General features: G+C 32.8%; 1 protein-coding gene across 1 annotated transcript; it reads left to right on the top strand.

Annotated features, from left to right (window-relative positions):
* Positions 1-62,819: 62,819 nt before the first annotated feature.
* On the top strand, positions 62,820-63,724 carry LOC114349490 (uncharacterized). Its single transcript, XM_050642866.1, has 3 exons — positions 62,820-63,131; positions 63,191-63,259; positions 63,338-63,724. The coding sequence occupies exons 1-3, from the start codon at positions 63,024-63,026 to the stop codon at positions 63,461-63,463; spliced, it is 303 nt and encodes a 100-aa protein (XP_050498823.1). The 5' UTR covers positions 62,820-63,023; the 3' UTR covers positions 63,464-63,724.
* The last annotated feature ends 80,455 nt before the right edge of the window (positions 63,725-144,179 follow it).

Raw genomic sequence — 144,179 nt, 5'->3', positions numbered from 1 at the left:
CCACATTCCTCTTTCACGAAATTTTTCCTTGGATTATGAGTCTAAGCAGAGTACTTTTCTCCTCTCATTATGTGGCCTAGATACAAACACTCCTTCTCCAAACACTCAGTTATTGGTGTAATTCGTAAGTTGTAATTTTGAGTAATTGTCGAAAAACCAAAATTTTCAAAGTTTAGTTTTTCAGTTTTTCGGCTATACTAAGCCGTGTGTATGTCTGATCCTGACAGCTTAGACAACATTTGAAAGCTTAACTCAACGCTATTGATTTGGTGTATTTACTATTCTCCTGTCTCTTTTTGAACCGAAGATATATACCGCCAAAAAATATACCTTTTTGTACCCAACAAGTCCTATAGCTGGCTTATGGGTAGTCAAAACTCAGAAACTACGCCGGTTCTGAATCGGCCCTCACCCCCTCTTTAAACACAGAAAAAAAAATTCAGATCGGTTTAACTTTCACACACATACCTACATACATACATACATACATACATACATACATACATAGATACATACATACATATATATCCTCAAACATTTTCCCTTTTTTAAATAAAAATGGAATCATATTTCTGAGCTCGGTAGCCGCAAAGCTCGGAGTTAAATTTTAGAATTTTTTGGGAGATTTGGGGACGAGAACGAAAAACAGACCCTAAATAGGAAAAGCCTTAAAATCCACACCCTTGGACCAAAATGGATGGTTGATATATGAATGGGTGAGTCTTTTCCTGAACTTTAAGATGGGAGTTAACCCAATTTTTAATTCAGTCAGATTTAGCGAAAATTTCGTGTATATATAGTGTCGCGTGTAGGGGGTGTAGGTGTGCGCCATTGGCGAGAACTGCCGTTCTCTGGCAATTCACTATACCTAGCAGAAGCAGAGTTATAACTTATGAAAAATAGGTTCATATTCGTCAAATTCCAAATCGAATATTTTAAAGTGCCATAACCAAAAATCGAAGCACTTATTTGGGGAACACTCATTTTAACTTTTTAAAGTGTTTAAAAAAATGCTTATTTTTGTTTTAAAAAAAAAATTTTAGCATAAACAGTAAAGTTACGCTCAAAATAAAATTGATCCCTATTTTTTTGGTAAGAAATCGGGAAAATCACCCCATAATTAGCATTTCAAATGAACTTAATTGTTACCACTTCACAAGTTTTTTACTGGCGTATGTATTGTACATATTATGATCTGTAAGTTTCATCGTTTCAAAGTGCTTATTTTTGAAAGAGCTGTAGTTAAAATGGCTTAGACGACTCACTTATCATGAGTGTATGCAAATTTAAAAACACCGAATCTTAACCTTTAACTACCCGCGCATCAAGTTATGACATAACTACACGCGTGGCGTACTTTATACGCCACAAAAAATACACAATAACAGCCGATTTGTTTATTTTTTTTTTTGAAAAAATACACTTAGTTGTTTGTTATAAACCTTATTCGACATCAGTGAATACTTGGAGTTCCTTCTCAGTAAGCCAATTGGGTTTTATAACTGGAATCATGGAATAACTTGATTTCACGATAAATAAAATTGCTAATAAAAAATTTTTTTAAATGTGATTTTTTACGGGAGGAAAAGTATTGTTTATAAAGAAAAATATATTTTGTGCCATAGTGACTAACAAACAATTGAAATATATACTTATATTACTACTTATATTAATGTATGTAATCGAGGCGTATATTGTCCAGTACCGGAAACAACAAATAATAAACTGTAAATTACGATCTTCCCAGAATGCCGACTATAACGAAACTAAAACCAAATTGTAAAGCACATTCCAGTGATAGGTTAGAGACATAAACATGGTCAAAAATTAAATTCTTAAATATATTTGCAGTAGAATTCTTAAATCTGGCGTACAAAATACGCCAGCGCGTGTAGTTAAAGGTTAACCAATTTTTGTCTTATAGAAAAACAAAAGAGTACAAAATATTCAGAAAAGAAAAGCCGACTTTTTTTATTGTTTAATATTTTTGGTATCTCTAAAAATTTTTAAGTTATTTAAAAAAAAGCATGTTTTCAAATTTAAATTTCTAAAAATTTTATTTTAAAACCAAATTTAAAAAAAAACGCACTTTGAATTGATGAAACTTACAGATCATATAAACACAACATAAGTAAAGGAGCTTGTGAAGCGGTAACGATTAATTTCATTGGGGGTGCCCTTCCTGATTTTTTTTTCAAACCAAAAGGGACCAACCTTATTTTGAGCGTAACTTGCTTACATTTTATTCTTGAATTTTTTTTATAAAAACAGAAATATAGCTTTTTTTAAACACTTTAAAAAAGTTGAAATGTTTTTCCCCAAGAATGCTTTATTATTTGGAAATTTCACATTGAATTATTCTATTTGGAATTTTTCGAATATGAACCTATTTTTCATTAGCTATAACTCTGCTTTTGCTAGGTATAGGGACCTAATATATACACCGTTTTTTTCACTTTTTTATAGGCTATAGTTTTGCTAAGAATATGTTTTTCGACAAAATGCTTTTGAAGTTTTGAGTTATTTGCGAAAAACGTCTAAAAACGTGGTTATTTTGTTCAAAAATAAACATATTTATTTACAGATAACTCGAAATGTATTGATTTGGTGAAAAAACTCTATAGAACAAAAGTTGCTTAAAATTAGTCAGTTTATCCATTTCGGGACTTATCTTGGTCATATATTTTTTCATCCCTTAGATGGGGTGAAACTCACCCCCAGGGCAGAAGCACACATCGCTACCATATTACTTTTTTTCTTTGACATGTTAGCTATGCATACGCCAAAATTCACGTGAATCCAAGCGGTTCTTTAAAATTTACAGCAAAAACTGTGAAAGAATGTACTAAGTTCTTAAACAAAAATCGTTATTTAATTTGATTACATTTTCTTCCAATATGTACCTTTGTTCACATAAATAAGTTCTTTTAATAATAGTTATTTATGAAACAGTTCGTGAAATATGCGTTTTGCGAACACACGCGATGTTTAGAGCACGAGCGACAGCGGCGCGAGTCACTTCACGCACAGTTTCATACAATATTTTATCTACGATAAACAAATAAAAAAACTGTAACTCTCCGTCACTGGAACTCATTTTCTATTCTACAATTTTTAGAATTTTGACATTTAAAAATTCTAATTTTTCTCAAACTATAAAACTGTTAAAACTTTTGTTGTAATTTATTGCTCATTATGTCATCACCATGACAACGCAAAAGTTAAGGATATTTGATTATATGAAAGTGTGCCAAAAAACAGTGCGAAAAAGTAAAACCCATAAAATAATTTTATCTACTCTATTACATATTACGTATAAGCTTTTAGTTTGTGAAAACTGCCATTGTAGATAGCAGTGCGTGAAGGGATTAAAGTGTGCGTGTAATAATGTATTTTAAATGGGATTTACTTTTTCGCACTGTTTTGGCACCATTTCATATTATCAAATAACCTTAACGTTCGCGTTGTCATGGTGATGACATAATGAGCAATAAATTACAACAAAAGTTTTGACAGCTTTGTGGTTTGAAAGAAGTTTGTTTATCGTAGATAAAATATTGTATGAAACTGTGCGTAAAGTACTTTTTGCGAACTTGCGCGATGTATAGCAATCGCTACGCTCTAAACATTGCTGCGCAAGCTGCGTTCGCAAAAAGCATACTTCACGACCTGTTTCATAAATAACTATTATATCCACTTTACTGACAACGTACTGAAAAGTCATAGACCAGGACATTTAGAGCAAAATTCGCCGGAATAAATCGATTTTTAAATACAGCACCTATCGACTTGCAACTTGCATTGTGTTTAGGATGACGTCAGGAAAAAAGTCTACAATAAAAAAATGGGTGGAAATGCATAATTGCATTTTTACAGTGTAGAAAATGCATCCAAAAGTTCATAAACATGCGAAATCAGTATATGGGGGTTATATTAGGCCACTTGGGGGTTTTTGGAGCCACTTAACATACATACAAAAACAGGACCGGCCCCGGAGCACCTGGTGTAGAGGTTTACTGCTAAGGTAGGTCATCTAAAGTTTCTATAGTTTTCGGCACTAAATTGATGCAAATATACAGGGTGTCCCGAAAAGATTGGTCATAAATTATACCACAGATTCTGGGGTCAAAAATAGGTTGATTGAACCTGACTTACCTATATACAATAGTGCACACCAAAAAAGTTACAGCCCTTTGAAGTTACAAAATTAAAATCGATTTTTTTTCATATATCGAAAACTCTTGGAGATTTTTTATTGAAAATGGACAAGTGGCATTCTTATGGCAGCAACATCTTAAAAAAAAATCAAAGTGAAATTTGTGTACCCCGTAAAAATTTTAAGGGGGTTTGGTTCCATTAAACCCGCCCAAACTTTTGTGTACGTTCCAATTAAATTAATATTGTGTTACCATTAGTTAAACACAATGTTTTTAAAACTTTTTTGCCTCTTAGTACTTTTTCGATAAGCCAGTGTTTATCGAGATATTTTGAATATTTTTCGAATCCACCACATATTTGTATATGGTTAAGTATGATTACAGAGACCTGTTAATAATCTGGAAATTTATTTATAATTTACATTTTTAGGTATATTTTGAAAAAGAAGCCATATCTCGATAAAACGTGACTTATCAAAAAAAAAGACTAAGAGACAAAAAAGTTTTAAAAACACTGTGTTTAACTAATGGCACCACAATAATAGTTTAATTGGAACGTACACAAACATTTGAAGGGTTTAAAGGAGCAAAACCCACAGAAAATTTTTATGTAAATATATTAAAAAAGAAGCCGCATCTCGATAAAAACTGGCTTATCGAAAAAATACTAGGAGTCAAAAAAGTTTTAAAAACCTTGTGTTTAACTAATGGTACCACAATGATGAATTAATTGGAACGTACACAAAAGTTTGGGGGGGTTTAAGGGAACCAAACCCCCATACAATTTTTATGGGGTGGACAAATTTCCCTATAATTTTGTTTTAAGATGTTTCTGACAGAAGAATGATACATGTCCGTTTTCAATAAAAAATCCCCAATAGTTTTCAATATATTGAAAAAAATCGGATTTCATTTTGTAACTTCAAAGGGCTGTAACTTTTTTTATGAGCACATTTGTACTAAGGTAAGTTAGGTTCAATCGAACTATTTTTGACCCCAGAATGGGCGATGTAATTTATGACCAATCTTTTCGGGACACCCTGTATTACTCGGGGGTTTTTGGGATCGCTGGAAACAAATACGTCATCACAACCGACACCAGGAACACCTGGTGCTCAGGGTCCCTGCTGAGGCACGTCATCTTCTAGAGTTTCGAGAGTTTTCGGCAATAAATTGATGCTAACAAATTATTCAATGGGTTTTTGGGGTGGTTGAACACGAACATGACCGGAACCGGCTCTCAGAGCACCTAGTGCACAGGGTGACTGATATGCACGACATCTGGTTTTTCACGTATCACGTGAAAGGCGCCAAATTAAACACCAAAAAATAAAATCATTCTCGATCACCAAACGGTCACACAAATCTAAATTAATATTGAAGTAAATTACACCAATATAATAAATTTGGTGGCAATGTTTTATTGGATATTTTAAGAGCTTATGCGCAAAATGTCTGGCCGATACTTTTTAAATCCATTTTGTTCAAATCGTCAAGAAACTAATAAATATTTTTGAAAAATTTAAAGGCAGACTTAAAGATTACATTATTACGGAGGGCCGAAAATCCCTTAGAATAAACAAAAAGTTTCTTTTAAATGAAATATTTGAAATTAAAAATCACAATCAATTTTCCCTTCATTTTCACGCTTGTAATTTATTAAAATAAACATTATAGAAGCTTTCACGGGCTTTTGACACTCGATCATAATGTAATATTTAATTATGCGTTTAACCTGGCATCCGACAGGTGAATTGTTTTGCCACTAACAGTCAGGTGGGGTGTGACAAACCCCAGCAACTGAAACAGTTAAATATTCTCAAAACAAATCTTTACGTTTAGTTGTTTTCTGTGGTATCTGGACCGTCAACATCTTGAAGCTGGTCAGGATAGTCACTATTTACACTAACATTCTCTATTTCTTCACTAATTTCCGAATCACTATTGTCAATATATTCGTCACTGCCTGCTTCATCCCATAAGACCTGCAGGCGTGCTTGTTCTCGTTTGTAATTTATTTTAGTTTAAACTCATGAAAAAATATGTTAAAGTTTATAATAAGTGTTAGTCACTTATTTATAGTTAAATATTTATAGGAGTAAAACAAAATAAAAACAATAATTCTGCAGAAGGTACATAATCCGACACGTGAGGTGTGACCACTTTCAATCCAAATGTACTTGCTGAAACTAAACAGACGACTAAAAACTATGTTTCATCGCATAGATAATACACAATAGAAAGCTATCTAGCCGCTAGTGCCACTACATGCAAACTTTCCTTATGTTTTAGGCGATTCAGTATTGTTGGGATGTACTACAGCCCACCTGTCGGAAGCCGGGTTAAATTTTTCAAAAATACTTATTAGTTTTTCAGGATTCAAAAAAAAATGCATTTAAAAATCTTCTTCTCTTCTTGTAGTGCCTATCCGTTTCGGATGTTGGCGACCATCATGGCAATCTGTACTTTGCACACTGCTGCTCTGAAAAGATTTGTAGTGGTTGTGTTAAACCACGTACGTAGATTTTTCAGCAACGAAATCCTTCGCCTTCCTGGTCCTCGCTTTCCCTCTACTTTTCCCTGTAAGACCAGTTGCAGCAGTCCATATCTTTCACTGTTCCTCATGATGTGACCGAGGTATTCGATTTTGGCTGTTTTTATTCTGATTAACAGCTCTTTTTCTTTTTGCATTCTCAGCAAAACACCCTCATTAGTAATGTGGTCGGTATAAGATATCTTCAGGATTCGACAATAAAGCCACATCTAAAAAGCCTCAATTTTCTTGCAGGTGGCGTCTGTGAGAGTCCACGACTGAACTCCGTACAACAGTATAGGAAAGATATAACATCGTAGTAATCTGACTTTTATGGGTATCGACAAATCAGGACATTTGAACAACTTTGACATTTTTTGAAATGCAGATCTTGCTTTCTCTATCCTACATTTGATTTCTATAGAATGGTCCCAATTTTCATTGACGTTCGTACCAAGGTGGGTATATGTTTTTACTCTTTCCATTTGTTGACCATTCACACTGATTCGTCCAAATTGCTGTTTGTTCTTAGTGTTTAGTGAAAGTCCGTATCTCTGACTGACCTCCGCGATTCTGTTCATTAACTCATGCAGGGCTTCAGAACTGTCAGCGAATACCACAGTGTCATCTGCGTATCTTATATTATTGATATATTCTCCGTTAATTCGAATTCCGGCCTCAACATCATCCACTGCTTCTTGAAAGATTTCCTCAGAGTAGATGTTAAACAGCAGTGGGGTAGTATACATCCCTGACGGACCCCACGTTTGATTTTGATATCGTCGGATTCTCCTGCCTCTGTCCGGATAGAGGATGTTTGATTCCAATACAGATTGCTGATAATCCTTAAATCACAGGTGTTAATTCCAATATTGGTTAATATCTCCATCAGCTTGTCGTGCTTTACTGTATCGAACAGTTTATGGTAATCAATGAAACATGCATAAATATCGCAATTTACGTCTCTACATCGTTGAAATAGCACTTGTATACTAAATAGAGCCTCTCTTGTACCCACTGCATTTCGAAAACCAAACTGTGTTCGGCTGATTTTTTCTTCGCACAGTCAATATAGCCTTTGATGTATAATTTTTAGAAATAGTTTTAAAATATGGCTCATTAAGCTAATGGTTCGGAAATCACTGCAGGATACGGACTTTGTTTTCTTTGGTAAAGCAACAAACGTCGAATTCAACCATGTTTTTGGTATTACTCCGCTTAAATATATGTCGTTAAATATTTTGGTTAGGCGTTGAGTACCGTCGGTGTTAAATAGTTTTATGAGTTCAGCATATGCATTGTCAGGTCCAGGAGCTTTGCCATCTTTTAGTTGTGATATTGCTCTTTCCACTTCATCTGATGTCATTGGTAAGTGGTCATCACATATGTAGGATGGAGGTTGCTCGGATCTAGTATCATCAAAGAGTTCCTGTATGTATTTTGTCCATATGCTGATTTCTTGATTTCTGTCTGTGATGATATTCCCCTGTTGGTCTCGCAATTTGCTAGCTGTGTTGGATTTCTGAGGACCAGTTGCCTGTTTCACCTTTTTGGTATTACTATCATGTTAAACGTATCATATTTTTGCTCTAACGACTCTATCTCTTCAAACTGTGATTTTAACCAATTTTCTTTGGCCTTTCTTATTTCAGTTCTTATTTGCCTCTGAGTCGTGTTGTACATTATTTTGTTGTTTTTTGATTTTCTTCTTTCTTCCATAAGTTGTAATATATTGTCGTTCATCCAACTTTTCTCATCTCTTTCTTTTCTCTTAGATGTTCTTCTCTGATGCTGTTAGAGGTTTCACATATATTTTGGAGTGATTCTTCGGCATTATATGTTTGCTCCATATTAATTAGCTTCTCTGAAAGAATCTGTGCGACTGTCTCTTTTGTTTTCTTATCTTTTAGTATTCTCATATCGCACTTTTTGTTGCTGTTCTTTTTTGCAACCTTCTTGAATCTAAACCTAAATTTACCAACAACAGTAACCCTTAACCGATAGGCATCTATTACGGAATCTCTTGTTCACCATTATGTAGTCAATTTGATTCCGTATTACGTTTCCTGGTTGATCTTGCGGGGAGACCCAGGTGTACAAGCGTCTTGGTGGTAGTTTGAAGAATGTGTTTAGTATTGCAAATTCTTCTTCTTCTACAAACAGTTTTAATCTGTCTCCCCTTTCATTTCTCTGTCCTAGACCAAAATCACATATGAATTCACCACTTCTCCCTTCACCAATTTTCGCATTGAAGTCACCCATAATAATAGTTATATCTTATTTTTTAAGTCGTTTAAGTGACTTTATCAACAACTCATAGAATTGCTCTAGATCTTCTTCTGGTTTATCGCTCGTGGGGGCATACACTTGTAATATATTTAATTTGACGGGGTTAGTATTCAGTTGGATTATTATTAATCTTTCAGAAATAGGTATAACTTTTGTAACATATTAACGTAATTGGGGAGACACGATTATTCCAACCCCATATATATGTTGACCATCGTCATTTCCTGAGTGATATACCATGTGGTTGTCAACAATACAAGCACCACTCTTTGGCCACCTCATTTCGCTTATGCCCATTATACCGATACCGAGTCTGGTCATTTCTTGAATGGTATTATGAATTTTTCCAGCCTGATACATTGTCTTCACATTCCAGGTACATATTTTAATAATCAACTCTGCTGTTCTTAGAGACACTTTTCCAGTTGTGTCACAGGGGTTTCGCTGGGTTACGACCTGGGAGGCCCTGTGGTCTAAAGGTGGATCACCTCCCCTGCCAAATCTTGGCTTCCGTATTCCATGATTAGTAACTATTTTCACTTTAGTTGGATTTGCCATGATAGCTTTACTAGAGATGTCATCAGGGACCTTTAATGCAGTGGTTTCTCGTTGCCTTCTGCATTCTGATGCCGTTGACCACTTTCTTGGTTCTTCCACCTTTGAGACCAGTTCCCAGTCTCAGGACAACAAAGTGCCCTTCCATTTACCAGCTCGTCCGCCCGAAGCCGTTGGCCAGTAAATGGTGGATTGCTTATCCCGGCAAACACTCGGACGTCAGAGCCTCGTTAGTTGTCTAGCAGGATGTACCAGATGACCATGATCTAGATCACCATACGAGCAGGTGAGGTTGACATTTGAACAGGAGAGACTATGTCTTACGCATCACTGCCCCTTAACATCCCAATTTAAAAATCATTGACCCGAAATTCTGGGCCGACGTTCTTAACCCGGGAGCAGTCGCGCTCACTTCTGTCACGTAAGCAGTCGCGTGTAGAGAAAAAATCTCACAATATGAATTTAAGTACGAATTTAAAACAAATTTCTATTTTATAATATTTTTATTTACTTTTTATGTTAAAAATGTCTATTTCTAATAATATTAAAGCTAACTGGTTCTCATATCATCAAAGCCATAAATTCCACAGAAAAAAAAATTAAAAAATTAAAACAAAATTAAAAAAAAATCCCACGCATTACTACAATCTTTCTTGGGGTACTTACGAGCAGAAAGTTATGTTGCAAAATTGTTCATCTAGTTATCATGGAACAGGATAAAATGTTAGATCATTTCTAGCGGCGCGACTGCTCCCGGGTTAAAGTAACTTAGCAACTAACAGCTCTATATTCAACGTGCTTAAATATACAGGGTGTAACAAAAACACAGGTCATAAATTAAGTCACATATTCTAGGAATAAAAATAGTTCGATTGAACCTAACTTACCTTAGTACAAATATGCACACAGAAGAAGTTATAGCCCTTTAAAATTACAAAACAAAAATCGATTTTTTCCGATATATCGAAAACTATTAGAGATTTTTTAATGAAAATGAACATGTGGCATTCTTATGTCAGGAACATCTTAAAAAGAAATTATAGTGAAATTTGTGTACCCCATAAAAATTTTATGGGGGTTTTGTTCCCTTAAATCCCCCCAAACTTTCACGTACGTTAAAATGAAATTATTATTGTGGTATAATTAGTTAAACGCAATGTTTCCGAAACTTTTTTGGCTCTCAGTATTTTTTCGACAAACCAGTTTTAATCGAGATGTGCCTTCTTTTTTAATATTTTTACATAACAGTTTTATTGGAGTTTTGTGCCTTTAAACCCCCAAAATGTTAGTGTACGTTCCAATGGAAGTATTATTGGGTTACCATTAGTTAAACACAGTATTTTTAAAACTTTTTTGTCTCTTAGTATTTTTCCGATAAGGCACCTTTTATCGAGATCTGGATTCATTTGTAATATGGTTCAAATTATACGTCAAATTGTAATAATTTATAAATAAACGCATATATTATAACCAGGTCTAATAATCGTACTTAACACTATGCAAATATGTGGTGGACTTGACAAATATTCAAAATATCTCGATAAAAACTAGCTTCTCGAAAAAGTACTAAGAGGCATAAAAGTTTTAAAAATATTGTGTTTAACCAATGGTGTCACAATAATAATTTAATTGGAACGTACACAAAAGTTTAGGGGGGTTTAAGGGAACAAAACCCCCCTAAAATTTTTATAGGGTGCACAAACTTCACTATAATTTCTTTTTACGATGTTCCTGACATCAGGATGCCACTTGTTCATTTTCATTAAAAATCTCTAATAGTTTTCGAAATATCGGAAAAAATCGATTTTCGTTTTGTAACTTTAAAGGGCTATAACTTTTTTTGTGTGCATATTTGTACTAAGGTAAGTTAGGTTCAATCTTTTTTTTTTGTTACACCCTGTATATTATGTAAATAAGTACTAACTATGAGTTTATTTTACTAATGGATTAGGATTAAATCCTTAAATTCTTAATCGGTCTTTTACGACTGGAACTAACAGACGTTTTACTTCAGCTGAAAAGTATTTAACTAGACTGCTCACATCAGCAATAAAGCATACCATTTGTAAAATATGCATTTTTAATACAAATTCTAGATTATAGGCCAAATTAAAATACTTAAAAAAATCCTTCGCTAAAAGGTTCTTTGACAATTAATATAATATTTATGTGCTATTGCTAAATATATCAGACATATTTTTTTCAGTGTCGACGTAATAGTAGGTCCAACTCTGTTTAATGTTCGTACGCTATAAAGTAGACAAAGCGAAATGATGGACCCTATTAGAATATTTTCGAAGCTTTATTAAATTTTTAACAGAAAAGAAACCGATATTTGGATAAGTTACAAAGTATTTTCCCAATTGGGAAATTGGAAGAGAGGAAAAATCTTAAGATTAAAAATAATTTTGGAATGCCAGTTGCTCATTCTCTTCCCATCTTCTGAAAAAACAAGAGAAAAAGGTTATATTTGGATATAGATTAATTTATCATATAATTTTTATTTTAACCTAAATTGAAACTGAAATAGATAATCAAAGTTTAGATATAATTACGTACGGTAATTTTCTTGTTTTCTTGATTTTTTTCTTTCCTTTCAAATAACAAAATAAAAATAGAAAATATACTGTTTCGTTTTGATTTAAATATGTCTCCTGCCATCCCGCGATAGCGCTATTTCTAGGTCTACCTGTTGTCAAGGAGGCTATGCAAGAAGACAATTTACACCAAAACGTCCGTAGTTCTCGGTACAAAATAAAACTATTTATACCATAGTATGGCTAGAATGCCCTCTAACGGGGAATAAGTGAAATGAATGTCGGTCGATTCAAGTTCTCTGTTAACCCAGATATGACAATATCAAAAGGCACCGCTAGGAAAATATTCTAATATGCGATTCAGAGAACCTGTATGAAACGAGTCTTTGTACTCTAATACAGAGTGTGGCATTAGTAAAAATAGAAAATATACGGTTTCGTTTTGATTTAAATCTGTCTCCTGTCATCCCCCGATAGCGCTATTTTTAGGTCCAGCTGTTGCCAAGGATTCTATGCAAGAAGACATATTTACACCCAAACGTCCGTAGTTCTCGGTACAAAATAAAACTATTTGTACCGTTTAGTAGTGGTTAGAATATTACATTTCACATTACATACGTTTTATTTCACTTAGTTCCCGTTAGAGGGCGTTCTAACCACACTACGGTATAAATAGTTTTATTTTGTACCGATAACTACGGACGTTTTGGTGTAAATTTGTCTTCTTGCATAGCCTCCTTGACAACAGGTAGACCTAGAAATAGCGCTCTCAGGGATGGCACGAAACAGATTTAAATCAAAACGAAACCGTATATTTTCTGTGTTTACTAATGCCATACTCTGTATTAGAGTACAAAGACTTGTTTCATAGAGGTTCTCTGAATCGCATCTTGGAATATTTTCCTAGCGGTGCCTTTTGATATTTTCATATCTGGGTTAACAGTGAACTTGGATCGAGTCGACATTCATTTAATAAAATAAAACTCTAGATAATATTCAGATTTTCAAACGATAATGAAATGGCAATTGTAGACTATAATCATTTCCACAAATTTCTGAAACTGCTTTCTGGTGGCATGTCTAATTTAAGTATTACACATACATTATCCAAAGATCAACATCTATTAAATAGAGCAATACGAAAAAACACGTCAACAAAATTTGCCCTTAGATCAAAAACACAGTACGAATATTTCTAAGGAACATTTCGCTCACAGATCATTGGGTGCGTTCAGACGACCACAGCGGCTGACGGTCAGCACAAAGAGTGGATAGTAAGGCCGATGTCAGATTATGCGTTTTGACCGGATGCATTTCCTCCGCATCCGGTCAAAACGCATAGTGTGACAGATCGGTCCGGTTGCGTTGGAAACGGATGCGGTGGAAACGCTCCAGTTCGATGGGATTATGACAATTCACGTCTTTAAATGAGGCTTATTACATTACGAGTTCTTGCCGCATCTAACGGACATCGCCGCAACTACATGAGGCGATACCCAAAGACCAGGAGACCGAAATCCATCGATAACACATAACAAGCATTGTTATGAAAGCAGTCAAAATGTGCGGTTTAAAAGCAGCGGTAGTAATATAATAATATAGTGAAAATGTTCGACATCGATAAATTTATTACTTTCATTCAGGAGAGGCCATAGACCAGGGCGCATCTGTAAAAATATTAGTACATTTGGACGTTGAGAGGTGACTTAATTTTTTTGCAGAGATTGCTTGAAACCAACTCAAATAATAATATTTCAGTTATCCTTCCTCTCAAAAAGGTCCGGAACATTGTTTAAATAATAAAAATGTCAAAAAACGAAGAAAAATTTTGATTTTTTTCTTGGTTTGTTGATTATAACTTTAAAAGTATTCATTCCCAAAAAAAGTTGTACTGACATAAAAGTTGCGCAATTAAATTTTCTACAATATAGAATTGTTTAAAAATTTAAAAAATAGTCACCCTTGTTGCAAAATAGCAATAATTGCGAAAAAACCATACAAAAACAAGTATTGGCATTTTACGTTTTTCAACCATTTATGCTACACTTAGGACCTTCATATTTCACCCAAAAAAACTTTTTGATACAGTAAAATAATACTGTAAATTTCATTAAGGCCGGTTCAATATATTTTGCAAAATAAATTTTGCAATCCAGCTTTCGCAAAAAAAATTCATTTTTTCAAAATGTTACAGGACTGAAAATAAAGCAGATAGCAAGTTGAAATTTTTTTACGTATACAAGTGTACTGTATCTTTCATTTGCAATTTGCAAAAATAAAATCGATTAACTACCACGGCGTCAGGAATTTTTTTAAATAAACATTAATTATTGGTGCTACACACAGGACAGCGGATAGTTTGCTCTGATTGGGCATTCTAATGACCTTTGATAATGATTGATACATTTTAATTTTTATTACATTTCGATATAAATAAATAAATATGCTTATTGCAAAATAAAAACACATACTCTATCCTTTGAAATAACACTTTTTTTAGCAAAAACTTTTTTGTGCATATATTTTAATTTAGAGAATAAAAGTTTATTATTTTTAAACATATGCAATTGTTTAAACATTATTTCACAAACAATAATAAAATTAGTTTGATTTTTGTGGAATTAAAATATTAAAATACAACAAAATATAGAGTAAGAAAATAATAGATAAGATAAAGATTGGAAGAAATTTTGGTGGAAATCAATTTGTGTGAATCGAACACCGCTGTCCTGCGCGTAGAACGAAAAATTAAAGTTTATTTAAAAAATTTCCTGACGCCGTGGTAATTAATCAATTTTAATTTTACAAATTACAAATGAAAGGTACAGTACACTTCTATAAGCAAAAAAAATTCAACTTGCTCTCTGCTTTATTTTTAGTCCTGCGACATTTAAAAAAAAAAAAATTTTGCGAAAGACGAATTGCAAAATTTATTTTGCAAAATCTGTTAAACCGATTTTAAACAAATTTACAGTGTTACTTTACAATATCATAAAGTTTTTCTGGGTAAAATATGAAGGTCCTAAGTGTAGCATAAATGGTTGAAAAACGTAAAATGCGATAGAGGTGCATTTTTCCGTTGGAACTTTACCAGCTGCAGACGGGGGATGTGAATTGCATAGTGTATAATTCCTTCCCTCTCGTCTTCACTGCAGCATCCATTTGACTTGCAAATTGTAGAAGTCTTGGAGGTGTCACCAGGAAAGTGTACCAATAAGTTTTCAATTTAAAAACCTTTTAGTAATATTTTTAATATTTTCAATATTAATAATTTACTATTAGGACTGAAAACTATTTCGTCTTTCAATGCCAGAGGGCGCTAGCTACCTACTATCATCACTTCAGTTGCAATGGGTGGGAAAACCTCTCGATGCGAATCAGTTAAAATATGGAGAACAGTGTCTACGCTCTTTCCGATGAAGGCTCCAATAAGAGCCGAAAATCGCGATTCAAGGGACTGGACTGCACTCCGTATCCTAATTGAAAATTAAGATTGTTTTGCCTTCGCATTGCAACTGAATAAAAATGGTATACATTTTTATTTTATAGTCGTATTACTCCGTAGAGTAACTAGGTGCATTTTTCCGTTGGAACTTTACCAGCTGCAGACGGGGGATGTAAATTGCATAGCGTAGAATTCCCTCCCTCTCGTCTTCACTGCAGCATCCATTTGATTTGCAAATTGTAGAAGTCTTGGAGGTGTCATCAGGAAAGTGTACCAATAAGTTTTCAATTTAAAAATTTTTTAGTAATATTTTTAATATTTCCAATAATAATAATTAACTATTAGCATTGAAAACTACTTCGTCTTTCAATGCCAGATGGCGCTAGCTACCTACTATCATCACTTCAGTTTCAATGGGTGGGAAAACCTCTCGATGCGAATCAGATAAAATATGGAGAACAGTGCCTACGTTCTTTCCGATGAAGGCTCCAATAAGAGCCGAAAATCGCGATTAAAGGGACTGGACTGCACTCCGTATTCTAATTGAAAAGTAAGATTGTTTTGCCTTCGCATTGCAACTGAATAAAAATGGAATACATTTTTATTTTATAGTCGTATTACTCCGTATAGTAACTAGGTGCATTTTTCCGTTGGAACTTTACCAGCTGCAGACGGGGGATGTGAATTGCATAGTATAGAATTCCTTCCCTCTCGTTTTCACTACAGCACCCATTTGACTTGCAAATTGTAGAAGTCTTGGAGGTGTCACCAGGAAAGTGTACCAATAAGTTTTCAATTTAAAAATCTTTTAGTAATATTTTTAATATTTTCAATATTAATAATTTACCATTAGGATTGAAAAGCAAATTCGTCTTTCAATGCCAGATGGCGCTAGCCACCTACTATCATCACTTCAGTTGCAATGGGTGGGAAAACCTCTCGATGCGAATCAGTTAAAATATGATGAACAGTGCCTACGTTCTTTCCGATGAAGGCTCCAATAAGAGCCGAAAATCGCGATTCAAGGGACTGGACTGCACTCCGTATTCTAATTGAAAAGTAAGATTGTTTTGCCTTCCCGTTGCAACTGAATAAAAATGGTATACATTTTTATTTTATAGTCCTATTACTCCGTAGAGTAACTAGGTGCATTTTTCCGTTGGAACTTTACCAGCTGCAGAGGGGGATGTGAATTGCATAGTGTAGAATTCCTCCCCTCTCGTCTTCACTGTAGCATCCATTTGACTTGCAAATTGTAGAAGTCTTAGAGGTGTCACTAGGATAGTGTACCAATAAGTTTTCAATTTAAAAATCTTTTAGGAATATTTTTAATATTTTCAGTAGTAATTGCACGAGAGCTCTGAAATTATTGAATTTTTCCCGAGTGACACTTTGACAGTTTTAATTTCACGAGCCGAAGGCGAGTGAAATTATGTCAAAGTGTCACGAGAGCAAAAATTCTATATTAATTTCAGAGGTCGAGTGCAATTTGTTGCGATTATTTCATGAATAAAACTGTTCAAAACCAAAATTTTATTGTAACTTATTTATGTAAGTACCATTAAACGCACAGTTTTTATAAATATTTGACGATTGAAAGCCATCACTTTTATAATTTTTAAAACATTAATTGTCATTAATGTCACTGAATGTATTTTTTCATAGCAACGAAGGGCATCTGACGTAATATGCTTAACCACGGGAGATTATCAAAAATTATCACCTTAATTTGCATCTCTGTAGATTTCTATTGGTCAGAATATCCTATGAATGAAATAATCAATATTAATAATTTACAATTAGGATTGAAAACTACTTCGTCTTTCAATGCCAGATGGCGCTAGCCACCTACTATCATCACTTCAGTTGCAATGGGTGGGAAAACCTCTCAATGCGAATTAGTTAAAATATGGAGAACAGTGCCTAGGTTCTTTCCGATGAAGGCTCCAATAAGAGCCGAAAATCGCGATTCAAGGGACTTGACTGCACTCCGTGTTCTAATTGAAAAGTAAGATTGTTTTGCCTTCGCATTGCAACTGAATAAAAATGGTATACATTTTTATTTTATAGTCCTATTACTCCGTAGAGTAACTAGGTGTATTTTTCCGTTGGAACTTTACCAGCTGCAGACGGGGGATGTGAATTGCATAGTGTATAATACCTTCCCTCTCGTCTTCACTGCAGCATCCATTTGACTTGCAAATTGTAGAAGTCTTGGAGGTGTCACCAGGAAAGTGTACCAATAAGTTTTCAATTTAAAAATCTTTTAGTAATATTTTTAATATTTTCAATATTAATAATTTACTATTAGGATTAAAAACTACTTCGTCTTTCAATGCCAGATGGCGCTAGCTACCTACTATCATCACTTCAGTTGCAATGCGTGGGAAAACCTTTTGATGCGAATCAGTTAAAATATGGAGAACAATGCCTACATTCTTTCCGGTGAAGGCTCCAATTAGAGCCGAAAATCGCGATTCAAGGGACTGGACTGCTCTCCGTATTCTAATTTAAAAGTTAGATTGTTTTGCCTTCGCATTGCAACTGAATAAAAATGGTATACATTTTTATTTTATAGTCGTATTACTCCGTAGAGTAACTAGGTGCATTTTTCCGTTGGAACTTTACCAGCTGCAGACGGGGGATGTGAATTGCATAGTGTAGAATTCCTTCCCTCTCGTCTTCACTGCAGCATCCATTTGACTTGAAATTGTAGAAGTCTTGGAGGTGTCACCAGGAAAGTGTACCAATAAGTTTTCAATTTAAAAATCTTTTAGTAATATTTTTAATATTTTCAATATTAATAATTTACCATTAGGATTGAAAACAACTTCGTCTTTCAATGCCAGATTGCGCTAGCCACCTACTATCATCACTTCAGTTGCAATGGGTGGGAAAACCTCTCGATGCGAATCAGTTAAAATATGGAGAACAGTGCCTACGTTCTTTCCGATGAAGGCTCCAATAAGAGCCGAAAATCGCGATTCAAGGGACTGGACTGCACTCCGCATTCTAACTGAAAAGTAAGATTGTTTTGCCTTCGCTTTGCAACTGAATAAAAATGGTATACATTTTCATTTTATAGTCGTATTACTCCGTAGAGTGACTAGGTGCATTTTTCCGTTGGAACTTTACCAGCTGCAGACGGGCGATGTGAATTGCATAGTGTAGAATTCCTTCCCTCTCGTCTTCACTGCAGCATCCATTTGGCTTGCAAATTGTAGAAGTCTTGGAGGTGTCACCAGGAAAGTGTACCAATAAGTTTTTAATTTAAAAATCTTTTAGTAATATATTTAATATTTTCAATATTAATAATTTACTATTAGGATTGAAAACTACTTCGTCTTTCAATGCCAGATGGCGCTAGCCACCTACTATCATCACTTCAGTTGCAATGGGTGGGAAAACCTCTCGATGCGAATCAGTTAAAATATGGAGAACAGTGCCTACGTTCTTTCCGATGAAGGCTCCAATAAGAGCCGAAAATCGCGATTCAAGGGACTGGACTGCACTCCGTATTCTAATTGAAAAGTAAGATTGTTTTGCCTTCGCATTGCAACTGAATAAAAATGGTATACATTTTTATTTTATAGTCGTATTACTCCGTAGAGTAACTAGGTGCATTTTTCCGTTGGAACTTTACCAGCTGCAGACGGGGGATGTGAATTCCATAGTGTAGAATTCCTTCTCTCTCGTCTTCACTGCAGCATCCATTTGACTTGCAAATTGTAGAAGTCTTGGAGGTGTCACCAGGAAAGTGTACCAATAAGTTTTCAATTTAAAAATCTTTTAGTAATATTTTTAATATTTTCAATATTAATAGTTTACTATTAGGATTGAAAACTACTTCGTCCCTCAAATATTATTATTTGAGTTATTTTTAAGTAATTTCTGCAAAAAAATTTGAGTCACCTCTAAACGTCCATCTCAAAACAGATGCGCCCTGGACTACCAGCACTTTGGAATAAAAGTGCAAAAGAATATAGTGACAAGAATGCAAAGCTTGGATAGAAGTTGGCTTTGGCGAATGGATTTAGTGTCCGCAGTCATATAAACCCAAATAAATAACAAGTTGGCTTAACCCATTAACGGCTGAGACAATAAACAGAGGGAAATTTGACAATTTATTTATTAGATCGGTTTAAAAACACATCCAATATACAACCAAAAAGTATTAATTTCTCATGAAAGGAAAAACAGTTATCTTAAAACTTGTGTATTATTCATACCGAGAGGTCAAAAATACCTATTCTCAGAAAATTTTCTATGAAAACAGGTATAATAAATAATAAGTATTGAACATTCAATAAAAACTAAATCACAAATTGTATTAAATCTTTACATAACCATCCGGGGCCATTGTCTTATCATATTTTCCCTCATAATTCCCAGCTATTACTAAGATAGTGAATTCCAAAATTCCAACCCTTTTATGAATCACGGTATTCAAGGTAGGCTGATTTGCATCTTTTGATTACAGTCCTTTTGTTTTTAAAAATCCTTTATAAAATGAAATACCTAAAGAAATTTGCCAATAAAGGTTATTAACAGAGAACTACACATACATAAACATACTAGTAGAATTACTCACCGAAACTTACTATAGATACCGGGAAAATTCCGAAAGAATTGCTAATACTTATCTGAGATATGGAATGGCTTTGAACACAAAAAAAATCATGATTGTGAGTAAGAACAAAATTGAAGATGAAACATTCTAACTTAATTAAAAAAACATAGGAGAAATTATCCAGATACAATTATTTGGGATGTGAGCTAAATGAACAATGGCACCGCAGTCTTGCAATACAACGATGCATTGCCCCGACAAAATAGCCCCGACAAAATAGCCCCGAAAAAAAAGCTCCCTTCAGAATTCATCATGAAATAATTCCTTAAAAATACATTTTTTCGGAAGTGGTAATTTTCCTCTATTCAGATGTTTATCTTAACCACATTAAATAAAAATTGTCTTTTCAGAGAACTCGAGTCCTGTCTTTCCTGCCTCTTGGAAGTTTGAACAATAAAGTTAAGCAAAAATCAATGTTAATTTATGATATAAACATTTTTTTCTGTTTTCGGGCAACAATAAAATGCATTTTAAATTAAATAAATTAAATACATTCTTCCTTTTTGTCAAATAATTTAAATTAAAAAAAAGTTTTTGGACACCTTGTATAAATAATTATGTAATTGTTTATAAGAGGCTGTTTTAGCCGGGGCTATTTTAGCCGGGGCTGTTTTGACCGGGGCTATTTTGTGTGCGGGCTATTTTGTCGGGGCTATTTTGTGTGCGGGCTTTTTTGTCGAGGCTATTTTGTGTTGAGGCTATTTTGATGGGGCTGTTTTGACCGGGCTATTTTGACGGGTCACGGGACGCAACACGTAACAAACAGGGAATCACTAAGAAAAATGAAAAAAGAAAAAGAAATATTCAACACTATGAAGGAAATAAAAATGAGTTACATATATTATGCACTTACGGAGTTTCTAAATTTAGTACATATTTTCTTTCGATGTGTGAGGTTGTAAGATTTCCACCAACTCACTAATTCAGTCCGTAAGATTTCCTCCGCTTCCAATACAGAAATTGATAACAATTTATTTTTCAAAATGATTCTAGGCATCGTTACGCGCTTACATACTGCAAGAGACTAAACGCATAGTGTGACAGGTCAGTCCGGGTGCGTTGGATACGGATGCGGTTCCACCGCATCCGATCAAAACGCATACTGTGACAGATCGGTCTGGTTGCGTTGGAAACGCATGCGTTTCCACCGCATCCAGTCAAAGCGCATAATGTGACATCGGCCTAAATCTCTCAGCGGCTGACTTCCAGCGGTGTCGTCTGAACGCTATCGCTTATTCGGCTGTCCAGCCGCTGCTGTGGTCGTCCGAACGCATCCATTATCTCGGCAGAAGCAGAATATTCCAATAGTAAGTCACAATTATTGCTGAAATAATTATTACATTTTTAAATAAAAAAAGATTAATAAACGATGGTTTTGCTTGTTTTCGATTCAGAGGGATGCACACCCGCTGGACAGGCTGTTTCTACCATTGCAGGCGTCATCAGCAGCGTTCGTTAGCGTGCACTCCTATAGATCGAAGAATAGCTGGACCATAAATTTAAAGGGAATCTTAAAGATAATTCAGAATCCCCATTAGGACGCGATACAGCGACATCTCTTAACAAATTGCAGAATCTCAGATGCAGAATCCACCAAAAATGGTAGATAGTTATATAAATCTGAGACTATTCGTTTTGAAAGTTCTTTCTGGTACATCCTTAATCTGCGACTTTTTCAATTAATAAGAGCGCAGACGACGAATATAGAAAACCAAAGGGAAACGATCACATTCCGCTTTCATTCGTCTAGGAAAAAGGACAGAAGAGGAACTTTCAGTACTCAAATCCGAGTAAAGATAGAAAAATAATAAATAATGGTTTTGCTTGTTTCCGATTCAGAGGGATGCACACCCGCTGGACAGGCTGTTTCTACCATTGCAGGCGTCATCAGCAGCGTTCGTTAGCGTGCATTCCTCTAAATCGAAAAATAGCTGGACCATCAATTTAAAGGGAATCTGAAAGATAATTCAAAATCCCCATTAGGACGCGATACAGCGACATCTCTTAACAAATTGAAGAATCTCGGATGCAGAATCCACCAAAAATGGTAGATAGTTATTTAAATCTGAGACTATTCGTTTTGAAAGTTCTTTCTGGTACATCCTTAATCTGCGACTTTTTCAATTAATAAGACCACAGACGACGAATATAGAAAACGAAAGGGAAACGATCACATTCCGCTTTCATTCGTCTAGGAAAAAAGGACAGAAGAGGAACTTTCAGTACTCAAATCCGAGTAAAGATAGAAAAATAATAAATGATGGTTTTGTTTGTTTTCGATTCAGAGGGATGCACACCCGCTGGACAGGCTGTTTTTACCATTGCAGGCGTCATCAGCAGCGTTCGTTAGCGGGCACTCCTCTAAATCGAAAAAGAGGTGGACCATCAATTTAAAGGGAATCTGAAAGATAATTCAAAATCCCCATTAGGACGCGATACAGCGACATCTCTTAACAAATTGAAGAATCTCAGATGCAGAATCCACCAAAAATGGTAGATAGTTACTTTTCAATCGCGCCTAAAGAAGTATAACTTCAAACAGCGAATATTTCGCGAACTAAACGTCAGATCGAAAAACTAAAAAATACTTGTTTAATATTTTTCAAAAATCTATCGAATAATAGTAAACACGACACCCCACGGAGAAGGGTGGGGGTAAATTAAAATTTTCAAGTACGAACCCTGCGATATTTAGCGAAATAAACATCAGATCGTAAAACTGCAAAATACACGTATTCAATATTTTTCAAAAACCTATCGAATGGCACCAAACACGGCCCCCACGGAGGTGGGGTGGGGTTACTTTAAAATTTTAAATAGGAGCCCCCAATTTTTATTGCAAATTTAGATTCTTGACGTAAAAATAAGCAAATTTTATTCGCAACATTTTTTCCAATTATGGATATACATATACGTTATAATCGGAAAAAAACTATTGTTTCAAATGGAAAATTAAATTAAAAAATTAAAATCCCCTACTTTATGGAAAACTTATTTTAACCTTTTTTTGCTTTTAGCACAAACTCATCACAATCCAATAGGTCCCCATAACGCTCCAGTAACTGCAAATTTAGCACACTTTCCTCCCCTATTATGAGGATTTATTAATGAAAAACATGGATTAACGCACATGACTGTTTTATTATCCCACATAAGTAAATAAGTAAAAAAGGAAAATGTTAAGAACGCCTAAGTCTACAATTGAGTTATAGTTTTAATATTTTACGTATGCTAGAATATTCCACAGGGTGTTCCAAACTTTAAGAAAAAACACAGTATGATTGGTAGGTAAGATAATATCTTTGTAATAATATTGTTGCTAGACAGGTAAATATCATTTTATACGGGGTGTACCTACCAGGCATTTATTCTTAAATAATAAAGCTATAACATACTAAAAGAATCACTAAAATCGGACCACTGGTTTAGGAAATTCGAGACATCAAACATGTCGCATTTTTAAGGTGTTCGGCTAATTTTGCCGGTGTTTGTATAAATAAACCTCTTTAAGTTATATGATATTCCTGGTTAGTTTATTTAGCCAATAAAAATATGATAATAGTAAAATAGTCGCCCGTTTTATACCGATAACGAGACTTTTGTATTATAGCAGGGTAGTCTGATATCTCTATGGCCTACGGTATACGATGGTAACAGGGCCAGAGCTTCTATACGGACGCCACTGAGGCAAATACAGGTGTTAAATTGGTGCTCCACTATTTTACCCCAATAACTGTGAAATAGTGAGTTTTAATTTTTCACAAGTTATTAATATCAAGTAAAATCATAAAGGTTTAGTGGACTTTAGTATAGTGACTGAACGGTTGAAAACCGTAAGTAAAATAAATATATTTAAGTTAGGTTATATGATTTTAGTCAAATAAGTAGATAAATTTAAATCCCATATTAGTTTTCGTATCATATACGGTAGAAGCCAAGGTCTCTGGGGAGTTGATTCGGATTTTGACCTATTTCGCTGTGCGACTGGTAAAAATGCTAATTGATACCCAATAAAGAGAAAATATACAAAATAATATTTTTAAGTAATTCACACATTAATACATAATCTAGAAGTAGGGATGGGTATGATGCAGAAGAGTTATTTAGAAAGAGCAAGGTAATAAGAAGAACACCGACTAAGAGTCGTAACCAAAATGGAGAAATGATATAAATGATGTCTGATATTCTGTCAAAAGATGACGATATGAAAATAAAGATAAAAAACTAGCCCAGAGAGCAAAGAAAAAACTTGTATAGTGTCAGAGTGTTGAAGAAAAAGAATAAGGAGTTAGAAAAACAACTCAATGAAGCAGATTACAGAATAGAACGAATTTAGAAAGATAAGAGAAAAAAGAACCTAATAATAACTAAAGGCTTAACTGTGGATAGCAACGATAACAAGTCTATCAAACAAAACCAGAACAGTTCATTGAAGCAAATCTTCAGCTAACGGTTAAACTGAGGGAAGGAACTAAAATTGGGGTGACAAATCATTCCTTGCAGAAATGGAAAATAAAACGGATAAAATATTGGTATTAAAGAACAAAAGTAAACTTAAGACATAACATAACAAAGAGTATATATAGATTCTGACGTGACAAAAATGGAAAGAGAGATAGAGGCTATAATAAGAAAAAAAGCGAAAAAGGAAAAAGATGGTAAGACAACAAAAATAGGGTATATGAAGCTAAATAATGAAAAAGATATGAAATGGGTAAAGATGATGGTAAACTGACAGAAAGCACACAAAACACCCAGGAAAGACTCCTAAAACACTGAAACACAATGCAAACACTGCTCCAATAACTATGACTACTAAAGCAACAGATAAGTACATGAGATTGGAAAACGATAATACGAAGTATAAACAAGCTGACGAGGCAAAACAAAACCATAAGGCAAGAAAGCCAAGAGATGAGAATGGTGACTGCGTAGAGAATGGCGAAAAAGGTAAAAGAAATGGGCAAGTAAGTGAGCCGAAGAAAATAATGAAAGAATGCGAAATACATTTCGAAACATTATTAAACAGTGATGAAAAAGACCAGGAAGAGAACGAAGACAGGACAGAGGAAACAGATACAGGGTGTTTCATTTTAAAACGGAAATACTTTAATGGTGAATAGAGGTCACCGAGCCGGTTCTCGATATACTACATTTTTTGCCCAACCGACTTTCATAACCGAGTTACAGGGTGTTTTATCGATTTTGCCTATTTTTTTCCGAAGCCGTAACTTTGGAACCACCCTGTATATTTTTTTGATATTTGGTACACATATGTCTCATTCAAAACCAAAACGACCGACATAATAACCATAAGAAAAATCCAGGTCCGGATTAACAAAAAATTATAAAATAATTGTGACCTTAAAACAACACCCTGTATATTCAAATTTTGAAAATTTGTTTGCATATTTGAAAAGAGCACAAAAAAGTAAGTTTAATGGTTCGCTTCAATTTTTCGGCCAGATAATTTTATGACTTTAATTTTGAAATTATATTGAATTTTTTAAGAACTCTCGACATTAAAAAGCAGATATTATTAGTTTTTAGTTATAAATTATTAAATATAATGAATAAATACTCATTATAAAAATAATCAATACTTGTTTACCACATTGGAACGACCCATTTAGTAATCACAAGAAAAATCCAGGTCCGGATTAACCAAAAAAATATAAAGTAATTGTGCCCTTGAAACAACACCCTGTATATTGAACTTTTGAAAATTTCTTTGCGTATTTTAAAAGAGCATAAAACACTGAGTTAAAAGGTGCATGTCAAATTTTTGCGCAGTTAATTTAACTACGGCAATTTTGAAATAATATTGATTAATTCTGTAAAGATGACAAAAAGCTGTCAGAAAAATTAAGAACAATCCCAATGTAATTAGAAAATCGATTCGAAATCTTTTAAAACGAGCAAGGAAATCCATCGAACAAAATGGCGGATTTTGAGCAACTGTTGTAGTTTAAATATTTTTAATTTATATTAAATTGCTGAATTGTTTAAAAAAAAATTTTTTATTAGATATAGCTGTTTTTTTTTTAATTATTTACTAAATCATTAAAATGTCCCAATTCTCGCAATTCTAATTTTTAATGATGTGCACACAGCTACAAATCCATAGAATCCATGAAGCCAACGTAGTAAATAAGTATTAAGTATTTTTAAAATAAGTATTGGTTCATTAACATTAAATTTTTAAAAATTAATAACACCTGGTTTTTAACCTCAGAATTCTTTAAAATTTCAATATAATTTCAAAATTGATGTAATTAAATCAACGGTGCAAAAAAATTAAAATAAATCTTTAATCACAGTTTATCATGCTCTTTTAAAATGCGCAGACAAATTTTTAAAATTTCAATATACAGGGTGTTGGTTCAAGGTCACAATAACTTTATATTTTTTGTTAATCCGGACCTGGATTTTTCTTGTCATTAGTAATTGGGTCGTTCCAATGTGGTAAATAAGTATGGATTATTTTTAAAATGAGTATCTATTCGTTAACTTTAATAATTTATAACTAAAAGTTAATAATATCTGCTTTTTAATGTCAGAGTTCTTAAAAAATTCAATATAATTTCAAAATTAAAGTCATAAAATTGTCTGGCCGATAAAATGAAGAGGACGATTAAACTTACTTTTTTGTGCTCTTTTCAAATATGCAAACAGATTTTCAAAATTTGAATATACAGGGTGTTGTTTTAAGGTCACAATTACTTTATAATTTTTTGTTAATCCGGACCTGGATTTTTCTTATGGTTAATATGTCGGTCGTTTGGGTTTTTAATGAGACATATGTGTACCAAATATCAAAAAAATATACAGGTTGGTTCTAAAGTTATGGCTTAGGAAAGAAATGGACAAAATCGATAAAACACCCTGTAACTCGGTTATAAAAGTCGGTAGGGCAAAAAATGTAGTATATCTAAGACCGGCTCGATGACCTCTATTCACTGTTAAAGTATTTCCGTTTCCCAATGAAACACCCTGTATAACAATAGCCGAACCAATGAAAGACGAAGTGCGTATAGTTGTAAGCAAACTGAAAAACAATGAAAGTCCAGGTCAAAATGGAATAAGTGCAGAAATTCTAAAGACAGGGGGACAAAAATTACCGGAAAAGGTATATGAACTGATAGAACATATTATTCGAAAAGGTGAAAGATGCCCGAAGAAAGGGCCAGAGCCTGGATAAACCCATTACACAAAAAAGGGGATGCAAGGATGGTGCAAAATTACAGGTGTACTCCTCTGCTAGACGTGTGCTATAAGATATTTCCTAGTGAATTGGGATACCCAGCATCTCAATAAACATCATATTACAAATAAACCTTTTAATAATTAAATGCCCGTGGTAATGTTTGTTTAATAAATACGAGTAACCTAGTTTTGCATGCTAGTATTTGATACAAGGTCGAGTTGCAATAATATTCAGTGGGTGTTTATTAACAGTCAGCACTTTAAATCACAGTCACCTTGGCTTACCAAAACAGTAAATAAACAATAACCGACTTTAATTATATTTTTACGAGAACAGATAAATCAATTAGCAGTTGAGATTCGACGGGGTAACATCGATTTCAAGTAAATAATATACCACCAGTTATTTTCTGTGATATATTTAACGTGTAAATAAATGTCTTAACAACGAACTATATTTACTACATCAACCCTCATAGTCGGGGTAACCACCCCTCAGTATCCAGGGTGGCTCAGAAGGCGGGAGCGACCATATGGCGATCCAAGACCAGGCGAGAACTCAGAACTAGCAGTCTAGGACGAGTATAGAAATGGAGAAAAACGTCAATGTTCCGGCACCTCGACCACCCTAGACAACAGTGTGGTACTTATATGGAAAATAATGGAGACGTCAGGCTTGATATGGAGCTGAATGGAATGGAATGGAGACGGAACTACCATATGGAACATCGTGGGACAATGGAAAATGGACAGTAGTACGGAACGTGCAGCGAGAACTTTTTGGTGATACGAACAAAGACGTTTAAAGTGGTAAGTCCATATTAGCTATTTTTATAGTATTTCCTGATTCGTATAAAGTATAAAGTAATATTAACGTAATTATAATTTAAGACGCACATTACCTTTTAAGTTTTACCTATTTTTACTTAATTATTCTATTTTAATTTCCTTATGATACCAATATTTATCAAAATATACAGAATTTTTTTTAACCCTGATATTAGTTATGTATAGGACGTAATGATACATTTTATTTGATACTGATTTTTATATGATTTTTTTTATATATTTACCAACATATTTTATCTTTGCTGATTCTTATCCATTTATTATTTGACTACTGATTTTTATTACATTTGTATTGGCTAAGCAGTAGACCCCTTTATAATGGTGATTTATATTGAGTGATATACTGATTTTTATGGCAATTTACTATATTTTTACTATTTTTGACATAATATTTTTCATATATATTTACTATACCTCGTAAGACTGTCAAATTTATGCGTTCGTTACGGGTACAGGAATAAGAAAATTATGAATAAATGAGTAGCAACAAAGTTACTTGGGAAGATTTCATCAAAATAGTTGAGGAGATTACGCAAGAAGTAACAAGACAAAGTAGAAGGGTCTTGAAGAAGAAAGTACCTAAATCTAAGGATATACAAGAAGAAGTAACGACACAGCTAATTAAATTGTATAACAAATTCACACATTTAACGAAGAAAAATTGGGAAGCGCTATCGGACAAACAAAGAGAAGCGTGCAACAAATATTTCGGAAAAATAAGAGACAAAGTTATATGCTCATTTCAAGCTGTAAACTTAAGGACAGTAGTTCCAAGTTCAATACATCAACTAATCGACAAGGAAATAGAGGAAGAACAAAGCGACGAAGAAGTAGAAGAGGAAAAAAGTGACGAGGAGATAGAGGAAAAAATTGACGAGGAAATAAAAGAGGGAAAAAGCGACATAAAACAAGAGATAAAAATATTAAACATGGCTCTGACAATCAACGAATTTTTGAATATTGCAAGCAAGGTATTGCCCAACGAGTTTGATGGAAGCGCAGGGAAATTACAACCATTTTTAGACGCATTAGAGTTACTTGGAAAAATAGCAGAAGGACATGAAGAAACAGCAATAACATTAATAAAAACAAGATTGACTAATAAGGCTAGAAATCTGATAACTACAGAGGATACGATCCCACTTATAGCAGCGGCACTGAAGAAAGAATTAAGAGGTGACAATCCGAAAACGATAGTAGACAAGTTAACAAAGAAAAGGCAAGGAAACAAAGATGCAGCAGTGTACGCATCCGAAGTAGAGGAATTAGCGGAACAGTTGAAAGTAGCATACATAGCGGAAGGAATGCCATTGGAGCTAGCGAAAAAATACACAACGGAAACAGTTGTAGCAACAATGAAGCGAAACGTTAATACGGATAGAGCAAAGTTAATACTGGAGGCAGGTAATTTCACAACACCGCAGGAAGTAGTATCTAATTTTTTATCGATTGATACGACAGAGGAGAACACACAGGGAAGAGTGTTCAATTATAGGACGAATTATGAAAATAGGAGAGGACAACAGCAATACCGAAGAGGATACCACAACAAATACGACAGAGGAAGAAGAAATAACTTCGGACAACGGAACGAAGGAGAAGAAACAGGAAACCAACGGAATTATTCCAACAGAGGATATAGACAATTCAACAACCAAACGTACAGAGGAAACCAGAGAGGAGGACGAAAGAGAAACGTAAGGCTACTTGAGTTAGAAGACAGCCAAGAGGAAACAGAAAACCAGCAGTTGGGGTTTTGAATGAACGAAACAAGGAAAGTACACAGTCAGAAGTGGAATATAATATTTACAACTTCGACTTAAACCTAACGAATTTTGTACGAATGAAAACAGGAATCCTAGAAAACACAAATACCTTTATCATAGACACAGGAGCTGATATTTCAATACTGAAATGTTCACAAGATTTTATGAAGGAAGATGTGAAACCAAACACAAAAGCGAAAATAAAAGGAGTAACTAAAGGAGAATTACAAACAATGGGAGAAGTTGAAACAACACTAGAAGTAAAAGGATCTCGATTTGAGCATATCTTTCAATTAGTGGAACCTAGCTTTCCTATTCCAACCGACGGAATCATTGGGAGAGAATTCATTTCAAATTTTCAATGCATACTAGACTATGCTAACCTTAAAATGCACATTAAAGAGGACAACGATTGTTACATTAGTACAAACATTTTGGATAATATAGATAATGACACGATAATAATACCGCCCAGATGTGAAATTTACAGAATCGTAAAAATTTTTCAAACGCTGAATAACGACAGGATAGTGGAACAACAAGAAATAAAACCAGGAATATTCATAGCGAGAGCAATTATTTCAAGTAATAATCCGTACATCAAAATTTTGAACACAACCTACGAAACAGTAAAAGTAGAGACAAACGAAATCAAAACATTAGACATTAAATTATTCAACATATATAGACTGATCAACGACAGCAAGGATAGGAAAAAGGAATTACGGGAATCATTGAAGTTAGACATTCCAGAATACATACGCGATAAGTTAGTATCTTTATGTGAAGATTATTCAGATATATTCTCCCTAAGGCACGACATGCTAACATGTAACAACTTCTACGAGCAGAAACTGAGAGTTAAAGACCAAACTCCGGTATACATTAAAAACTATAGGACACCTCATGCACAAACAGAGGAATTAAACCGGCAAGTGCAAAAACTGAGAGACCAAGGAATAATAGAACCGTCTACATCAGAATACAACAGCCCAGTAGTACTGGTACCGAAAAAGGCGATAGATGGAAATAAAGCATGGAGATTATGCATAGATTTTAGACAACTGAACAAGAAAATAGTCACAGACAAATTTCCTTTACCAAGGATAGACTCGATATTAGATCAACTAGGAAGAGCAAAATGGTTTTCAGTTATAGACTTAATGTCAGGTTTTCACCAGATACCATTAGAAAAATGATCGAGAAAATACACATCGTTTAGCACAGAAAATGGAGCATTTCAATTTACCAGATTACCTTTTGGATTAAATGTAAGCCCAAATAGCTTTTCAAGGATGATGTCAATAGCATTTTCGGGATTAACACCAGACAAAGCATTTCTTTACATGGACGATATAGTAGTGATAGGAATATCTGAAAAACATCACCTAGACAACCTGAAAAAGACATTTGAGACATGTCGAAAATTCAATTTGAAACTTAACCCAGGAAAATGTCAATTTTTTAGAAGAGAAGTAACATATTTAGGACATGATCTTTCTCAGGAAGGAGTATCACCAGACAAAGCAAAATATGCAACGATTGAACAATACCCGACACCTAAGACAGCGGAAGAAACAAAAAGATTCGTAGCATTTTGTAACTATTATAGACGTTTTATTCAAAATTTTGCTGAAATATGCAGACCACTCAACAGATTATCAAGAAAAGGAGTAGAATTTTTTTGGTCAGAAGAATGTGAGAAACGATTCAATAAGCTTAAATCATCTCTGATGAAGCCACCGATCCTAAAATATCCAGACTTCAATAAACAATTCATCCTAACAACAGACGCATCCAACGAGAGTTGTTCAGCAATTTTAAGTCAAGATTATAACGGAATAGACCTACCTATAGCATACGCATCAAGAAGTTTTAATAAAGGAGAATGTAATAAACCTATAATCGTTAAGGAATTACTAGCGATTCATTGGGGAATTAATCATTTCAAATGTTATTTATATGGAGCACCAACATTTTTAGTAAAAACGGATCATAAACCACTAACACATTTATTTGCAATGAAAGAACCAACTTCGAAACTTACAAGAATCTGATTAGATTTAGAGGAATACGATTTCGAAATAGAATACATAACAGGGAAAAATAACTATGCAGATAGTCTTTCAAGAATAACATTACATCAACTAAAGAACCTATACATAGACAATACCCATATATTAGCTATAACACGAGCTCAAGCAAGAGAAAATAAGAAGGAAGCAAGGCAAACGAAGGCAGAAAGCGAACTCGCACTACAGCCAGAAGCCCACAAACAGACAGTAAGAAAGGTACTAAATAATTTAGAGGCGCATAGACTACCAATTGTGTCTTTTGGAGCAGAACTAATCTCACCAAGGCTGAGCATTAGGGTCAAAAACAAAATAAAGTGCAGCAAGAGCATAGCCACAGGATTCAATCATTTCGATTTAAACCAAATGTTGGCACAGCTTGATAAGCTGGCGGTAGAGAATGCAGTACGTAAAGTAAAAATATACGTAAACGATATTATTTTTAAAGTGTGCACAATTGAGGAATTTATTAGACAAGGAAACAAAATATTAAAGAATGTTGAAATATACATATGTGAAGTACCAGAAACAATAGAAGAAGACAAAGAAAAACACAGGTTAATAGAAGAATATCATAATCATCCGATGTTCGGAGGACACTTAAGGAAAAATAGACTAATAAAGAAGCTAAAAGCAAAGTTCAGATGGAAAAATTTGGAAAAAGACGTAAGAAAATACGTTAAACAATGCCATAAATGTCAAATTAACAAACCGAATAGAACACATGTCAAAGAAGACGTGATATCGGACACTTCTTTGAAACCAGAGGACACAGAATACATAGATACGATAGGTCAATTCACTAGAAGCAATGAAAGCAAGGAAGACAAAAAAGAGCGGCAAGAAGAAAATAAGCCCAAAACAACATCACAACACTTTAAAATAGGAGACCTAGTCCTCGTAAAAAGGGAAGAGAATGGTAAGTTTGATAGTCTTTATGTAGGCCCTTTCACAATAACAGCGGTAAATAATGTTAATTGTAAGATCAGATCGGAAAACAATAAAATCAAGGAAATACATAAGAATAGACTATATACTTACAATCCGAGAACACCGTGAGTGACAAGTGAAACGGGAACAGTCTAGATAACGAACATTTTCACTTTTATTTTTTGTATCTAATTAGTATTTATAGGAAAAATGTATATATTGTACTTCGTAAGACGCAGCAAGTAATTAGTGGTACTATTAGAAAAATTTTCTTCCTTTTCCGTAGTCAGAAAATTTTCGGGGGAAGGGGAAGATGAATTGGGATACACAGCATCTCAATAAACATCATATTACAAATAAACCTTTTAATAATTAAATGCCCGTGGTAATGTTTGTTTAATAAATACGAGTAACCTAGTTTTGCATGCTAGTATTTGATACAAGGTCGAGTTGCAATAATATTCAGTGGGTGTTTATTAACAGTCAGCACTTTAAATCACGGTCACCTCGGCTTACCAAAACAGTAAATAAACAATAACCGACTTTAATTATATTTTTACGAGAACAGATAAATCAATTAGCAGTTGAGATTCGACGGGGTAACATCGATTTCAAGTAAATAATATACCACCAGTTATTTTCTGTGATATATTTAACGTGTAAATAAATGTCTTAACAACGAACTATATTTACTACATCAACCCTCATAGTCGGGGTAACCACCCCTCAGTATCCAGGGTGGCTCAGAAGGCGGGAGCCACCATACTAGGATTGTGAGAGAAAGATTAGAGGTATACGCAGATAAACTAATAGGAGAATACCAAGCAGACTTTAAAAGTAACAGATCAATGACAGAACAAATATTTAACGTGAAAGAAATCCAAACAATTTGCTACGAACATAAAATGGTTTGTATGCGCTATTCAAAGATTTTGAGCAAGCTTATGATATAATTGACAGAAAAAAAAATGAACGAATCACTAAGACAACTGAAAATACCAGAAAAAAACTAACCATGCTGTTAAGAATGACCTTATATATATGACAACAAACGAAATAGTGTAGAACAGTCACAAATCGGAAGATTTTGTAGCCAAAAAAACTTAGACAAGGTGACCTTCTATCTCAACAGTGGTATTTAATCTTGTTTTAACAACAACAATTTAAGTAACAGCAGAATAGAAACGCAAGAAACAATCTACAGTAACGAGCATCAACGCATGGCCTTCGCCGACGACCTTACACTGCTAACAAAAACGAATAACGAATAAAAGGAAATTATGAGAAGATTAGCAAGAGAAGCAAAAAAGTTCGGCCTTGACATAAATATTAATAGAAAACGAAATATGTGGTACTGGGAAACACAGAAAGAGAATCTAATAGGCTAAAGTTAACAGCGTCCTATGTAAAAGAGTATAAATTTAAAAGAGTAAAGAACTTTACATATCTAGGGGTCATAATAGACGAATTTTCGTAGTCTTCCCACTGATCGTCTTCCTAATGGAGAACCGTCTCTCGCTATCCTGACTACCCTATTTGTTTTCATTCGGCTTATGTGGTCATTCCATTCTATTCTTCAGTTTCTTACCCAGTTATTAATGTTATACACCTTGCATCTCCGTCGTATATCTGTACTTCTAGCTCTGTCCCATAGAGTCTTACCATCGATTTATCGAAGGGTTTTCGTAGACTTTAAAACGATATTGCTAATATTTATGAGTTGCGTTCCTGGGACGACTTTACTGAAAGATAGATCATTCCATTACATGAAATCAACCCCAACTCAAGAATATCCGTTACAAAAAAATCATAGCCTGTGATCTGTCTTTAAAGACAACCACATGCAACGGTGACAGTAAAATTCGCGTTAGAGATTCTATAGTAAATCACGAAGAAAAACCAGAAAAAACCTCGTGGTACTATCCTGACATCGTAAGTATTAGGTCTTACTTTAGTTTACTCTCAAAACTAATACCAAATTCTGACCTTAATATGTATATATGTTATTTTAAATTATAAATATAATTAATAATACATAGATATATAAATTTAATAATATTAAAATATAAAATATGTACTAACTCGATATGTTATTGACTTACTTCTTCTTCTTCTTCTTAGGGTGCCTCTCCGTTACGAACGTTGGCGATCATTCTGGCTATGATGACTTTGTTAGTTGCTATACGGAAAAGTTGAAGTCTTTCTATACCATGCTCTCAGGTTAGCAATTGACTTACTAATCGTGGTATTTTCTTTCTATTGACTTCCTATTTTAGGTTTTTTCCTGGTTTTCCCTATAGATTTACTATGGAATCTCTAACGCAAGAATTTTACTGTCACCGTTGCATGTGGTTATCTTTATAAAGACAGATCACATGCTATGATTTTTTTTGTGACGGATATTCTTGAGTTGGGGTTGATTTCATATAATCGAATGAACTATCTCTCAGTAAAGTCGTCTCAGGAACGCAACACATAAATATTGGCAATATAATTTTAAAGTCTTCTACTTTAAAATGTATAATATATGTCTGAATTGCCGATATAAATGCGTCAGATTAAATAAATTATTAGAAGAATTTTTTATTAAATAACAACATGTTTGTTTAATTCATTAATATTTTTTGTATTTTGAAAACGGCATCCGATTTGGAAGTCGAAACGTTAATAAAATAATTTTTTTTAATTGTGGCTTATTTCCCATTAAAAATACTTAATAACAAAAATAACACAAGAAAATTGCTTCAGAAAAACATGAAAAAATAATCATTATAATTAGTCCTGTCGCCAGGGGGGGTACAACGGCCTCCTGTATTCAGATGGACTTACACAAGTTTTTATTATGTATTTTGGCCCGTAAAATACGAATTTTTTGGGTAACAGTTGATCCGGATGTCGATAAGATTGTTATAAACAAAGAAGTTGAGGAATTACATAACATTTCTCGCAAAACAAAACATGTTTTTGTATTTTTTGGGCCATTCTAACCAAAAAATGTTCCTACAAGTTTTTTCGTAGGATGCATAGTTTTCGAGATAAACGCGGTTGAACTTTCAAAAAATCGATAAATTGCAATTTTTGAACCCGAATAACTTTTGATTAAAAAATAAAATAGCAATTATGCTTACCGCATTTGAAAGTTCAAGTCAAAGTCTATCGGTTTCGAATATATACATTGCTAAAAATTTATGTGTTTATTGCTAAAAAAAGCTATAAACACATAGTGTTTCCCGTGCCTAATACATGCGTTTACATGCATGCTACGTAGAAATAGCCTCGCTTGCACTCGTACCTACTCTACCTACTCGTTCGATTTTAAATGAGAAATCATTGAAAACATCACTCCAGCACTAGGTGTTTATACTTGTGTTTAACAATAAAATAATAAATTTTTAGCAATGCAAATAACTAAAACCGATATACTTTAACTTGAACTTTCAAATGCGGTAAGCAGAATTGCTATTTTATTTTTTAATCAAAAGTTATTCGGGTACAAAAATTGCAATTTTTCGATTTTTTGAAAGTTCCACCGCGTTTATCTCGAAAGCTATGCATCCTACGAAAAAATTTGTAGGAACACTTTTTGGTTAGAATGGCCCAAAAAATCCAAAAACATGTTTTGTTTTGCGAGAAATCGCTGTTATGTAATTCCTCAACTTCTTTGTTTATAACAATCTTATCGACATCCGGATCAACTGTTACCCAAAAAATTCGTGTTCTACGGGTCAAAATATATAAAAAAAAACTTGGGTAAGTCCATCTGAATACAGGAGGCCGTTGTACCCCCCCTGGCGACAAGAATAAATAGGAATATTGTTTATTACATACATTAAATTACTAAACTAAATTTGGAAAAAAACAAAAATGTTTAAAATTAATAAGGATAGTTTTTTAAATTTCTCCTTGTTTCATTTCTTCGGAGCTGGTAGTAGGACATTCACAGATCATGCTGTAGAATGGGTTACCTATAGGAGATGACTCCTTTTCAAACTTAACTGAAGTTGCGGGGTATGCTGTGCTTACGGAATAATATTGAAAGTTGACCCGTTTTCATATGGATTAGACGTGTCTGTGTGTATAAAATACAAATTCGACAGAAAGTGGAAATGTCAAAAAAGTGGGAATGGCCCCTTTTAATAATGACTGACTCAATTTATTGACAAAATTCTTCGTCTTCAAGTATCACTTCCTCCTTAACGTTAACAACTTCTGTTCGCAATGGTAATCCCGTACTCTGAATTCCACAACATTGACGTAAAATCTATAGATGCAACGTTTTTCTTGTACCTTTTAGGTGCCTTTCGACATTTCCTTCAGTTATTAGTCGCAATGTTTCATTTTTTCGTATACGGTAATTCCGGGTGAGATTAACCACCCATTAGGGACCTACCGTTACTGCTACTGCACGATTATTACGCTACATGGCTTCCAAAATTGCCACAGTAAATCAGTACATTCTGCACGCTGCGCCAGACTGTTTACTTTAGAAAAAATTTTGTTTTAAAAAAAACCTCTTTAAAAAAGTCAGTACTCGTAAAGTTTTTTCACGAATCTTTTGTGGTCATAATACAAACTTTGTAGGTAAGCTTTTTTTGCTTTCTTTGGCATTTTTTTTAATAAAATAAAGGCAAAACTAAAATATAACCTACAAATTAAGAGAATCAGGCATCACCTTTTCCTATAATCAAGTGGTCGGTCTCTCCCGGATAATAATTGGTATATTTCGACCTTGATTTTTAGGGTGAGATCGACCAGTATATAAACAAAAATAATTAACATTTTAAAGTTAATTCTTAATTACTAAAAGAAAATAAACAATACAAAGTTATTTTGTAGGTATTATTATTGTTCTAGGTTGACCAAATGCCAACAGGAAACAATCGAAAAAATAATAATGGGGTTAAATTGAGCTCTTTAAAAGTTCAATGCACAAGTTAAAAATGCACCATGGGAATCAATGAGGCGGCCAGAAATTTTGGGATTCCTAAAACAACCTTAAAGGATGAAACCAGGAAATCAGATGTGGCAACAACAAGACTTCGACCGTTATCATATTTGGGATAAGAAGCAGAACTAAAACTGGATAATCACATTAAAAAGTGTAAAAATTTAAATTTGCACCTGATCGAGAGTCCGTAAGGATATCGGCATTCAAACTTGCTGAACAAATGCAACTTAAACAAGAGTTTAATAAAGAGAGCGGCATATCTGGCTACGATTGGCTTAATTCCTTTATATCTCGTCATCTAGATATTTCGATTAGAAAAGCTAAAATAATTTCTCTAAATCATGTTACTGGAATGAACCATGTAACAGTAAATCATTATTTTGAGCTTTTGGAAAATATCCTTTCGGAATAGGAACTTTACTGATAAACCTTCAAATATATTCAACATGGACGAAACTGGTTTACAGTTAACCCTCGTAAGGCGGTGCGGGTCGCAGGTGCACCCCAGACCTTGTTTTTCTCACCTATCTTTTTTAATATTTTTTTTTTTATTTTTGTCCATTTTTTTATCGTGTTCAATTCAATTCTAAACGTATTCCACCCAATACAGCATTTAAAACTCTTTGCGTTTACATGCTTTTAAAAAAAAAATGACTTTTGGGTGTAAATGATGAAAACTTCTTATCCTGAATTGGACGTTTCTGATGTTCCACCTAGAGCTAGCAGAGCTACTACGGGACAAGGTCGGTATTACTTATGTCAGAGAAAAAAGACCGAAAGTCCCGGCATAACTGTATTGTTTGTAAAAAGTTTTTGTTGCTCATTATGTGAAAAATTGCATGTGTTTGTCTTGTGACGATAATTTTTTTAAGAAGGAATGAGTACTTTTTTTGTAAAATTATGTTTCGTACTATAATAAATAAGTCCTAATTATCTTTCAAATTAATTTTCCCGACGTTCACATATAAAAAATGGATATACAGATGGGGTGCACATGCACCCCGCACCGTTGTTTACGTATGAATTTAAGCACCACCTTACGAGGGTTTAACAACAAACCAACGCAAATCTTAGCTGGTAAAGGGTGAAAAAATTTGTCATCCACTATAATATCAGCAATTTATGTTATCGCATGCTGCAGTGCAGAATGTATGATTTTTCCACATTTTTCGATATTTAAAGGCAAAAATAGGACTTTTTAAGACAGCTTGCTACCTGACTCACAGATGTCTGAGATGTCTGAGAAATATGCTTAGGTTAATGCATAATTTTTTTTAATTAGTTAGATATCATAAAATGAAGTATCCTTAGTTCACAATTGTGGTCCAGAGGTAACACAGTACTCAACTCTAAGAAGGTACAAAACCATTCAATTTTTAAATATTATTTACTAAATATACACAACGCAAAATTCTAAAGATATATTAATAATTTGACAATACCAATGACAGAAATTTCATGACCATATAAATTTGCTTGTACTATAATTGTTGACACAGACACTCACTTCTTATCAAAAAAAATTGTAAAACTGATAGCAATACGTGTTTTATAATGTTTTTTTATAAGGGACAAAAAAATCGACATTTTTATGTTTTGTTTATTTTTAATTTTAGTCACTTTATACCATTCTTGCTTAATAGGTGAGTTAAAGATATTGTCTTTTTACCGTGCAACGACAACATTTTTAACCTTGGACGAGATGAATAGAGCCGTGGGCCTCCTTTAAGCTGGTATGCGACAAACTCAAGTTGCTGACCAGCTGGGTGTCTCCCAAAGCGTCGTAAGTCGTTTGTGGTGTCGGTTTAGAAACACTGGGAGTCCAGTCGAGCAACATCCTGGGCGTGGTCGCTCTACAACCGTCGCTCAAGACCGATATTTAATTTTAAATGCCAGAAGGCAGCCAACAATCACAGCATTCGAGATGATTAATGAATTCCAGCTTGCACATAATGTAACAATTAGCCGCAGTACTGTGAGGAATCGTCTCCATAACGCCAATCTTCGTAGTCGGCGACCACTGAGATGTCCACCTCTATCTAAAGGCAATCGCGCTGCAAGTTTAGCCTGGTGTCAAGAGTTTCAGAATTGGACTGAGAATGACTGGGCCAAAGTTTTGTTTAGTGACCAGTCTAGATAAGGATTTCATCCAGATTCTCGTTGGACAAGTGTTTGGAGACGACCCGGAAATGGAGAACGATTACGACATCTTTAAGAAGTGTATGCATACAGAGGTGGTACATTAATGGTATGAGGCGGAATCATGATTGACGGAAGAACTGACCTTATTTTCCCACGTGGCTTTCTCAGAAGTCAGCAATATTTGGACACTATTCTTGAACCTGTTTTGTGCCCGTTTGCTGCTTCTGTTGGAGAAAATTTTTACTTTATGCATGATAACGCTCGACGACATGTTGCGCATATTGTAACAAACGGGTTGGATAACGAGGGTATTGATGTATTGCTGTGGCCAGCACATTCACCGGACTTGAATCCCATTGAGCATATATGGGACATGCTCCAGCGAAGAATTACTACACATATGGGCAATGTCTACAATGAGTTTCAATTAAAAGAGCTTCTGAGAGAACAATGGGCACAACTACCTCAATCAGACATTAACAATGTGATTTTAAGCATGAACAGTAGATGTAGAACTGTGATAAACCAACGTGGTGGCCATACTTTATTTTAAGTTTATATTTCGTATTTTTGGCATTTTATGGTGGTACATGAAACATGGGTGATTTGCAATATTTTTTTTGCTCCAATTTTCTTTTTTTTTGCAATTTATGGTTTTTGACATATTAAACAACAATTTGAACTACAAATTTTGTATTACTTTTTTTAAGTTGATTAAGATAAACAAAATACTTCTATTTATAAAAATATCCCTAGACATTTGCGTTGTTTGTATTATATTCCGTTGCATTACAGTAACATAAATTAAATTACAAGTAAGGAAAAACAAACGTAAAATTATACAATAAACATGTTAAAATAACTTGTAAGTCTTGAGACCGTTTTAAAAAACAAATCTGTACAAAAGCTAAGGACCTCTGCGAATTCATGGGCATATTTCATATTGCCGCATTTATAGCTCTAAAAAACTTCGGAAAGAAACCTCCAGCCGAATTCCTAACACTAAAAGACATCAATTCGGGAATATAATGCGCCTGGATAAGATACTTACACATTTACTGCCGCCATTTCTGGAAAATGATGTCGCGATTCCTTCAGAAATTACTGAAAATGCTCATGGAAGGGGCTCGAAGCTTTGGGAGAGAACAGAATGATCCAATTCTATCAAAGTCAGAACGAAATTACATTAGGGCCTTTCTCGAGGCAAGTTCGCCAGCTACAGCTTTTCTGGATATTTATTCGACTTAATATGGGAAAATTTATGAAGGAGATTTTCAGTGAAGGGTTCTGTTCTTTTTTGTTTACGTCTTGGTATGTGTGAATCAAGAATATAGGTATTGTTCGAGGCATAGCTATATGTTATAATGTATTACCTTCTTGTCGGCGCTAGGGTAACAATAGATAATAAAGAAATGTGGAAATCTCCAAAATAGGTTTCTTACTTTTGTATGAGATGAATAAGTAAGGGAGAATTTTTTATTAAGCTTGAAACACAGCTCTTTCCAATTTGTCTACGAAAAAACCTAAAAAAAGTGAAAACTAATGTGACATTATTTCATATCTCGAATTAGTAATGAAATTTAGTTTATGCGTGTTATCTGTTGATAAATAAACCCATTAGTTATGTTTTTAAAATAAATGTTTTGAAGCTTTTCTTTTTTTTTTCTTGGACACAATTTTGGTAATTTAAAGAAGATTTGTAATAAAAAATTTAAGATGTTTTTAATAGTTATTTATAATTTAAATGTTAAAAGTACAATTATTTTAAGGCACGCATGTGAAAGTTTGCAAAATGAGCGAAGCGAATTCTGCAATTCACTTGAGTGCCTTAAAAATGTACTTTTTAACACGTATATCATACAATATTTTTTCTACAAACGTTATAAATTTATAAAATACAATATTTTTTTAATTGCTGAAACCATGAAACATATGACCCGTAAAAGGTAGAACTGGTTGTCTGCACTCGAGGAGAATGTCTAAAAATTCTTAGCGAAAATAATATATACCGTTAAATAAACTTGTTTTTTCTACAAACGTGTTAAAAATGCAATAATACAGTTTAAGTTAAATTTTTAAAACCTTTTAAACCAACTTTTTCAAATTGCGCAAGTTGTACTATTAATATTAATGTTAATAAATGAAATATTTTGACATTTCCCAATTTGACAATTCACTTTTAACTGCAGTGCCTTAAAAATTTTAAAGCACTAGTGCCTTAAAATAGCATTTTTAACGCTCCTATGGAGTGCTAAAAATTGCATTTTTAACACGGTTGTAGAAAAAAATATGTAAGCATTTTTGTTCTTAGGATATGACTGAAGCTCTATCTTAAATCATAAAGGAGGTAAAGGAGATTGAAACTAGCAAAAGAAGATAAAACTGCTCTTTTATTCAAATCCACATAGTCCAGAAAGCCACTGCGTATCCGCTAGGAAAAATATTCTAATTCGGATTTTTTGCACAATCTTATTCAAAAAGGACTTCTTTTAACAAATTTGCATGTTGCCAGGAACAAAAGGTGGTCAAAAATTTTTTAAATGTTCTTTTTTTGTTTTTTTCCTAAAATTATTTTTTTTGCATGGAAAAAAGTTTTTTTAGGTTTTTTGGATCATTCCAAACAGAAAAGGTTTTTAGTGACTTTTCTCTAAAAATGATAGTTATTGACATATAAGCGATTAAAAATTGAAAAATTGCGAAATCGGCCATTTTTGACACTCAAAAACTATGTGAAAAACTGAAAATTTGAATGTTGCCAAGGTAGGTAGATATTCTTTAAACATTGATTGATGAAATGCCGAAGAGTTTTTTGCAATACAATATTCAAAACTCCTTTGTTTTGTAATTGCTAATCAAGCGTGCGCGACACTATTTTCCACCGACAGTATGGTGCAAATGAAAGGAATAAATTCGTTATTTCGTAAACCAGCAACTTTAAGGAAAAATCCCGAAATAGGTCGATTTTTATTTTTAAGTTATGATATTGTGGCATATATGGTATACTAGTGACGTCATCCATCTGGACGTGATGACGTAATCGATGATTATTTTAAATCAGAATAGGGGTCGTGTGCTAGCTCATTTGAAAGGTTCTTCAATTCTCTATTCAGTAATATAAACATTTACATAATTATTTATACAGGGTGCCCAAAAAATTTTTAATAAATTCAATTATTTGACAGAAAAAGAAGTAGAAGGACATCCTGTATAAATAATAATGTAAATGTGTACATTACTGAATAGAGAATTGAAGAACCTTTCAAACGAGCTACCACACGACCCCTATCCTCATTTAAAAAAATCATCGATTACGTCATCACGCCCAGACGGATGACGTCACTAGTATACCATATACTCCACAATATCATAACTTAAAAATAAAAATCGGTCTGTTTCGAGATTTTTCCTTAAAGTCGCCGGTTTACGAAATAACGAATTTATTCCTTTCATTTGCACCATACTGTCGGTGGAAAATAGTGTCGCGCACGCTTGATTAGCAATTAAAAAACAAAGGAGTTTAGAATATTTTATTGCAAAAACCTCTTCGGGATTTCATCAATTGATGTTTAAAGAATATCTACCTACCTTGGCAACATTCAAATTTTCAGTTTTTCACATAGTTTTTGAGGGTTAAAAATGGCCGATTTCGCAATTTTTCAATTTTTAATCGCTTATATGTCAAAAACTATCATTTTTAGAGAAAAGTCACTAAAAACCTTTTCGGTTTGTAATGATCCAAAAAACATAAGCAAACTTTTTTCCATGCAAAAAAAATAATTTTAGGAAAAAAACAAAAAAAAAACGTTTAAAAAATTTTTGACCACCTTTTGGTCCTGGCAACATGCAAATTTGTTAAAAGGGGTCCTTTTTGAGTAAGATTGTGCAAAAAATCCGAATTAGAATATTTTTCCTAGCGGATGCGCAGTGGCTTTCTGGACTAACAGTGGTTGCATACCACAGTGGTTCCGGAATAGATACCACTCAAAATTAAAAAAAAAATGTAACCGAAATTGTATTATAGTCCAAGTAATGAAGCTTAAAATAGGACAAAACCTCGCAATTTTTACAGAATGGATCGATTTGCTTGAAAATTTGAGAATAAGTAGTGGATAGTCCAAGGATCAAAATCTATATCATGCGGAAAGGCGCTTTTACCATGGGGGTGGTTGCCACCCCATCTCGAGGGTGGAAATTTGTTCTTATAATTTAATCGAAAAAGTTGGTAAAAACGTTCATTCTTAGTAAAAAACGTTCTATACGTTTTGTTCTAAAATTGATAGGTAGTTTTCGATTTATTCGCTATCGAAAGTATTAGTTTTATATCGAAAATATCAATGTTTTTAAAAGTTTTCTGCTAATAACTCCAAAAGTTTTCGTTTTATTAAAACAACTTTACTTAACAAAAATGTACCCTTTGAAAAAATAAACACAACCGTTTTTTTTAATTTTCTTTAAGACCAATAGTAATCGAGCTATACTTTATTATATGATGGCTCTTCTTCGTCAAATGCTAAATATTGTAGTTTCAATGTCAAAAGTCGGGAAAACTATGCATTTTTCGAGAATAACTTTTTCAAGCTAATTTAAAGTACTTAAAAATATCTATCTCCAGAAATAAAAAGAAAGTCTCTAGCTTAAAAATTAAGTGACTTATAATGAAAAGAATAACAGTTCCTATTTTTTTTCAGCGAAAAGTGATCGCAAGCAACCCCCTAATCACCACCCTAATTAAAATTAATCATTGACCCTATTTGGTCTTTTTCATTTATGTATTATTAATAGGTTCTAGAAGTTTGACTGGCTTAGAATGATTAGTTCTTAAAAAACTGGAGTTAAAAATGAATGACGAATTTTTGTAGTTTGGAAAAAATGGTTTTTTGTTCAGAATAGCAAGATTAGCATCAGAGATATGAAAAAATGTTTAAACACAAAATTATAGCTTATTTAATTCCCAAGAATTTGGTTTACAAAAATTTTTTCTATGGTAAAAATTGAGTGAGCTATTAACAATTAAAACTTCTAATAACATGCAAAAACCACCTTTACCAACCATTTCAAAGTCACCTCTTTTTGCGACTGAGAATTTTAAAAAGATTTAGTATTAACAGTCTTATAGATCTTGTAAAAGCCAATCAAATTGTTTTTACTAAACTTTCTAAGATAAAAAATAAAAAAGTTACGGTTAAAAAATCAATATATTTTTTTGAAAAAAAAAGAAGAAATCCAATTGGAAGCATAATAATGTAAGTTAACGGTGTTTTTAGTCATTGGCCTTATCCATTCTTATTTATTTATGTATTGTTAATATATTTTAGGAGTTTGACTGGCTTAGAATGATAAGTTTTTAAAAAACTGGAGTTAAAAGTGAATAACGAATTTTTGTAGTTTGGTAAAATATTCCAGTTTTTTCAGAATAGAAATATTAGCATCAGAGGTAAGAAAAAATGTTTCAATATAAAATTGTAGGTTATTTAATTCCCAAGAACTTGGTTTGAAAAAATTTTTTCGACGGCAAAAATTGAGTGAATCATAAATAAGTAAGTATATCGAAAAACATTGATTTTTCTATATAAAATTAACACTTTCGATAGCGAATAAATCGAAAACTATTAATTTTATCAAAAAAAGTATAGAACATTTTTTGCTTAGAATGACTGGTTTTATCAACTTTTGCTGTCAAAATATAATAAAAAATTTCCACCCCCGAGATGTGATGGCAACCACCCCCATGGTAAAAGCGCCTTTAGGCATCATATAAATTTTGATCGTTGGACTATCCACTACTTATTCTTAAATTTTCAAGCAAATCGATCCATTCTGTATAAATTGCCAGGTGAAAAGCTTCGGTTCCTGGCCTATTAACTGTACATTCAGATTTAATCTTATTTCGTACCGAATTTATGAAAATTATTGCGGATGAAGAACACGAACCTCGACAAATCGTCAATTTTTGCGAGACACTGCTGTGTTTTTTATTAATATCTATACAAAAGTAAAAAACCGCTATACACCGTAAAAATGAGTGGCGCAAACAATATTCCAGCTACAAAAGAGCTAATGTGAATATTACGTGGTAATATGGCGCGAAAATGTATTTTCATTTTGATGGAAAATAAAATTCTAGTTTTATTCTAAAAGATTTTTCCATAATATTTGCTAAATTTGAAGTAAAACGCGCCACAAAAGATAACTTTGACACAATTTGCATTTGAAGCTCTTTTTTGGCGCGTTTTACTTCAAATTTAGCAAATATTATGGAAAAATCTTTTAAAATAAAACTAGAATTTTATTTTCCATCAAAATGAAAATACATTCTCGCGCCACGTAATATCCACTCAACTCTTTTGTAGCTGGAATATTGTGTGCGCCACTCATTTTTACGGCGTATAGCGGTTTTTTACTCTTGTATTAAGAGTTTTTCAAAGTTATTTATAAATTAAATGTATAAACTTGAATGCAATGTTTATCGAATACACGTTAAGCTTTATAAATAGTGTCGCATGTAGGGATATTATGCGCCACTGGCGAGAACTGCCGTTCTCTGGTAATAAGTTTTTAACGTACACCATACAAAAAAACACCGCTGACTTACATTATTATGCTTCCAATTTAATTTTTGCATTTTTTTTTCAAAAAAATTTATTGTTTTTTTAACCCTAACTTTTTTATTTTTTGTATTAGAAAGTTTGTTAAAAAAATTTTTTAGTTGGTTTTTGTAAGATCTATTATAAGGCTATTAATATTAAATCCTTTTAAAGTCCCCAGTCACAAAAAGAGGTGACCTTCAAAGGGTTTGTAAAGGCGGTTTTTGCATGTTATTACAAGTTCTAATTGTCTGTAGCTCACTCAATTTTTGTCGTACAAAAAATTTTCGTAAACCAAGTTCTTAAAAATTAAACAAGCTACATTTTCATATGTAAACCTTTTTTCGGCTCACTGATGCTAATCTTTCTATTCTGAAGAATAGGGCATATTTTACCAAACTACAAAAATTCGTTATTCGCTTTTAACTCCAGTTTTTTAAAAACTAATTGTTTTAAGCCGGTCAAACTTCTGTAATCCGTTAAAATACATAAATAAAAAATACGGAATAAGGTCGATGACTAATTTTAATTAGGGTGGTAATTAGGGGCTTGTTTCCGATAACTTTTTGACTGAAAAAGTAGGGACTGGCATTCTTTTCATTATAATAGTCCACTCGGGTTAGACGAATAACAAGCCTAACCTTGCATTAGGAGCTGCCCCAAATTTTAGTTTTCTAATCTTTAGGGGTGGTCAATAGTAGTGTAAATTTAAAATCTCGACTGAATGGCGCTGTTGCGTTAGCCGCCATCTTGATTTTAAACGAGAACCGTTTTTGCTCAATATCTCCGCCATTTTCAACTTTTCGACAAAAAGTATAACAACCAAAATTGTTGAAAATGAGATTTTCTATCATTTCTATTGTTACAATTTTTTCGTGCCGTCGATATTTTCCGAGTTATGGCGGAAAAGAGTGGCAGTTATAGCATATTTATTGAATTATCTCGTTTATTATTAGTTTTACGACAAAAATGTTCCTATACAAAAATAGAGAGAATTAAATTCTACGCAATTTTAAGATTGTTCATTTTTTTGCTAAAGTTATTATTTAAGGTAGTACGTATGCGATAATGGCACGAGCGTAAGACCCGATTGATTTTGTAACAATTGTTTTTGTTCAATATCTACGCCATTTTCAACTAAAATTGTCCCAAATATGATTTGGTACAATTTCTTTTTAACAGTTTTTTTCATGCCGTTGATATTTTTCGAGTTATGTGGAAAAATAGTAAAAAATTGTGGGGGAGCATATTTACTAAATTGAATATTGTTTCTGAGCTGCCCCAAATTTTATAATTCTATCCTATAGGGGAGATCAATGATAGTGTAAATTTAAAATCTCGACTGAATTCCGCCGTTGCATTAATAGCCATATTTATTTCAATGGAAAACCGTTGTCGCTTAATATCTCCGCCATTTTCAACTTTTCGACAAAATGATACGAACTAAAATTGTTGGAGACGCAATTTCCTACAATTTCTTTTCCACAATTTGTTTTATGCGATCAATATTCTCCGAGTGAAGTGGGAAAATAGTGGAAGCGGAGGGAAAACATAATTATTGAATTGTCTCATTTATTAATTTTACCACTTTACGACATAATTGTACATCAACAAAAATAAAAACAATTATATTTTATACAAGTTTTGAAACTTCCGATGAAACACCAATCAAACTAAGTACATAAAAGACATAAATAATAAGTTATATGCATTAAGTTCACTTAATTTTATTAACTAGCGGGTTTGATTGGTTGAGTTTTTCTGTCGATAATTAAGTTTCATGTCAGCTAACATATTTTAATATTTCAACAATTTTTTTTTTTAATTTTGGACCCTGTTGGGGGGAATTTTCCCGTTCCCCCCTCGTAGACATGCCACTGGTTCTTTGGAAAAATTGTAGTAAATCGTAATTGCAACAATTTCAATACTTACACTTTTTGTCGAAAAGTTGAAAATGGCGGAGATATTGAACAAAAACAATTGCTAAAAAATCAATCAGGTCTTACGCTCGCGCTTTTACCGCATACGTACTACCTTAAATATTGATTTTATCAATAAAATGAGAGAAATCAAAATTGTACAAAATTTAATTCTCTTCATTTTTGTAAAGGTCCAAACTAATTTGTTGTAGAACTAATAATAAACGGGATAATTCATTAAATCAATAATTATGCTTTAACTGTCACTATTTTTCCCCATAACTCGGAAAATATCGAACGCACGAAAAAAATTATAATAAACAAAATTATAGACAATCATATTTCAATAAATTCAGTTTTTTACACCCTTTGTCGAAAAGTTGAAAATAACGGAGATATTGAACAAAAACGGTTCTCGTTTAAAATAAAGATGACGGCTAACGGAACGATCACATTCAGTCGAAATTTTAAATTTATACTACTATTGACCCCCCCCCCCCTAAAGATAAGATAAATAAATTTGGGGCAGCTTGTAATGCAAGGTCAAATGCTATCCCGACAGGGCTATAAGTCACTTAATTTTTAAGCTACAGATTTTATTTTTTATTTTTGAAGATAGATCTTTTTAAACATTTAAAATTAGTTTCTATAAGTTATCATTGAAAAATGCATAGTTTTTCCGTCTTTTTATTTTAAACTATATTATTTAATATTGGACGAAGAAAAGCTAATATATTATAATAAAGTGCAGCTCGATTATTATTGGTCTTAAAGAAAAAAAAAAACAATTTGTTTCTTTTTTAAAAGGTATATATTAGTTAAGTAAAGTTGATTTGATAAAACAAAAACTTTTTGAGTTATTAGCAGAAAACTGGTTAATAGCATTGATTTTTTTCGATATTAAACTAACACTTTCGATAACCAATAAATCGAAAATTATTAATTTTATCAAAAAAATGTATAAAACATTTTTTGCTTAAAATTAATGTTTTTACCAACATTTGCGGTCAAAATAAAATAAAAAAATTCCACCCCCGAGATGGGGTGGCAACCACCCCATGGCAAAGGCGTCTTTCGGCATCATATAGATTTTGATCCTTGGACTATCCACTACTTATTGTCAAATTTTCAAGCAAATCGGTACATTCTGTAAAAATTGCGAAGTGAAAAGTTTCAGTTCCTGGACTAATTATACTTTTGGAGCTCTATAACTTCTGAACGGCTTAACTGATTTTGATCAATAAACATAAGTTTGAAACGTATTGACAAGTAGTATCTGATGCATCCAAGATCAAGTATGATAACTGAACGTGTTACAGGAATTATTGAGCGTATTGAGACGAATGGGTAAAGTGGTGGAATTGTTAACAACTGTTAAAAGGAGGAAAGCGTCATACCTGGGCGATGAGTTCCGTAATGATAAGTACAGTCTGCTACAGCCTATCGTGGAAGGCAAGATTGAAGGTAGAATAGGTTTGGGCAGAAAGAGGAAATCCTGGCTGAGAAACTTGAGAGAATGGATTCAAATACCAGAAGCTGCGAACATAATACATGCGGCAGGAAACAGAGAAACCTATCGTTTGATGGTCGCCAACCTTCGGTAGAAGACGGCACATAAAGAAGAAGATTGAGCTTGAAAACCCGTTTTTCCCATAAGAAATAGATTTGATCATACTTATGAAGCCTATAACTTAAAAATTCGAATTTTTGCAGATATGAGGTATACACCGTTAGACGTGACTAGAGACCTCCTACGCTTAGTTATTGGCGCAATGTGTAGGTTGAAATTTTCAAAGTTTAATTTCTCAGTTTTTCGTCTATGGTGAGCAGTGTATATGTCTCAGCTTGTTAGCTTAGGTACCATTTAAAATTTTCACTCAACCCTACTGATTTGATGTAATTGCGGTTTTCCTATTACTCCTTAAACCTAAGATATATACCCCCAAAAAATATGCTATTCTGTATCTCCCTAGCCCTCTAGCTGTCTTACGGGTAGACAGAAGTCAAAAATTACACGGGTTCTGAATCGGCCCTCACACCCTCTTAAAACACAGAAAAAAAAATTCAGATCGGTGTAACTTTTCCACACACATACATACATACATACAAACATATTCACAAACATTTTCCTCTTTTTAAATAAAAATTGAGTCATATTTCTGAGCTCGGTAACTTTTGAATGGTATAACCGATTTTCAAAATTAGACATCCGTTGGAAATGTAATGATCGGTCTTAAATTTCTATAAAATAAAGTTTTTTAGTAATATTCTCCAAGCAAAGGTTGGGAACTTTTGTATTTTGTATAATAAAAATGGTAATGTCCTTTGCCCCGGATTGTAAACATTATAGTGAAAGAGGTATATGTAGATTCTTTATGGTTCCAACTAATCTAGTTGAAAAGAAAATATGGATTTCATTACTAAGGTAAGAAAATATAGTGGAGAAAAAGAACTGAATTTATCTCCCATGGGCGACGGCTTAAAATTGTGCCACCATGAGAAGCACGTCGAAATGTCCTATCTCTTCTGTCTTCTGTCAGGGATTGCATTTCCTTTTATGCTATTTCTTAATATATCTATATTTTGGGCAGTACATATAGTATATAGTCTGAGCTGATTATCGGAGATTAGGCCAAAATGGCGCACGAAAATCGTGTTTTTTTCAATTATTGTTCTATAACTCCGAAGATTTTAACTTTTCAAGAAAAACACTCGAATAAAAATTCACAGTGATTAAATTCTGCATAGAGACGTGTTCTTCCCGATCTGCTCCGATGAAAATTTTCTTTGGAAAATGCAGGTTTTCCCAACAAAATTTTTAATTTTCAAATAAAATTTTAGATAAGTAATTATCTACCAATAATTAAATAATTTGGCGACTTAAAACGTTTCTTGGTTTAGATTATAGCTCCAGAAGCTGGTGATAATTGAACGAATATGTTAGCAACAATTCAATTGTTAATTAATGATTTACGGTCGCAATAATAACCAAAATAATTATGATACACTGATCAAACTTTGAAATCTTATAAAGATGAGATGCCTATTTAATATTTTCTCGACAAAATATAAATTTTTAATTTTTTTGCATAATCTTTAAATGTTTAAAAAAATAGTTATAAACAAATTAACGTTTCTCAGAAAGTTTTTATTTTATTATAATTTTAAAAAATAATTAATTAATTAATGCAGCATTAATTTTTGTGTTTATCTTATTTAAAAATGTGATATTTTCAAAATATGGCTGCCATGACAGTTGCGCATTTGGTGTAAATTTGGTTTAAGCATGGGGTGAGCGCAGTTGATTCTGCAATGTTGTCTTATTTAAAAAAAATTATAACTCCTTATGGAAATATAGAATGTGTTAATTTAATTAAGTATAATTATTTGGGTGTTTGTCTACGTGAAAGGCGACCTTAAATTTAAGGTGAAATTAGAAAAAATTAGGGTTAGGTTTGATCAGGTTATGTGTTAGTCACTAAAGAATATTTGAATGGTACTAGGTCACTTAAATTTTCAGTTATTAACTTATTTATATTATTTTCGATTAGGTTAGGTTTGCTCAGGTTATGTTTTAGTCATTTTAAAGAATATTTTAAAGATAATATATCACTAAAATGTTCAGTTATTAACTTTTTTATATTATTTTCGATGATGCTAGGTTAGGTTTGGTCAGGTTATATTTTAGTCACTAAAAAATATTGAGAACTTGAGAAATATTTAAAATTAGTATTTCACATTTTTCTATATTATTACTTTAAATATAAATTTTTTTACATGTTCACTCCATAAAAAGCGATTGTAGATGTGGCAACAGTGTGAATGTATATAAAATTGCATATCTTAATCCGTGCGTTTATAATAAATTTTGATCTGAATTTTATAGTGAAGTATTCTATTTTTTACAGTCGAATCTGGTGGCAATACTTAATCTGTTTCAACAAAATGTTTATTGCAGATACGTGCATTTATTCTCGGCACATATTTATCCTTTCTTATTGCTACAATCCACTTTTTTCTCATCAGATTATCTTTGGGAAACCTGTGTCCTGATGTTCTCGATGAGCACAAATGCACAGCACAACATTGAGGATTTTATTGTCTCAAGTTTAATTCACACAGCGAAACAAATATGCAATATTTACTTGGAAATAGATTGATTTGAAGTATTGACGTAAGTTGATATGACCTCCAACTACACGAGCGCCACCTACGTTGAGCTTTCCAGATTAGCTGCCATTCTTTCAAAGCGTAGAAGTGAGTTTAAAGTACAAGCTAATTATTTACAAATATTATATAGAATAAATAAATAGAGAGCGGAATATATGCAACACAACATTACCAAAATATGCGCATATATATGCATTACTTTTACTACAAATATGCAGGTATTTTTTCTAAATTTGTCTAAATATGCAAATGCATATTAAAAATACTCAAACATAAAACAATATAATAAGTCGTAAGATCTTCAGAAAAGTTGCCTTCAAAAATACGTACAACTTTCCTCAAACAATCGAAGCACTCATTTTTTTCTAAAACATTTTTTAATTTATTTCTAATTGTAATCCCTGTATTTCCGGGAGTTTTTTGACAATGAGCAGAAAAAGTGTTAACAAGATTAACCGAATCACTTAATTGTAAATTCCTTTGTTCTAATGACTTTATTAGATCTGGAAAAACACTAAAATTAACTTTTATGAACATAAGTTCTTTAGCAATTTGTACGTTACTTAAAGAACAAAGTACGTTACTTAACCTTTAACTACACGCGCTGGCGTATTTTGTACGCCAGATATAAAAATTCTACTGCAAATATATTTAAAAATTTAATTTTTGATCTTGTTTATGTCTCTAACCTATCACTGGAATGTGCTTTACAATTTGGTTTTAGTTTCGTTATAATCGGCGTTCTGGGGAGATCGTAATTTACAGTTTATTATTTGTTGTTTCCAGTGGTGGACAATATACTCCACGATTATATTAATATAAGTAGTAATATAAGTAAATATTTCAATTGATTTTTAGTTATTATGACACAAAATATATTTTTCTTTATAAACAATACTTTTTCTCCGGTAAAATATCATATTTCAAAAAAATTTTTATTAGCAATTTTATTTATCATGGAATCCAATTATTCCATGATTCAAGTTATAAATCCCAATTGGCTTACTCAGAAGGAACTCCAAGTATTGGCTAATGCCGAATAAGGTTTATAACAAACAATTTAGTGTATTTTTTCAAAAAAAAAATAAACAAATCCGCTGTTATTGTGTATTTTCTTGTGGCGTATAAAGTACGCCACGCGTGTAGTTATGTCATAACTTGATGCGCGGGTAGTTAAAGGTTAAGCGGAAGAACAAAAGCGGAATTGTCTACAATTTGATGGATTTTTGTATTTTGATGCTTCTCTCTATGTCCGTCTTTATAGAAGTAAAAGCGAATTTGTCGAATAAAAACACTCTTTCCAGAAAAATTTATTTTGTGGAACATAATGCTTTTGTTTGTCAGTTCCTCTTTTAAAAAATGAAATGTGAAAATGAATGTTACTTACGATTTTGGAACAGGCCTTGCAAAATACTTTGTCTCCACTTAGCTTTAACTCGTGAAAACACTTTATCCAAGCATTTTTTTGAATGCTAGACATATTTAGATTTAATATATACCAATCACTTCAAAGACACTAAATACGATACGTTTACTTTAAACAAATGTTGGCCGGAAATTGGACAAAGTAATTATTAGACCCTTAAAAGCAGGTAGGTACCTACGACTTGCTACGCTAATAAAATAATATTTTTCTGGGAACACCCATAATTGTTAAATTCAGGTAGTAATGGGAAAGTCCAGATGAGCGATAGATAGATAAATAACGAGCTCGTTCATATCGAAGTTATAAAATTCCAACTAAGAGAGGAAAATTTTAAACTTTTATATAATTTATTTTTAAAATATGCAAAATAAATCGTGTTTAGCTTAAATATGCAATGTTGTGTTTGTTGTCTGAAACTATGCAATATATGCATCTATACGCACTTTGTATATATTCCGCTCTCTAATTATAAATATATTTTTTTGTAATTTACACGCGCGAAAGTAGAATAATACAGTACTGTAGCTAAAATTTTCACTCGGAGCGACGACCGGCGGCCGTGCGACGTACACTTTTAATAAATAATGTATGCTGCGTGTCAGTCGCTTCGAGTGAACATTTTAGCTCCGACTTTGTATCAGGCCTACTTTTGCGCCAGAAATTACAAAAAAAAAGTATTTTTAATCTGTGATTAAAATATAACCATTGCACTAATTTTTGACATTATTTGTGAGTAATTAGATTGTGCCGTAGACTCACTTTTAAGCTTTGAAACAATTAAAACAAATTATAAACAACGGAGATCGTATATTAATTTTGCTGTTTCATAACTTTTTTGCAAATGGTTGGAAAAATGTTTTAAAGCATTCATTTTCAAGATCTATGAAATACGCATTTTAAGTATTTTTTAAAATTAGAATATAATAAACAATTTCTGAGAAATGTTAATTTGTTTATAACGATTTTTTTAAACATTTAAAGATTACGCAAAAAAATGAAAAATTTATATTTTGCCGACAAAATATTAAATAGGCATCACACCTTTATAATCTTTCTAAGTTTGATCAATGTCTCACGATTATTTTATTTGTTATTGCGACTGTAAATTGTAAATTAACAATTGAATTGTTGCTAAAATATTAGTTTCATCTTCACCGGCTTCTGGATTTATAATCTATACCAAGAAAGCTTTTATTTCACTAAGCTATATAATTATTAGTAAATATTTACTGGCCCCAAAAAATTATTTGAAAATTCGAGATTTTTTTGGGAAAACCCACATTATTCGAGGAAAATTTTCATCGGAGCAAATCGGGAAAACAGGCCTCTATGTATAATTAAATTGGGGTGAATTTTTATTTGAGTGTTTTTGGTGTAAATTTAAAATCTTCGGAGTTATAGAGCAATAGTTGAAAAAAATACGATTTGTCGGCGCCATTTTGTTTATAAAAAAAGTAGCACACTATCTGCGGAATTTGCATACCTATATTAATAATATATAGGATTTTATAATTCGATTCCAGCAATAAAATTGCTCTTAAATAACCTTTCTTTGTACTTTACTAATTAGACCAGCGTATTATAATTATTTTTTTTCAAAATTTAAAGATTATGAAAAAAAAAGAAAAATTTATATTTTGTCGATAAAATATTAAATAAGCATCTCATCTTTATAATCTTTATAAGTTTGATCAATGTATCATGATTATTTTGGTTTTTATTGCGATCATAAATTGTTAATTAACAATTGAATTGTTGCTAAAATATTCGTTTAATTTTCACCGGCTTCTGAAATTACAATCTATACCAAGAAAGCTTTGATGTCATTAAGTTATTTAATTATTGATTAATAATTACTTACCTTAAACTTTATTTGAAAATTAGAGTTTTTGTTAGGAAAACCCGCATTTTCCGAGGAAAATTTTCGTCGGAGCAAATCGTGAAAAACATATCTCTATGCAGAATTTAATTGCGGTGAATTTTTATTTGAGTGTTTCTGTTGTAAAGTTAAAATCTTCGGAGTTATAGAGCAATAATTAAAAAAAATACGATTTGTCGGCGCCATTTTGTTTATAAAAAAAGTAGCACATTATCTGCGGACCTTGCATACCTATATTATTAATATGGAGGATCTTATAATTCGATTCTAGCAATAAAATTGCTGGTAAATAACTTTTCCATGAATTTTTTGCTAATTAGCCCAGAGTAATACCTACTGTATTTGCACGTAGTGTCAAATAGTTGTTACCTATTAAGTAACGTTTTTGTCAACGTCGGCCACTAGAATAGTGACTTAAACGTCACTCACTAGATTATTATTACGTTTTCAAACTTATTACAAAAATGCATAGATGTTGACCTAAAATTGACAAAAAGATGAAGCAGGTATGAAAATTTTTGAAAAATATTTTAGTTTATAGGGTTTTAGTTAACACTTGTTATCAAGAATGACATTTTTGACAAAAATAAGAATAAAAGAGTTGTTTCTTTTGTGCACTCCATAGTCTCTGTTTCTGAATCAATGGATTTATTTCATACATTTACATCATATGTAACTAAGTACATAATTTTGATTAACCTTGTAGAAATAAATATTCGAATAATGGATAGTTACAAATATTATGATTAGAAGACATTTCAAATGAAGTGCCCCATCACATCGGTTTTTATTTAAAAAAAAATCTGTATTTACGTATATCACAATTAAAGATTATTCAAAAACTTAATGTCTAACACATATATAAAAATTAATGATTAGTCAAAAATTAAAATTTACGTGTTTTTTAAAGGTTTTTTTTAAATGCCGTGTATTTCTGAAATTATGAATTTATTTCATACTTTTGTATCATACTGTATGTATTTGCTAATGTTTTGATAACCGCAATTCTATAAAAATATAAAATGTATGTTTCTCAATAATAATTTTGATTTAGTGCTGTTGTAAAATAGAATATATAAGCGTTAACATTGAAGCCAAGCATTTAAGTACGTCTCTCTAAATTCCTATACATGTAGATCAAGGGAGCTGGGCGTATTCTTTACTACTTCCATTAATCTTTAAATTTCCACTAACACGAAATGCAGTATTCTTGGCGGACACAGTATCTCGAGCAATTTGTTTGGCTACCAGAATGGCAATAATATATTTACATGGCTCGATGCACTCTAATTCTTACCGCGACGTCATAAATTAATCCCCCCGTATTTTGGCAGTGACGTATAGTTCCCTCTTTGATGTAGTACGGGAGCTAACAGTTTGGTGTGCAGTTTATTTAAAGTAGTTATTATCGTAATCCTGGCAGGAATAATTATGGTGAGATTATCAATAATATCATTTGTTTGTATAATATTACTTACTCTCTAATTAACGTAAAAGTTTCAATGACTTATAATACAGGTAATGAAGCTTAAGATGAGATGGAGAAAACCTCGCAATTTTTACAGAATTGATCGATTTTGCTTTAAAAGGGCCCCGCAGAAACCTTATGGGAAATGGCTCTCTGTAAAATGCTCTGAAACTTTGGGTTCTGGTAGTCCTTGATGTGTAGAATAAAAGACTCAATGGGCGCGTAGCTCCAAAAAATCATGGTTTTAAGAAGTTACAGGTACAGTGAGGATGTTTGAGTTGGATTAAACACATTTTCTCGAGAATGGGCGACTCTGGAGATAAATTACGAATCAGGTCGATTTTTATTTTTAAAATGTAATTTTTTGGCATAAATATCATACTAGTGACGTCATCCATCTGGACGTGATGACGCAATGGATGATTTTTTTAAATAAAAATAGGTGTCGTGTGATAGCTCATTTGAAAGGTTATTCAATTCTCTATTCACTGATATAAACATTAACATAAATATTTGTACAGGGTGCTCACAAAATTTTTTTGAATTAAATTAATTGAGACAAAAATAAGAATGTATATAATTTATTTAATTCTAAATACATGTTCCTGTTGTACAAAAACAAAAAAACAATGTTTATTTGATAAATAAATATTTTTTTTTCGCTTAAAACGATCGCGGACAAAGCGGCATATGCCGCTCTACTTTCTGGGACAAAGCGCGGTATCCCGTCTAATGTTGAGAACGGCCAAAACGCAAAGCGGCTTACCACGCACATTTTTGTACATGAAATACTATTCAAGCACCTTAGGTGTCCCAGCAAATAACATAAAAAATATTGTGAACTGTCCGTGTCGGTCAGTTTAGCTTTGAAATATTAGACGTGTGTTAGGCGGCGAGCACGTGGTACAATATCACTTCATTTTTGTTGTTTTTGGTTGGTGTTTTGTTTATTTTGACTAGATTTGTTGGAGAATAATAAAAGTAAATAATTGTTTTATTACGATTGTGTTATTTAGTAATTTGTATGCTGCTTATCAGTAGTAGAGACAGTAATAAAATGTTGAGGTTATATTTTCGGTAAATATACTATTTTTTGTTTTTACAGAAAATGAATTCTAGAGAAGAAGCAAGGCTTCTTGGACTTATGGATGAAGTGAGCACAGATGAATTTGAAAGTTCTGAATCAGAACCTTATAGCTCTGATGATGATTTACAAGATCCATCATATCAACCCAGTAGTGGTGAAGATTCGTTGGCAAACGAGAATCTGTTTTTAAACGAAAATCACGAAGACAGAGTTGAGCCAGAAAATGACGAAACAGGTAATGATATACAAAATTTGCTAGAGGTGGGCGATATTGGAACTGATAACGAGTGGGATCATATTGCCGCAGATATTCCAGATTTTTTGTTTGATGATTCCCAAAGTGGCCTTCATCTTAATTTTGACACAGATACTCCTAAAGCTACAGACTATTTTTTTAAATTTTGGGATCAAGAAATTATGCAGCTAATTCTTGATTCATTGAACAAATACATTGAAATATTGACTAATGTAAATAGGCCCAAGCAAAAATACAGCAGACAAGCATCTATTACGCCATTTACTATGGAGGAACTTCAGTCATTTTTAGCTATATGCATATTACAGATATGCATATAGCTGCGGTGTTTTAGCTGTGCTTGTAAAGAGGAAACAACAGGAACTGATCCACTGAAAAAAGTCAATCCTCTGCTCGATAAACTATTACTCAATTTTCAAAAAGCTTATTACCCTGCAGAAGAAATGTCACTAGATGAATCATTGCTTCTCTTTCGTGGTCGTCTGAGTTTTCGGGTGTATATCAAAGGAAAAAAAGCGAAATATGGCATTAAGTTCTACGAGCTATGTACAGCAGACGGATACGTATTGAATATAAAAATTTATAAAGGAAAATCCGAAGATGTAGAAGGATTATCTAAAATTTAGTCGTTAGTACTGCAACTTATGGAACCTTATTTGGATAAAGGCCATCATTTATTCCTTGATAACTTCTACAACAGCATTTTGCTGTCAAAATCCCTTTTGGAAAAGAAAGGAGAACACAAATGGCGAAGAGACGGTAGCATCTATATTTCAAAGTGGAAGGATAAAAGGAAAGTACTCTGCATAACAACCCAAAACTTATAAATGTACAGAACAGGTTTGGAAAGACAGTAATAAAACCTGAAGAAGTTGCCAGGTACAATGAGTACATGTCAGGAATAGATAGGAGCGATCAAATGGTGAGTTATTATTCTTCTCCATGGAAAACTATCAGGTGGTACAAAAAAGTGATGTTTCACTTACTGGATGTAGCTAGTGATGTGAGTTGTAAAATTACATAACTTACGTTACATAAATTACACGTAACTTACGGTAATATTACATGATACCCGTAACTTAATGTAATTTATGTAATTTTTGGAATTTACGTAATTTATGAAATTTAACGTAACTTATGATAAATTTACATAAATTACCGTAATTTATGTAATTACTGGTAAAATTACATATATTATGGCAACTTATGCGCGCGCAATTGTCGTAAGTGCGGTGCGCCGGTGCCGGCGCGCGCGAACCAGTGGGTGCTATTACGCTCGTCGCTCGTTAGTCGTTCCTTAGTCTGAGTCAGGCAGGTTATGTTTACATTTCTGTTATTGTATGTGTAATGTGTATGTATAAGTTAGTTTTCGACTGTTCTTTCTCTATTCATTCACGCAGCGTTGGTTACTTTACATTTATTTATAAGGAAGCACAGAAACTATAAGGTAAGAAATATATTATTTCTACAAACAGCAAAACACGTGCCGGTGATGTCCATAGCAACCTTAGATTGGGAAACACAGGGGCGGGCCTATCGCATATCGACTGTACGTTAAATCTAACGCGCGTCATTTTATATGTGGCTACAGTACTTAATTCTGAATTCGGTTTACCAAGTTTTATTCGATTTTTTAGATTAGTTTACTGTACAATAACTATAAGAATGATAGGAGCAACGGGGTACTTGTGCATGTAGCATGTGTAATTGAATTACACTGACATAACTTACTAAATAAAAAATTTTGATAACGTTGAGGGCAAAATAATGTAGTTGTCCGATCCAGTATTCTGCTTATTCGAATTTCATTAAATTGTTACACAGATTCAATTTTAATCTTTCTTCTATTTAAGGATGCCTAACAATTTTTTATGCCCTCGTGCCCATCAAATACTTTGAAAAATAATGTTTTTTCCCTTCTTAATGTTTAAGTCTACCTGAATATTTTTTTTAGGTCATAAAACATGGTGAAACGTAAGACAGATATCTGGCTTTATTTTGAAGTGTTACCTGCGGGTTCTTCTAATCAAAAGACCATAAATGTGAGGTGTAAATTTTGCAAGAGTGTACATGCAAAAAATGCTACAAGAATGAAATCTCATCTTCAACAATGCACTTATGTGCCGCATATGATAAAACTTAAATTCAATATTTTAACTCCAAAGTCAAAGGGGAATCACTCTAAATTTCCATTTGAAACATCCATGAAAAAGATCACATCGGCAAAATTGGATAACGATAACACTGATGCTGCTTGTACATCATCAACGGTTTCCACAGCATCAACATCTGCTTCTGATAACATTCATGTGGAAACACCTGTTTGCACAAAAATCAACAGAATACAATCATTTTGTGATCGAATGACACACGAACAAAATAACGAATTGAATATTTTGCTTGCTAGAGCTATTTACACCAGTTCAGCACCACATTCAATTACCGAGAATGAAGATTGGAAATTGTTTTTTAAAAAAATTAGACCTTCATACACCTTACCATCGAGATATATGTTATCAAATCGTCTCCTGACCGAAGAGTACGAGCGAGTTGAAGTTCAAGTTAATGATAAAATTAAGCAAGCTGACAATTTATCATTGCAATGCGATGGTTGGTCCAACTTGCGAAATGAAAGTGTAATTAATTTCATTGTTACAACACCCGAACCGTTATTTGTCAAATCAGTACTAACAAAAGCAGAGAAGCATACCGCAGAATATATAACAAAATTAATGGTTGAAGTTCTGGAGGAGTATGGACCTAAAAAATTTTTCGCTATTGTGACTGATAACGCAAAGAATATGAGGAAGGCTGTGAGACAATGTGAAGAGATGTATCCCCATCTTGTATCATACGGCTGTTTAGCGCACACATTACATTTATTGTGCAGCGATATTTTGAAATTATCTTCAATAGAGACACATTTGTCACATATTATACATATCGTTAAAACTATTAACCAGTGTCAAGTACTGAGAGCTCAATTCACAGAAATAAGAAATGAGATGAAGTGTGGAGTGTCTCTTAGCCTACCTGTAAAAACAAGATGGGGTTCACATGTAAAATGTCTTCAAGATCTGACTAAATGCAAGTCCGTCCTACAACGTCTAGCAATATCTCCAGATAAAACAATTCAAGATAGAATACGCAGCGCAAAAGCAAATTTACTTGATGAAGGATTCTGGATAAATTCTAGCGCTCTTGTTGAATTGCTTAAGCCAATTACTGAAGCAATAACACGTCTTGAAGGAGATTCTTCGTCAATTCATTTGGTTTGTGAAACTTTCGCGAAAATCGGTAGTAACATATCTACTCATTTAGAATGCGTGAAACTAACGGATTGCGAAAAAACAGAAGCGATGGATAAATTTATATCAAGGAAGGAATACGCCCTTCAACCGATCCATTTTGCCGCAGACTTACTAAACCCTCGGTCTGTTGGTGCAAATTTATCATCAGCCGAAAGGATTGAAGCGATGAAATACATTACTACTATGTCAACCACGACCACGATAGAGATTGGTGATGAAGGAGTGTCAAAGATTACTGAGGATTTAGGAAACTATTTAGCTAAAACAGACTTTTTTGGCGAAACATTTTTATGGAACATACTCGATAATGTCTCTTTGGTTACATGGTGGAAAGGATTTTGTGGACATTCATGCCTCTCCAAAGTTGCAGTCAGGATATTGACAATGCCGTGCACTTCTGCGGCAACAGAGAGAAGCTTTAGCTCCCAGAGCAGCATTCATACGAAGAGAAGAAATCGCCTAACAACTCAAAGGGCAGCAAATTTAAATTATATACAATATAATTCAAAATTGCTGAAACGTTCACGACAACATCACATACAAAGTCAATATCCTATAGAAGAGACTGTACAGAACAACGTTTCGATAGAAGGTAGAAACTTACAGAAGGAGATAGAAGTAATTGAAAACCATATTTCCGAAGAGGAAGAATTAGACGAGGTAATTTTAAATTTAGGCATTTTTTAGATATGTGATATGTGCATGTGATATATGCAGTTTGCTTCTTTTCCGATTTTCCAATGCATTCCACCGTTTTCGAATAAAAAATTATAAATCTTATGTTTTCAGACAATATCATCATGGCATTCAAATACAACAGGAAATGGAAATTCCGACGATGATTTTAATTTTGCTGACTTTGCAATGACCGATGATGAAATTGATCAAAGAATGGAAACTAGGGAACAGAGACCAGCACGCATTTTGAGACAAAGCAAAGTGAACATTTTAGAAAACGTCTTAATGAAATCGGTAAATTAGTGTAAACACATACATATTTATTGTTTATATTCCAAAATTATCAATTTCAGGGTAAAGGCACAGAACAACCCCAAAAAAAAACGGAAGTCGAGAAGGATACTTCAGATGCCGAAAACAAGGTAGTTAGATCTGTATATATTATATTATAAACCCATTATTTTTACTCTCTATGTTTACACTTTCCTATTTAATTTCAGGATGCAGTTCTGGATTTGCCGGAGATAAAAAAAATTACACAAGGCTCATTGGAAGAGCAAACAATTGAAACTTCGACGTTTTATAACAAGAAGGTCTCCAGTTGTCTGCGAAAAAGGAAGTTGTGATTTATAAAAGCCGCTTAAAACAAAACTAAAGAACCTATGTTTTCATTTCTTTATTATTTGTATGTATTTCTTATCCACTTTTCTTTATTTCATAAGTATGTAGTTACTTTGTGTTTATTATATTCAATATGAATGCAAACAATTGATTTTTTAATACAATGAACATAAATTACATAAGTTACATAAATTACATCTGGTTTGTAATTTTTGGGTAATTTTACACGTGTAACTTACAATTTCTGAAATTACACGTAATTTCACATCGCTAGATGTAGCTATATGGAATTCCTACTATGCAATGAAGAAGCACAAAAATGTACAACTGACCCTTTTGGAATACAGAGAAAATTTGGTAAGAGAATTATTGAACATTCCAGAAGATATGAATGATGGGAGAAAACTGATGCATAAGGGAGCTTTGCACGGTGGAAAACGACCTCGAATGGAAGCGAATATCACCCTTAGTCAACCCTAACACTGAACAACACTTTCCAGATATAATTCCACACCCTACAGACCCCCGCAAAACTCACCATGTGAGGTGCAAGTGGTGTTTACGAAAACAAACACGCAAGGAAACCAGATACTTGTGTAAAACGTGTGCCGATAAACCAGCACTTTGCATTGTACCGTGTTTTGAACTGTACCACAAAAATTAAATTTTTTAATATAAGCGTATCTCTGTATTATATTTTCGTTATAAGGATATTTCTTTATTATTTTTTACAGAAATACAGATTTAGTTGCATTTACTAATCGAGAGCGGCATGTACCGCTTTGTCCAGTTGCACAACTTTTGTGACATATATGGACATAGCGGCATTTACCGCACCTTGTTTTTTTTTATAAAAAACAACCTAAACATTCTAAAATATTATGAAACTACTTTTTTATGACAGAAAAATAACAAATTTTAAGATTTTTACAAGTGTGTTTTTTGCGACCCCCTATAAAAACTAGGTGTCCGCGAACGTGTTAATTAAATTCAATATTAAAGCTGCCACCCACCTGCCTCTTCGCAGTTTAAACATTTTTTTTATGGCTTTGGCAGTTTGCCATACAGCCAGTTACATGTTTTTTTTAATCTCATTAGGAGCAGTAAAAAGTTTGAACATTTAATTGAAGCTAAAAGCAATGTTTATTTTTCAAATTAATTTTTTTTCTGTTTTCTGACAGCCGTAAAATGCATTTCGAATTAAATAAATTATATGCGTTCTTCTTTTTGTCTCAAGTTATTTAATTCAAAAAAAAATTTGGGCGCCCTGTATAAATAATTATGTTAATGTCTATATTAGTGAATAGAGGATTGAATAACCTTTCAAATGAGCCATCACACGAGCGCAATTTAAAAAAAAATCATCGATTACGTCATCACGCCCAGATGGATGACGACACTAGTATGATATATATGCCAAAAAATTAAAATTTAAAAATAAAAATCGACCTAATCCGTAATTTATCTCCAGAGTCGCCCATTCTCGAGGAAACGAATTTATTCCAACTCAAACGTCCTCACTGTACCTATAACTTCAGAGGCTTATATCTTAAAACCATGATTTTTTGGAGCTACGCGCCCATTGAATCTTTTGTTCTACACATCAAGGACTACCAGAACCTAAAGTTTCAGAGCATTTGAAAGAGAGGCATTCTCATAAGGTTTCTGCGGGGTCCTTTGAAAATAAGTAGTGGATAGTCCAAAAATCAAAATCTATATGATGCCGAAAGGCGATTTTACCACGAGGGTGGTTGCCACCTCATGTCGAGGGTGTAAATTTTTTACTATATTTTGACCGCAAAAGTTGGTAGAAATATTTATTCTACGCAAAAAACGTTCTATACATTTTTTTGATCAAACTAATTGTTTTCGATTTTTTCGCTATCTAAAATGTTAGTTTTATATCGAAAAAATCAATGTTTCTATTCAGTTTTCTGCAAATAACTAAAAAAGTTTTCGTTTTATCAAAACAAATTTGCTTAACAAAAATGTACTTTGTGAAATAATCAACAAAACGGTTTTTTTTTATTTTCTTACGACCAATATTAATCGAGCTATACTTTATTATATGTTAGCTCTTCTTCGTCAAATGCTAAATATTGGAGTATCAAAGTCAAAAGACGGGAAAACTATGCATTTTTCGAGGATAAAATGTTTCAACTAATTTGATGTACAGTGGAACCTCGATAACTCGGATTAATTGGGACCGCGGCCGATCCGAATTAGCCGTAGAATATGGTAAAAATAATAAAATACGGTATACTTACAGATAAACTCCGATATAATTGAAATAACATGAAATATATGTATATATGCACATTACCTACACATCTAAATTACTAAAAACACGCAAACACAAATCTAAGCAAACGAAAGCAAACAATACAAGACTGTACTACACACAATACAGTCACAATCGGAACGATGTTATGTTATTTAAGAACAGTGAAAACTAAGAAAATTTTTTAAAAAAGAATTTTTTAAAGAGTTTTTTAGTCTTTTTTTGTCATTGGCCTTATTCAGTGTTCTTTATTTATGTATTATTAATATATTCTAGAAGTTTAACTGGCACATAATGATTAGTTTTAAAAAAAATTGGAGTTAAAAGCGAATAACGACTTTTTGTAGTTTGGTAAAAAATGCCATTTTCTTCAGAATAGACAGATTAGCATCAGATATACGAAAAAATGTTTTTATATGAAACTGTAGTTTATTTAATTCCCAAGAACTTGGTGTCAAAAAATTTTTATACGGGAAAAATTGAGTGAATGGTAAATAATGGGTATATATGAAAAAACATTGATTTTTTCGATATAAAACTAACATTTTCGATAGCGAATAAATCGAAAAATATTAATTTTATCAAAAAAATGTATAGAACATTTCTTGCTTAGAATGAATGTTTTTATCAACTTTTGCAGTCAAAAAACTATCCCCGTGGTAAAAGCGCCTTTCAGCATCATATAGATTTTGATTATTGGACTATCCACTACTTATTCTCAAATTTTCAAGCAAATCGATTCATTCTGTAAAAATTGCGAGGTGAAAAGCTTCGGTTCCTGGACTATTAGATTTTAAAAAGGTTTTAAAAACAGCCAACCAAAAAAAGTGTTCCTGGACAAAAAGTGTCAATAAAGTATTGGGTAACATCTATTGTAGAATTTAATGATCTACAAGGTATAGTAACAAGATCATCACAATCGTAACTATCACTACAATTATGGCTTTCGATATTCTTTTTGGAAATATTTTTTACTGTTAGTTGGTACAGTATTTTGGTTTTCGTTGTTTGAACATTTTTAAGTTATTCTGGTCTTTCTATATTTTTTTCAACTGTTTATGTCGAATAAATGATAATGAGTAAAATAAGTAAAGTGGTCTTAAAGTGAAGGGTCATACGGAATTACACCATAGCGACTATATTTTTGAATACATTTTCCATCTTGCTAAAACCAAACTAATTTATTTTAGAGATGAGGATTTATATCATCAGGAAATGGTCTGGCTAATTGTGGAGTTAACTCCAATATTCTTTTTCTCATGATCATCTTTCAGTGCGTCACAGTTTTTTGATTTCTTTCTAACGCATTAAATTGTATGTGACAGAAAAAAAAGGCACATCGGTGATTACATTTTGTCGGTGACATTTTTATAACATTTATTCTAGTTATTCTAGTTGTCGATAGATGGCGCCATAATAAAAAAATAATTTTTTTATACAAATCAAAGAAAATACCATTTTATAAATGCAAGAAACACATTTGATTTGTTTTTATTCCAAATTGAAAATAAAATGCGACAAATGTCAGATTTAACTAAAATGTCATGTTAGAATAAATGTCATAAATATGTATTATCACGGACTTACCCTTTTTCCTATTATTTGTTACGCACTGAAAAATGATCATAAACAGGACAATACTAAAAATGTCCCGTATTCTTCACCTGTTATGGTTCTATCCCAAAAATAAGGTCCAATAATGTTTTTATTTATAATTCCTGCCTACACATTGATCTTTTGTCGAAACTGCATATGTGCCCCCACCATCCAATGCAGATTTTCATCTGACCAGTACCCGTAGTTCTGTTTATTGACCGGGCCCTTGAAATGGAAAGCAGTCTCATCAGAAAAAAGGAATGAATAAAAAATTTAGGAGTAGTGTTAAACATAATATTTTAACTATTCTTTATTTAGATTCTGTACCAATTGTGCTTCATAGGAATGCCAGTTTTTCTTATTTTTTAATTTACGAATATATTTGTTTTACTGATTTGATTTTTGGATGCCATTATTCTAGTAGCCTTATGACGACTTTCGAAGTCCACAAAAAAATTTCAGTTTTTGTTTCCTCTGGAATACCAGGGCGACCACTTTTTGGGAGTTCTCGTACAGGTCCGCTTTCCTAAAATTTATAAATAATTGTTAAGTACTATAGGCGTTCAGTATTCATGCTTATTATTTGATACTGCACATACCTCTTCATTTGTTCGTGTTCGACAAATAATGTCGCAAGTAAAATATATATATATATATATATATATATATATATATATATATATTGTTAAGATATGTAAAATTTGAATTAATATGGTTTCGATCTTAATATTTTAGAAAAGTTAAAACATATAATAAAAATATACCAAAATTCATTTCAAAGAAATGAAAGTCAATTATCTTTGGATGGCCGTAGGTAAACAAAATTTAAATAGGGATTAAGTATTTTCTTTGTACAGTTAGTATGATAAGAAAGTGGTTATGTGTTTGGACAATGAGACCGGGTTTCCCAAATGGACTTTTGCGGCGAGGGAACAATTGTATTTAGAAATTTAAATGAATGTAATCTTTGTTTAGATATTAAGAAAGGAAAAAAAAACCGATTGGCATGTAATTAATTTTAGGAAATTTCTAATGGTAGGGAAAATTGGTGTTTGTTATCTGAAAGGTAGATGGGGATAAAATTGAGGAACTCGGATTGGTGAAGAAGGAAAAAGGGAGGGGCTAGGTATGAAGAATGGGAGTTTAGCGAAATGTTAGAGGGTGGAAGAAGAGTCAGTTGTGAAATGATCGTTAAGTCGACTAGTGGTGATCTCTAAGAGTCTCCTGAATTAGTAAGGCAGATAAGTGAATAGTTGTGAGTTTGTTGAAATAAGTGTCCTGACGGAAGCTCATCACGTAAAGCATTGTAAGTTATATTGTTCTACTTATATTCCAAGAGTCACCGTTGCATGCCGGAACGAGAAATAGATTCAGTTTATCGAGAGGAGAAAAGGCTAGCATTGTTTTTTGAAAGATACGTGCATCTGTAGGGGGTCATTAATGACAATAGGCTTGCAATAATTTGTTGCGAGATTGCTGACTACATAGGGGGCTGCTAAGAGTAAATTGTAGGCGACCAGAGACAAGAATTTGGACAACTCATCATCCGAGAGACAGTTTTATTTTTTTTGTAGAATTATTCATAACGCAAATTTCAATAAGTACTTTAGATAGTGGTAGGGTTATTTCAATAATCAGAATAGGAAATATTATTTTTAGAGGATATTTTGAGGGTGAATTTATTTCAATAGATGCTTTTGTACCATATATGTGTTTTATTCCGTTAATCTTTGACCTTATTTATCATATGTAAAGCAAAGGAGATATTGAAGCACGAGAATATAAAACCCTGAGATTAGAGCATTAAATAGTGTGATTAAATCATAAGTGCATCATTAAAATTAAATTTAATTAATTAGTTAATTATCTAATCAAGTGCTTTGAGCACACCGATCTTTGAATATCACATTAACTGGAGCCCAGAACGTGGTGGCTTAAAAATATCGCAGCTTTGCATTTGATGGTAGGGAGAGAGATAAGGAATAACTACAGGTGATCCAGAGATAATTTGACAATTTTTCCAGGTGTAAAAATAATTTTGATTTATGGATTGATCGTAGGTATTTGATATTTACTGCTATTGAATTATTTAATATTTTTACCAATCGTACATTTGATATTTATTTTGAAATTTACTGATTGCATATTTGATATTTGTGGCGAAAATTTATTAAATTTGGGGAGAAATATTTGTCGCGTTCTGCAACTTATAGAGTGTTGTAAAATTTCACATTTGGCGGGGACAAAGAAAACAGTAACAAAAAGAAACAACATGTCGACCACAAGGAGGCAAAGCAAAATGCAAGAAAGCAGAGAGAATAACAGAGAAGAGGAAAAAATTGTTGAAGAAGGATTGGGTAATGAAGGAGATACAACGATTATGGAGAGAAAAGAACAGGAATTAACAGGAATAGAGAAACTATTGCAACTGATGCAACTCCAATCACAACAAATGGATAGAAATCAACAGGAAACAAAAAGGACAATGCAAGAAAATCAACAGGAATCAAAACGAGCCATGGAAGAAACACAACAAAAAATAGAGAAAAATCAACAGGAAGCAAAACGAGCCATGGAAATAACACAACAAAAAATGGAAGAAACACAAAGAGAAATATCACAGAGAATAGAACAGAAATTGGAAGAGAATGATGGCAAATTGGAAAAGCATTTGGAAAAATATGAAAATGAAGTGAAAGCCTGTTTAGAAAAAGTTAGAGAAGAAACAGAAAGGAAACTGAAGATGCAACGAGAAGAAATAGAAACTAAAATGAAGGATATTAAGACTGTGCAGAAGATGGAATTAGAACAGTTAGAAAGCAAATTTGAAAATGCAATACAAGAAGACAGGCGAGAAATAGAAGAAAAATTTAAGCAAAACGAAAAACAAATTGCGGAACTCAAGAATCAACAGAATTGTGGAGAAAGAAGGGAAATGATTATCCTTGGTACAAGCGACGCGAAAATACAATTTGGAGGGGATATTAGAAAAACACACCCAGTACCATTTGTTAAAAATTTGAAAACCAAATTGCAACATATTAGATATTTTGACGACTGCAAAGAAACAATTAGAAACCATCTGAAAGAAGGAGCAGCGTTATGGTATGAAAGTAAAGAAGATGAGTTTGAAAATTGGACAGATTTTGAAAATAAATTTCTCAACTATTTCTGGGGGAAAGTTAAACAGAGGGAAATCAACCAAGAGCTACAGAATGGAAGATATCACGAGAAAATGGGAATATCGGAAGAAAGATATGCTTTGCAGATATATAACAATTCCAAATATCTAGACTACAAATACTCTACCGAACAACTGGTAGAAATGATAAGCAGACATTTCGAAGAAACGCTGGAGGACCACGTGATTTTGAGAAACTATCAAGATATTGATAGTTTGTGCCAATTCCTTCAAGTAAGGGAAGCAAAAAGAAGAGAAATGCGAAACAGAAGACAACATGAACAATATAATGGACCGGCAAGAAGGTATCAATCAAATTATGACCAGAGAAACCGACATGCCCAATCAACAAACGAAGATAGGCCGAGAGAATACCAAAATTACAATAGACAACAAAATTATGATAACAGGAATCACGCAAAAAATAGAACATATGAAAATCACAACAGAAACAGAGATGCACAAAATCCTCCGACTAGGAATACGAACGAACAAAGGGACGGTAGAAACAATCAGAATTTCCAACGACAAAATAGAAGGGAGATGAATCATGTAACAATAGAAAACGAGGAAGAAGATGTATGCAATGAATCCAGACAGGATTTTCAATAAAGCATCCACTGAACAAACATAAACAACTCTCCGGTATATTTTGTCATCCGAGAGAGTTTATACAGTTGGCGGGAAATGAAAGACAAAGTTCTAATTCAAATTTAATATTCTTAGATGCATTTATAAAACATAAAGCGATTAAAATTTTGATTGATTCTGGATCGGAGATATCGTTAATCAATAAGAAACTAGTAAAAGAATTAAATTTGGACAGATTTGTGTATAAAATTCCTAGGGTTGCTTTAGTGGGTGCAAACAACAAAAAATTGACGACAGTAAATGAAGGTTTGGGAGTGCGGATCAGAGTGGGAGACAAATACTATATTATGCAATGTGTGGTGATCGAAGATTTAAACCATGATATGATAGCGGGAATTGATGAATTGAGTGAAAAACATATCACCATAAATTTTTCGGAGAATAAACTGGAAATCAGAGCAGAACCAGACAACATAGAAGAAGAAACGGAAATAGAGAGGAAAATAATTGTTGAAAAGATAAATGAACAGGAAAAACATAAAGAAATCAATATGACTGTAGAGGAAAAACCGAAAGTACAAGAAAAAAATCAACCAGAAAAAAAAAAGAAGGAAGAAAAAGAAGAAGAGTTCAAAAAGAAAGAAGGAAAACACGGTGGATACAAGAGAAAGACAGGAAATCGAAGATACGGAAGAATTGTCGGCAATCGACGATAAAACAGAAAGGAAGCAGGAAGAAAAGGAAGTTCTCATAAGAGAAATGAAAGCAGTAGAAACATGGTGCTCGGGATACCAAATGGAAATTGAAGATAAAAAAAAACAGAAGAAGAAATAAAGGATGAGGACAGAGAAGAAATGGCAATAATGGACGAGAATCCAGAATTTTATGAAGAAATATTATGGACAGTGAACACATGCGAACAAAATGAGGATGAAAGAAAATTAAAATGTGGAGAAAACATGGAAAAGGAAGTAGAGAAGATTCTAGAAAATTATGGAGATTTGATTAATGAAGAAAGCCGAGTGGCTAAAAATTATGAACATTCTTTTAAAGTTAAAAACTTAGAAAATTTTAAATCCAAGACATATCCAATCCCGTATAAATACAGGCAAAGCGTCGGACAGGAAATTGAAAAAATGATCGAAGACAAGGTGATAGAAAGATGTGACTCTCCATATATCAACCCGATAGTATGCGTTAAAAAATCGAGTGGTGATTTGCGATTATGTTTAGATGCAAGAAACATTAATTCACACACAATCGCGCAATACGAAGCGCCTTTGAACATCGAAGCCATATTTGGACGAATCACAGGGTCACACATTTTTTCCAAAATCGATTTGAAACATAGTTTTTGGTTAATACCTTTGGCAGAGAAATGTCGAAATTATACCGCTTTTTCGATCGACGGAGTGGTATACCGATTTAGGGTGGTACCATTTGGCCTACAGAGTGCATGCGCTGCTTTGGTTCGCGCATTGAACACAATCTTAAATAGGCATGAAGAATTTGTTGTACATTACATAGATGATTTATTAATTTTCTCACCAGATATAACAAGCCATCTACGACATATTCACACTGTGCTAGAAGAACTGGATCAAGCGGGATTGAAATTAAATATTCAAAAGTGTCAGTTTTTCCAAAAGGAAATACTGTATTTAGGATTCAAATTAGACACAAAAGGGATTAGTCTTGCAGAAGATAGAATCGAAATTATAAATAACTACGCTAGGCCAACCAATTTAAAAACATTGCGGGGATTTTTGGGAATGGTAAACTATTTCAAAAAACTAATACCAGACATCAGCACAAAAGAAATACCGTTGATAGCATTACTTAAGAAAAATGTTAGGTGGAAATGGGGAACGGAACAAGAAATGGCTTTCAAAAATTTAAAAGGAGCTTTCTCCACAGCTGTAAGAGTACACCACCCAAGATATGATCAACCTTTCATTCTCCGGACCGATGCTTCCATAACAAAATTCGCAGGGGTGTTATCACAGATCCAAGACGATGTAGAGGTGCCAATCTGTTTTGTCTCCCGTGTAACCAAAACATATGAGAGAAAGTACAGCGTTACTGAATTAGAGTTCGCCAGTGTGTTATTTTGTGTAAATAAATTACGGTTTTACCTACTAGGGGCAAAATTCACCGTTGAAACAGACCATGCAGCTTTGGTACATATAATGAAAAATAGGCTGGTAAATAATAGAATTCATAGGGGCATTCTTTTACTTCAAGAGTATGATTTTGAATTTAAATATATCAAAGGAACTGACAATATCTTGGCTGATGCGTTGACGAGAGATGAACAATTCCGCAAAGAGGACCACAAAACTCTCCACGTTGGCATGAACATAATGAGAGAAGAAGCAGGCTTATTTTCTTTGGCTCAGATCAGGGAAAATCAGGAACAACTGGATGAAAGAGAAAAGCAAAGGGCCGAACAAGAAGATAACTTATATTTTAAGAGGGTCGATGGTAAAGAACTATATGTAATCACGGAACAGATGGCAAAAGAAGTTTTAGCAAAATTACACTGTGACAACGGACACATTGGAAGCAGGAAGGTGTGGCTTATGTTCAGGGAGAACTACATTTGTCGACAGGACTATACAATAGCCAAAGAGATGACTCGAAATTGCGAGACATGCCAAAAGTGTAAAAGTAAGAATTTCAAAAACGAAAACATCACAAAAAACGTCATAGCTCGGAAGAAACTGGATATTGTCGCCATTGATATGTTGAGCGATTTAATAACAACAACACAGAGGAATAAACACATATTAGTTATGGTGGATGTTTTCTCAAAGTATTTAAAACTGTACCCATGTAGAACCACGAAAGGAGCTGAAATACTTCGGAAGATAGACGATTTTATCGAAACAGTGGGAAGACCAGACAATATTTTGTTGGACAATGCGACATACTTTAGGAATGACCGTTTTAAAGGGGAATTAAGAGAGAGAGGCATAAATACAAAATTTGTAAGCATCCGACATCCACAGAGCAACCCATCAGAGCGTTTTATACAAGAAGTCACAAAATTTCTAAGAATTGCTGCGGAAGAACATCATCGACATTGGGACAGAAAAGTGTTTGAAATAGAGACGTATTTGAACTGTGCACCAAATACGGTTACCAAGGAGACGCCTTTATATGTAATGAAAGGAACAATGCCTACGAGACCGTGGGAAGACACCGCCCCCAGACAATACGAAGAAGTGATCGAGGTGGTTCAACGAAGATTGAGACGAAGTGGAGAGAAATATCTCCAAAGGCAAGAGAGGACCCGAAGAAGAAGGCCGGTTACATTCCAGAAAGGGGATAAAGTTTTAGTGAGGGCACTGAGGGTGTCCAATTTACAAAATGGTATTTGTGCTAAATTGATGCCGGTATTTGAAGGTCCATATAGGGTCAATACGGAAAATGGGGTAAATAGTTATGAATTAGCGCATATAGAGACAGGCAAGATACGGGGTATTTTTAACATTCACGACATTTATAAGTATCATGAGTAGAGTTTGGTAACATAATGGAATAATTTGATCCTAAAAAAACTTGTGTCATTTAAATAAATAACAGAATTTTTTCGGCAAATCAAATGGCGGGGAGTTGTTAAAATATGTAAAATTTGAATTAATATGGTTTCGATCTTAATATTTTAGAAAAGTTAAAACATATAATAAAAATATACCAAAATTCATTTCGAAGAAATGAAAGTCAATTATCTTTGGATGGCCGTAGGTAAACAAAATTTAAATAGGGATTAAGTATTTTCTTTGTACAGTTAGTATGATAAGAAAGTGGTTATGTGTTTGGACAATGAGACCGGGTTTCCCAAATGGACTTTTGCGGCGAGGGAACAATTGTATTTAGAAATTTAAATGAATGTAATCTTTGTTTAGATATTAAGAAAGGAAAAAAAACCGATTGGCATGTAATTAGTTTTAGGAAATTTCTAATGGTAGGGAAAATTGGTGTTTGTTATCTGAAAGGTAGATGGGGATAAAATTGAGGAACTCGGATTGGTGAAGAAGGAAAAAGGAGGGGCTAGGTATGAAGAATGGGAGTTTAGCGAAATGTTAGAGGGTGGAAGAAGAGTCAGTTGTGAAATGATCGTTAAGTCGACTAGTGGTGATCTCTAAGAGTCTCCTGAATTAGTAAGGCAGATAAGTGAATAGTTGTGAGTTTGTTGAAATAAGTGTCCTGACGGAAGCTCATCACGTAAAGCATTGTAAGTTATATTGTTCTACTTATATTCCAAGAGTCACCGTTGCATGCCGGAACGAGAAATAGATTCAGTTTATCGAGAGGAGAAAAGGCTAGCATTGTTTTTTGAAAGATACGTGCATCTGTAGGGGGTCATTAATGACAATAGGCTTGCAATAATTTGTTGCGAGATTGCTGACTACATAGGGGGCTGCTAAGAGTAAATTGTAGGCGACCAGAGACAAGAATTTGGACAACTCATCATCCGAGAGACAGTTTTATTTTTTTTGTAGAATTATTCATAACGCAAATTTCAATAAGTACTTTAGATAGTGGTAGGGTTATTTCAATAATCAGAATAGGAAATATTATTTTTAGAGGATATTTTGAGGGTGAATTTATTTCAATAGATGCTTTTGTACCATATATGTGTTTTATTCCGTTAATCTTTGACCTTATTTATCATATGTAAAGCAAAGGAGATATTGAAGCACGAGAATATAAAACCCTGAGATTAGAGCATTAAATAGTGTGATTAAATCATAAGTGCATCATTAAAATTAAATTTAATTAATTAGTTAATTATCTAATCAAGTGCTTTGAGCACACCGATCTTTGAATATCACATTAATATATATATATATATATATATATATATATATATATATATATATATATATATATATATATATATATATATATATAGTCTTTTGAGTCCCTTTTACTTTTCAGTGTCGGGACTGGCACATCCTTTCACGTGTGTACAAATGATGACCATTGTTTCTTATTGTATGCTAATCGGCTTGCTTCTGCTATTGTTTTCCCCTTCCTTTGGATGATTTTAGCGACTACTGTATCCCAATCTTCTCTAGGTCTTCCTCTACTTCTTTTCTTTTGTATCCTGGCTTCCCATATTTTCTTCACCGGTATGTTGTCTTTCATTCTTTTCATGTATCCCCACCAACTTAGTTGTTTTTCTTCAATATACTCAAGTACAGATTTCGTCTTAAGATCTGTGCGTATATCTGTGCTTCTTATTCTGTCTCTCATTGTCGCTCCTCTAACTCTTCTTAAATACTTCATTTCTAGGGCTTGTATCTTGCTTTTTAGTTTTCTAGTTAGTATCCATGATTCACAGCCTTATGTAAGCACTGGTCTATATATGGTGTTAAATACAGTTAGTTTGGTTTTTCTTGTGATTTCCTTTTTGTTTAAGAAGCTATTTTTATTGCATGAAATAGTTTTGATGTTTTATTTATCCTCTCTTCAACATCTTTGTCTTGTCTTCCATTATTTTCGATTGTAACGCCCAAGTATTGGAAATGGTTTACTTGTTCTATTGCCTCCTCATTAATTTGCATATTTATTACGAATGGTTCTTGCGATATTACCATGGTCTTCGTCTTATGTGTATTTATCTTCATACCCTGTTTACATAATGCATGATTCCATGCTTGCAGGTTATTTTGCAGGTCTTCTTCTTTTTCTGAGATAACTACTGCATCATCTGCGAATGCACATTCCGAAATGGTTACGCTATGGAGATTCCTGTACCCTACATGCAATTTCTTTAGTTGTGGTGTGCACTCTATCATGATTTCGTCCATAAAGAAGTTGAAGAGGGTTGGGCTCATGACACCTCCTTGCCTTAGTCGTTCAGTTGTTTCGAATTCTGTTGATTTCATGTTTTTATGTATTATGTAGTTCCTATTTCTCTTATAAAGACTTTTGATGATTTCAACTAGTTTATCGTTAACCCCTCTTCTTATCAAGCTGTCCCACACAGTTTGTCGTTTCACCCTGTCGAATGCCTTTTCCAGGTCTATGAAAGCCATATATGCTTTCTTTTTAGACAGTAACGTTTTTTTAATTATTTGTTTTACCGTGAAAATATGGTCTTGTACTCCTCGTCCCTTTCTAAAGCCACTCTGTGCTTCATTTAAAGTAGTTTCTGTAATGTTTCTCAGCTTTTTTTCTAGTACTGTTTCATAGACTTTGAGAGAAGAACATAACAGTGTAATTCCTCGATAGTTGTTACAATCATTGTGGTCTCCTTTCTTATATATCGGTACTATTACTCCTATCTCCCAGTCCTTCGGTATTGTTTCTTTTTTGCTTGCTTCTTTGAATATTTCAGCTAATTGTTTTACGCCTTTCATTCCCATGTACTTCAGCATTTCCGGTGGTATATGGTCGTGTCCAGGTGCCTTTCCGTTTTCAAGTTTGCCTATTGCTTCTATTGTATCTTCGATTGTTATCTCGATGCTTGTTCTCTGTTCTTCACTACCTGTCGCGTTACTGTTTTCTTTATTCCTATCCTCTTCTGTGGTAGTTAATAATTCTTGGAAGTGTTGTGGCCATCTTTCAATAATTTCTTTTTCTTCTGTGATTATTTTTCCTTCTTTGTTTTTAATTCTCATATCCTTAATAGGTTTGTCTGTTCTCAGAGATTTTAATGTTCTATAAAAAAGTTTTTGATTTTCTTTGCTATTGTGTTCCAGCTGTTGTCCAAATTGATGCCAACCCTTTTCCTTTTCTGTTTATATCATATCTCTTACTGCAGTTCTTGTCTCTTAGTATTTGTTGTAATTGTTTACTGTTTTGTTTCCTAAATAATTATTCCAAAGTTTTTTCTTAGTTTTCACTTGTTGTTTTATTTCGGCATTCCACCAGTTTGTTTGTGCCACCTTGCCATTCCTTTTACTAATGCCACATACTTTTTTCGCCGCTTCCAGTTATATATTTTTAAATGATTGCCATTTTTGTTCTAGGTTGTTACTATCATTTGCATTTTCCAGAGCTGCTATTTCTAAATCAACCATTTCTTTGTATCTTAGGGCAATCTCTTTGTTTCTGAGCTTGTAAGTTCTGATTGATTCGTATTCAATTTTTCTTTTGTTTTCTTTTGTATGTTCCTGGGGTTTTTTGTTTTTATTCTTTATTCTAGCTTCCAACAGATAATGGTCACTACTTATTTCTGGTCCTCTTCTGACTCTAGCGTCTTGAATTACCTTTCGATTTTCGCGTTCTACTAGTATGTAATCAATTATTGACTTTTCTGATTCTCTTGGTCCTTGCCTAGTAAATTTATGTATGTCTTTGTGTTGGTAGTGTGTGTTTGTTACTATTAAATTATTTAGTACGCAGAATTCTATTAACCGTTTTCCATTATCATTTCTCACTTCTTCACGGTACCTTCCAATTACATCCGTTACTGTCTCATCTTTGATTCCTACTCTTCCGTTGAAGTCTCCAATGGCGTAAATTCGCCCTTTACTGTTTTCTATTGCTATATTTAGGTCTGTCCAGAATTTTTCTTTGATTTCTTTGTTCTCATTTTTATCGGGTCCATATGCCGTAATTATTGTCTCTGGCTCTCCCTGTTCATCTTTCATCTCAAGAGCGACTATTCTTTCTGACCAGCCTTTCCAGTCCTGTATATTTATTACTTTTTCTTTTTTAATTATAGTATCTACTCCTGCAGCTGCTCTCTTTTCCGGTGGAACCCCGCTATATATAAGTAAATGACCGCCTTCTAGGAATATTTCACCAATTCCTTTCTTTTTTGTTTCTGTAATACCTAATATTTCTATTTTGTTTTTATCGAACTCGTAGCTCAATTCTGTTTCTTTACCATTTAGTCCTCTGATATTCCACGTTGCTAGTCTCCAAATATTTTTCTTATCCTGTTTGCCATTGTCCTTACCTATTTCTTGCCTTGTCGTTTCCTTATGGTCCTTGCACTTGCTTTTCCTTGCAGTTAATTTGTCCAGTTTTTTGTATTGGCATTATCCCTTTCCAGTTCGCTGCTTTTTGTATTCCAAGTCCATTTCTGCCCATTGATTATAAGTTTTTGGTATCCAATTTTTACTGTTTTCCTTTCTTCTATTTTTTGTTTTGCAATTTCCTTCAGTTTTTGTTGAATTTTTCTTTCGTTTTGGGTCAAGTCGTTATTGATATATACTTGATTATATTTCCCCCTAGTTCATTTAGCTTTGTTTTTCATTATCTCCAATTTTTGTGCAAAATTCTCTACTTTAATCAGGTAATCGCAAGTAAAAAATAATCAAATTTCACAACTTTTGGGAATTACTATTTGTCACCACATCCTTTTTGTATTAAAGTTTAAATTTTTTGATGCTGTTTTAAATTTACCGCAGGGCATTCCAAGTGTAGCGGTTGCGCATTGAATAAATTAATTCAATTAAAATTAATAATATCCCTCAAGAAATTTCTTGTGATACGCCCGCGATCGATTTAAAAACGACATTTCTCTACACACGCGCGGTAACCACTTTGGAGGGAAGCGGAATCGATTTCCGATTCGGAGGATTAGTTGGGTCAGCTCATTGATAGGACACAGAGCCTTGTATATTTTTTGTTTTGGGAGTTGTCGGTCTGTGGTTTTCAAGAAAGGGATAACATCGAATATTGCAGATAAAATCTAAAACACCAGCTACATAAGTATTCCAGAATCCCTGTAGTTTCTACAATAAAAGTTAAGTGGATATCAATTAACCAACCATGCGGTTCGGGCTTGTGTTTTAGCCCAGGTGAGTGGGATTGATTATTTCTCGTCATAAAACCACATCATTTATCACCTTTATATATCATGTTAGTTATTCTTTGTCATTCTTTTTGGTTAGGAAATAACAGAAATTCATAATTTACAGTATAATATAATTTATTCATTTTGCTACTTATAGCTAATACCGCTATTCATCTTTGCTAGTAACCATAAGATCAGAGTTTTTAATTGTCAAACTAAAGTTTTTATAAATCATTAGCTTTTTTTGTTAACCTTTTTAATTGGCAACCTGGGATATCATTCTGTATAACGCACAGATGCTACGAACATTTTAAGTTGGCAGTAGCTGCCACAAGGTTTGACTTGACATAACCAAAATGTTTGTTTGTTTTTGATTTTCGGTGAGATAAATGTTTGTGGTTATAACTATATCCTGGAGAGGGCTAAAGTTTCTTAAATGACTATTTCTTTTAGATCGACCACTCATATTTTGGGGGGCCACCCATTTTGCGGGGTCACTCCTACTTATTTGCCAATTGTCAGAACCGAAAACCATTACCTCAGCCAGCACCTTGAAATTTCAGCATTTTACTTCGTCCCTCACAGCTCTCCATCGTCGTTGAAATTTTTGTAGTGCCTAAAGGGAGAACCATCTCTAAAGATCTGTTTTTGTGGACCAAGTTGTGGAGAAAGGAACAACAAAATATAAGTTTGTGTTTTTATATCATTTTAACACCTTAATTATGTCTGGCTAATTGGCTCGGCCAAGGCCATCAAATTCACAGAAAAAAAACACTTTAATTATATGTTCACAGTGTACACGATTTATATGCATATAAACGAGGTTAGCCAGATAGTTTTTTTGAAGATATTCTTCTTTAGCGGCGAATCTATTGAGGGTAAAATTTGATTGATCCCCGCGCATGCGCACACCGACAGTATGGTATTAGTGGTTATACGGGCTCTGATTGGGTGTTGAAATTTTGATATGATCTGTCAATAATTGTTCAATGTGGAGGTTATCGGCAAACAAAAATATTGTATAATATTAGTTTTTATTGATGTGTGGACAGAAATAAAATCAAATTTATAATTATAGTGACTTTTTAAATAGTTTTGGAAAGCCGCAGGTACGTAATTCTAAATGTTTCAGTTGGAAATACCTAATAGTTTCAATACCTATCTATTTGGAAAATGTAAACAAAATAATGTAGTTACCTATTAGTAGGCCATACTTTAATTTACATAATCTGATTACGAACAAACTTTCTACAAATCTTCATCTCATATATCGTCTATATTTTGTTGTATTTTATTTCGAAAAAAATCAAACTAATAATTTTATTAAATTCATATAAATTTATGGTGTAAACGTTTAGTTTGTGTATATTCCCACATGACGTATACGAGAGTTTGGTGCAGTTTGAAATGCCGTCAACTATCGTACGGCGCGGTAGACGTGAAGTGGGCTCGAGCCCCAAGCAAGTTATTATTTTTTATTTTTTTTTATAGATTTTATGATTGTAAGTAAATTATTATATAATTTTTGAAGATATTCTTCTTTTTTGAAAGTGGTAGATAAGAAAGTTAGTTTGATTTTTAAATAAAATAAGTACAAATAACCTTTTAAGCATATTTACTTCGTTTAATTTACCTGTTATATAATAGAAGAATATCTTCTTACGTGCGTACAAAGTACACACACATTCTTTTTTTTTTTCTTGTAATTATAAAGAGGGATTTGTTTTTTCTGTTATAAGGTAGGTTTTCAAATATCTATAGGTAGATTATTTGATGGTCAATAACGTTAGTTAATTGGACACATAGGATTGTCATATATTACTAACCTTATGGTTAAGACTTTGCTATTCCCATGGACTTTGGTTAGATTTCGACTAATACCTTTTACCTCGCACAGTACTCATCATCATCATCATCAGTAGCTCGACAACCCTTTTTGGGTCCTGGCTTGTTCCAGGATTTTTCTCCATTCTGTTCTGTTCTTTGCTTTGTTCTTCCAGTGGGTAATCTCAAGTGTTTTCAGATCTTGTTCCACTTGTTCCATGTATCTAAGTTTGGGTCTTCCCTTTGACTTTTTCCCTACTGGTGCTTGCCTCATTATATGTCTTGGTGTTTCGGTCTCCAACATCCGTTCAACATGGCCCATCCAGCGCAGACGTCCGATTTTTATGGATGTTATGACGTCGGGGTGGTTGTATGCTGCGTATAGTTCAAAATTCTATCTTCTGCGCCATACGTCATTTTCTTTTATCCCCTTATATATGTGTCTGATGATTTTTCGTTCAAACGTGCCTAATAAGTTCTCATCGCTTTTCGACAGTGTCCATGTCTCTGATCCATATATAAGGACCGGTTTTATCAGGGTTTTGTATATTTTGCATTTGGTTTTTCTCGTGAGGTTGTTAGATGTTAGATGTTTAATTAGTCCATTATATGTTTTATTAGCAATATGTATTCTTCTCTTGACTTCTTCGCTTACATTGTTATCTGCGGTGACTAGTGAACCTGGATATGTAAAATTTTTTACACTTTCGATGTTATAGTCTCCTATTGTCAGATTCTGTAGGTTTCTTTGGCCTGTCGATTTGCTGGCCTTCATGTGTTTGGTTTTTATTTCATTAATATTTAGGCCACTGTTTTGTGCCGCTCGTTCTATCAAATTAAATGCTTCTATCATTTCTCTTTTGCTTCTAGCTATGATATCAACATCATCTGCAAATGCCAATATTTGTGCACTTTTTGTTATTATTGTTTCTCTGGTGTTGACTTTTGACTCTCTAATTATTTTCTCTAATTTCATGTTGAATAGAATACAGGATAGGCATCTCCCTGTCGTAGGCCCGTTCTAACATGTATTGTATCTGTTAGTGCGTTTTGAATTCGAATTTGGCTCTGTACTTTAAGTGTTTCTTTTACTATATCAATGAGTTGAGTTGGAAGATTAAACTCTTTCAGGGCGTGGATCAGAAATTCTCGATGGATACTATCATAAGCACTTTCAAAATCAATGAAGAGATGATGTGTCTCTATATTAAATTCACTAGCCTTTTCCAAGATTTGCCTCAAGACGAAGATCTGATCTATTGTGGACAGTACTGGTGGATCTTTATTTTGGCGTGACCGATTGGTTCTACATTTTCTCAACCCCCATCACTACTGTTTATCTCACAAATATCTTTATATGTATAATTGATACATTGTAAATTGTGAAATAGTATTCACTAATAATTATTTGTTGTTGCTCTTTTGATTTTTATTTCAGTTTCTATTAACCTGTAGCAATACAAGGTAAATATTGAGTTTTGCTATTCCTGGTCATTGTATCAAGTGTCGTTTATTTCCTGTAGGAAATACTTACTTTAATAGCGTTACAGCGTTCTTATCTAGTTGCCTTCAATTTTTGTATTAACAGGTCTCATTTTCTTCCTTGTTTCTACCATTTCATTATCACATATCTCTATTGTTATACCTCAAATCCAATATTCAGTGTATTGAAGCTAGCCCAAATCCTCATTTAAGACTTAGTGTCTCTCTGCCTATGTGATTTGTTCTTCTAAACTAAGCCCTTCTTTCGTAATATCTTCAAATACTTCTTTCTTCCAATTCTAACTCATTCTTTACACAATACTTAGAGTATTGTGTGACACAAGACCTTGAAGTTTATGACACGGCTTAAAGACAAACATTGTATTTGTTTATATTTTTACCACCACATTGTTTTACTTAAATTTTTTACCTTTAATAATTTTTTTAGTTGTATTTTCCGAATATTTTGTTATTGATTTTATGTAGTTTTTAGTTGTAGAAGTTGTAGAAGTTAAACGGCTTTATTTAGCTCTAAGCAGTGAATAAATAAACATGAATGACTATTTTCGAAAGTTGTTGGTAGACAATATATATGTTGCTAATAGGTACTTAGGAACAAAAAAAGGATGAAGAAAATTGCTCAATGGGAAGCCGACAACATGCATTTTTTAACCCATACCGATTTTGAACTTTGATATTACATTTTCTCCAAGCTAATTTTTGATTGAAACTTTGCTATTTTTGGCAATTTTCACTAGTAATATCGATAGTTTTTATTATAATAATATATGTTATGAGTATTTTAAAGATATAAAAATTGGTGCGGAGAAAGAGAACAAAAATAAAAAGGTGATGGCTTGAAAATTTTGATCCTATTGTTTATATCTTTGCTATAAATGCCGGTCAAATTTGACCGGTTGTATCTCAGGAACCACACATCACAATTAAAAGTTTTTTCTTTTAAAAGAAGCATCCTGCTGCTTTTTTTCCAATACCGTTTTCAAGATTTAATTTAATTTAATATTTCCCGAGATATTATATTTGTTTATAAGCCAAAAAATTGTTTATAATTTTAAAATATTCCTGAGGCCGCTTAAATAGTTCACAATTCTGTAAAGTACATTAGATAGGTACAGTATATTTTTATAAAAAAATCGTAGCTTTTCTTATGTGTCTTAATTATTGTGGGTATTATAGCGACCGTAAATTTTTAATTAACAATTCAATTGTTGCTAAACTGTTCGTTCAATTTCCATCTGCTTCTGGAATTATAATCTATATTAAAAGAGCTTTTATACTGCCAAGTTATTTAGTTATTGATAACTAATTACTTATCTAAAATTTTAGGTGAATATTAAAGATTTTGTTGGAAAAACCCGCATTTTCCGGAGAAAATTTTCGTCAAAGTAAATCGGGAAAAGCACGTCTCTATGCAGAATTTAATTACGGTGAATTTGTATTTGACTCTTTTTGGTGTAAACTTAAAATCTTTGGAGTTTTAGAGCAAAAATTGAAAAAAACACGGTTTTCGGGCGCCATTTTGTTTATAAAAAAAGTAGCACACTATCTGCGGACATTGTATACCTATATTATTAATCCACAGAGAACGGCAGTTTTCACCAGTGGCGCACAACACCCCTACAAACGACACTATATATACACGAATTTTTCGATTTTCTAAACCTGACTGAATTGAAAATTGGGCCAAATCCCATCTTAAAGTATAGGAAAAAACTAGTCCATCCATATATTACATCTCCATTTTGGTCCAAGGGTGTGGATTTAACGGCCCTTTCCATTTAGAGTCTGTTTTTCGTTCTCGTCCCCAAAACTCCCAAAAATTTCAAAAACTTAAGCCCGACCTTTACGGCTTTTCATAGAACAGATCATTACCTTTCCAACGCATGTTTAATTTTAAAAATCGGTTACACCATTCAAAAGTTATCGAGCTCAGAAATATGACTCAATTTTTATTTAAAAAAGGGAAAATGTTTGTATGTATGTATGTATGTGTGTGGAAAAGTTACACCAATCTGAATTTTTTTTCTGTGTTTCAAGAGGGCCGATTCAGAACCGGCCTAATTTTTGACTTCTGACTACCCGTAAGCTAGCTAGAGGACTAGGTAGATATAAAATAGCATATTTTTTGGGCGTATAGATCTTAGGTTCAAGGAGAGACAGGAAAACCGCAAATACACCAAATCAATAGGGTTGAATTAAACTTTTAAGCGATCAACCTCAGACATACACACTGCTCACCATAGCCGAAAAACTGAAAAATTAAACTTTGAAAATTTTGGTTTTTCGACAATTACTCAAAATTTCGACCTACGAATTGCGCCAATAACTGAGCGTTTGTAGAAGGACTCTAGGCGAATCTAACGTTGTTTACCTCATATCCGGGAAAATTAGAAATTTTAAGTTATACGCTTTATAAGTATGATCAAATCTATTTCCTATGGGGGAAAACGGTTTTTCAAGCTCAAAAACAGCTTTAGTTTTCATACTTGACCTCAGATGCATCAGATACTACTTGCTAATACGTTTCAAACACATGTTTAGTGATCAAGATCGGTTAAGCAGTTTAGAAGTTATTAAGCTACAAAAGTATAATCCAATTAACGATTATTCCCGAAATGGTTTATGTAGTTGTAGTGGTTACGACGCTAAATTTGATCTGCAACGGGCAATCCGAGTTCATTTACCGGCCATTCCAATATTTTTATTCAATCTATTTCGACTAGAAAAAAAATCTAGTGTACATTCGATGGACACTAGATCATTTGGGAGATAATGCGACAAAGGTGACCATTTATAAAACTTAACGTGTAATCGAGAAAAATTGCATTCAACTTCATACATTTAATTTGTATATAACTTGAAAAACTCCTGATACAAGAATAAAAAACCGCTAAACGCCGTAAAAATGAGTGGCGCCTACAATATTCCAGCTACAAAAGATCTGATATGAAAATTAGGTGGCGCGAAAATGTATTTTCATTTTGATGCAAAACAAAATTCTAGTTTTATTTTAAAAGATTTTTCCATAATATTTGCTAAATTTTAAGTAAACGCGCCACAAAAGAGTTTTAAAATTCAAACTGTATCAAATTTACTCTTTTGTGGCGCGTTTACTTCAGATTTAGCACAAATATTATGGACAAATCTTTTAAAATAAAACTAGAATTTTGTTTTGCATCAAAATGAGAATACATTTTCGCGCCACGTAATTTTCATATCAGATCTTTTGTAGCTGGAATATTTTATGCGCCACTCATTTTTACGGCGTTTAGCGGTTTTTTATTCTTGTATATACAATCATAAGATTCGATTCCAGCAATAAAATTGCTGGTAAATAACTTTTCCCAAAAATGGCCTATTCACCTTTATGTCTGGGACATTTTCATATATTCTTTTCCGCAATAGATCACTGCGATTATTAAGAAGAGTGGTAATTAGAATATTACACCATATAAAGAGCTGAAGGGATAATTGGATTATTGCACAGCAAACGTCAACAACATTTAAAATCATAAATAAATGAATACTTACTGCATCGAAATAAATCTTTGGTTTATAACTCAGCCAACGAATGACGAAGAACTATTGGTTAGAAAATCTATAGAAAGGTAAAAACAGAAGAAAAATGGTGTAAAATTTTCATAAATAATAAACCATAAAGAAGCCATAATGTAAATCATTCATCTGGCACTTTTTATGTATGCGTAAAGTATGCGAAATATTTTTAAAAAAGTAATAAAATACTTTTGTCGAGTAAAAATACCCAAATAATGTAAGCCTCCTCCCTATTTGTTTACTTTCAAAAAACATCTTCATTCATATGGCTGTTTACGCTTTAGGCCGTCTCTGATCCCCCAACATACTACGTCTTCTTCCATTTGCCATAAATTCTAATAAAATGTCCCAGCATATACTCATCTCGTATGTGCCTTTTTCAGACCGTGTCGATGTACAAAGAAACAATAAAAAATGTAAAACCGGAAGTCAGGAGGAAATGAAAGAAAATGAGATCATTTCTGTGGATCAATTGGAAAATAAAAATTGAATCCTAGCTATTTGGCAAAGAAGTCTGTGTAAATACGTACGGCATGTTATACCCTTTGTGTTTTTTAAATAGTGGTAAGAGAAAGGGATATAGTGTGGATTTTATAAATGCTAAGGTTTTACATCGCTAATTATTATGAGATGAAGGTATTTATATACTCTAATATTAGGAAAATTAAATTAATTTTTCTGTCATAAGTTTTTTTTAACTTCTTTATTCAGCAATCTATCAATAATGACAATAATTGTTTTTGTTGACAAATAATTATGACATGTGATCTATGATGCTTCATTAAGCACCATATATATAATAACAAATAGATTGGGCAAAGTATGGGCTGCTCTGTGCATCGAGGTGTAACGCCATATCAAGGAAGTCATTGGTCAATATACACTTTGGGTGGTTTAGCCATCTTTGTCTGTCAAGTGAACGGGATCACTTAGTAAAAAGAGATAGATAGACCACCGATCGACTGTCCGCGCGTTACGCTTTTTTGCTCAGTATGCCTTGTCTATCCTTAATATATCCACGTTAAGCAATCTGTTTTATAATGTAGCTTTTGCTAACTTCATGACATTAACTCTACTACATACTATTTACAATTTACAATATTTTACTATTTACTGTATAATACAAATCACTTAAACCTGTTAATTATGTATCTTGGTTTGAATTTTTTGAAGTTATACTTCTTTAGGCGCGATTGAGATTGGGGGTGAATTTATATTGATCTGCGCGCATGCGCACACCGACAGTATGGTATTAGTCGTTATACGGGCTCTGATTGGGTGTTGAAATGATCTGTCAATAATAAATAATTGTTCAATATGAAGGTAAACAAATGTATAATATATTAGTTTTATTGTTGTGAGGACAGAAACAAAAAAGTTTATAATTGTAGTGACATTTATATAGTTTTTAAAAGCAACAGGTACGTAATAATTGTAAATGTATCATAGGTACCTACCTATTTGAACCTACCAAAATACATAGTATGTAATACTTTTATTTAGATAATTTGATTACCATCAAAATGTCTATCAATGTTCACCTAATATATTGTTTTCTTACTTTATGTTTTGTTGTATTTTTTCAATTCTAAATCATTTCAATTCAAAATCAAAATAATCTAATTTAATTCAAAAACGTCAAAAGCTTAATTCGTTTAGTTAGTTGATCTTCGCACATAATGACACATTGCCTCCGTGGCGAAGCGTTTAAGGCGAATGAACCCTAATATACCAACCGCGCTGATAGCTGGTTCGAATCCCAATAAAAACTTTTATTTTTTTATTTTTTTTATACATTTTATGATTGTAAGTATATTTATTATATAACTTTATTTTCAGAAAATACGTATTTAGTTAAAAAATTTTCCGACAATTAATGTTCAGAAATCATTTGTTGCAGTTTTAATGTGTTTGTGTGTGTTTTATTCTTTTATTATTTTAATTTTTGGCACTGTTTTAATAAAAATGTTTGAGAAGTAATAAGTATAAATTAGTTTAATATTTAAATAAAATATAAATAAAAAGTATATTAATTTCGTTTAAATCATATAATAGAAGTATAACTTCTTACGTGCGTACAAAGTACACACACATTCTTTTTTATTCTACTTTCTTCATATAAGTCTTCAAACAACCGCTGGGCTAACTCGTTAGAATGTACAAACACTCTTTCGCGAAATGTTGCACTATATTCACTTATTACTTTTTACACTGTTGAAATTGTTAAGTCTCGTTGGATCACTGAGTTGCGTACGTAGTACGGAGCATCAAGAATCAGCCTTATAGTCTTGTTTTGGTACCTCTGAATTATATTTATGTTGCTTTTAGAAGCTGTTCCCCAGAGTTGGATACTGTAGGGCTAAATTAGCTTTATAATGCCTTTCTAGACAATAAATGTTTTTTCTAGAGACAACTTAGTGATTTTGCCGATTATCCAGTATAGATGGCTTAGCTTTAGTCCTAACTGTTTGCGTTTAGTGAAAATATGTTTTTGCCATGTTAGTTTCCTATCTAGGTGGATTCACAAAAAATATTTTACATATTCGGCTTGAGGTAAATTGTTGTTGTTAAGTTGTACTGGTGGGCAAGTTCCTTTACGAAGTGTAAATGTTACATGTGTAGATTTTAGTTAATTTGCTTTTATGCGCCATTTCGACAGCCAATTGTATCTTGTTAAGGTAGATTTGAAGTTGTCTTGATGCCATTCTTCGTGTGTAGAGAAAGGAGTTGTATCGTCCGGAAATGTGGATATCGTAACCATTTTAGGAAGATCACTTGTGTTCAACAAATACGAGTACACTGCCCTGTGGTACCCCTAACTTTATGGAATTTATAGAAGAGTATTACTTGTTATCTACGTGGATAACTGTAGCGACAGACAGAGAAGAGTGGAAAAGGATTGGGGAGGCCTACGCCCAAAGATGGACCGAAGAAAGCTAATTAGATAGATAGATTTTTTGTTTTGTCTGACAAGGAAGTATCTATTGGTTAGGTAGGATTTTAGTAACAGCAAGTAAGGATATGGGAATTCTTAATTTTATAGAAATGTCCAATATACCAAACTTCATCGACTGCTTATGACAGTACTGCCATGATCCCAAGATACTACGTCTTCCTCCATTTGCCATAAATTCTAATAAAATGTCCCAGCATATACTCATCTCGTATGTGCCTTTTTCAGACCGTGTCGATGTACAAAGAAACAATAAAAAATGTAAAACCGGAAGTCAGGAGGAAATGAAAGAAAATGTAGATTTCTCATTTCTGTAGATCAATTGGAAAATAAAAATTGAATCCTAGCTATTTGGCAAAGAAGTCTGTGTAAATACATAGGGAATGCTATAGCTATTTGAGATTTTAAATAGTGGTAGCACAAAATGATATGATAATACTGGTTTATTAGATTTTAAAGTTATACCTTAGGTATAAGGTTATATAAGGCTATATTTAAATAAGTTTATATCATGATAATCAACAATTATTATGAGATAAAGGTATTTATAACGAATTTATTAACATAAATATTCTGAATAATTAGTACTTACGTTAATTAATAGGTACTTCCCAATGTGATAATATTCCTCAAAATAGTTACAAATAATTGTCTAATTCTATTACTGCTACTATAAAAAACTCAAATATCAAAATAAAAATTTACTGTCATAATTATGAAATGCAGAAATATGGAACATACACTTTACCTACTTTGCTCCTCTTGGTTCCATTTGGAACATAGGGCCTCTACATTCCCCCTTCATTCATATCTGTTTTTGGATAGAGTTTTCACCTCTTTCCATGTTAACTTGTTATCTTCTAGCTCTTTGGTAATATTCCTTTTACAGGGTGTCATTGGTCTACCTTGTGTTCTTTTCCAGTTGGTCAGTAATCCAGGGCTTGTCTATTTATTATCATCTTTATTTTTCCTTAACGTGTGTCCAATAAATTTTCATTTGCATCTATTTATGGTTTTTGCTATCGGCTCTTGACTAGTTTTTCTACAAAGTTCCTTGTTGCTTATCCGATTTGGCCAAAATGTTTTCAGTATTCGTTTGAGGCATCTATTTACAAATGTTTGAACCTTTTTTATAATTTTCAAGTTGCTGGTGCATATAGCAAAAGATATTTACCTGCGTATTAAATATCCTGATTTTGGTTTTGGTTTTTAACTTATTGGACTTACATGTTTTCTTCAGCATATAGAACACATTTTGGGCTTTAGTTATCCTTGCATTTATTTCTTCTTCTGTTCCACCACTAGCGTCGATTATGCTTTCCAGGGATCAAAATTTCTGCACATTTTCTACTTCTTCTCCTTCAATGAATATCCTCATTTCTCTTTCCGTATTTATCTTTATAAGTTTGGTTTTTTTTTGTTAATCTACAGTCCTATTTTTCTTGCTTTTTTTTTTGTCACCTTTTATGTTTTTTTCTGCATATGTTGTCTTTTTCGGATACCAGACATAAATTGTCCGCAAAGTCTAGATGTTCAAGCTGACCGAAAGCATTCCATCTAATTCCTGTTTTATTTTTGGTTGCTTTCTTGATGACCCAGTCGATTAAGATCAAAAATATGGTTTGAGGTAAAATACACCCTTGCCTAACTCCAATGTCTATGTTGATTGGTTCTGTGAGTTTCACATTGTGCATGATTTGCGCAGTATAATTTTCATCGAACATTTTGATAATTCTTCTTTCTTCTTTGAAAGTTAAAAAAAAGGAATATGGAACATACTCTAAGCAAAAATTCACACTAAATAAAAAAATTCTATGCCAAGTACAAAACAATATATTCCTAATAATTATCTGATCAATTTAAAAACCACTTAATGACTTTGTTACAGTGTTACTGAGTCTCCTTTTAATAATAATAAAAGAAATTTTAAATATCTACAATTTACCATTAACAGTGGTTTCCTTGTTTAATAAAAATGTATACTTTTACAGGGATACGGACTTTTTAAGCAAATCGCAGGCTCCAGTTATTTAATATGAATAGTTCGTTTCAAATTAAAATATAAACAAACCTCCCCCCGATGTAAACAGTCCATTTTTGGCCTCCGAATAAAAAAACACTTTTCCTAAAATTTGTTAGAAATATATCGGAAAGGAACCAAAAATCGTATATCTTCTTTGGACCAACTTCAGGATCATAAAATTCTCGAGTCACGTCAAAGGGAAACCAAATAACTTACATGATATCTCAGGGCTCAGCTATCTCGTATCTATTTTGGACGTTTGTAAAAAAATATTTCACGCCATTTTTTTGTAATTAGTTAAATTAACTTCTTTCAAAAAGTCAAATCCTTCTCATGTGAGAGCTGATACGTCAAAAATTTATTCCAATATAGTCCCCATCTCGTTTGTTTGTCTTTTCTCTTCACAGTGAAAAAATAATAAACTAATAAATGAATAGAAGTACTAATAGTGGTATTACGACTAGGGTACGTAGATAAATTAATGAAACGAGAGTGCTAAAGACAAATCTGGAAAAGGGTGAATTAAAAAATAAATAAATAAAACGAAACGAAGAAAGTTATTTTCGGCCGTGAAAAATGGTAAAGATAAATTTATTGATTATCAGATATTGTTCAAATAAGACTCTGAACAGGAACGCGAAGAACTATTATCTCCAAATAAGGCTTCCGTTTCTTCATAAATCTGTTTCTATCTACTCTTGAATGTACATAGAGGTCGCAGTCGCGGTAGAGGTTTACATCGATGACATGCTGAATATCCCGAAAATACCTTTCTTTTAGTGGTCTTTGATGTTTCTGAGGTGGCTGTATAAAGGACCTGGCAACACTCCTTATGGAAAAGTGGTCCCGGTCAAATTTGATGAAAGTTTGGTCAATGATACTTCTTGATGTGTAGATTAAAAAAGTCCATGGCACCTGGGTCTGAATAACTACTATTCTCGAGTTACAGCCTTCTGAAGTTATTGGATTCGGGTGCTCGGTTTTCGTTAAATGCATTAATTTACGGTCAAGTGACCGAAAATATTTATTATTAGAAGAAGAGAAACTCATGTTCTTCATACATACTTGCGTGTTGTATATGAATTCGTGGTCAAAAATAGTTGGATCGTATTTTAGTCCTCAGAAAACCTCCGAAAAGTCTTCAGAAAACTAAAGAGGTGCGGCATAAAATGTGCTGCTGGATCGATATAAGCATTATCATGTTTTCATGAATGCTTCTCAGTTATGCAATACCAGCAAAACTGCAGTTCGGCTTTATCTTTAGAAAACTACTGAACAGTATCGGATCTAGGGGGGATAGTGGTAATTCCACCGGTAATATGTTCCAGAATTAATGAAACTTTATTTAACGAAAATGAACGAGATGGAGCCATCAAAACACATTTATAACCAAAAAGCGGATAGTGTGACGAAAAGACGTAAGCCCAGAGCACGGGCGCTCATATAAAAATTTTAGGGGGGTGGCCAACGTGAAGATGTTGCACATTATATTTTTTATACTTTGAATAACCATACATAATTCAAAGCACCCGAAAAGCCAGGGAGTCACGGCCCCCCCTGCCCATGGGTATGGGCGCCCATGGCCCAGAGTACGATTTAAGGACCAGAGAAGATGAGTTACGGGTGTTAAGAGTACGAACTTGGAAAACCAAGGCGTAGGATAGAATGGAATGGAAGCTGATTCTCGAACAGACCGAGGTCCACCAGGGATTATACAGCCAATGATGATGAGCTTTTTAATACAAAATATTATGGAGAAAAATTTTGTAGGGTTATTTTTATAACAACTATAATATTCATACTTAGGTATAATCATATAGAAGAAATGGTCAATGGAGAAGGCTTCATAATCATGATTTTGCTAACTTTCCTGTTTTCGACTTAGACTACCTAAAAGACCTTACGATTGGGATATATCAAATTAAACTGCCACGATTTTACATACAAGATAAAATAATAAGAGAAAATGACGAAGAGTTTCAATTTGATGAGAATATGGATAAGCCGGGATTCATAAGAGTTCGAATATTTTCTAGGTTTCGGCAAGCTACAAAACACCAAGTATTCATTTCCTATACGATTGATGAAGATAATGATGAAGATGAGCCTGTAGAAGAACCGATTAACGGGTACTACTGTACCTATCAATCTGGTGCGAGAACTGTAGGTACTTGTGCTCATATCACCAGTGTGTTATGGTTTTTAGGCTTTGCAAGACATCAACCCAATGTTAAGTATTCTGATAGGTCGTTAGTTAACACGACGTATGATGCATCTGACCGAAATCAGCAAAATGTTAACATACGAATAGTCGAAGATGATTTAAACCCGATTTTTCCATAGACGATTTTAATTAATATTTAACATTTACAAACTACCATTTACTTTGTTTTTTTTTGTATTGAAATCAAGTCCATGTTTTCTACCTGTCTTATATCTGATATCCGGGACAAGTTTCATGTCAACTAATGTATTTTTTTATGTTTCAACAATGTTTTCTTTAATTATTCTAGAACATGTTACGAGTGAAATTACACCCCTCCCCACTAGATCCGCCACTGTTCAGTATTTTTCTAAAGATAAGGCGGAACTGTAGTTTTTCTGGTATTCCATAACTGAGAAGCATGCATGAAAACATGATAATGCTTATATCGATCTAGCAGCACCTTTTATACCGCACTTCTTTAGTTTTCTGAAGACTTTTCGGAGGTTTTCTGAAGACTAAAATACGATACAACTATTTTTGACCACGAATTCATATACAACACGCAAGTATGTATGAAGAACATGAGTTTTTCTTCTTCTAATAATAAATATTTTCGTTCACTTGACCGTAAATTAGTGCATTTAACGTAAACCGAGCACTCGAATCCAATAACTTCAGAAGGCTATAACTCGAGAATAGTAGTTATTCAGACCCAGGTGCCATGGACTTTTTTAAACTACACATCAAGAAGTATCATTGACCAAACTTTCATCAAATTTGACCGGGACCACTTTTCCATAAGGAGTGTTGCCTGGTCCTTTCCCATAAACTTTTAAAGTGTACAAATATTCTCAATATTTCAACACATAAGAACCTTGTACCTGTCCCTTAAACTAGATTGTTATCCATATACCCGCCAACTATCTTTCCCGCCAAACAACAAAGCTAAATATTACCCAACTACAAACTAGTAGAGTCTGTTTGCAACCTTCGTCGAATGCACACCGCATTTCAGAAGCTCCAAATAATGTAGTTTTTATCTATTTTCACCTCAAGTATAACAACATAATTATTAATGTATGTGGCCTTATCAACTAGGCAGTAAGTGATAGTGCCAAACAGTAAAACAATATCAGCTGTAAGTACAAAGATAATCATATGTACATCTTGTTCAACTCCTTCTCGTCAAGTTCGCGGTGTTGCCAGTACGGGAAACGGTTCGCTGTTCTATCAAAAACTCTATGCGTGATAAACTGTCTTACAAATCTCATAATTCATAATTTAAACTTATACTATCAATCTGCTATCTCTCATTTATTCTCCGACTAATTTAACTTTTCAATATATCTATTTTTTGTTAGTTTATGAACATTGTGTTTTTATTACCTATCATCCTCTCCTTATCCCTAGCAAAGATTACTCCTTGCAGGTGCTGAATTCAGCTGGTCCTTCGAGAAATAAAAAGAAGAAGAAGATTTCCCAAAACCTATGTGCGAAAACCGAACACTGAACCAGCCGAGTTTCCTACAGCGAGCTTCTTAATCGCACAGTGACTGATACGAGCAACAGTAGTGACGACAGACAGTATTTGCATGCCTGCGAGTGAAAATTTGTGGATCATTTGTAATTCGATAAATCGCCAGTTTTCGGTTCATCCTATGTTAAAAAAGCCAGTATCTAGGAGAATACCATCACCTATTTAAAGAGCTTAAGAAACACCGCTTAGACGCGAATGTCATGTGGTTTGAAAACCACAAATAAACTTGTAATTTACCACATCAAGAGCTCGATCGCGATGTAAAACAAACTATTTTGTTCTGGCATCGACATCGCTGTAAACCGCGATGGTAGGTCGCGAGGATGAATAGGGGAAACATCCTTGGTATGTGCCTTCTCATAAGAAAATTAAGTTTTGTTTTGACATCGATGTAGCGACCGCGACCGCGATCTCCACCGCGCACATCTATGTATAGGTTTAATAACAGCACATGTTTATTTATGTTTGACATCATTATCCTAACGACGATATTATAATAATTATGATGCATTTTGTGAATTTTTAAAAATATGTAGATTGTGAATACGATAACAAACTAGTATGAAATAAAAGTGTCTATGGACCGTGGGTATTAATAGATGTGTATAACTTCGTATAACTACTTAAGGTGATACATGTAGCGATCAACAGGTAGCAAACACGCGTTCCAAGTTTGCGGCTGTAATTTTGAATATTTTTTCGAAATATTTGGCACACGTATTCATAATATAATAAAGAATGGCGGTACAGAGCCCAATTTGAAAAATATATTAATATGTGGAAATTACTTTGTAATTAAATACAATACTAAAAAACGAGCCTGTACCGCGATCGAGGAGAGGTAGATGGCGCACGAGTAGTACGTTGTAGTTTTGCAACCGCTCTTCAAATTTTTCCCGATATAGTTAATTGCATACAGTTTTTAATTACAAAAGTTAGTATAAAGTGTAGTATAAACTATTGTTTTGTGTTTACAATACATTTTCAGTGAGATTCGCTATTATTTGTTTGCAAAATTTGGTGAATATTACAAAATCTAAAGTGGTTCAGTCGCCATTATGGTAATATCAACGACAGACATGCGCGAAATCAAAGGTGCCATAATAAGTATTTTTAATGATAAGTACTTGCAAGAAGTCGCTGAAAAAGTAGCAGGAATTGTAGCGAGCAAGCTGGAGGAAAGGCTTAATCAGCAGTCGGCGGCAATTGATGCCCTTCAATCCCAAGTAAACACATTGGTTGAATAAAACAAACGACTCCTGAAAATGTGTGACGACCATGAACAAACATCGAGAAATCAAAACATCAGAATCTTCGGTCTAAATAGTGAAAATGAAGAAAACCTTGAAGCAAAAGTTTTAAGCCTGTTTAAAAATAAATTGAAAATAAACCTGGACAGAAGTGAACTATTAAAATGCCATCGTATACCTAATAAAAACCAAAATGATAACAATTTGCCAAGCGGAATTTTAGTCAGGTTTACGACGTGCCAAGTGAGAGAGTCGATTTTGAGAAACCGAAAAAATCTCAAAAATTCGGGAGTGCAAATCAAAGAAGATTTAACAAAATTACGTCTTAGTTTGTTTAGGAAGGCCATACAGCTTTTCTCAAAAAATAGTGCGTGGGTGCTTAACGACAATGTTTTCGTGAAAAATAAAATTAACAAAGTTTTTCGCATTCACAGTGAGCCCGAATTGGAAAAAATTTATCATGGAAACTAACCACTATGCTATGAATTAATAAAACACCGAATTATGGTATGGATTAAAGTTATTTACATCTCTTCTTTGCTGAAGGTAACCTTGTATGCTGTGTTTTATGTTGATTGTTTGTGTAGATAAGTGATATTTGTCTATAATAATACAATATTTAATAATAAAATTATTACATTATAAGACTAGGTACCTTTCTAACATTTAAAAACTGGCTCTTTTCTATACTGTTTATTATTCATGTCTTCATTTTTTATTATTTTTTTCTTCCGAATCGATATCAAAAAATATCAAAACTTTTCGTTAACTAATATTAATAGCCTAGTAGCAAACTTACATTATAATAATATAATAATGGGTAGGCTTATCGTTCCATCTTATTCAAAAAGTCGAAAAATTTATGTATATGTATACGCATACTTACTTTGTAAAATTGTAAACAATAACAAAACAAACAGAAACTCTTTAAAAAATGTTATTATCTATTAGTAGATTTTCTTTTTTGTATATATTTTTTTTCTTTCTTTTTTTCCGGGACATTAGTAACTACTTAGATAAAGTTAAATAGGCGGGTTGTGAGATAAAATTGAAAAATATGAAATATTTAGTTAGGGCACTTTTTTTAGTTATTAAAACTTTTTTAAATAATCTTTTGGGCAAAACTGAACTGTGTAATCTGGGAAGAGGTAATTTGACCTACATTGGTGCGGGGAGAGGAGCTATTATGGGATATGGCTAATTATTTGGGCACTCGACAGTTGGAAAATAATAACGACGATTTTTTAATAAGTAATTTGAGTAATTTTTCAGTAGGCCATTTAAATGTACGATCTTTAAATACTGGTTTTGACGAGTTTACAAACTATATGATGGAATTGGACATTGACATGTTGGGGTTGACTGAGACTTGGCTAAACTCCGACATGCCAAGTTTCACCTACAGACTTCCGGGATATAGGTTTGTAAGAAAGGACAGATTAGCAAGAGGGGGTGGCGTTGCACTTTATATTAAAAATAATATAAAATTTTCTTTGATTAATTTAAACTTTCCCTTTTTTGAACACATTGCCATAGAATTCACTGTAAAAAATATAAACTATATACTTATTAATATTTACAGGCCACCTTCTGTAAGCGAATCTGTTTTTCTAGACCAGTTTGAGGATTTACTGGGTTATGTAACCGTTGCACATAAGAACATTATTATTGTCGGCGATTTAAATATCAACTTTTTAAGTAATACAACATATCCAAACAGACTAAAAAACTTGTTACAAACTTTACAATTTGATCAACATATTAAAGAGCCCACGAGGTTTAATTTTACAAATAACACATCTAGTTTAATCGATATAATTATTACTAGTCAAAACATACAATGCATAAAATCAGGATCATTGGCAATATCTCAATGTGTGACGGATCATAACCTGGTCTATACAATACTGAATCTACCTAAAATAACCTGCCACAAAAAAACTGTAACGTACAGAGACTACAGTAACATCATTTATGATTTATTAATGGAAGAAGGAAGAATGCTCGATTGGCAGCAGCTTTTCGTGACTGATATTATTGAAGAAAAAGTGGAGATTTTCACGTCTCACATAAATAAAATTTTAAATAAGCTTGCTCCAGTGAAAACCAGGAAAATTTCCGAAAAACCTTATTTGCCATGGATAACTACCAACATAAAGCAGTTGATTAAGCTTAGAGATAAAGCACATAAAAAATATATGAGAACAAAAACGGAAGGGTCTCTACAGTACTACACACAATTGAGGAATTTTACCAAACATGCTATAATACGGGAAAAAATCACATTTTTTAATACATTTGGACAGAGTAAAGGGAAGGAATTTTGGAAAACAGCAAAAAAACTCAATCTTACTTATAACGAAAATCAATTCTATATACCAGATAATCTTAACAATGCGACAAATAACTTTTTTTCAGAAATCGATAACAAAAACAACACAGTTTCTACAGATTTGATAGAATTTTATAAAAGCAACAGGCTTACAGACAACACTGACGAGTTTAATTTTACACTATTGGACAGGGAAAATTTAAATAAAATCGTCTCCAAAATATCGTCTAATGCAGCTGGTGATGATGGGTTAACAATAAAAGATAAAAAATTATGCTACCCTTTTTATGCAGATGCATTATTGAATATAATTAATTCGTGTATTTTGAATTCATTCTATCCATCTGGCTGGAAAAAAGCTATAATTAAACCATTACCTAAAATACCTGAACCAAAGGAGCTGAAAGATCTGAGACCAATAAGTATACTTCCTGTCTTATCTAAAATTTTTGAAAAGCACTTATATAATCAAATTGAGTCATTTGTTGAAATTAACAAAATAATACCTGATTGCCAGTCGGGTTTCCGGAAAAATTTTAATACCACTACAACACTTGTCAGCATTTTGAATGACATCAGAGAAAATGAAGAAAAACAAAATAGTACTTGCATGACACTTTTGGATTTTAGTAAAGCATTTGATACTATTGGTCACGAGATGCTGTTGGCCAAACTTCATTACTTTGGCTTTTCCAACAGTGCAGTCAATCTCATGCAAAACCTACTGACGAATAGATTTAGTTGTGTTCTTGTTGAAAAAGACTCAAGTGTTGATAAGTCAGAATTTAAATTAGTTAAAAATGGCGTCCCACAAGGTTCGGTAATTTCACCTCTGTTATTTTCCATTTATGTTGCTGACATGAAAAACTGCATTAAATTCTGCAAATTTAAGCAGTTTGCTGATGACTCCCAGTTAAAAATACCTATAAATAGACACACTATAATAGACACTCAAAATAAATTAAATGCGGACCTTAAATGTATATCTTCATATGCAGAAAATCACAATTTACAATTAAATTCATCCAAATCGCAAATAATAATTATAAATAAAAATAAAAATGCCAGAGAGCTTATCGAAAATACATTACAAATTAACATTAATAACAATCCAATCCCCATTGTAAAACATGCAAAAAATTTGGGTATTATCTTTGATAATGAACTTTCTTTCCAAAAACATGTAAAGAAAAAGTTAACTGCAGGATATCTCAGATTAAAAAATTTATATAAAATAAAAAAATACTTAACATCTAAACAAAAATATTATCTTTGCAATACTCTTGTCTTGTCCCTGTTTGATTATGGTGACGTTGTTTATGGCGACTCTATATCTTGGTTACTTAAAAAGTCAATCCAAAAAATCCAAAATAGTTGTGTAAGATTTTCATATAGAATTCCGTATAATCGCCATATTATAACATCTTACCTTAATCAACATAACATCCTCAAAATGGTTTATCGAAGGAGGCAACATATGTATAATTTTATATACAAAATTGTTAAGACTGGGAAACCTCCATATTTAAATGAAAAATTTTCAGATTTGTCTAGAATACATACTACACGGAACACTGGAACATTTCTTCTTCCGCGTCACAGAACTGCGGCTTTCCAAAAATCATTTTCTTATCTAGCTATCAAAATGTGGAACGGGCTGTCAAAAAGAACAAAAAACTTGTCTCTGGTTAAATTTAGAAAGTATATAAGAAACATGTTATTACAAGAACAACTTAACTAAATTAAATTATTAACAACTATTTTTCTACCATCGATCCAGCTGTCGAGAATCTGCAGACTGTCCGGCTTCTCGTCCTTGGCACTTTTTCGTTGGGTCTAGAAGTTATATTATAAATATTATCGTATTTGATTTGTTAGTGCCCTTCTCCTTCAACACAGTTCAGTTTTGGTTTAGTTTATTAATTTTTTCTTTTGTCTTATATTAAATATTACTTCTCATTGGGGTCTTTTCGCAAAGGTCTACCTTTGTGGTGGACTTTTTGTAATCGGTTTTATAATCGTGAGAAGATCCTTTTTTGTCTAAAATGTTTTGTATATTCTCTGTTGTATATTGTAATATTCTGTTTTTTTGGCAAAATAAACTTTTTGTATTGTATTGTATTATTGTATTGATTAAGAAGAACAAAAAAATACACTTTCTTCAAATAAACTTTTTTATCCAATGCCTAGATTTTGTGTCATTTTGGAACTACTAAAATTTTTTATTTCATTAGTAGTTCCAAAATGACACAAAATCTAGGCATCGGATAAAAAAGTTTATTTGAAGAAAGTGTATTTTTTTGTTCTTCTTAATGGCGGTACAGGCTCGTTTTTTTAATATTGTATTTAACTACAGAGCAATTTCCACATATTAATATATTTTTCAAATTCATTCATTATATTATTATTATTAATTCATTCATAATAATAATAATAATATTATTATTATTCATTCTTTATTATATTACGAATACGTGTGCCAAATATCTCGAAAAAATATTCAAAATTACAGCCGCAATCTTGGAACGCGTCTTCGCTACCTGTTGATGGCTACTGTTTCCTCTTAAGCTAGTCGCTCTCAAGTATAAACCTGTATTTATTGCCTTTGGGACACCAAAAAAACTATTATTTATAACATTTTAGTTTATCATCATCATCATTGGCTCTACAACCCATGGTGGATCTGGGCCTGTTCTAGAGTCAGGTTCCATTCCTGCCTATCCTTCGCCTTGGACACCTCAAAAATAAGCGGTCTGGACGAGATTGCAAGTGGCGAATCGTTCTCCACTTCTTCTGTAAAGGTGTTTCCACCACCTGGCTTCCATAATAGGATTCTGGTCTCATCAGTGTAAATAACATTTTTTCAGTTGTCGATATTCTACTGAATAATAATATGTCTTCTTGTAAATTTTATTCTAAACTTCTTCTTCTTCCTTCTTTTATGTAGGCTTTAAAGCTTGTTTCTTCTTTAATATTAGCCTCCTAAATTGTTTAAATTATCGCACCATCTTTTTCTTGGTCTGCCAATACTTTTTCGTCCATTTGCTGGCTTATCTCGTGCTATCCGTACTATCCTATCCTCTGCCCTCCTACTAATGTGTTTGTTCCACTCCTGTTCCCATTTTGTCACCCATCCATTTATGTCTTCGACATTTCATGATCTTTTTATGTTTTCGCTTCTCTCTCTATCCAACAGATATTTCCCTGATATTCGTCGAAGTATTTTCATCTCTGCCGTTTCTAGTAGTCGTCTCGTTTTGGATGTGTCAGATCTTGTCTCCGCCGTGTATGTCAATATAGGTCTAATTGCTGCTTTATAGATTCTTGCTTTGGTGTCTTGTCTTAGGTGTTCTTCCAGATTATGTCATTAAGAGATCCCGCCGCTTTACTTGCTTTTAAGCTTTTTTGTCGTACTTCCTCTTCAACATCTCCGTAACTGGTTATATATATTCCCAGATATCTAAACCTTGCTTCCTGCTTTATTATTTTCCCATCAATTTCGATTTTACATCGTAGTGGGTATTTAGATGTTGTCATGCATTTGTTTTTTCTGTTGATATTATCATATTGTATTTCTTAGCTGTTGTATTTAATATGTCGCCTCTTTGGTTCAATAAGGTATTAAGTTAAAAAGTACAATTTTACAGGAGCCTCCTTTTTAACTTACAAAAAATTATTGTCTCCAAAGCAATGCATTTTTATAGTCCATCTAATATTAACTATAAATGTTAACTACTTACGTCTCTGAAAATGTTCGATAGGCCTGATGATGTAATAAATTTAGCGAAAAATTTGCATATTTATAAAAAATGTGATAATATGTCACACTTTTCCTGCAAAAATGTAATAAGATAAATGTTACAAACTGACTTGTCACGTTGTTGATGATATTATTTTTGTTATGTTACTGGGTTATACAATAAACAAACGTTGTCGAAGTAAAAGATTTTAAATTTGAGAATATGTTCTTTATTGAAAAAGTGTAACTATAACAAACAATATTAGAATTACAAGGCGAAATTAAACTGGAATAATTCTTAAATTAAAACTATTTCTTAGTTATTTAATAATGCTTAAAAACTTAAATTCTAAACGAACTAATTTCATTATTTTACGAAAATGTAACACTTAAAATGTTGTCTTTGTCAAAACAAGCAAAAACACGTGACTTCTAAAACTACAACGATTCATAAAATGGCTTGTGATATATTGGAATTAGGATTTTATTAACCAAATCCAGGAGATCCGCTTTTTTATTATCGGGCATACCTGGTTTTGCGCTGTATGCATCTCTCAATTCCAAATTCTTGCTCTTTTTCTTTTTATTAATAACTATTGCTTTCTTAAATTGTTTGTCAGCGTATGAATTTTTAAAAAATATAGCATCGGTTCGCTTTTTTTAAGTTGATTCACCTTTAAACCTGCTAGTTTTACTGTCTCATTATGTTCATCTTTCAGTAAAGAAAAGTTAATTAGAGCCGTTAAATAGGGCTGCATCTTAATTGACGTTTAATTTCTCTCTCAATTTGAGAATGAGCAGGATCTCTCTCGTTTTGGGTGTGCCCTTTTATCAAATATTTATGCGTTACTGAGTTAAGATTTTCAATTGTTTTTACTGTGTATAGATACATACAGGTCATAAATTTATTTGTTTGCTGGCCTACACAATTATCAGAATAGTCCACAGAATTAACACAACGTCCAAATTGTTGACTGTTTCTGAAACTTTCTTAAGGTATTTGTAAACACATGTACCGATTTCATTCACAACTCTATGGGCGTTTGACTCATCCCAAACATAGCTTTCAACACAGTTATTCTGAATGTTGTATGGTTGAATTAAAAATATTCAATGTCGATTTATAGTAGCAGACTGAGATCTCCCTTTTGGAGCATTGAAACACTGCTTTCAAGTCATACACTGCGACCAGAATTGTATTGTCTTTTTTATCATTTTCTTTCTCTATATGTGAGAGAACTTCATGACATCCGCAATTATCTTTCATTGCTGAAATGCTGCTGGCTCTATTTGTCTTCTTTAATGCCGTCTCAATAGGCCGGTTATTAATTGCTAAAGTATTTTTAAAAAATAGTTTACACACTTTAGTCTTTACATCAGCAACAATTAAAAAGAAAGCGTTATTATTGTCACGAGAAGGTGCAACGTTCCCATCGGCATCCATTTTAACGTAACGATATTTTGGGACGACTACTGCAACACTCTTTGCGATAAATGACCACTGTTTTCGATGTTTTCTAAATCCCAGTATTCTTTAAATAATTGCAAACGTCGCTCCTCTGTGATATTTGACCGACATTTGAAAGCACAAATTTTTCTGCAAGGTGGTTTCAATGTACATTCTGGAATGGATTTCTTTGCCTTTAGTGTTTGATGAGATTTTCCACAATTTATCAGTTTCTTTACTACATTTTTTGCCAATTATCTTCTTGTCTTCGTCTTTTCTTTTCTATTTTATTTTGACTACAATCTGGATTTGTTAACTTCTGTTGAGGGGAGCTTATATTTTCCTTATCAGACGGTTTACTTTGTATTGGTATAAGGTTATTAAGTATCATTTCATGATCTTCCCTAGGTAGCTGATTCACATTTTCACATAAAAAATTGTCTTGATTTCTTGTGCTAATAGGTAAATCTTATTCGTCAGAACATGAAGCATTTCTTCGATTACGAAGTCTTAGTTCTGCATCTTCATAGTCTGGGTCTTTTACGGAGTCGTCGCTATCTGTAAAGAAAGATATGGTTAGAATATTACCAGAATTAGGTAAAAAAAATGAAATGCTTTTGATTACATTGAATAGAATATTACTGAAATTAGTTAAAAAAAAATTAAATGCTTTTGATTACATTGAAATGAACATTAATTGTATACATAAAATTACCTTCACTGAAAGAGCTTGATGAGCTGGTTGACGAGTCAATAGACGAACTACAGCTAGTCGAATCACAACGACTACGATTAGGAAATGTTAAGTCAACTTTTCCTTCTGTTAACAATGAGTCCTCTATGTTTGAAGTTCCATTCTGTATGTTTTATGTTGTGCCATTATCTAAAAACGGTACGTCAAATTTAATAATATTATATAATAGAAGATAAGAATAAAAAAAAGAAAATAATAATAATAACAGCCATATACGTAAACCTGTTAGGCATACCCTACCTAACACAGATATTTAAATTTTACACAAGTTATCGGTCAATCGTAGCCAGAATCGGCGATGAATGACAACAAAACCTATCGTCTAATGGGTGCCTAAATACTTCGTAGATAACTAAAACTTACATACCTGTCCTAGTCATTAGAACGGGAATGTTCGATTTCTCGGTTGCCATTGCAAGTTCAAGGATCCTCTTAGATCACGATTCCATCTGAAAAAATAAGTACATACTAGTTATTTATTTTAGTATGAACAATGTAATATTCAAAAATATTCTCCACAAAAATATTGTTTTTTTCTGGAAGAACGAAACATCAGAATGTAACTTGAACTTGTTTTTTGTACTGGGAAAACTTTTATCATATACAACGTGGTATCCTTAGATAACACAAAGCAAAGTTTATATATTTTCAGCAACAGTGTGACACGAAGGTATATACCAATTCACACTCCATGGACATTTTTCAACAACACTGTTTTAAAATAAACATATCACACTATAGAATCCAAAAATATTATTGAATGAATACATACCTTTGCAATCACAATGTAATATGGTCGTGATATCACTTTTTTGTCGAAAAACTAGGCTTTGCTTGCGGAATGACAACTGTCTTGTCTCGTTTTTGAAGCAAAGCACTCGGAAGAAAGAGATAACGTGATATCGCAATGTAGCACCGTTCCGCTGTTTCTTTTCCTCATAAATTTGCTATTACTCACTGAATAGATACCGCGTTTTTGGAGAAAATAAAGTTTGACACGGCGGTTTTAATTATCAAATAAAAAAAATATTGAGTTTTTGGACGTGTCACGTTATTGAAGCAAAGAGGCGATGTGTGTTAATCTTTGGAGATCGTCTTCTGTCTCGGCGATTAATGCGGCGTCGTCTGCATAACATAATATTTTTATTTCTTTGTTCCCCATTATTTAACCATGACCTTTACGTACTGCTTTTATTATTTTGTCCATTATTATATTAAAGAGAAGTGGGCTTAACGAGTCACCTTGTCTGACTCCGCTTTGTACTGGTATAAACTGTGTAAGTTTTCCATTTATCTTTGCCTGTATTCGAATCTGGAAGTAGATCTTTTCGATGGTTTGTATAATATTGATTGGTATGTTTCTTCTATACAGTAGGTGTAGACGTCTTCAACTTGGATACCATCGAAAGCCTTTGTCACGTCTATAAAACGTAGATATGTTGGTTTATTGTACTTGATGGCCTTTTCTGTGATTTGTCTGAGTACATATACGGCGTCTACGCAGGATCTTCCGGGTCTGAATCCTTGTTGTTCATCTGATAGAGTTGTTAGTTTATTATTCAAAACGAAAAGCTTTATAATTTTGGATACGACGTGGAACTTTGATAGGGTATCTGGGCTTTAAGTTTGCTTCTTTTAATCTTCGTCTAACTATTTGTGAACCGGCATTAACTTCTCTAACATTTAGTAGCTCATTTCTGAGGTGCATTGATTGCAATGAGTGATTCAGTGTAGAATTACCAACCAAAAAGTTCATCAATTGCGGTTGAGCACCTTGGGCGCACTTGACCAGGCCTGGTACTCGTGGTACCTTTTTAAAATATTTGAAATTGTAGATTGGCTTCTCCTGAGAGGTCGTGCGATATATTTTTGTGTATATCCTTCCTCGTATAAAATAACAATCTGTGCTGGTTGTGCTTCATCGCAGTGTCGAATTGTTGACATAGGTACTTGTTTTAAACTTAGTTAAATCAAAATAATATTTAATTAAACTTAATAAATTCAATTAAAAATAACGTAATTACTATGATTTTTCCTTTACGTGAAGAAGGTTTTTTGAAGTGAAAACTTCTTTAGTGACGTTGTGCGATTTTTGGATAGGGAAAAAAGCATTGAATTCGCGACCGTCACTGCGACCGTCATCTTTGGGGACGTTGTGCCATTTTTGGATAGGGGAAAAAGCATTTAATTGGCGACCGTCATCGTGACAGTCATCGTGACCGTCATCGCGACCGTCATTGCGACCGTCATCGCTTATGCTATATATTATGTGTATGTATATATAAATTGTGCAGAGGTATTTAAATTTAAAATAAATGTGAAACCTATTTTAAGATGGGAAAAAAAGATTGATTTCGTCATCATCATCGCGACCGTCATCGCTTCGGCGAAACAAATTTTGTATATATACATATAGGTATATTATGTGTATGTATAAATAAATTGTATAGAAGAATTTAAATTTAAAATAAATGTAAAACCTCTTTTAGGATGGTAAAAAAGGATTTATTTCGAGACCGTCATCTCTTGGACCGTCAAATAAATTTTGTACGTATCTATATTATGTGTATGTATATATAAATTGTATAAAAGTATTTAAATTTAAAATAAATGTAAAATATATTTTGGGATGGGGAAGATGTACGTATAATAATACTAATATTATTGAAGTGAAAACTTCTTTAGGGACGTTGTGCACTTTTTAGATGTAGAAAAAGTATTAAATTAGCGACCGTCATCGGTTCGGTGAAATAAATTTTTGAAGTGAAAAGTTCTTTAGGGAAGTTGTGCACTATTTAGATGGGGAAAAAGTATTAAATTAGCGATCGTTATTGGTTCGACGAAATAAATTTTTGAAGTGAAAATTTTTAGGGACATTGTGCTCTTTTTAGTTGGGGAAAAAGTGTTGAATTAGCGACCGCCATCGCTTCGACGAAATAAATTTTTGAAATAAAAACTTCTTTAGGGTCGTTTTGCACTTTTTCGATGGGAAAAAATTATTAAATTCGCGACCGTCATTGCTTCGATGAAACAAATTTTTGAAGTGAAAACTTCTTTAGGGACGTTGTGCCCTTTTTAAATGGAGAAAAATATTGAATTATCGACCGTCATGGCTTCGACGAAATAAATTTTTGAAGCGAAAACTTTTTTAGGGACGTACACTTTTTAGACGGGGAAAAAGTGTTAAATTAGCGACCGTCATCGCTTCGGCGAAATAAATTTGAAACAAAAACTTCCTTAGGGACGTTGTGCACCTTTTGGATGGGGAAGAAGTATTGAATTAGCGACCGTTATTGCTTCGATGAAATACATTTTTGAAGTTAAAACTTCTTTAGGGAAGTTATGCACTTTTTAGATGGGTAAACAGTATTAAATTAGCGACCGTCATTGTTTGACGAAATAGATTTTTAAAATGAAAACTTCTTTACTGAGGTGCACTTTTTAGATAGGAAAAAGTATTGAGTTTGCGACCGTCATTACTTTGCCGAACTAAATTTCGTACGTATATATTATATATTATGTGTATGTATATATAAATAGCATAGAACGTACGCAACGCGTATATAATATAGGTATAGCACTTCTTTTTGGATGGGAAAAGCATTGGGCTCGTAATTTATATACTATAAGAAGTTTTCACTCCTGTCGGCACTCCCATGAGTGCTTTAAATTTGTTTTAAATAAAATGCATGAATGACACTATGTAAACGCTGAATTAACGTCAAAATATTTCAAAGCAATTGCGTACATCAGACTACTATATTATGAGTAATGTCAGTAATCTAAAATTATTTTTTCTACAACCGTGTTAAAGATGAAATTTTTAGCACTCCATACGAGCGTTAAAAATGCTACTTTAAAGCACTAGTGCTTCAAAAATTTTAAAGCGCTGCAGATCGTATTGACCGTATAGGCAATTTTGATGTAATGTCAAAAAAATATAAAAAAGGATTGTCAGTCAAGTTCAAGTAAAAGTTCTTGTAGATATTGTCCTGTAATTACGTTTGTAGAAAAAATATTGTATGATATGCGTGTTAAAAAGTACATTTTTAAGGCATTCATGTGAATTGCAGAATGAGCGATAGCGAGTTCTGCGTGCCTTAAACGTGTACTTTTAACACTTATACCATAAGTAACTATTAAAATAATAATGACGAAACAAAAATTGAGAAACTATTCCAAAATATTCGATATTTTTATACGTCAATGTATAAATGTTGCTATCTAAGGTTACCTTTCTACGACTTGATATTTCACAAATAAATCCTCGTTCATCTATACGCCTACCAGAATCATCTCCATAACATGGAAATGCCGCCATTTTACCAGTTGCTTGGAATACTTCAACTGTACCAAATTATGTAGATTAAATCATTTGAAAACACTCGTCCGCCACTCATCACATAATTGAAGCAAACTTAGTTTTGTCTGTTTGGCGAAACTTCTATACGATATGTGCAAACAAACGGTTGTTCAGAATTCCGGATACGTTTCCGAATTGTTGTTTCTGTTGAGAAATTACTGGATATTTAATTTTGAAATCGGATTTTGTTTGTACATACGATGAATATGGAATTATTTGCGAAAAGTGGATTCGTATAATAACAGATTTAGATCCAATGTGAATGTACTTGGATAATCATGCTAATAATAATCCCACAAGTTTGGGTTCTAATTAATAATATGTTTATTTATATACTTAGAATGTTTAAACTCAATATGATAAAATCCTATTAAAACAAAATAAATTAAATTTAAATGTAAAATTTATAATATAGATATAAATTACTATTTGTGTTAACTATCTCTATCTGTAAAGCAAGACAACTTCTGTAGAGCAGGGAGGGCGAGTCATGTCCCACAGCACTTAGGCGACAATTGACCCATTTTGCATTCTCCCAGAGGGCTGACATTCTTAGCTGACTGTCCATCCTGCCACTTCCAGGAAGATGGACAAATCATCAGAGGACATGTCTGTTATGTCGGCAAATATAGGCCAAGGGCAGCTGAACGCTTACTCTCGTATTCACGATAACTCCGTACATTCCCATAGGATATGCTCGACAGTTTAGTTGTCTAGTTCATGCTTCCTGCATAGAGATGTGTCTACTAGCCCCAGTGTGTGGAGGTGTCTGCTTAGTTGGCAATGGTTGGTCAAAAAACCAATTGTCAAGTGTAGTTTTTTCTGGTCATTCATGTACTTTTCTGATACTTACTTCCCAAGGTTCCTTCGTCTTACCTGGCCCTTCCTCCCATCTTTTCACGGTTTGCGTTTGGGAGAGACGTTTGGCAATTTCCGAGATTTTTGTAGTTGACTAGCCAAAAATATCGCGAGGCCTTAACCTTTGTCGAGCGGCATAATTTTACACCATTAACAGACGGCATAGGTACAATTGTACCTGTTGAATATTTTCTTGAAAATTCGTTAATGTACAGGGAAATATATGTTAATTTTATGATAATATTTTTTATTACTAACACAACTGGTAAAAAATTGTTGAATATTGCAATAAATAAATAATAATATTCGGTAATTTGTTCTTGTACGGATTTATAAACAAAGATTAGAAGCCGCTATGACGTGACCGCTCTTATCTATCGTAAATTATTGAAATTACTACAACACTAATTTTGAAAATGGTGGTCGTAAAAATTTTATAGGAAGAGTAGCATTGTACTATATTTCAAAAGGAAACATATATATCTCATCCCAATTTAGTTGCTTGGTGTTTGTCAATACGTGTATACCTAAAAATTATGTGTACATAGTGTACATAGAAATAACAAAGAAAACTTGTGTGAGGTGTGGATTATGGAGTATCTGTCACTAATACATGCAGCAACGTCTTGTAATCCTTTCATGACTATGCTAAGATTTATATGATGTTACAACGAAAATGCTCACGAAGGACGCAAAAAAACGATAAAGCTGCACTAATAAGATATATATATAAAAGCTGAATAAAAATTTGCAACAAGGCTCCAAACCATCCCAATGCATATCCACTGACTAACAATTATTGTTTCCATTTAGAGGCCGTACAAATTTTACACAATTCCTTCCAAACTCGCTAAATCCGGTATCAAAGTATTTTTGGCTTGTGATGCATTAAACGCTTATCTCGTACAAGATCATCTTTATATCGAAAAAACAGCAAATGGTCCCCGACAAGTTAACGTTGGTGAACACACAGTTTTGGATCTGGTCACGTCTTATAAAGGTTATGGGCAAAATGTTACCAAAAATAACTTTTTTAACAGTTTTGAATTCGCTAAATTCGATAAATTGTTGAATTAATGGCACATGACGTTAGTAGGGCTAGCAGGCACAGTTAAAAAAAGAGATTTCTACCCACCAATATGCAAGCAAACAAGGAAAGAGCTGGTTTTTTCACTTTCGCATACGATCATGATGCTACTTTATGCTCTTATATGTGCCAAAGGAGAACAAAGCAGTAGTGTTACTCTCGTCCGTGCATATGACAGGAAAAGTAGAAGACAGTGAAGTAGAGAAGCCGGAAATAATTAATTATTACATATAATAAAACCAAAGCGGGATTGATAACATGGATAAAATGCTGGGTGAGTATTTGACCGTATACTCAACCAGCATTTTATGTCGAATATTGCGTTGGACCTTGGCTTTTATTTGTAATATGATTGACGTCACTGGCTTAGCATGCTACATTAAACATCGAGAGCATAATCCATTACAAAAAACAAAAGACTAACGCAGGAAATTTTTGAACGATCATTCAAAAAAAATATTTGGTTGCCTTCATTTTAATCTCAAAGTAAAAACCGGATGATGATAAAGAGTCATTTTCTTCGTAGTGTTGTAGAAAGAAATGATCCTTGGTCGAAACAAAGTATATATTTGCTGTAGATACTCCTCCTCAAGTATCTCACAGCATTCGTGAATCTACTCCAGTAACCGGAAGTTGTCATGTTTGTCGAAATGAACGAAAAACAGCGTAAAACGAGAAATACTTATTTAATATATGTTTTCTACCTGCGTGTGACGAACATTCTTTATCTAAATGGTATGCGATGCGAAAATCCACAATAACATTCTAGACTCTAGACTAAGAGCCGATATAGGTGAAATTTGCTAATCATTTTAGGCACCATAAGATGAAATAGTAGAACCTAAAAGAAAACGTTCGAGCTCTATGCCGTCACTTTTCAGTGGCACATGTGTTGACATCAAATTTTCAACTTTTAGACCAGATAAATAAATTATTTTTAAATTGACGGCATTAAGACATAAGGAAGATATTACAAAAATAAGACATTCAAACTATATGCCATACAAAAGTAATGGTTCTGCGACGTAAAAAAAATTAATTTTCTCCATATTTTCACTGACGAAAAAATTATAGAAAAGTGTACACATTATCTCTCAAATATTATTTTGCCTACATACATTTTTATTTGATAAAATTGTAAAAGTGTATATTTGTTAAATTTTTGTCTGATGAAAATTGGTCCGGGTTAGCCGGACTTCCGGGTTATCGGGGGCCGACTTATGGAGGTTCAACTGTATTTCAAAGTTATATTTTACTATGCCGTACAAATTCATTGGCCAAAGTGCATTTTGATCCTTGCGCAAACCTTACTTTTTACGTAGAATAAGATTTCAGGCACCGTAAAACTAATACATTTAGAAAGTTATATATATAAATATTTCTCAAATTTTGAAAACAATATGGTCAATAGCCCTGTATTGCTTCCTTTAAATAATTGATGGTCCATCAAGTAACGGTCGAATCCATCAATTATTTCTCAAATTATTATGCCGTACATTTTTAATGGCACATGACGTCACAGTAGGAAAACAAATTTTCCGTTTAAGAGTTAGTAAAAAAATGCATGTACGGCATTATTGTCCTTTTTAAATTTATTAAAAATTAACTATTAAAAAGATAATCCCGTATAAATATGGTGATTATGAAGAAAAAGCCTCGAAAATCGTTTGCATAACAACAATAATTTTTTCATGCATTTTTTTTTCATTTTTATACGCCTTGCTACAACACAATTTGTTTTGCCAACAAATTATTTTTTAACTTTTTTTTATATTTTTAAATAAAGCCTTATATATTTTTAAAATAGTTCAACACACAAGAGTAATTGATACAGAATATTTAATTTTTTTAATATTATTTAAAAATATAATTTATCTATAAAAATAATAAGCTAAAAATAATTTTAGGCACCGTGAGAATCTATTAACTTAAATATTAAAACCTAAAAGAAAAGCATGCGCGGGCATTTCGTGAAGATTTTAAAAATTGACTGCATCTAGGTACCCCTAGGTAAGTTCGATTGTGGCTAGGTTAAGTAAGTACGGAGCAGTTCATTTAAGAAACTATGGGAGGTAGTCATACAGGAAGCCGAATCTTAAATAATATTATTATTATAATAATTAATCATATGAAGACTCCAACAACTGTGATCAATCCAACCAATTATGGCTGGAATTTAGTTAATAATAAATATTTCTTTAATTGGTTTGTTGGAGATTAAAACATGTAATAAAAAACTAGGTGTTCAATAAGGATTATATCTTTTTTTGATATGAATTTTAAATTGCATGTATTGATAATTTTTGTTCAGGGGAACCTCAAGCCACCAATCTGCGAATTCTGTGCACTTATGTAAACCTGTTTCACATTTAAATTGTGAAAATACATAGTACATATATATATTCAGGAATTGGAATCAATTATATTAAAGCTATTTTGAGAAAAACACTAATGACTAAAATTTTATCAAATTTTTGTATGCATAAGAATGACTAGCAGTTTGAAAAAAGAGGTTTATCGAAAAAATTCAAATTGAAGCATACTTCTCTCGATAAACTTTATAAATGTTTCATGATTTAAAGGCAATATGATTTTTCATCATAACATAACTTTCTTCAAAATCCGATATGAATGCCGTACAGGTGTTAAAGTAAAATTGAGACAATCATTTAAATATAGTTTATTGCTGTTGATAAATAATGCTCCATTAAAAATAAACGGCGTTATATTTTTTTATCGCCATTTGATGTTGTTAGCGTTATAAACTGTGTACCGTACAGGAATGTATGATTTCATAAGGTGATTAAAATTACTTGAAAAAACCTACTGATTTTGGAAAATCCTAAAGTTAAAAATGTACGGCATGAATATTTTTGTGATGATTAGTCATAGAATATTTTAAAAATGTGTGGAAATATGATACTAAATAGTACTATAGTAGCTGGAAAATGAATTTTCAAAATAGTAAAATTGAAAAAAGAAATTTTTTTCACCCTCAATTTTTCTTGTGTCCCTCTTCTTGTACGGCATTTTCACATAAATTTTATAAACTGTAATAACTATCTTCTAAAATTTATGCCGTTCAGGAAATAATAATTTTTCACCACAAAAAATGGCGTTTAATATAGGACACTCAAAATTATGGAATAATTATTTTTTTCGCCAAATAATTTGTACGGCACTTTATGTATTTCATTCTTTTAGAGTATAAGTAAGACCCTGAAAAGATAAAGGCCCCTGAAATTGGTGCCGTACTTTTCTAAATAATTTTTTGCAACAGGGGTTGAAATGAGAATATTTACAAAAGGGTTGAAACCGTTTGAGCCAGTGCATTCGTACAATATAGTAAAATATAACTTTGAAATAGATATATATACTTAAAATTATGCATGCCGTACACTTTTCTATAATTTTTTCGTCAGTGAAAATATGGAGAAAATGAATTTTTTACGTCGCAGAACCATTATTTTTGTATGGCATATAGTTTGAATGTCTTATTTTTGTAATATCTTCCTTATGTCTTAATGCCGTCAATTTAAAAATAATTTATTTATCTGGTCCAAAAGTGGAAAATTTGATGCGTCACTGTCAACCTATGTTCCACTGAAAAGTGACGGCATAGCGCTCAAACGTTTTCTTTTAGGGTCTACTATTTCATTTATAGGCTTTTATGGTGCCTAAAACGATTAGCAATTTTTTCCTATGCGGATTAGCAATTTTTTCCTCTTAGTCTATTCATTTTTGTACTTTGATTCAAATAAGCTATCATTTAAATACAAAATATATTGTTTTTTAAAATTACTTATTTAAAAAAATATACAAAGTACAAATGTACCTTTGCCGTCGTTTATGGTGGTATGAACTATTTAAGTCTCCTTCTGGGAACTGAATAAAGATTTTTTTGTTATATTTGGCCCACATAATCTACTGGATAAATGTAGAGATGTCACAAGAGTTCAAGTCTCTACCTATTTGAAAAAAAAGTTATCATAATTTGCAAACTCAAAAGTTACAATTGTACCTATGCCGCCCGACGAAGATTAAGAGTCTCAGGCTTTGGCCACACTGGCAGTTTTTTACGGCCGCCGTAAGAGCAGTAAAAATCAGCGCGAGAATGGGTCCCACGGTGAGAATAGTAGATGGCCAAGCAATATTTTACAGCTCAGTCTGGCCATCTACTATTCTCACCGTGGAACCCATTTCGCGCTGATTTTTACTGCTCTTACGGCGGCCGTAAAAAATCGCCCGTGAGGCCAAAGCCTCAAGTCTGCTGCCTTCCTAGCTAGCTGGTTAGCAATGCGTTGGCCTTTTTTTCCATTGTGTCCATTAACCCACCTCAGGATGATGTGGTTACCATCCAACGCTAGCGATAGTAGCTCACGACGCTCCATTACTAACCCTGATGTGAAACGGGGTGTGTTTAGGGTTAGTATCGCTTGTCTGCTGTGTGTGCAGATTACTATGGTTTTACCAGCTTTATTTTTTCGTGTTATCTCTTTTGCGGCTATGGAAGTACCAGCAAGTTAAATCTGGACTACGCCGACATTTTTGTCCATACCTTATTTTATACTAAGTTTCGGTGATTTGGAGCATATCCCGCATCCTGAGCCTTCTTCCATTTTGGAGCCATCGGTGTATATGCAATACGCATTTGCCGCGTTTGACTGCCTATGTTGTCTTGTTTCGATTTTGTAGGGTTTGTCGAAGATAAACTTAGGTTAAATTAAGTCGCAGCCTGCATGTAGCAAGTGTATTGCCTCTAGATCTCCCTGACAGAAACGACAGCTAAATTGTCTCGTTCCTACATCAAGCTTTGCACCATTTCAAATCGCATCATTCTCGTATGCGCCACCTCTTTGATATATTATACATCTAAAGGGATGATGCCAATGAGAAACTACATTGTAGTAGTTGGTGTTGTTCTCATGGTACCTGTTATATTTATGTAGGCCATCTGCAGAATATGGTCTAGTGTGTTCATCGCTGTTGCCTGTAGCACTTTTGGTATCCAAGAAATACTTCCGTAAGATAGCATTAGCGTAATGATATTAGTGTAGATCCAGGCGATCACCCTGGACGAAAGGCCCCAAGTGCGTCTGACTGTTCTCCGACGTTGCTCTTAGGCCATATCTTTTAGCTCTACTATCTAAGTGGGAGTTCCATGTTAACTTCCTGTCAAGGGTAATACCAATGTATTTCACCAGGTCAGAGAAGTTTATACTGCAGTTTATAATCCTTAGGGGTATTAAGCAAGTGATTCTTCTTTTTCTGGTGAAGAGTACCATTTGTGTCTTCTTTGGATTTATAGACAGCGGGTGTTCTTTACACCATGTTTCTATTAGTATGGGAGCCACTTTTACTCTCGTTCATAATGCTCATAACTCTCTCATAATAAACTTACCGCTTTGAAAGATAGCTAAGTATAATATCGTCTGCATAGGCTATGTAGTAGAAACCGTTCCTGCTGAGTTGATCAACCAGCTTCTATATGATATCTATGTACAAACGGTTGTTCAGAATTACGGGTACGTTCCCGAAATGTTATTTTTGTTGAGAAATTACTGGATATTTAATTTTGAAATCGAATTTTGTTTGTACATACGATGACTATGGAATTATTTGCGAAAAGTGGATTCGTATAATAACAGATTTAGAGACAATGTGTATACACTTGGATAATCCTGCTAATAATAATTCCACGAGTTTGGGTTCTAATTAATATACAGTGAGCACGTAAAGGTTGGAATAAATTCGTTTTCTAAAAAAATCCCGACACAGGTTAATTTTTATTTTTAAATTACGACTTTTTGGCATATATATCATACTAGTGACGTCACCCATTTGGGCGTGATGACGTCATCGATGATTTTTCGCTCAAGAGCAAACTACCTTTATATTTCAAAATATCAAAAAATTTTATAATGAAAAGTTATTTGTAATTAAAAACCATATTCAAATATGCAATAACAACCTTCTACTTGAAAAAAAAATTTCTGAAATTTTCCTAAATTACCGATTCCGAACATGATTTTTATTTATTAGACATGTTTCTAAATTCATATTATTTGACACACCTCGTATAAAATTAACAAACTTGGATAACTCATGGTTGCTTCTTGAGGTTTAGACCATGCACAGATTTTTATGAAGAATAACTTTTTTTCCTAAAATTATTAATAAAAGGGTTATTACATGTCTAATAAATAAAAATGATGTTCGGAATCGGTAATTTAGGAAAATTTCAGAATTTCTTTTTAAGTAGAAGGCTGTTATTGCATATTTGAATATGGTTTTTAATTACAAATAACACATAATACATACCACATAATTACATTATAAAATTTTTTGATATTTTGAAATATAAAGGTAGTTTGCTCTTGAGCGAAATTCATATTTTTTGACATACCTCGTATACTGTTGAAAAAAATTGATATCTGATAATTGCATCTTCGGTTTTAGACTATGCAGAGCACTTTATAACGAATGACTTTTTTCGTAAAATTGTTATTAAAAAAGTTTCGCATATGGTTTCAAGTTACGCAGACACCCTGTATAAACCTTAGCATACTTATTTATACAGAGTGTCCAAAAAAATTTTTTTTATTTAAATTTATTTACATAAAAAGAAGAATCTGTGTAATTTATTTAATTCAAAATACATTTTACTGCTATTAGAAAACAGGAAAAAATGTTTATTTGAAAATTAAATATTATTTTTTGCTAAAATTCAATATTAAAGCAGCCACCCACCTGCCTCGTGACCTTTTGAGCATTTAATTTAAGCGAAAAGCAATGATTCTTTTTCAAATAAACATTTTTTTCTGTTTTCTGAGAGCAGTAAAATGTATTTTGAATTAAATAAATTATACAGATTCTTCTTTTTATGTTAATAAATTTGATTAAAAACATTTTTTTTTCGGCACCCTGTATAAATAATTATGTCAATGTTTATATTACTGAATAGAGAATTTGGGAGTCATCATGCCCAATTGGGTCATATCATTAGTATGATATATATGACAAAAAGTATTGTAGAGTACAAGTAAAATAACTTGTACCTATTGATATAATTTTTTTATATATATTTTTTTTTATATTTTTTTTTCATAATTTTTTTTATTATAATTTTTTTTAATTCTTTTTTATTCTAATTTTTTTATATATTTATTTATTTATTTTTTGTACCAAATATATAAATATATTTTACAATTTTAAACCTATATTACAAATATGTTTATACATCGTTTTATATACTTTTATATCTTTAGATATTAGTAATTGGGAAAGATTGTATGGATTATTAATACATTTGAGTTAATTCAATTCAGAGTTTAAATGTACCTTATCCTGTATGGTGTTACAATTTAAGATCATATGTTCCGTTGTTCCTATTTCTCCGCAATCACATAAGGGATCTTGCCTTAATTTAGTTTTAAAAAGGTGTGATGGAACCAAAGTGTGATTAAATCTTAGTCTACAAATAGTTTTCACGACTGCTTTTTCGAAAATGCCCTCTTTGAACCAAGTAGAAGATGGAATAGAACTTTGTAAGTTTTTATAAAATTTTCCTTTGTGACTTTCACAATACCAAATTTTCCATTCCTGCTTTACTTGGTTTTTTGAAAATATGTTTAAATCTGAAGGGGTACATTTATAATTACTAATGTAATTTACAGTTATGTAGGGTCCCTTTTGCTAAATTGTCGACTATTTCATATGTTTCAAACTGCAGTGCGCTTTAATCCACGCTAGTTTTATGCGTTTCCACTGTTCGTTAATTCCATAATTTTTTTGGCAATATTTAGTTCAATATAATTTAAATTGGTTTTATTTTGGAGTTTATTTAATTTTTCTGGGGCACTTCTGCTGTCAGAAAAAATAATGAAATTTTCTTGAGGGCAGTTAGTTTCTATATATAATAATGCCTCAAAAATAGCTGACAATTCTGCGGAGTATATTGAGAAATGTTCATTTAATGTTTTTGTTACTCTATACTCGATATTTGTATCCCAAACTGCACACGCAACTTTATTATCTTTTTTTGAGGCATCAGTATATAACTGATAGCTATTAAGTACTGGATCATTAACATCTGATACAAATAATTGGTTTCGAATGATTTGAGGAAATTGAGAATAATCCCTAAAGAAAATTGGTTCAATGTTAATAATATCTTTTGATTTTAGTTCAAAATATGGTAATATATCGGTATTATGTATTAATTCTTTAATACTCAAATATTGGTGGTAAGCTTCTACTATTAATAAAGATTTTTTACTATTCCAGTATGTACTGGTAAGATCTAATATAAAAAGTTGATGAATTTTTTTTATGAAATTACTGTTTCTAGAAACAATTTTCCATAGAAATTTTTCGGTTTAGTATTTTCTTCTTAACTCCAGAGGTGGTTCGCAGCATTCAATCATTAAATTATAATTTGGTGTACTCATCATGGCTCCAATGCATTTTTTTAAACTTTTAGTTACTATGCAGTCGAGTTTGTGAAGATGGTCTTTCGCAGCTTGTGAATAGAATATAGAACCGTAGTCTAATATGGATCTAATGTATGATTTATATAACAGAAGAGAAATGTTAGGGTCTGCACCCCAGTTACAACCATTTATTGCTCTTAATACATTTACGCCCCTTTGTGTTTTTGTTACTATGTGTTCTATATGTTCTTTCCATAGAAACTTCCTGTCTAAAATAATTCCAAGATGTTTAATCGATGGTTGTACTTGAAAAGTAATGTCTTTGATTGTTACTGAATTCGATATCTGCCGCTTTCTGGAGAATATACATAGCCTTGTCTTTTGACTAGAAATGTTTAAACCTATGTAATTGCACCAGCTTTTTAATTCACTCTACGCTTTCTCTATCATATTGCATCCAAAGGGGATTTCGCACTGGTCTTTGTAAATTATGATATCATCTGCACATTCTAATATTTTGACAGAATTTTAAACTTTGCTTTCGATTTCGGCGGTGTACGTCTAATATAGTGTGGGACTCAAAATACTGACTTGTGGAATACCGATGTTAACTTTTCTTTCACCTATTATTTTATTCCCTATTCTTAATGAGATTGTTCTGTTATTGTATAACTTTATAATTCGTTTAGCAAAATATTCGTTTAAGACCGATATTTTTCATCTGATTATACAAAATTTTTAGGTTTACATTGTCATAGGCACTTTCTATATCTACAAAGAGACCAACCAATGATTTAGAACTTAAAAAGGAAGTATTGATATCTGCTATTAAGTGTCCTACATTTTCCATTGTGGAGTGTCCCATGCGAAAGCCAAACTGATACTGCGGGAGCTTTTTATTAATTTCTAACCAAGATTCTAATCTTCTTTTTATCATGCGTTCCAAAGTTTTTAAAACACATGATGCTAGTGAAATTCTTCTGTATTAATCTGGTAAATGAAATTCTTTATTTCGTTTCTTGATTGGAACAACTACGTACCTCTTCCAACTGCTTGGGTAATATTGAGTTTCCCAAATTGAATTAAGGATATCTAGAAAAATGTGTTTACAGTTTTTGGGCATGTTAGATAGCATATTATAGTATATATTGTCTAACCCGGGAGCAGAATTTTTATGGGAACTAAGATAATCCTCCAGTTCCATTAAGGTGAATTGCTTTAACAAAGTGTCTTCTTTGTGATTTTTTTGTCTCTCATCGTTTAATCCCCATAAATGTATGTTATAAATCCTCCTCAGCCCAACCTGGCGATATTCTATCTAGAAAGTCTTCGTTCCAGTCGCTTTCAGTTATCTTGCTAACAGGTTCTTTATAGGTATTTTTCAACTTTTTAAGATAACTCTATATTAAGGTTAAAGGAGTGTTTCTATTCAGTTTTTCAGCACAAAAATCTCTTTTACTTTGTTTTATATTTTTTTTGTCTGTGCTTCTATCTTACTTAATTCTATAAAATTTGTTATGTTTGTATTTCTTTTTAAACGTAAAAAAGGTTCATTTCTCATGTTAGTCATATTTGTACACTCTTGGTTTCACCACTGTTTATTAAATTTAGCGTTGGCTATTGTTTTCTTTAATGGGATAGCGAAATCAGCTGTATTAAGTATATTCAATAAATTGATCATAAGAAATTTTATCATTTTTTATTGTGTTTTTTTCTAGTATATGGGAAAACAACATCCAATCTGCTTTATTAATAGTATATTACTTTATGAGGCGGAGAAGCATGACTTTTCTTGACGCGCCCGATATTACGCGCCGAACGAAGTGAGGCGCGTAATAGAGGGCAAGTCAAGAAAAGTCGCTTCTTTGCCGAATAAAGTATACTATTTTTTCTTCAAACGTAGCAAAATCTAGAATGCCTCAAACGACATGGGGGCTGGAAATCAAGCACGGTTGCCGAAGGATATATAGAGGATTCAATAAGAAATAAGGACGATAATGCTCAAAAAATTTTAAACCCTCATGATTCGGCAACATCGGGAATGATTGCTGAAAGTTGTGCTCGACCATCAGTATCATCAACAATTACCAATGCGTATCAAGAGTCGGGAACATTTTTGCACGGTTTCAATTTTGAAAATGCCTCATTAACTAATTGTACTTTTAATATTACTATAAATAAAAATGATGTTTAATTGTTGTTAATGACATTTGTATTGTTGCTTTGTGACATGTTTCATATTTTTGCCATGACAACATTTTTCCCTCCGCCATAAAGTAATGGGAAAAAAAACTGCTGCCGGCGGAGACATCAAACTTTGACAGGATCAAGTTAGATAAGTAATGTCATCATTATTTGACGTTTGAAGAAAAAATTATACTTTTGAGTATTTGTTACGTTTTTATCTACACTTATGTTATTAAATATATTAATTATAATAGGTAAATGATCAGACCCTAAAGAGACTTGTTCAACTCTCCAATTACAAAGTGTAGCAATTCCATTAAAGCAAAGTGTTATATCTACTGTGCTGAATTATGAACTTGCTGTGGAGTAGAAATCAAAGTTTTTTCTCCAGTACTAAGAATTACTAAATTGGTATTTTCTATTGCCGCGAGTAAACTATTACCAGCCACGTCAGTCCTTCTAGCCCAGTCGGGATACCATTTGACCTTGCATTAGGAGCTGCCCCAAATTTTATTTTTCTAATTTTTAGGGGGTGCTCAAAAGTAGTGTAAATTTAAAATCTCGACTGAATTTGACCGTTGCGTTAGCCGCCATCTTGATTTTAAACTAGAACCGTTTTTGCTCAATATCTCCGCCATTTTCGCAAAAGGATTGAAATTGTTGCAATTACGATTTACTACAATTTTTCGAGAGAACCATTGGCGGGTCTAAGAGGAGGGAATGGAAAAATTCCCCCAAGGGGGTCCAAAATTAAAAAACAATGTTGAAATATTAAAATATGTTAGCTGACAAGAAACTTAATTATCGACAGAAAAAATGCAACTAATAAAACCCTCTAGTTAATAAAATTATGTAAACTTAATGCATATAAGTTATTATAATTTATGTCTTTTATGTACTTAGTTTGGTTGGTGTTTCATTGGAAGTTTCAAAAATTGTATAAAATATAATTCCCTTTATTTTTGTTTATGTACAATACAATTATGTCGAAAAGTAAATAACAAATGAGACAATTCAATAATTATGCTTCCCCTCTGCTTCCACTATTTTCCTCCTTAACTCGGAGAATATTGATCTCATAAAAAAATTGTGGAAAAGAAATTGTAGGAAATTGCGTTTCCAACAATTTTAGTTCCTACCGTTTTTGTCGAAAAGTTGAAAATGGCGGTGATATTAAGCAACAACGGTTCTCCTTTAAAATCAATATGGAGGCTAATGCAACCGCGGAATTCAGTGGAGATTTTAAATTTACACTACTATTGATCTCCCCTAAAGGATAAAATTATAAAATTTGGGGCTGCTCGGAAAAAATATTGAATTCAGTAATTATGCTGCCCCCACCACTTTTTGCTATTTTCCCACTTAACTCGGAAAATATCAACCGCATGAAAAAAATTGTTAAAAAGAAATTGTAGGAAATCATATTTGGAACAATATAAAATTGCTACAAAATCAATCAGGTCTTACGCTCGCGCCATTATCGCATACATACTACCTTAAATATTAACTTTAGCAAAAAAATGAAAGAAACTAAAATTGTGTAGAATTCAATTCTCTCTATTTTTGTATAGGAACATTTTTGTCGTAAAACTAACAATAAACGAGATAATTCAATAATTATGCTCTATTTTTATATATTACTGTCATTATTTTCCGCTATAACTCGAAAAATATCGATGGCACGAAAAAATTCTTAAAATAGAAATGATAGAAAATTACATTTTCAAAAATTTTGGTTGTTATACTTTTTGTAGAAAAGTTGAAAATGGCGGAGATATTGAGCAAAAACAGTTCTCGTTTAAAATCAAGATGGCGGCTAACGCAATGGCGGAATTCAGTCGAGATTTTAAATTTACACTACTATTGACCCCCCCTTAAAGATTAAAAAAATAAAATTTGGGGCAGCTCCTAATGCAAGGTTAGGCCTGTTATTCGTCTAACCCGACTGGACTAATAACGCTCGAGTAACTGCAAATTTAGTATATTTTGCTCCCCTACTATAACGATATAAAAATAAAATTAAAATAACTTATTTTATTGTAATTGGGTAATATTTTTTATTTCCATTTTTAAAATCATTATTACAAAATAATAAACTTTTACATGTTACCGGTCATCATCGATCATTATATTATACATATATTCCTGTATAAATCTAATATCATCAATTATGACCCCTGTTCTAGAATATCCTTCGACTCCGCGTGCCGAATGAAGGATTATCCACTATCGGTATTCACTAACATGCCCTTGCATCACTCCCTTAACAATACCCCTCTATTTGAGCATCAGCTTAACACGAGAAAATTCTTCAGCACCTCATCGCAGTCCTTTTCAACAGCTACCAGCCGAAGCCCTTCCAGTAATGGATTTTGATTCTGTACACAATACCAGGATTCGGGATTGCATTCTCTGTTTGGTTTCCGACACTGTTTCTTTATTTTACTCCTTCTGGATAAAAGGGGAGGGGAGATTTGTGTGAAATATGACGGGAATCCTTTCTTCGGTTTCCGTCTAGGGTGCGAAATTGTGTTTTTCTGCAATTATTTCGCGTAGGGAAGCTGAAACGTCTTTGGAGGCGTCTTAGAGGAATTATGGCTAAAATCGGGGTGATAATCATGATTTAAGAAAAAAAGATAACGGCGTCTTAGGGTTTCTGAAATGGTGGAATTTGTATAAACCTCAATTTCATTCGAAAGCTTTTATTTGTGACATTCATTTTAAGATTTTAAGGAAATATAATAATTATATTAAATATATAAATTTTATCTTATAATTAAATTAAAACAAAGTATACTAATTTTTAAGCTCTTTATTGTAACATAGTATAATGACATCTTACGACATAACTAAAAATTTATCATTTATCATCAAAGACGGATTTTTAATATTATGTACACGAAATCCAGATCAACATATCATTAACCATTTTGTAAAAAAATATTAAAGACTTCTTTTTCACTCCGAAAAATATAACTTTTAAACTTGAATTTTATATTTATCTAGGTACACCGCTTCTTTGAAAAGAGAGATTCCGATATAAATTCAATATTATAATTTATTAAAAAGTTACTTGTCTCAGACGACTTATGGGAGTTCGTATTATTCAAGTGGATATTTGAGGACGCATCTCATCATCTTTGATACATTTTTTGAAAGCTTCAAAACTTGGTGTCGCAACCAAATATCTGACACACTTATTTATGTCTATATAAACCTGGAACACTACCGCAAGACTGGCTCACAACCAGTACTAGGCAAACAGCATAAGGAAAAAGAATTTATGTGATTACAGGACAGGTGTCTAACCGATTACGCAGCAAAAATGTTCACGAGGACATTTTTAACCTTATTTATAACACATGGGATGGATATCTAAGCTGCTCAAAATATGGTTCCATAAACGGTGCAAAAACGAAATTCTCCAGCAGGTGGGGTTCAACAGACGTCATATATCATTATCCTTTGTATTTATTTATCGGAATCGTATACGCTGCACACTAACAAGAAAAGAGAGCAATAAATTGTTAAAATTTGAACAAGTAATGCGTCAACGGTTTTTCTGACCCCACTTTTAACTTGTTAAATTACATAGGCAAACGGACAGCAAGAATAATGTAAGATATCCAAGAACAAAATGGATTATATTGAAATTTTATACTCCCGAATGGACTACTCGAATTTAGTCGCGGAGAGTGGGTGGGTGTGGGTAAAATTATTGTAGTTTAACTGAACGTATGATTTACACATAGTTTCAAAAATTATGCATCACTTAAAATTACATTTCCATAGTTGCTTTTTTCGTGAACAAACTAACGGATTCTGTTTTTTTTATTATTTTAGATTCTTCTTTGGTATTTACACAGTTAACCCGCAGTTACACGCGTCTTCTATTGTGACGTGGTTGCACGCGTATGAGCGTCGCCCTCACCTACTATTACCTACATCAATTCGACTTATTTCGAGGAAGAATGAATGTCAACATGTGTAACTGTAAAATGGGTTGTACTCACATATTATAGTAGGTCTCGTAAACCAATTTTTTTTTTATTAATTTAACAAAAAAAAAATAATATAGATCAAAAGCAAGTTTTCCTTATTTTCAATTTCAGGAAGCCACTGAAATAATTGACGTTTTTTACGCGAATTCATTTTACTAAAAATACAAATTAAAATTAACAACTCTTCTGAAGCTATTTCTTTGTGGCATTTATGTAATTCATCATCATTCTCTTTGCCTTATCCCTGTGCGGGGTCGGCTTCCCTAATTGCATTTCTCCATACAATTCTATCTTGAGTCATATCAATATTAATCCCCTTTACCAACATGTCCTGCCTAATCGTCTCCCCACGTCTTCTTTGGTCTTCCTCTCCTACTCCTTCCAGGAATCTGCACTTCAGCAATTCTTCGTATTGGGTGATTAGCGTCTCGACGTTGAACATGACCAAACCATGTCAACCTATGCTCTCTCATTTTGGCATCAATTGGTGCCACATCTAGACTTCCCCTAATATGCTCATTTTTAATTTTATCCTTTTTTGTCACTCCACTCATCCATCTAAGCATTCTCATTTCCGCCACATGCATTCGTTGTTCCTTTCTCTTTTTCACTGCCCAATATTCAGTTCCGTACATCATAGCCGGTCTTATGGCTGTTTTATAGAATTTTTCCTTTAACTTAATTGGAATTTTCCTGTCACACAGCACACCACTCGCTTCCTTCCACTTCATCTATCCAACCCTAATTCTGCTGCATGCATCTCCATCTATTTCTCCATTACTCTGTAATACCGATCCCAGGTGCTTAAAACTATTGCTTTTTACAATCAGTTAACCATCCAAAGGTACCATGTTATTTGTAGTAACTCCATCTTTAAATGTACATTGCAAATGCTCTGTCTTTTTCCTACTAAGTTTTAAACCTTTTTCCTCCAGAGCTTGTCTCCACTGTTCCAGTTTTTGTTCTAAGTCTCTTTCACTATTTCCTACTAACACGACATCATCAGCATACATTAAGCAGAATGTATTGTTACCCTGTAGTTTCGCTGTTATCTGGTCCAAAACTAATGATAATAAATACGGACTAAGCACCGAGTCCTGGTGCAATCCTACTTTCACCTGAAATTTATCAGTCTCTCCCACACCTGTCCTAACACTAGTCGTTAGTCCCTCATACATATCCCTCACAATCTTTACATATTCACCAGGGACTCCTTTCTTATTGAGTGCCCACCACAGAATCTCTGTGGCATTTATGTAATTAACTATTAATAGCATATTATATGGATTTTAATGCATTTTATATTTTGATAACGACGTCCGAGGTGGATTTCGAAACGTCAATAAAATCAATTTTTAAAGTTAAATTGTGGCTTATTTCTCAATTAGAATAGGTAAGTTTAAAAATGGGTTCTTAACCAGTGGCGCCCCTAGAATTTTCCTCTGGGGGGGGGGTTGGCATGGGTACCGAAAGTTTTTTGTATTATTTGTGAAAGGCAAGTTACATTTTCCTACTTTCTTTTATATATATTTCTAGATGCTCTGGGAGGGATTTTAACCCCCAAACCCACCCCCCTCGGTGCGGCACTGTTCCTAACCTAACCTAAACAATAATATTTTAATTAAACCTACCCAAATATTAAACAAAAACGTAAAAGTTTCTTTGAGATAACCAGAAACGTGATTTCACCGTGATTGCACGCGCAGTCAGGAATTCTCTCACTTGAAGAGGGATGTCGTCACTTCCTTACTTCTTTCAAGTATCACAGAGCACACTGACCGCCTGAAATATTCTATAACTTTTTTATACCCTCTCATGAACGATGCTAAAGGCATTCCTGGGTGCTCAAGGGTATCGTATTAGTTAAGACGATTTTATTGGTTATAAACCAATAGGGTGAGGTATTCCCTTATAGCGCGTGTAATGGCGGGTTAAGGAAAGATTTACTCAAACTTCGTTTTTGAACTTATACCGGGTGAAAGAAAAGATATGTTTTTCTGCTGTTCAGTTTGAGACACCTTGTAGGGAGGACAAGGTATAATTGTGGGTATACATCTTAATTATTGCATTCTAGTTTTATATTTTGTTAACATTTTGTTTTTTGAATATCCCTAATATTTTTAGAAACAAAGAAAACAGACGGTTTTATTGTTTAACATGACGGGCTTTAACTGAAAGAGAACTAAATTAACAATAAATATGACAGCTAACAAACCTTTAAAATAAGGCACGTGACCTTAACAATTTTGGTAGATACCTTAAGAGTTATTTGCCGACCACGTGAGCACAATGCACAGCGCAACATAAGGGAGACGAGATTGTTTAGTGGAGGCTCTGTGAAGATTTTAGGTGGAATTTCCTTAAGAGTTAATACGGATTTGGTGTCTGCGTGAAGGCTCTTTAAATAGCGAGAGGTATATTGCACAGATTTTCTTTCTTTGAACACTTTGTTCCTTTCGCAGTATATATATAGGAAATTATTTCATCTCATTGTATGATAAGACATCGCCTCCTCAGGTGTCGCATGTCATCAGCTAAAACACATACTGAAGAGTAAAACCAGCTAGTTACTTTGTTATTAAAGATATCAGAGAAACGAAAAAAATAAAATGTTCACAAAATTTGAACTGCTAGATGCAAAAAGCGGATATCTACATAGAAGTAAAAAAGGAAAATAAAAAGAAGATAAAAAGTAAAATAGATGAAAAAAAAAAGAAAATAAAAAAATTAAATGTTCACAAACTATGAGACTACAACATAAATTCGATGTATAAATTGCTTTTCATGAGCATTTTTCAGGACGTCACAGTTTTACGATTCCTTTCTAACGCATTAAATTTTATGTGACAGAAAAAAAGACACGTCTGTGATTTCAAACATTTATAACAGTTATTCTAGTTATTCTAGTTGTTGATAGATGGCGCTATATTCGAAGAAAAAAATATTTACGAATTATATAATATATCAACGAATATAATCTGTACAATTTATAAGACTATGCAAATCAAAGAAAATACCATTTTATCAATGCAATAAACACAATTGATTTGTTTTTATGCCAAGTTGCAAATAAAATGTGACAACTGTCAGATTTAACTAAAATGTCATGTTAAAGAATAAATGTCATAAATGTGTATTATCACGGACTTACCTTTTTTCTATCATTTGTGACGCACTGAAAAATGCTCATGAAAAGGACTCTACCCACTTTTGTATCTTTTCCTCCTACAGGGTGTCTTAAACTTTTGTTTCAGTTAAAACACATGTTAAAGAAAAAATCCGTCTATGCTCTTCTTTGTTTCTAAACATACCAGGGATATTCAACAAACAAAATATTCACAAAACGTAAGACTACAATACGATTTCGATACATTCCTGTTCCTTGATACATGTACCTTGCTCTCCCTACAGGGTGTCTCAAACTTAACATAAGAAAAACATTTATTTTCTTCCACCCGGTATATATACAAAAAAGAAGTTTGAGTAAACATTTGCCCAACTGTGTAAATACCAAAGAAAAATCTAAAATAATAAAAAAAATTAGCGGAATCCCTTAATCTGTTCATGAAAAAATCAACTATGAAAATGAGCATAATTTTAGGTGATGCATAACTTTTGAAACTATGTCTATATTATTTCATAATTTATATGCTTTGTTAACGACAATTATTGATAATAGCATTAATGTTGTGTACAGGGTTATTCACTATATTTTGACCCCTGTAAACTGCTTTATTTACAGAATTAGAAAAAAATGTAAAATACAAAAGTTATTCGATTTCTAAATTATGATTTTTTGACATATATATCGTACTAGTGACGTCATCCATTTGAGCGTGATGACGTAATCGACTATTTTTTAAATAGGAATAGGGGTCGAGTGCTAGCTCATTTGAAAGGTTATTCAATTCCCTATTTAGTAATATAAATATCAACATTATTAATTATACAGGGTGTCAAAAAAAAACTAAATTAAATTAATTGACGCAAAAAGTATGACGAATGTATGTAATTTATTTAATTTAAAATACATTCTACTGCTGTCAGAACACAGAAATAAATGTTTATTGAACAAATAAACATTACTTTCTACTTAAATTCAATGTTCAAGCTGCCACCCATCTGTCTCTTGGAAGTTTGAACATTAAATTTAAGCAAAAATCAATGTTTATTTGTGCAATAAACTTTTGTTTCTGTTTTCTAACAGCAGTAAAATGTATTTTAAATTAAGTAAATTACATACATTCTTCTTTTTGTGTCAACTAATTTAATTAAAAAAAAAATTTTTGGATACCCTGTATAATTAATCACGTCAATGTTATATTAGTGAATAGGGAATTGAATAACCTTTCAAATGAGCTAGCACTCGATCCATATTCCCATTTAAAAAAATAGTCGATTACGTCATCACGCCCAAATGCATGACGTCACTAGTACGATAAATATGTCAAAAAATCATAATTTAAAAATCGAATAACTTTTGTATTTAACATTTTTTTCTAACTCTGTAAATAAAGCAGTTTACAGGGGGTCAAAATATAGTCAATAACCATGTACATAATGAAAAGAGGTTCAATCCGATATGTTCCTAAAGAGTACTTTTGGAATTAGACTAGTCTATTGACAATTATTTAATGCCGCGTCCGCATTGGTAAATTTTTCGTGCGTATTGAACCAATCGTTCGTCGCAAGAATTTGCGTCGCAAATTTTTGCTAGTCAGGGCGCGGTGCTCAAATAATTTGATATTCGCTTGAAAACCGACAACCGATGGAGCGTGTGCGTTGTGTGCGTCGAAAATTATTACGTCCGATTTATACGACGAACACGTCCACACTAGCATAATTTACCTCGAGTACGCAAATATTTGCGACGAATAGCTGGTCCGGCACAAATTTTTACCAGTGAGGACGCAGCATTATACCTATAATGAATACAGATTAAATATGTCACGAAACACGGGAACTCAGTACAGAAATAAATAGTAGAATACATGATTTAAAAAATTTTTACTGTTTTTTATAATAGGATAGGGCGGGTGGGAGGTAAACATAATAGTAGGGGAGGAAAGTATGCTAAATGCGCAATCACTCTAGCACTTTGGGGACCTATTGGGTTGTGAAGAGTAGGTTCTAAAACCAAAAAAAGTTAAGTAAAGTTTTCCATTTTAGTGGAGACTTTCCATTTTTAATTTATTTTTCCATTTCCAACTATCAGTTTTTCCGTTTATAGCGCTATTTATCCTCGAAAAAATGTTTCAAATAATAGTTACTTATTTTTACGTAAGGAATTCGACTCTACAATAAAAAATGGGGGCTTTAAAATTTTAAAGTAACCCCCAAACCAACCTCCGTGGGGGTCGTGTTTGGTGCGATTCGATAGATTTTTCAAACATATTGAATAAGTGTATTTTTCAGTTTTTCAATCTGATGTTTATTTAGCCAAATATCGCGGGATTCGTATTTAAAATTTTAAATTTACCCCGCACCCCTCACCGTGGGGAGTCGTGTTCGGTATCATTTGATAAATTGTTAAAAAATATTGAGCATGTATTTTTTAGTTGTTAGACCTATCGTTCATTTCGCGAAAAATTCGCTTTTTACTTGTGAAACTTTGTGACTCACCTATTTCCTTACGCCCTGCCCAAATCGTCAGATTTTTGAAATATACATTGTTTTGCATGTACTTAACTTACCTTATCTTAATCTGACGATTTCGAGTTTTTCTAAGGATAGATTTTTTAGAGCCAATATATGGTAGAGGTACATCCACAGGGTACCAGGTTTTTCCCCATATGATAATCTGACGCGCTCGAGTTACTGCAAAAATCCCCACTTGACCTGCCCTACCATAAATGTTATTCTACCAGTTTTGAATGTGTTTTAGATTATTTTAGTTGCGTTTCTTTGTAATTTAGTTTTGTACAAGGATTAATTTAACAGTTTCGCTGGAATAATTAATTTAAAAAAATAATATGCCTCATTTCTGTTATGTTTTGAAGTGTGGAATGCGAAGTAATCATGATAAAGTTCAGTTTTATCGGTTATCATCAGTGCTACATTTTAAGCATAAAACAACTAAATGAGTTGTCTTCTAAGAGACAAAAACAATGGTTATATGCTATAAAACGTCCTATAAAAATGCTAAATAACTAACTCTGTTCATGTTACTTACGGTCGGAAAACTTTCTCTACTCATATCCGTTGAAAGTGGACCTATATTATTTATTTTGACAATATTTTGCTTGTATATACTACACTAGCATCATAATATGTATTACCTACCAACAACTTTCGAAAATATTCACTGATGTTTATCTATTCACTGCTTACCACTAAATAAAATCGGTCAATTACTTCTACAACTAAAAACTATACAAAATTTACAACAAAATGTTCGGAAAATACAACTAAACAACTGTTAACGGTAAAAAACTTAAGAAACAATATGGTAAAGTCCTTCTCATAGGCATTTTTCAGTGCGTCACAAATAACAGAAAAAAAGGTAAGTCCGTGATAAAACACAATTATAATATTTATTCTGAGATAACATTTTAGTTAAATCTGACAGTTGTCAGATTTTATTTGCAATTTGGCATAAAACAAATCAATTATGTTTTTTGCATTTATAAAATGGTATTTTCTTTAATTTGTATTTCTTATAAAATGTAGAGATTATATTCGTAGATATATTATATAATTCGTGAATTTTTTTTCGATTATAGCGCCATCTATCGACAACTAGAATAAATATTATATATGTCTGTAATCACGGACGTGCCTTTTTTCTGTCACTTACAACTTAATGCGTTAGAAAGGAATCGAAAAACTGTGACGCAATGAAAGAAGCCTATGAGAAAAAGAATACAAGTAAACAAATACAATTTTTGACAGTTACATAAACGTCAAAGTCTTGGAATTTCCTATTAAATAGTGTCTCAAATATTTTCATAAATATTCTGTGGTAAAAAATATAAGCGTCATATTCTACATACGTACCACGTAATATGTAAAAATCTGGGTAAGTATCATACATGAACAGCATTTAATATTTATGAACATTTATATTTATGGAAGCGTTATAGCTGTCTGTGAAGTTCATGTCAGTGAGTTAGTCAATTTCCTAGAAACGCAGATTTTCTGCCCAATAATAAAAAGCTATTTCCTAAATCGAGGTGATGTCTCATCAATTTTGTATACCAAACATGATACATGCCATTCACAACCCTCTCTGTATTTATATTACAGGATGGACTGCATATTTTCCTGTTTTAGAATGCTGTGCTTTTGGCAGAAATAACTCTTGTAAATATTTTATAGATAGGGACACTATTGTTATGAAGGTTTTCCATTAATATTGTTATAGTTTTAAATTTAAAACAAGATTACTATGGTTAAATACAATATTTACATGGTTTATGTATTATTTTTAGTTGAAAGAAAAAAAAATATAAGCCTAGATAACTAAAGAAAGAATAATAGCTAAAAAAGAAGAGACGACATAATTATTGTTGTCTCTTCTTGTATTCTCAAGTTGCACAGTAAACACACTTTAGTTTTATTTAAGGTTTAAAAAGGTTTTATTGCGGTAAATAAGAAGATAATGGTTTTAAAATTACTTCGTAGATATACATACTGCCAAAACTTAAAAACTGTTAAGCATTTGTAATTAGTTTTTAAGTACCTTATAAGGCTATCAAAATAAGACTCATTAATCTTAATAGATAATTTGTCTTATTGTAATTTTAAATTAGTTTATTCTCAATTCACTTCAAAACTACTCAGTTTTATGAAGAGTTTTCAGTTTGTTTGGTTTTATTACATTCTATTTTGTGACGTTGTAGTTTTTTTACAGTTTTAAAGATTCTCATAATATGACTAATAAAAATTTTATTATAAATCTACTTGATCAGACTATTTTGTCAGAAAATCATATACCTTAAATCTATTTTTTTAGTTTGTTTTTAATTGCTTTTTAAATGCAATTATTAAGCTATATTAAATCCGAACGCTCTTAACTAAATCAATAAGGGTATCGTAAAGACTAAACTATGTTTCTTGTTAGAAATAATAAATTATACTCATCCCCTCTTCTTTCATATCAAAAATGTTCGGCCATTTGTTTTACAGCAAGTCTTTTTTATAGTATGTAGCCCATGATTATGATTAATATAGTACTTCTAGTTGGTACTTACGGCTTATTTTTCAAAGAATACAAGTCACACACAGAACTACGACGCATCGATTTTGAGATTAGATTCACATTAAAACCGAGATTATTATTAACAGCAGCATTAAAACTATACGGTTTTAATTCCAAGGCAACCGTATTTTTATGTAGAATATATTATGTTCTTGAAAAGGTATAAAATAAAACCCTTTAACCTTAACAATTCTGTGTGGATAGACTAAATAGTTTTATTATGTTTTCGGCCATTTTGCTTTCTAGAGATGCTGAAATCCATGTTAGATTGCAATATAAGTCTTTTATAAAAATTATAAATAAGTGGCTTCTTCTTCTTCTTTTTGTGTAGACATGACTGCCTGTTTTTCAATGTGCCTCCAGTAAGTTGTCATTCCATCTTTTTCGTGGTCTTCTCACTGATCGTGAAAAGACCAGTAAGTTGTCATTCCACCGTTTTCCTGGTTTTCTCACTGATCGTCTTCACTGATCGTCTTATCTATAAATAAGAAAAAGTGACTTAAAGACATAAATTCGATTTATTTTAGCATTAAAAAATGAAAATTATAGATAAAATTATTTTTCTTTCAATTTCATATTTTTCGGATTATTTTTTTTTATTATTTTTTAATTGCCAAATGTCAGAAGGTTTAGGGCGCGTGAGTTTTTTAGACCTATTGTTGTTAACATTATCAATAAAGTTGGGTGCGCAAGTATTTTTCTACCTTGACAGGCCGAGATAACCAAGTAATTTTTATTATTTTATGGTTACAAATACGTACCTATAATAAATATAAAAATTTGTTGGCCTATATGGAGTAAGTATATAGTTTTAAAAAATAATTTTTTTTAGAGTTTTTGTTTACAATAAGGAAAATTGTCTTTAAAAGGCTCCATTTAATGAACACTTTTAAGTTTGTTCTAAAACTGGGTGCACTCAAAGTGTACTCTAACATGGTTTTAAAAGTACCTCCACGGCAGCTCTTACTTAAGAAAACAAAGTTTTAAAAAGGTTTTTATTTTTGGTTTTATTGACCTCCTTCATTATGGACCCTTTTATGCTTAAAGCGGGTTTATTACAACCTTAAAGTTTATATAAAAACCAAACGGTTTAAGTTTAGTTTTATTTTAAAATTTTCATGCATCCTAAAATACTTAATAAACCCGTTCGGTGCTACTTGGGTTGTCATCACCTGTTTTCTCTTCACAACACTATAGTGTTGTATTAAGGTTCTGTTTTGTGTAATATCAATATCAATCCCCTTGGACAGTTTAAGCGTCTCCTCCCATTAAGACTAAAGGTTCCCATCAGGAACTTGAAAATCAGAGATTAGTTGTATTGGGTGAATAATGTCTCGAGGTGAGCGTGCGCGAACCATCTAAACCTATGCTCTCTCATCTTGTCATAAATTAGGTGCATCATCAGATTTCACTTAATATACTCATTCTTAATTTTATAGTGCATTCTCATTTTTATCACATGTGCTCATTGTTTTTCTTTCTTCGTAACTTCTTTGCAATTAGTTCCATTACCGGATCTTATACCAGTTGTATACAACTCTCTATTTGACTTTAATAGAGTCTTCCTGTAACATAACCCTCCACTCGCTTTCTTCCACTTTCTTCATCCAATCCTAATTCTACATCGTACAGCTGATCTGTATTTCCCCAGTACTCTGTAATACCAATCCTAAATACTTATAGCCCAATAAATGACCGTTTTGGAGTGTAATTTCCAGGGGCAACTCCGAATTGCATGAAAATTTGGATTTAGGTTTTACTTACCTTCCACTTCAAAATTGAAATTGTGCCGTTGGTTGCTTTTACTTGGGGAGTGACAGTCACCCCTTCTCGGGGGTGAAAAAACATACGTTCAAGATAAGACCGAAAGTGGATAAATTGACTGATTTTAAGCACCTTTCGTTCTATAAAGTTTTTTACATAAGTCAATACTTTTCTAGTTATTCGCGATTTAAAATGTTGATTTTTCGACAAAAAAAACTACGTTTTCAGACGGATTTTCGCAAAAAACTCAAAAAGTACATATTTTATCGAAAAAAATATTTGTAACAAAAGTGTAGCTTATAAAAAAACGAAAAAAGTGGTGTACCAGTAAAGTCTACAAATTGAGTAGAAGCAAAGTTGTAGCTCATGAAAAATACGTCCTTATTCGTCTAATTCCAAATCGAATAACTCAACGCGAAATCACCGAAGAATGAAGCACTTTTCGGGAAAACCTTATTAACATTTTTAAAGTATCTAAAAAAAGCTTACTATTTGTTTTTTACAAAAGTTTCCAGCATCAAAAATAAACGAGTTACATTGAAAAGAAAAGTTGGCCCCTTTTTTTGGTAAAAAAAATCTTGAAAACCTCCCTCTATTTAGCACCCTAAATGAATTTAATCGTTACCGCTTTACCATTTATTTTAACTGTATGTGTATTGTTTATATGATCTGTAAGTTTGATTGGTTTGAAGTGCTTATTTTTAAAAAATTTTGGTTTTATATTAAAAAAAAATTCTAAAAATTTTTGAAAAATTTCCTCTTTCAAAATAACTTAAAAAGTATTAGTGATAAGAAAAATCTGAAACAATAAAAAATATAGGTTTTGCTATTATAAATATGCTAGTTTCATTTTGTTTCTCAGTAAGACAAAAATTGGTTAAGATATGACTGTTCAAAATTTGCAAACACTCGTGATTAGTGACCCATTCAAGCTTTTTCAACTATAACCCTTTCAAAAATAAACAGTTTAAACCAGTGAGACTGACAGATCATATAAAAAATAGCGATTAATTCGAAAATAGCGAAAAAAATCTGGGCATTTTAATGAGTAGAACACGAAGATCATGTAAAATGACAGGAATCAATTTGGTTAGTAATAGCAGTCTGATTTTTGCATGTGAGTTTATTGAAGGGTTAACATGGTATAGGTAAGGGTATACTGGTGATAAATAGCAGTCTGATTTTTGCATGAGAGCTTAATGCAACGGTAACAAATCAATTGGAATTTTTGTACAACAAAATACATGTGGCGTTTTCGTAATCTGACGTTTTAAATTTTTAAACTGTTCCACAATTAAAACTACCCCTGTTCCAGTGTTCCCGTACGTCAAAGTTTGTCCGACTAGACACCGTTAAGCTATATATTAACAAATTTTCAGCTTGCTTTTAATCAACTTTTTTTGGTACGCAGGATTCAGGCCTATATATTTATCACAGACAATAAGGCAAGCGGTGTATCCCCATAAGCAGAGAATAAACAGATTATTTTTTTGTATTTGTACTACACCAAACCTTTTTTATTCGATTCTATAAATATATTTTTCAAAGTTTAAATGTATTATTTCTTTTAATATTTCCAAGCGGAAATTATTATTAGCAAACAGCTTACATAAAAGGGCATTTTTAGACGCAACTTATCGAGAAAAAAAACACTATTCTCTATTGTTACTTTTTCGAAAAATATTTCGTTTTCAAATGTTGAAATTTTTTGTTGAAAAATATCTTAATTAGTGATTTGTGGAATTTTTTTTTTCTTAAAAACTATTAAATAAATTGCAATTCTACAAAAATCTTTATAGTCTTTAAACGTTCGAGTACACTTAAAAATATTTTGACAAGGATAAGTGGTTTCGATCTATAACATAATTATTAGATAAAAAGATAATTATCAGCTTTCGTCCATTGAGTTCATAATAGAATTAAGAAGCTATAATATTACGTAAATATGTTGGAAAAAAATTGAAAGGAAAGTCGTTTAGGAATTTCAACCCCAAAAAACAGTCCACCTCATTGCGCCCTATTTGGTTTTACACGAAGCAGTTTTTGTTAATAAGAAAAATTGTGTGGTGTTGTTAGTGTCAACTATGCATCATTGCATTGCACGTTAATGTAAAACCAGATATTATAAAAAGACTAAGTTTTCACTCTAATGGCATATAAAACAACATAATGCTATTCTACACCCCACCAGAATGAAAACAATGGGAACCTTCTCTGGTTACACCTCCGAGGCTTCTACAATTTGCAAGCCATACGGATGCTGAGACTAAGGAAGATGAGGGAATTCTACAATTTACAATTCACGTCCCATCTGCTCAGCGCGGTAAAGTTCCAACGAGAATGGTTCCCTTCATACTCCACACAGAGTAAATGTAAATCAAAAATGAATAACCATTTTCAATTTCGTTGCAAAACGAAAACACAGTCGAGCCATATTCTAGTCCAATCAGAGAGTGCTGCAAGCACCCCTACAGGTTTCGAAACTTATTAGTCTCTCATCAGGAGGCACATATGCTGGTCTCATCAGGAGTTGCATGAAGAGTCTCAGCATCCGTATGGCTTGCAAATTGTAGAAGCCTCGGAGGGGTAACCAGAGAAGGTTCCCATTGTTTTCATTCTGGTGGGGTGTAGAATAGCATTATGTTGTTTTATATGCCATTAGAGTGAAAACTTAGTCTTTTTGCTAGCAGTTGCCGCTAGGGCATCTATGCCATTTCGTTCGTTGCAATCCGGGACTGCACACTGGGGTTTGTTTTGGTTGGATCGGGGAGAGCAGCATATGTGCCTCCTGATGAGAGACTAATAAGTTTCGAAACCGGTAGGGGTGCTTGCAGCACTCTCTGATTGGACTAGAATATGGCTCGGCTGTGTTTTCGTTTTGCAACGAAATTGAAAATGGTTATTCATTTTTTCAGATATTATAAATTTTTTTAATGAGATCAAAAGTGGGATGGACTCATTGGATAAACATTGCGCATGCTATAAATCTGACAGAAAAACTCGTGGATGGACTCAAATAATGTTATGGTTTCGCATTTGGACATTGTAGGAGTGATGCTAACATAATTTTTTTAATGGCGTTCAGCAAAATCATATAACAGAAAGAGACTTATCTCTAACCTCTTTAGGTAAAGTACTTATAGACTATTGATTATGTTCAAAATAAGAGAGGTAAAAGGAACTACAACGTTAATGGGACTTTATTATCTCATATGATCAACGGACCTCTATATTTAAAAAAACCGCGGAGTGCTACCATTTAAATGGGTGCATTTTTTGAGAAAAGGGCGAATTAGTCCCTAGTCCCAGGGTGAATTAGGGTGAGTTATATGCACTTTTGGCACAAACACGACTACAGGAAAATTGTTCCAGGTTAAATTTACTATCGAAATATCGTATTTTAAAGTCAAAAATATTTTTTTACAAAAATATATTCAAAAGAAAATAAGAAAAAAACACCAAAGAAAGCAATTTCGTTTTTGCTCCATAACTTTTTTCCTCGGGGATATAGGTGTAGGTATTGCTGCAGCGAAAAATAACCTCAGTCCATTCTCTTTAAAATGACGTTTAGCAAAAGTCACTAGCATTTATATTTTCCGAAATAGGATTTTTCAAATTTCGCTGCTCACAGAATTTTTGGGATATTTTCCCCATTATTTTGCAAATATTGTTCTGTAATTTTTTTCTACGCATCTCTAGGTATATGTAATATAGTAAAAATAGAAGTCAATTACCTTTAAAATGGTATATTGTATATAATTGTGTGACTATTTTTAAGCAAGTTATGCTTTTTCAAGCTTTTATACTTTTAGTGTTTTTTGATATTTTTTAGGATTATTTCTTATTATGAATTTTTCTTGTATATTTAGGTATATTCATATGCAATAAAAAAATCTTATATTCTGTACTCTTAAATGGTGTATTGCAAAAAATCTAGTACTAGTTTTAAACAAGATATCCGTAGGATATCCCAGGGGAAGCCATAATTTGAGAAAAATTTTAAATATTTTTATTTTTTTTTTCAATTAGAAGAACATAATTGCATATTATAACATAATTTTTAATTCCAAATAACTTTTCTTACCAACACTTTTCGATATTGTGAAATATAAAGGTACTTTTCTCTTGAGTGAAACTCATATTTTTTAACATACCTCGTACACTATTGATAAAATTTTATATCTGATGATTGAATCTCAGGTTTTAGCTTATGCAGACCACTTTATAAAGAACAATTTTTTTTCTACGGCCGTGTTAAAAGAGCCACTTTCACGCACGCATTTCGTTTTTGAAAGTTGCACTTTCCCGCACGGCGTGCGTGAAAGTCAATTTTCCCACACGGTGTGCGGTAAAGTAAAATACCTTGTAACATGACATTATAATACATTATAATGCATTTAGGTCTGGATCCCGCGTATGAAAAAAAGTTGATTAATAGCAAGCTGAAAATTTGTTAATAGCTTAAGGGTGTCTAGTCGAATAAACTTTGATATATGGGAACACTGAAACAGAGGTAGTTTTAATTGTGGAACAGGTTAAAAATTTGGAACGGTCACAGCACGAAAACGGCACATTTATTTTGTCCGACAGAACAGACTTAAACTCTCCGAACAGAGATTAAACTCTCATGAAAAAATCAGACTGCTATTTATTACCTGTCATAATTCCTGTCATTTGACATATTCTACGTGTTCCACTCATTAAAACGCCCATTTGGTGGTAAATAGCAGTCTGATTTTTGCATGAGAGTTTAATCTCTGTTCGAAGAGTTTAAGTCTGTTCTGTCGGACAAAATAAATGTGCCGTTTTCGTGCTGTGACCGTTCCAAATTTTTAACCTGTTCAACAATTAAAACTACCCCTGTTCCAGTATTCACACATATCAAAGTTTATTCGACTAGACACCCTTAAGCTATTAACAAATTTTCAGCTTGCTATTAATCAACTTTTTTTTCATACGCGGGATCCAGACCTAATTCAATAAACTAATATTTAGATATTATTTACTAATTTATTTCAAATTTATCGTATTGTGTTCATGTTTTATTGAAATTAGCGCGATAATTCGATGAAATAAAATTATTTTGACATCATATTTAAAAGTCAGATCAATAGACAATTACAATGGTTTTGAATCGTCGTCATGGAAACCAATATTGTCGTCGTATCGTGGTAACCCAATAAATTGAAAGTTTGGTTTTGACAACCTTGTCAAACAATTAATTTGTGTATTTTCACTTCTAAATAAAAATTGATATAACTCTATTTTTTGTGCCTTTTTTCCAAACGTACGACCCTAGAAAAAATATTGTTACTAACTCATGCGGAAAGTGTCTTCCCCGCACTCGACTGCTTGCCTGAACTCCGCTATCGCGTCTTTCAGGTCAACGGCAGTCTCGTGCGTGAAAGTATCACTTTCCGCACTAGTTAGGAAAATAACTATTTCCACCTACCTCTACCGAAAGTATAGTTTTCCGGACCTGATTGTAGGGAGCATAGTTGTACTTTTCCTCCATAGGGAGGAAAAGTAAAAGTGACGTCATAGTATTTCATTCATGAAGTATAACTTATTGACGCCCTGTACAATATCTATTTTCTATTATGTAAGTATTTATACATTTTAACGTTTATTTATAAAACACCCTGTATTTTGCAGAATGGTAAATAACAGTAAATTTTTATTTTGATTTAACAATGTTTACATTAATAATTTGACTTATATGTAGTATGGTGGTCCAACTCTGAATCAAATATAAACAAAACCTGCCTTGATCTTTTTTATCTTTTTCATTTTTACTCAGTTTGAGTATTTAGAAACTGTCTTTCGGTCCTTTTCCTTGACGAAGGGAAGGTAAATGCGTGGCCTAAGCGTCCTCTATTTGCTTTCTCCTACTTTCGTCGTGTCTTGTGATTATATATTGTAAAATCCGGAGATACGGGATGCAGCCAGAAAGCAGTTTATTAACGAAAAGTCTTATATTTAAAATATTGTGTATTATATTCTTATTTCAATTATTCTAATTGTTTAAAAGGTAGTAAACTTTGCATCTGGGGCTTTTCGTTGTTTTCCTCGTAATACGAGAGATGTCGCTAAATTGCGTCTCAGAGGTAGGTTCATTGCATTGCGATGGTTTGCCTTAAATTTGCAGAATTGTTTGTATTTCCTTCAGAGTTGAGACTTCTGAGCTTCACTGATGAGGCATAAGGATGCTGAAATAGCTATATGGAGATGGTGGTCCAACTCTGAATCAAATATAAACAAAACCTGCCTTGATCTTTTTTATCAATTTGACTTATATTTGACAGTTGACAGTTATATTGTACCTACTTGTTAGTTTTAGTTCTAGTAAATTTTGTTGGTTAGTTACATAAATAAATTAAGTTAAAATGAAAAAATGAGTTATTATTGGAGGAAGGTGGAAAAACCATATGTATAACATGGGAGTAAAGTGCCTTTTCTTTCCTCGAATGATTACTGCCCTCCCCTACGCGTCGGGCAGTAAACTTCGTTCTCAGGAGGAAAAGTAGCACTTTCCTCCCTTGTTATACAAATAGCTATTTCATAACGTTAATAATAAAAAAGTTTTCCACATGGTTCCAACTTAGTGGGACCTGTGGCATGTGTATCTGTCACATTTTGAGAGAGCATATATCTTGTTTAAAAATAGTTCTAGAATTTTTTGCAATACACCATTTTAAAGTAAAGAAAATAGGTTTTTTTTTATTGCACAATGTATATACCTATATATACAATAAAAAAAGTTATAATGAGAAATTTAAAAATAATCGACAAATATATCAAAAATCATTCAAAGTATAAAATTTTCAAAAACCATATCTTGCTTAAAAATAGCCATGCATCCTTTTACTAAAGACCATTTTAAAGGTAATTGACTTTGCTTCCTACTAAATGTACCATTGTATATACAGCCGGAAAAATGAAAGAATACCCATGAACGAACATATAAAACACGCTGTATTTTCCTGTCACCGTGTCACAAAGAAAATTGTCCAGTGCAAGTACATGTAACAATAATTATTACATGTACTTGCGCTCGCCAATTTTTTGTGTGACACGGTGACAGGAAAATACAGCGTGTTTTATATGTTCGTTCATGGGTATTCTTTCATTTTTCCTACTGTACCTAAAGCTGCGTAGAAAAAAGTTACAGAACAATGTTTGCGAAGTAACAAGTAAAATGGGCCAAAATCTATGTGAGTAACGAAATTTGAGAAATCATGTTTTGTAAACTATAAATTATAGAGAATAATAGAAAACACCATTTTAAAGAGGAAGGATTGAAGTTTTTTTTTCTGTGAAGCAATGCCTATACCTATATCCCAATGGGAAAATGTTATGGGACAAAAAACAAAATTGCTATCTTTCGTGTTGTTTTCTTGCATTTCTTTTGAATATATTTTTGCAAAAAAAAATGGTTTTGATTTTATAATGTGGCATTTTGATAGTAAATTTAACCTGGAACAATTTTCCTGTAGACGTGTTTGTGCCAAAAGTGCATAGAACTTACCCTAATTTGCACGGTGCCTAGGGACTAATTCACCCCTTTTTCAAAAACGCATCCCTTTAAATGGTAGCACTCCGCGGTTTTTTTATATTTAGAGGTCCATTGACTATAGTAAACAATAAAACCCCGTTAACGTTGTAGTTCCTTTCTAAAATACATAATCAATAGCCTATTATTAAGGCCCATTTAACTCGTAGCAGCTTACGGGTACGGTAATCATCTAATGTCGAATCCGCATTGGTAAATTTTTCGTGCGTATTGAACTCATGGTAAGATCAACTAATCACAAGAATTTGCGTCGCAAATTTTTACCAGTGAGGACGCGGTGCTCAAATCATTTGATCTGCGCTCGAATACGATAACCGATGGAGCTTGTGCGTTGTGCGTGTCAAAAATTCTTGCGTCCGATGTATGCGACGAACACGTCCACACTAGTACAATTTACTTCGAGCACGCAAATATTTGCGACAAACAGCTGGTTCGACGCAAATTTTCACCAATGCGGACGCGCCATAAGGTAAGCATTACTAGGCTTCAAGATCAGGTGCCTGAAAATCCACAGTCATAACGAAGAAAAAGATTGGAAGGTGTACAATATGTTTATATTTAAAAAAAAAACCGAAAGAAAGGAATCTCAACGTGCGATACTTGTCAAGATTATATTTGCAAAATTCGTTCCAACATGAAGACGTTAAGCATAAGTTATGGCACGTTTACACGTAACCAGTAACTGGCGCCAGTCTCACAGCGCCAGTCTCATTGGCATGC

The sequence above is a fragment of the Diabrotica virgifera genome, chromosome 2 (genome assembly GCF_917563875.1).
Source record: "Diabrotica virgifera virgifera chromosome 2, PGI_DIABVI_V3a".
NCBI lineage: Eukaryota > Metazoa > Arthropoda > Insecta > Coleoptera > Chrysomelidae > Diabrotica > Diabrotica virgifera.
The sequence above is the reverse complement of the archived record's forward strand: the minus strand, read 5'-3'. Positions and strand labels throughout refer to the sequence as shown.

Excerpts from the sequence above, each read along its gene's own strand:
- LOC114349490 (XM_050642866.1), top strand. The coding sequence starts at position 63,024 with ATGACCGATGATGAAATTGATCAAAGAATGGAAACTAGGGAACAGAGA. Across the intron at positions 63,132-63,190 it reads AAAACGTCTTAATGAAATCG|GGTAAAGGCACAGAACAACC; the intron begins GTAAATTAGTGT and ends TATCAATTTCAG. Across the intron at positions 63,260-63,337 it reads CTTCAGATGCCGAAAACAAG|GATGCAGTTCTGGATTTGCC; the intron begins GTAGTTAGATCT and ends ATTTAATTTCAG.